Raw genomic sequence first — 143,281 nt, 5'->3', positions numbered from 1 at the left:
ACCCAGTTCCGCCGGAAAAGACGTTCCTACAACCTGATGAGCGCTTCGCCGTCGTGCACATCGACCTTCTCGGTCCTTTGCCCCATGCAAAGGCTACCGCTACCTTCTGACTTGTGGACCGATTCACACGCTGGCGTGAAGCCAAACGGCTACCCGACATCTCCGCGCCCACTGTAGCGTCAGCATTCGTGTCGATGTGGGTAGCCCGCTTTGGATGCCTGTCATCCATCGTGACCGACCGCGGACGGCAATTCGAGTGAGTGAGTGAAAAGACTTTATTTGATCATCCGGCGGACGACTACCTTGTTCGCCGAGCTCTTTCACCTCCTCGGCACGACTCGTGTGCGGACTGCAGCGTACCGGTCACAGATAAATGGGCTCATCGAGCACTTTCCCCGGCAACTTAAAGGGCTGGTGAAGAGCTTTTCAAAAAAATTTTGTTGGGGGCATTAGATTATGGTTTTCCTGACGCTGAATTCGAAAAACATGTTTATTTTCTGTGTAAATGAACCCAAACCATCTTTTTTCGTCAAAACAAACGACCCCTGCCCGCGGGCGCGGTGGGAGCCCTGGCTGGCGGCAGATGACGTCATATTCGGAAGTGCCGGCGCTGCGGGAACCACACGGCCTGAAGATCTCATTCTGTTCCCGTTCAGACACGGGCTAGAAGGTCCTCTGGTGAATGGAGGGCTCACACAATCTTTCCTTAGAATAGGAGAGCCTGAGGGAAGTATAAACACAGCAGGTTCGCTCGCGGCGACCTTTAGAAAGGGGTTCTCCCCCGACGACTCATGGCCGACTTGTTTGTCGGGTGCGAAGAAGTTGAGCAGATATCGGTTCGCCGCTTTCACTACCAGCGCTAGCCACAATTCCTAGCACAATTTTTCAACCCACCATCATCCCCATCCTAGAATGTGGAACTTTGTTTTTACATTTGGACAGGCAGCAGCAAGCTCTGTGCAGCGGCCTGCGATGCGCACAGGCAGCGCGGCCGCCGCCGATCGCCGCGTCGCGCAGAGGTGCTGGTGCCGGGTCGCTGCTCGGCCGGTCAGCGGAACGTGGCATTGCTGCACATACGCATGTTTTAGAATAGGGGAGTTGAACGTTGGTCGCCCCCCATAAGGTAGAGGAACCCAAGCGCAGCACGCTGGTCCCCGACGAGCTTTAGAACGCCTTCCCGCCTTCCCCAACAGCTCCAGCCGGCTCAGGTTGCACGGATCGCCGCTGATGTTGGGAACTTTAGCCTTAGCACAAAGGGAGATAGTTGGTCGCCGCTATATCTACAATTGCGAATGACTATCCTTAACACAGTTTTTCACCACATTATCATCCCCTTTCTCGCATGTAGAACCTTATTCCTACGTTGATAGTCATTCTAGCGATCGGGGCTGTGCTCATTCTTGCGCGCAGGTAACGCCATCCATCGGCCCCTCGCCGCACCTCGTTTGTTGTTCGTTTGCTGCCGTCGACGAGCCTCCGCGACCGGTCGGCGCTCCGCATCGCGATACAAATTCGATCACCTCTTTCGAAATCACCTTGGATGACAATCCCTAGCACAATTTTTCACCACACTATCATCCTCTCTTGCACGTTTACCTTGCTTTTCGCGACGGCCTTGATTCTGGACGGCAGCGAAGAGCAGTCGCTGTCGCGGCATGTGTGGTGCGAGCCGCTTCGTGCGCCGTACGGGCATGCACGACCGGCGAGTGTGCGGAGTGCTTCCGCGCGCAGAAAACGCTTCATGCCTTCAGCTTGCTTGATTTCTTCTTAAAACCTAGCTATTCAGCTAAGCTGTCGTCACAGCCAACAACGTTGATCGGGAAAACGAGCAAGAAGTTCGGGAAGCCCAGAGCGCTGTGGTCCCACAAATTTTCTAATTCCCTTATAATAATGGATCAGGAACTTGGGGTACCTCCGTATTTGTTTGAGCCCGTCGCTTCGCGTATGAAGCACACAGCACCCGACGACACGGCCGGCCCCGCGACCACTCTTGAAGGCAATGTAGTAGCCACGGGCGCTCGGGTAGGAAATCTCTGGTATAGGAGTCGCTTTAGGGAATCACACAGTAGCATTACGTTAAAAAATCGACGCGGAAGCAACTTTAGACAATGATGATTAATAAAGTGCAGATTACACGCCTGCTTAATTCGGAACTTCGCCCAGAAAACTGGGACACAGCGAAGCGGCGGCGCACGTCGCTGGCCGTCTTCCGAATATGACGCGACTTCCGGTCGCTGCCTCTCAGTTTCTCACTCTTCCTGCGATGCGGCAGGAAGCAGTGGGCGGAGCGTAGGGTCAACTTGAACGATCGAATACCGCTGTCCCCAAAATAAAAATGACCAAAAGAAACTTTACAGGCACAAACTGACCAATGTAATAATTGTAAAAAGAGTTTTGTCCGGTTTTAAAAGCGCTTCAGTAGCCCTTTAAAGACACGCTTACAGCACACGACTGCCCAACACTGCCCCTCACACTTCTGCGCATACGCACAGCCTTCAAGACTGACCTCACGTGTTCTTCGGCTGAACTCGTTTATGGCACCCAGCTTCGGCTACCAGCCGACCTGTTCGACGTACCGTTTCAGGCACCTTCCGCCGCGGATCACGCAAAATCTCTGCGATTGATCCTCGCCGACCTTCGACGGCAGCCTACACGTGAACGAAAACCCCGAGCAGCTTATGTGCTTCCGGACCTTGAACAGGCAACACATGTATTTGTGAGGCACGGACCCGTGCGAGGCACGGACCCGTGCGCCGCCCTTGGCAACAACACTACGTTGGCCCTTCCCCTGTGGTCGAGCGACAATCGTCGACGTACGTCATCGACATCAATGGGTCTCACGACACCTGAAGCCGGCATGTAAGAGTCCTCCAAATTTGGAGGTATTTCATACCCGTTTACACGGGTGGACAAAACATTTTCTACAAGCGGAGTATGTTTTGTACCTCACGATGTTTCACACAACATAAATTGGCATAATTTATTACAAGTGAAGCTGTTTAACCTTGAACTAGGTTCGGTGGCGTTAGCAAAAAAAAGACAGAGAAAACAAACTGCGCCCCCTGTAAAGGGAGCACCACCGCAGATAAGGTATTATACTAGTGAAGCCGGCTTTGTAGCCTGTTCGAGTGTTATATCACAGAAGGCGCAAGCGTACACGCACCTCTTACTACACCATTTCATAGGTACTAGTCTTTTTTTGGATTCTAAAACGCAAAAAGAATCGGCGCAGCTTGCAATGGTGGCGCAAGACTGGAGAAACAGCATAGTTGGGGGTCGACCTAGCTTGTTTCCTTCTTGTATCCGCTGTCAGTGTGGGGGACACATTGGAAAAGCCTTGTAAAATCCGGTTTGAACTTGGCCTCACCCCTGAGAGCTTATCCTAGCTTAGCAAGAACATCGCAAAACCTAGAATACGTAGCAAAACTTAGCGACACCGGAAGAAACTAGGTGGACCCGCAGCTGCGCTGTTCGTTTTTTGCGACTTAACATTTCTTTCAACACCCTACAGAAAGCCAAGCGTGTTGCTGTCGTTCAACACCCTTTTTGCCACACAACTATAATTTTTTTTATTTTAAATGTTCAAATCAGGGACGTACCCAGAGGGGGGAAGGGGGGGCTCCCCCCCCCCCCCGAAAAGTTTTGGACCATACCCCCTTCCCCGCGCTACCTCTCTTTTCCCGTCGCACACATTCTAAAGTACCGCCATATAAATCCTGGGCTTGATAGTTGTTTGAGCCGTTTATTTCTAAACGAGCCAACTCCACCCAAGGAGAATTTGAGGGAAACAAGAAAACATAAGTTTGGAACCGGACCTAAATGAAATACTGTCAAAACTATTAAATGACATGTTTTACTTGTCAGCTAGGGGATATCTATAGCGACAAGTAATTAAGAATTATGCGGAGAATTTGAGCAATATTAGATAAGTTCGGATTGGCTCGTACTCAGTTGCAACAGACAAATTGGTGCGGCATTCTTGTGAAAACTTTATTGCAATTGACTTTCAAGAATGTTACGATAGATTTTTAAGCAAAAAAGGCAATAAACATGCAACAGAGCTTCAAGAGCAGTAAAACTATACATGAAGAGCCCGGTGAGTCCTCTTGGCAGCATTTGTAGCTCTTTTCGAATGGTTCCGTAGGGTACTTTTTTGGGAACACCTGAAGATACTCATGAAGCTCTTCAATGCCTTACCATAAATTTCCAAAACGCTGCACAAGAAGCCTGCTCATATCATCTTCTTCACCTTACTATCCCCAGGATTGAGGGACACGCGCCGCGGAAACCTGACTGCGCCCCTCTCCCGGCGCTTCGCCCGTCCGGGGCGTAACTGAATGGGGCAGAAAAAAGAAACGGCCGCCGTTTAATAACGAAGACAGCTAGAAAAATCGACTCCGGGATATCCGTAGCACGGCTCTAGCGGCATGCCGTGACAAAATATTGGGCTTGTACGACTAACTCACGAGGTTCCCGGGCCGTCTAAAATTTTTCTGCTGCGGCCTATGAGAACAGGCTGGATTTCAGGTCGTTCCGCACTAGTTAACACAAAATTGTGGCGCTCAGAAAACAGATAGAAAAAACGACTCCCGGGTTTGAGTACTTCAGGTTATGGGCTACAAACCTGTTATTGTAGATTTTTTGCAACGTTGTTTGTGTAGGTTCCCTGCAACACTTTTCATGCCCGGGGTGAGGCGTATCGCCACAAACTTCGAAAAACTGACGCTACGTGGCGCCCCCATCCCCCTCCTTTTTCCTGGAAGGAGTGGAGAGGAGGACCGTCTCCACCCGAACACTCGCCTCTCCTCAGCGGAACCAGGGAGGGTTCCCATCTGTTGTCGCTGAGAGTAACAAAGAGGCAGTCGGTAGTGTGCACGAGGACGAACAAGGCCTGCGCCCCTGGTTTATCCCAAGGAAGTGGGGGAGATAATTGCTGCCACTGAAAAGGTTTGGCTGACTTGACTGTCCCCCCTCCTCATTTTTAGATTGCGCAGAGCAAACAAAGCGTGCTCCCCTGGTTTTTTCGCGCGCGGGGGGGGGGGGGGGGGGGGAGGGGGGGAGGGGGGGGGAAGACTTTCCAGCACAAGAACTGTGCCTGAAGGACCTACGACGTGTCCACACGCGCTACTCTGTACAGTTTTTGCTTCTTCGTTTTCTTTCTTTTTTCTGAGGTGGCAAATAACGCTATGTTAGTACGGTGTCAAATGTGAAAATAAGTTATCCGCACGGTATCCTGCAGTGATGCGTTAAATGGTGTAAAACGTATATGTTTGCGCGCAGGTATGCCATTTTGTCTTTTTTTACATACGGATTAGTATGAATGTATTTGTAATCTGTTTAGCGTTTTCTCTTCTTTTGCTGTATTGTGTTTTTCTTTTGTATACAGGTAATCATGCCGTCCTTGTTACTGTATATATCTATTCCCACACATGCCTAAGGCCTGGCACTCAGGCTGGAAGTATGAAATAAATAGTAAATAAATAAAAATAAAGCACTATCTTAAAGTTTCTGAGACTGAAATTATGGCGCAAGGGGGGTTGCCAAGAGCTGAACGAGCGCCGCTTTTTTAACGCTATTATATATCGAAGCGGCGTCCGTTTTATCAAAAATCGTTTTCTCGAATGCCGGTTTATAGATTCACCAATGTTCGTTGGTTTTTTTCGTTTAAATTGTTATTTTATTCAATTTATGTACCATTCATCCCAATGCTATTTAAACGCTTTTTACCAGAGGGAATATATTAATTAGAGGTGTGTTCAAGTTTAATTAATTGTTTTTCATCCTTTTGAAAAATTCCCAGTATATTGCCGTAGTTTCGCAGTTTTTTTCCCGCAGCTTTTTGTTCAATATTTGTTGCCTTTAAGCTTTCCGAATTTTCTCATTCTTGTGTGCGCTCTAGAGAATGTGTTTGATATTTTGTTAATTGTAAATATTAAAATTGTGGCCGCGCTCCACTGCTTCCAAGGCGCTTCCATCAGAACAGCACCAGTTAAAAACTGATATGCGTTAAAAACGGTTATAAAAAGTATAAACGACGCCGTAAGAAGCATGAATATACGTGAAAAAGTCAATGGCGCTTAACCGAAATGGAAGCAATTATACATTTACAGCACACTGTTACAGTTAAAGTGTCGTGAATTATACGAACGCAATGGTAGTGCTGCACCTGAAATTAACCCCAATGTTGAGCATTGATGTTTGGGATTCCAAGTTACTACTATTTAGACGCCTATGAACGGCCCATTTTAGACGGGTCTAGGACATTTCGATGTACTGGAACATTTCAATGCGAGATGTTATGGTGCAAGCATTCCGGTGCACCGACATTTTCGTACGCCAACTTTTCTGCGAACGGATTTGTGCGCTTATTTGTGTGAAACTTTCGGCAACTTATTATTTGCGTAGGTATTAGGTTATGGATGACTGTCTACGCACTGATTGCATCGTTTGTGTTTATGCTTTGAAAGTTTTCGGTCAGAATTTGAGATTTTTTAGAGCTTTATTTAATAACTCCTTTAGGCAATACCAATTATTATGTATCTTATTTTTTTCTAGGGGCGCGGGCGAGGGTTCAGAAAGTCACAAAAAGAGCAGCTTCTTGCCGCCTTGTGTGGCGCCTTGCATCTGCGCAAAAAGAGATATTTAACGATGTTACGGCACATATAATGTTACACTGACGTCGAAAGGGACAAATTATGCAGCTCTTAAAGCTTTATGCTGTCGTTCATGAAACTTTGTGTAAATGAGCTGAAGAAACGGTTTTCATTAAGACTTGTAACAAATAAAACTTGCTCAAACGTAGGCACTTCCAAAAAAAGACGTCTATTGCTAAGCTTGCGCACCAAGCTTCTGAACTGTGCCTTTTCTGTGCACCCTTCGGTGCCACACACAATAATTGCAGCTCTCTTTCCTAGGTGTAAATTCCGAGGACACCTAAGCACTTTTTTATGATACAGTGATTGAGAAAGCATTAGTGTCCAGTTGCCGAACGTGCACTCTCAATCGTCCTTTTTTCTTTTCTGTCTGTCTATCTGTCCGTCTGTCACTCGATTCAGCCGCTGGGCCAAACATGAAACAATGCTGGAACAAGGAGTATATATAGGCAAAACCGTCCCAAGCTACTGAACCTGGCGGAGTGCATATATTTCTACGTGTCAATAGTGTTCAGAAGAAAAACTTGGCCGCGTATCTGCTCGCTTCGCTGCAAATGTCGTCGAAAGGCGATAGTCTTCTGCAGCCCCTGCCGTCTCATACATTCTCCTCCCCCCTCTCTCACTCCTCGCGCGTCTGACGCGATGGAGGTTAGCTAAATTAAATCCACTTTTCCCGCGCTGGAGAGCTCGCACGCCATCTGTTGGAACCTTTGCTACTGTTCGGCTTAGGGTTGCGCTCGAGCTCGAGGCTCGGGCGCCAGCTTCTTTTCGTATTTTTTGGTCAAACCATTGTTTTAACGCCTCTTTTTTAAATTGCTATCGTGAAAACCAAGGCCATGTCTATGCTTATTTAAAAGAACGCGCGTAATCCCGGTTATGTGCTTACATTTTGCCTCAAATGTACCTGGGGTTTCCTTCGCGCCATATTATTGGGACATGTATGACAAATCTTGGCAGTTTTAGAAGTTTGGAACGGTTTTGCGTATATAAGCGTCTTGTTTAATAATATTTATAACTTTTGAACCGGTGGCTGAATCGGTGCCGTCCACCGGGCGGGCGCCCTAACATCTGCGCTTCATGCTCGCCAAATAAAGATATTGTGAGCGCGAGACTCCGAAGCGTAGGAAATCATTTATTTCACTGCTCCATTATCCGCATCACCAAACACATCGAGGAACGCTTCGTCTTCTACGAGACTGAGGATCATCATCGTTGGTTGCTGGTCCGGTGTTCCGAGACGGCTTAGTCGTACAATAAACGCCTTACCTCACCGAGTAACCAAGGCCCTTACAATATATCAATCAATCAATCGCGTTTAAGTAGCCCAAGAAAGACTATCGTCTTTAAAAAAGCATTAGGCATAATTGAGGCAAAACATTAGTGCATAACTGGCCGCAGCAGCGTTCTTTTATTCAAAAATAGACGTGCGATTGGTTTTAATAAAAATGCGGTAAAAGACGGTGTTAAAAACAGGCCAGATAAAAGTAAATATAATAAAAGAAAGATGTCTCCTCAAGAGTGAGAGAGAGAAACCTTTATTTGGGGCAAGGCTGGCCCTAGGCCTGTTGGGGGAATAGGATCAAAGGAATGGGTAAGGAAGGGGAGCAGACCGGCCGTTCTATACAGCTCGTGCTAGACCGCTTGTGACTGCGAATACAGCAATCTTGTGAAGGATGGGAGTGCCCACGGAGTGAGGGTCTATGGCTATCGCGGGATCGTTGGTGGGGGCAGAGAAATTTCTATAGCGAGTTAATTTGGGGCAAAACCAAATGAGGTGGTGCAGATCAGCTTTGGTTAGGGAGTGGCACTTGTTCACGAATACCTCAGCAGCTCTTGGAAGCGTAGGTAGAGAAGCCAGGAACCCAGGCGGGGTGAGGTTTTTGAGGCGCTGTTACAAGAACAATTGAAAGAAAAGGTCCCAACAGGTGGCGCGCGAACCAAGAAAACGAGGGAAAATTGAATCTAATTCATCAAACTTCAATTGCATTAATTATGGGGGAGGCAGGGGGAGAAGAACAGCGTGAGGGGGAGAGGGGAGGATGTTACGAGGCGGGGGCGGCCGAAGGCTATGGTATACATTTGCAGCGAAGCAACCAGATACGCAGCCAATTTCTTATCTTCTCCTCGTGACTATGACTCGGCACATACCCGGGGAACGTACTGTAAATAAAAATACTACTTACAGTACGGTAGCATACCCCATTTCAGGTAGTATGACGGACAGGGCGTTTCACGTAAGAGCGCTAGTCCAAGAATATTGTTCACTGATCATGTCGCACACTAGCCGGTGGTTGGGGCGGGGAGTATTAAAATATTTTAGTGTACGTCTAAAAGAAAAGAAGAACCTACCCGCAATCAGTAGCACCTTTCTCTTCTTGAGCAAAGCTGCCTCAGGGGCTAGCGCGTGCAAGTCGATCCAGCACGTGCTCTTTTCAGAAGCGTTCTCGTCGGGCCGGCGTGCGTCTTTTTTAGCTTTGGAGGCACCGGAAAGCCCGTTGAGCGGACGCGTCCCACGCAATAGAAAACATTCATAACGTGTTTTTCTTTTACTTGCCGAAGACTTGCATATGCTCATCTGCTTGTTTTGGCACTGTCGCGTTAATTGCGTATTTCTTTGTTTTCCGTTACTCGTAATGTTAGTATACTTGCACCTCAACCTTAACGCAAAGTAGGTAAGGGTTGAGGCATTTGATTTTTGGTTTTTTATGAACCCCGAAATAATAGATTATGATCTTGCTCTACCGCTTGTGCTTTGCAACAATAACGCGAAATGTTTTTGTGCTGCAAATTATTTGTCAATGCAGATATTAGCATAGGAAAAATAATTTTCCTGAATTCGGGTGTGAATGTTCGCGCGTAGAAATTAAAAGCGAGCAGAAAAAGAAAAGCTCGTTTCGTTTAATTGCATGCGTCTTCAAAAGACGCCCACATATCAGACACCTGATTAATTCTAATGTACAGTCGGGGACTTAATTTTGCAGACCACGCGAGCGTGTGGCAAAAGCCACCGATGCGCGCTCTGGAGGCCCAGCGCCTGTTGTCGATACCGGCGCGGCGCGCATGCGCGTCCTGTTTTACTCGCAGGCACGCCGATTTTCTCGCTTACTGCAGCGGTGCTGCAATGGTCACTCAAGCACCGCATAGCGACGCCTTTGTAGCATTCCTTTCTTCGCGATGGCACATTTGGGGCCTAACGTGACGATTGCGACGCTTTCGCGCAAGGGCTCTTGGCGTCCTGATGAACACTTCCGCGGAATGTTTTCTTTGTTTGATTTGCGCTTTATCGTGTATAGACGATGAGACTAGCGGCTTGCGAACGGCGTCCCCGAATGAAGCGCGTACGAAGCACAGTCTAACGGCACCGCGCTACCGACGACTAAATGCCAGCTGTATGAATAGCCGACCTTTATTCACCTTGTTTATTTTGTAATTTGTCCACTGAACCTATATTTCAGCTCGCTCTCTGCTGCCCATGAAGTAGGTGATTTGCAAGTTTGATAAAAGAGATTATTTCAGTGTTTTTGCTGCCTACTTCATTACTTAAAGATGATAGAAATGCGTACCCATATAAATTGTCTGTTCGTTCTGCGCGTCGGCATTATTCAAAACGACACCTCAGGTTCCTATCGAGAAACGCCATAACATTATTCACTACTTTTCGCCGTGATATTAATCACCACTTAGGGCCTTTCAAATGCTTTTGTCACTAATGAACGGGTGTTCAACCACTGAAAAACAATCAGCTCCTTTTTCGTTGTTGACCTTGTCCTTCCGCTCCGCTGGGCATCTGCAAGGTGGCCCTTTTCTGATGGCGGCAAAAAGCGAAAAGGTTCAAGAGTATTCGGGGTTTCGGTGCATGTTACACGTCCCCAGATCAGCAAATTTAACCTCATAATCAATCAATGCATGCCGACCTTGAAGAATCGCTCCGGCCTTGGAGCAATTCATCCCCGTAGGCATGAATTCCTCCCCTAACAGCAGCTCTTGGCCTATTAGTAAGCCGGCAAATGTCCCTTTGAAAAACGTATTCTCAAAAGTAGCGAATAATTTCAATTCAATGGGAACCTGAGGTACCATTTTTACGAGTGCGACGGGTAGAGCGAACAGACAATTTATATTGGTGCGCATTTCTATCATTTTTAAGTAATGAAATAGGCAGAAAAAAAACCGAAATAATTTCTTTTATTAAACTTACAAATCGCTACTTTATGGGCAGCCGAGAGCGAGCTGAAATATATGTTCAGTGGACAAATTACAAAATAAACAACGGGAATAAAGGTTCGCTATTCATACAGCTGGCATTTAGTCGGTGGAGCGGTACCGTGAGACTGTGCTTCGTACGCGCTTCATTCGGGGACGCCGTTCGCAAGCCGCTAGTCTCATCGTCTATACACGATAAAGCACAAAACAAACAAAATAAAACATTCCGCGCAAGTGTTTATCAGGACGCGAGGAGCACTTGCGCGAAAGCGTCGCAATTGTCACGTTAGGCCCCAAATGTGCCATCGCGAAGAAAGGAATGCTACAAAGGCGTCGCTATGCGGTGCTTGAGTGACCATTGCAGCACCACTGCAGTAAGCGAGAAAATCGGCGTGCCTGCAAGTAAAACAGGACGCGCATGCGCGCCGCGCCGGTCTCGACAACAGGCGCTGGGCCTCCAGAGCGCGCATCGGTGGCTTTTGCCACGCGCTCGCGTGGTCTATAAAATTAAGTCCCCGACTGTACGAATCAATGTACCAACGCAATTTGTGCAAGTTGTTCAACAGCAAAAAAAAAGTTCGGGATGTGCCAAGTGCGAACAAGTATCATGCAAGCGGAAGGAAATAAAAATGCCCTGTGACAAATTGAACAGATGACCCCTTAATGTCGAAAAGGTGACCCATGGGACCTGAAAGGCTTTCGGAACCGACGTCCCCCAACAACACGTTTCATTCCGTGAAATAGCTAGGACACCGGGCTGGTCGAGCGGCGCGGTGAGCAGACGATGCGTCCGTAGCAGACGACAAGACGACACTGGCAAAAGTTAACTCATTAGCGACGCTGCAGTTGACCCGAGCCTGCTCGATACGTACTAACGCACATTGTTTCACAAGTCGAAAGAAAATTTTACCCGGGTCTTTCCTTCGAGTGAGAAATGCGGCACGAGCGCCACGAAAAAAGCAGGCGTCCGAGCGGGGCGAGCCCTCCCCGTCCACACGGGTAAGGTGCCTCGATGCGCGCCCGCAGAGCGGGGGCGCATCGAGGCACCCTACACACGGGGGAACCGCAGCCCATGCGGGGTCGTTTTGTGAGGGCTCCCCTCTTGTTTTTTTTTTTTTTTCCCCTTCCTGGTTCGGCGAATTTCAAAGGCGAAAAGCTGGCCTCTTTGGGAAACCGTCGCGAGCGGCTAGACCCTGTGTGAAGGCCCTGCTTCTCGCACCGCGGGGGAGAGAACAAGAGAGAAGGAATTGTGTCTTCAGGTCGCGACGCCACGTGGTGTCAGTTTTTCGAAACTCGACGCCGTGTCCCGAAATCCTGGCCATGATGAAGTGGCTTCTACCCACAGAGAGGGGGGATTTGTCATGGCCTGTAAGTGGCTGCTAATTTGTTAGGCACGTAAATGGGAAATATGGGAGTAATAACAATAATGATAACCAGACTTGCTCCGTCAGGACGAGGAAGACGAGATAAAATGATAGTATCACATCTCTCAGTTTCATTTCGTTCACTTCCGTTCACGTTATCGTAGGCTTGTGGCGGCAGATCATTTGCCGATCTCCTCATTGCTCTCTGAACTCATGATAAGCCAGCTCTCGAAAGCAAAAAAAAATTGACGCAAAAACGCACAAATCAAACCGAACAGTCACACCAAAAGCGAAATCCCAATGAACAAATGAATTTGGCTCATTTTGATCTGTGCCACAGCAGGGTCTGGCTCATTTTCCATACGAAGTAAGATCTGCGTACACGTTTGCAGGGCATTGTCTCAACTATTTCCTTGCCACATTTTTTTCTAGAAGAAAGTTGCCGGGATTTTCCCGGCAGTGCAGTTTTATATGACTTAGTTTTTAATTTCGGAAAAAAAGACGCCTCATGTGGGGGTCAACGTGGGATTAAAAAAAAAAACAGGCGAGGTTTGTTTGCTCCGTTTACACGGAAGCCAGTACCGCTAAACACTGGCTTCGTGCTCTGCTGCCGGCCTGTCACTTGCAAATCGCTGCACCCCCTTTACCCTGTTCATCTGCAATCGGTGCTTCGGTTCTCTCGGTCAGTAGTAACTTATCGCTTGTTTCGCCATGGTGGCGGTTTCGGCGGCTCGGGTCGCGTATGCTTTGGTGGGGAAGAGAGAGAGAGAGAAAACATCTTTATTTGTCCTGCAAACGCGACGCGGCCTTACGTCGTGTCAGCCGGCCACTCGGCTTCCGTCACCTACTCATGCCTACCCCCGGGTGGGGGTGACACTTTCGGGCGTTGAAGCTCGAGGGCGTCCGACACTTGCTGGACGGCCATGTGTTGTATGACGTAGTCTTTGCACGCCGCCGCATTGACAAGGTACGGCGGGAACGTCTCTGCTGCACTGGCCTCGCTCGGGTGTCTTCTGCAGTCCCACAGGATGTGAGCCGCCGTGGCCCTGTCCTTCTTGCACATCACACACACATCACTGGGGTACACCTCCGGGCATATGTGTTTAGCTATTACTGGAGTCATCAGCGCACGTGTTTGAAGAAAACTTTTGTCTTTAAACTTTGAACAAATCTATCCATCCTAGCGCGCCGTGGTGTCGGCGGATACTGCGTCGCCCATGCATGGTGTTTGTGGCTCAACCGTTTCCTTCCCTGCGCCGAAATCACAACGCGTTTTTCACTAAATTTTGTGGAAATGCTGCTTTCGCGTTTGTCGGTAAGAAGTCTGCTTGTCGCAAAGAAACCCGCTGTAGGGTTTCTCTACGAAAGGCCTTCCAACGTCCGGCTCGCGCACGTGTGCAGCGCCCGCCGAACAAGTGCAAGGCGACACAAAGGCTTGGAGCCGGATGGCGACGAGCGGAGTGGCGCGAGGGGATGCTTGACCCCATCGCCCGGCGCCTCTAACGACTGTTACGCCCGCTTAAAAAGCTACCGCGGGAGTACAAAAGCCCTGTTAAACGGTTGGCGCGTACATCTGGACAAGAAGGATCGCTTAAAACGAAGCGCAAGAACGTTGCCAAGTCCGACGACGGCAGGGTGACTAAGTGAAGGCGCGCATCGCAGTTGTATGGCGGCAACAGACACCGACGGCATTCCTTTGGACAACTATAGTTCATACCACAAGCTAGGTGCAGCACTGTGGAGGCTACATTGTTGTCAACAGTGCGCCCACTGTGGGCGCCTAACTCGCCGTGAAGGGGGTCCAGGGGTTTATGCAGAATTTCGATTTTGGGGGGGTGTCGGTGGGATGTTTGGGGGGGTGTTGTATAAATCCCTGGGCAGGGTGCTTGTGGTTGTGGAATCTTTTTTGGGGGATGTCGAAGTCCTTCTGGGGGGGTGTTGGGGGTGTTAGGGGGGTGTGTATAAATCCCTGAGGGGGTCCTGAAGGCACATTCCCTTCTCCCCTCTCGGCAAGTGGAACCGCAAGGCCCCGGCGCCTTTTGTCGCTTCCTTCGCGGTGAGTTAGGCGCCCTGAGGGGGCGGGCTGTTGACAACAATGTAGCCTCCACAGTGCTGCACCTCGCTTGTGGAATGAACTATTAAACCAGTGACAGCGGTACTGTTGATTGACAGCCATTGTGGTTAATGGCTGCTATGCCCAACGGTGGGTTTACGGATCCTGAGCGGCATTCCTATGAACATACCTCGAGAACACCGGGCTTGAGCGGGGAAAGGCGAACAGTCAAGGTGGCCAATGGTCAAGATGAGAGAGACGGGTGTGCAGCGGGTGATCGGTGAAAATGAACCCGGGCCGGACATCTCGACGGACATCAACCAGACTTTTGGGCGAGAGAAATTTTGGCTTCAAAATAGGACTGCGGACTGTTTCTTGGTATTAGAGAGGTTATAAAACCCCGGGTACATATGATGAAAATACGAGGCGCATTAAACATATATCGTAGTCTCGCGATGTCGGAGTATCGTCAAGGTGTCGGCAGATAGCAACGAGTTTAGTTTACCAACGGGCCGAACGAGAGGACAGAGAAGAAGCTCATTCCCGCCTTGCATCCTCAGCCGTTGCTATGGGTAAAGACAGCAGGACAAGCCACGCTGCGACGCCGAGGAAGCGACATGGCGCATCCCTGGAAATAACAAGGTTCTTTACAAAACTTCCATGGGTAAGCGCTGACGGCACTTGCCACCATTTTTTTCCTTTACATATACTGCAGTCCAGTGCGTCTCGATACTGCAACTTCAGAGGCCTGAATCGTTGGCGCTTTGAATGGCGCGCAGACCTGAACCGTCGAACTCTGAGGGTATTTTGGGGTAATAACACACGAAATTTGGCGTACGACATTTCCGATTTACCTATTTTGTTTCTTTCCTTCATAACTAGTAGCCACAGGTTTTGTTTGGAGAAAAACATGGAAGCACGATAGGTTTGCCACGGAGATCTGAACCTTCGAGTGCCTACATGCACTTCCGTTTCTGGCGACTTCGATTGCGTATAACGGGTGGGATGCTCCGGAAATATGCATTAACATTAGCAGAGGGAATGCATAGTTACTGTGCAATACGCGTATTACTCCTGTAAATATTTAAATTACTGCTGTTCTTTTTAAATGCAGAGCATTTCAGTAACTCACGATGTCACCCGCGTTGACGTCCGTAGTCCGCATCGCTCCCCCTACACTATATAAAAAAGTAATACTTACCAGCGCCAGGTTTCGATCCCACGACTCTGCGGGCGGAAGGCAAGGTACATGGTGCTCTACCCACTGCGCCACAAAGCCGACACAGAACGGTATGATACGAACGCGGCTTATATCCTTGACTCATTCAACCGTCGGCCACATGTGCGCCCTCTCCTCCGCGTCCTCCTCGCCTTCTCTCCGCTCGCAACGCCCTCTCTCGCCGCGTTCGGTTCGGGCGCACAACAGGTGGGGACGTGCGCAACACCCTCTCTCGCCGTGTTGGGTTCGCACTGAGCAACAGTCGGTTCGCGCGCAAGAACAGGTGGGGGCGTTCGCATCGCGCTCTCTCGCCGCGGTCGGTTCGCGCTTAAACCACATATGTCGTTCGCGCGCGCTCCGGTCGATAACATCTGTGGCGTGATCGTGACGTCAACATCACGCGTTCGTGTGGTGGCGCGATTTCGGCGCTATAACACCCTCTCGCTAGGGGCATTGGATTGTATTCGATTGGCTTGGTTTGGATTTGGATTGGATTAAAGTGGATTGTGTTGGATTGTGTTGCGTCATAGCCGCTCCACGTTGCGTCATAGCCGCGGCAGGGGGTTCACGGCACGTTTCACCATCGACTTCATCGACAATGTCTACGCTGGAAGACAACAATTACAACAACAACAACCAATACGTAATCCATACGACTTGCAGGCGCCCCCCCCCCCGCGAAAATGCTCTGCATTTGATCGTGCCCCTCGCGAGGGGGATGTTTCGTTCCTCTTTTTTTTGCTTTTGAATATTTCTTACGAGTAGAGGAGAGTATGAGGGGATGTCTTGTTCTTTACAGTGCAATTATACATGTATGCATGGCCTTATTCAATGAACAGCTGAACACCTTTTCCACACCCTAAGAAAAACCAAGGGTGTTCAAGTTGATCAAGACCCTTTTTTTGACACAAAAAGGGTGTAGAGCTAGGTAAAGGGTGTTTAGATTCAAGAAAAAGGGCGTAATGGGCTCCCAACACCCTTTTCCCACTTATGATGCACCCTTTTTGGCCAAAAAGGGTGGAAAAAAGTTCAGTTACGTCACCGCTGCCATCAACCCTACGAGTCTTCCCACCGGGGCTGCACCAGGGACTTATACACCCCCCCCCCCCCTTAACACCCCCCCAGAAGGACTTCGACACCCCCCCAAAAAGATTCCACAACCACAATCACCCTGCTTAGGGATTTATACAACACCCCCCCAAACATCCCACCGACACCCCCCCCCAAAATCGAAATTCTGCATAAACCCCTGGGCTGCACACCAAAGCGACGGTCATGTACGCTGGAGAGAGAGAAACACTTTATTGAGCGTATATGGTCTAAGTGTCCCCTAGCTTGTGCTGAGTGGCGACTTCGGTAGCTCAGAGCTGTTGACCATAGCGGCTTGAACCTCTTGGTCTGAGCTCCCCAGCACCTTCTCCCACTGCTCTTGATTGATTGATTGTGGGATTTAACGCGCCGACGCAACGCAGGCGATGAGGCGCGCCGTAGTGGAGGGCTCCGGATTAATTTTGACCACCTGGGGATCTTTATCGTGCGCCGAAATCTCGTACACACGGGCGTTTTTGCTTTTCGCCTCCATCAGAAAAGCGGCCGCCGCGGCCGGGAATCGAACCCGCGACCTCGTGCTCAGCAGCGCAACGCCTTAGCCACTGAGCCACCGCGGCGGGTCCCACTGCTCTTCACAAGTAATTGAAGGAAACCGGTCTTTAGGACATCCCCACAGGATGTGAGGAAGGGTGGCGAGGGCACCGCATGCAGGACAGCCTGGGGAGGAGCATAGAGAAGGGTGGATAAGGTTGAGTTTTCCGGGATTAGGAAGGTGTTCGTCTGCAGAAAACGCCACGCGTGTTTTTGGGAAAAAGAGAGAGAAAAAACTTCTTTATTTGCAGAGCCCTGTGGGAGTGCAGCCTTCTTACAGGTAGCCATGTGCCGCCCTTGATGCTGCCGCTCTCTTAACCAGCAGGAGCTGATGGCAAAGGAAGGAGCTGGACAGCAGCGTCTCCCACTGCTCGGGGGAATGGGGAAGGGGTGGTAAATCAGGGTTCTGGGTTCATTCAAGGATAATGTGCCTAAGTGTTCCTGATTGCGCACATAATTTGCATTGGGCTTCGTGTTGATTTGGGAACATAAGGTGCATTAGTGTTGGATGGGGATACGTGTTTGCACAACTCTGAGCTTAGTTTCTTGTGTCTTTGTTAATTGTGGGTGAGGCAACGGAAGTGTTCTGCGACCCAGTCTGTAGTGCTCTGTAATTTCCTGGTAGGTCGCGAGTGGCGTGGGTTCAGGTGAATCCTCCGCGGCCTGGTTGACGAAACCTCGGGCCTTGAGGTGGGCTTGATCATTCCCCTCCATGGAGGAGTGGGCTGGCGCCCACACCACTTCGACTACCATGTCTGGTGGCTTGCTTGGCAGTATGCGGTATGTCATTGGAGCCACCCAGCCCGGCGTGAGACTCCTGCATACTTCTTTTGAGTCAGTAATTATGACACTTGCCTTCGTTTGCAAAAGAGCTAAGGCTACGGCTAGTTCTTCCGCTTCTTGCGTTGAGGCTCGTGGTAGGGTTGCCCCGACGACGAGGTCTGTCTTCGTTTTCACCACCGCTACTTTGGCTTGTCTTTTGGGGTATGAGGCTGAATCTGTGTAGACCACTGAGGGCAGAGACCCATACTTTTTGTCCAGAGCTTTGGCCCTTGCTTCTCGCCTACCCTGATGGTGAACACGATGCATATTCTTCGGCAGTGGGCCGATTATGATGTGCTTCCGCCATTTCTACGGCATTTCCTTTGTTGAGACAGCGTCCCCCACAGGTGTCACTTTTAATTGGGCAAGGACCTTCCGACCCGTTTGGGTTTTTGCGAGGCGAGCTTTTTGGTTGGACAGGTGACCTTCAATTAGCTCGTCGACTGTGTCGTGTAGCCCAATGCTAAATAGCCTGTCTGTGGACACGTTCATTGGATGGGCCAGCGGTAATGGGTAGTAATTTCATTGTACGTGACTAGTCGTTCCATGGTAGATCTGGCCCCGTGGTAGGGAACGTGACTCGCCCCGGCTCGGATCGTAAGCCGAGCCGAGGTAAGTGATCCTCGAGTAAGTGAGCTTGAGTAAGTGATCCTCGAGCCGCGTTGTGGGCAGCCTAATTTCCCTCGAGACCAGCGTGTGCGGAGTCCAGATAAGCTCTACTGAGAAATCGGGTGGATTTTTTTGGAGAATTTTGAAGGCCAGCGTTAATATTAGGCCGCTAGCGAAATTTAGAATGGCCGTTTTATAATTAGAGATTATGATTGATGGGGCTGCAATGGCCGCCTCGGCCGCCGTGGCTTGGTGGGGAGAGTTAACGGTGAAGGAGGTGAGCGGGGGGTTATCAGGACTATTAATTACAGCGACGGTGTCGGCATTGTAGTGCCTATATTCGGCAGCATCCACATATACTACATCGGGTCGGACCGGGAGACGTTTGTGTAGAGCTCGTAGTAGCCTCGTACCCTTTGTTCTCTACGGCCCGCGTTGTGAATAGGATGCATGTTGCGAGGGATTGGTCTGATGATGAGATTGGAGTGCATGTCGCCAGAGAGGGGAGATTTTGCTTCAAGGTCGTCGACAGTGGTTATTCCTAATTGTTTGAGAATGTGGTACCCAGTGGGACTTTTCGATAGGCGGGCCACCTGATTGGATAAATGGGATTTGATGAGCTCCTCTGTCGTGTTATGTATCCCAAGTCCCTCGAGTCTGGCAGTAGATGTGTTATGAGGGAGGTGAAGGGCAGCTTTGTATGCCCGGAGGATGAGGCGATTGTCTTTCTCTAATTCACTTTTACAGGGGATCAAGTAGGGTAGTGAGTAAGTGATCCTACTGATAACAAATGCCTGGACCACTCGGATCCTCTCCGCCTCCCTGAGTCCCTCGCGAAGGTTACAGATTCGCCTAATGAGCCCGATAGTTTGGTGACATGCTGTTCCAATTTATGGAGAAATTGTGTGTTGGCTCGATTTCGCTTAATTGTCATCCCCAGTATTTTCAGTACAGGGACCTCTGGGATCGGCTTGTTGGCTATCTGAATTTTAAGGTCCGGAGAAACTTTACAACTCTTTTGGGGGATAATAGGAGCAGGTCTGGTCATTAGGGGAGCAGGAAAGCCCTGAACGTTCAGCTTCTACTACGAGCCCCTGCCTGCAGAATCTCCTCTATGTGCGAATCACTGCCGCCCGTGACCCATAAGGTGATGTCATCGGCGTATACGCTGGATTGCTGGATTGTTCAGAGCGTCGCACTAGCTCCTCTCTCGGGGAGGGGGGGGAGCCCTGTAAACCTTCTTGGCCCTGTAGCGGCAAGCCACAGTTACAGCGGCAGCCGTGTGACGTACCAACGAGCGCGCTCACCCGCCGGAGGGCTCGGCGCCCTGGGATCAGCAGATGGAGACCCAAGTCACCCCACTGCGTTCGGAATAAAAACCGGCTTTGCTACGTGGTCTGGTCCTCTCCTTCAACGCCTCCGTGGAATGCGCTCTACAACCTCATTTTAGTTCCTTCCTCAGATATCACGACGAAATTCCAAACGCAGCGAGATTTTGATTTGATTGATTGTGGGGTTTGATGAGGCGTGCCGTAGTGGACGGCTCCGGATTAATTTTGACCACCTGGGGATCTTTAACGTGCGCCGAAATCTCGTACACACAATGTACAATGTACCAACCGGCCCTTCAGCAAACCCTTCTGCGGACATTTTATATGCGAATGCATTTATTAGCCGGGGGTTGTCTTGCTCCGTTGGCCGGCGTGCGCCTGCATTCCTCCAGCGCGAGCGCACGTGAGCGCGCGCCTCGTGGTTCTGCCTTCGTCGTCGTCGTCGTCGTAAATGCGAATGCATTTCTTAGTCGGGGGTTCACACAATGCAACGTGAGCATTACGCCTCTCCCTGGCGGTGACGTCACTGCAGTTGCTTCCACGTCATCATCATCGGTTGGAGAAGAAGAAGAAGACAAGTCTGCCCCACGTGGGGCTTCGACACGTGCCCCACTACCATTCACGGGAGTTGCATTGATCTGGTATTTACGCGAAACTGTGACGCGCGTATGCTACTCAAAGACCCTTTGACCGTGCACTTTAGCGATCACAAGGCAGTGATTGTGGCCGTCAGGTACAACGATAACACAAACAGGTGCTGATGAATAAATGATTACGTTCACACTCTCGTCATTAATTACGCCATTACTCGCAACACACCCATCGGTGCACCCAATGCATTCGCTTTTCTGCACGATTCCCTTCGGGGAGGTGCGGGGGAATTTTTTTTGCTTTTCGCCGCAGCGAGATTTTGTTCAACTTGCAGAAAATATGCCTAACCGCAAGATTACGATCAGACACTACCGTATTTGCATTATTATTTTACATCGAAGCTGTTAGCGTCTCGTTAGTCGGAAAATTACGTTTCACAAACAAAAACCCAGGCATGGGTCAGGCTGATCAGGCACGCTGCGCTCAGTATGCGTGTAAAGAAAACCTCACAAAACAAGCATCGAAACCGCGTGACGGATGATAAGGCGCCAGTGAACAATAGACCCCCCCCCCCTCCCCCCCATGTGTTCTGGTAAAGATTAGGTTTGCAGCTGCTCTCGAAAGGGGAGGGGATTAAAGTCATTCGAGGGCTAGCGCACGCGTCAGACTAGACAGGACCCAGCAGTTCTCACCGAAGATGCCGAGCGCATGCGTCAGACCCCAGCATTTGCCGCCAGAGAAGCCGAGTGCAAGCGACAAGCCCACCGAGAAGAGAAATATTTCACACCCTCCCCCATCAGCATGTGTAGTGGTTTACAACAGCTGCGCTGGGCATCCAGTTTCGCAGGGCGGGATGGCGCCCTTTTTTTTTTTTCTTGCTAATTTAAAGTTCGAGAGGGCATCGAATAACCTTTGCAGAGATTCGCTCTACCTTATCCAGAAGTGGTACCTAACCTAAAGGGGACGGCCACCCTAGAATAGTACTGGATAGTACCTTCCTGCAGACACTAATAATAATTAATGGAGAATCATGTAGCTATTTCAGAACACCAAGGGAGAACTCATTACAGCAGGCTCGACATTTCGGTAAGATAAGGAGTGCGTTTAAGACTCAAAACAAGCGGAAATTTCAACTGGCATGACTTGACCACGGCCGCTCGATGGAAACAAGGTTCCATCGAGCGGCCGTGGCTTGACAAATACCGATGGCTAAATTATTCCGCTCTACGCGAGGGTTCAAAATATACGGGCGAAATATAGCCTCCAAAGAAAGAACTGCGCGTACCATCTGCTAGCAACCCCCAGAGCGAGCGGGCACGCCACGCGGCCAGGCTGCGATTGGCCGTCAGTGGGGAATGATGATGATGATGATGATGATTAAAGGCCTCCCCTTTGAATCGGGGTGACGGCGGTCGCCATCTAGCCTATCTTAGTAGTTTGAATTTAAATTTAGTCCCTCAACTCGGATTTCTTTTTAATTCTGCCCTGCCGCTACCCCTGGCTGGGATGTTATTTTATCGACTTCCCTGCTTTTTTTCCACCAATACTCTAGCCGCTGCTTAGTAATACCTACTGCTGACCAGTTAATGCTTCCATCAATTGCGAAGCCCAGTGCCTCAGGAAGTAGGACTTTCCCCCCAATTCTATCTGGCTGAATCTTTTGGCATCCTATTACTATGTGGTCGATTGTTTCTTTATCCCTGCCACATACAACACATGTATCATCCTGGGACGAATATTTGCTCATGTAGGTTCGAGTTCTCAAGCAGCCAGCCCGCGCCTCAAAGAGCAACGCACTACCTTTATTGTTGTCATAAAAGTTCTCTTTCCGGATCTCTTTTTTGCTTGCTTTGTAGATTCCCAGCGATCCCTTCTTTTCCATCCTCTCTTTCCACATGAGCGTCTCTGTTTCCTTCACTTGCTTTTTAACTGCCCCCCCTTGTTTATTTGCCGCGGTCAAGGTATATTTAGTCGCCAGCTTTCGCGTCCTCTTCCGCCATTGGGTGTCCACACTTTTAAGGTACATGTACCTGTGCACTCTGGCTGCCCAGTTCTTCTCATCTAAATGTCTAAGCCGCTCCTCAAATCGTATCTTACTTTGCGCTTCCCTCGCCTCAAATGAAGCCCAACCCATATCGCCTTGTACCGCCTCATTTGTAGTCTTACTGTGAGCTCCCAGTGCTAATCTGCCGACTGCCTTTTGGTTAACCTCCAGTCCCGACAGGATATCGGACTTTAAGCATAATACGGCATTAGAGAGCGTGAGCGCCGGCACCATTACCCCTTTCCAGATGCCTCGCACTACCTCGTACTTATTGTATCCCCACAGTGCTCTATGTTTCATTACTGCTGCATTTCGTCTCCCTTTCAGTTTGAGGTGTTCTTCATGGGCATTCAGGTACCCTTTTCCTTCATTAAGCCAGATCCCCAAGTATTTGTACTTATTTACTAATGGTATGGCTTCCTGTTGAATTCTTATTGGTGCTGTATGAGCTTCCTCGTTGAACACCATGACTCCAGATTTCTGTGGGTTAAAATGTAGGCCTAGGTACGTTGCCTCATCCCCACAAATGTCGGCCAGTTTTTGAAGGTCTTCCGCATTATCTGCCAGCAACACTATATCGTCCGCGTACATCAATCCCGGAATCCGTTGCGCCACCAACTCTCCATTGCTTCGGTACGACAAGTCAAAGCCTAATCCACTCTCCTCCAATCGTCTTTCCATTCCTCTAATGTACAGTGTGAACAGCAATGGCGAAAGGGGGCACCCCTGTTTTAAACCTCTTCGAATGTACACGGGCTCTGTGCCTGTACGTCCTTCCCATGTAATATGCGCCTTGTTATCCTCATATATTGCCCTTATCAGCCCCACAAATTCTGACCCAATCCCCTCTTCTTCCAGTATATGCCACAGCAATCCCCTATCTACGTTGTCATAGGCTCCCTTTATGCCCAGGAACAGTAGCCATGTTGGTCTGCCCTGTGCTGCCGAAATTTCGATGGCCTGGGTTATTACGAAAATGTTGTCTTCTAAGCGTCGACCCGGCCTAAATCCATTTTGCAGTTCCCCTAAAATACCGTTACTTTCCACCCACTTCAACAACTCGACTTTTATGGCTTGTATAGCTAATCTATAGAGCACTGACGTGACTGTAATCGGCCTGTATGAGCTCGCCTTGTCCTTCTCTCCCTTGCCTTTATAAATCAAACTCATTCTGCTTTCGCACCATTGCGTGGGAATCCTCTCGGATTTTATAGCGCGCTCGATGGCTCTGTACAAGTGCGTCTTTCCCGCTGGTCCCAAATGGTTGATAATCTCTATTGGGATACCATCCGGTCCTGTTGCCGTACTTTTGGGAACACTGTGTTCTGCCTTTTTCCAATCCAAAAATTCGATATTGAATTTTTTTCTGTCGCTCTTCTATTGGCCACATGTGTCCGGGTAGCCGATATCTCGCGTGTTTGGCCGAAAGTATTTGCCATGACTCCATGTAGGTATTTTAATGCGCTGTCCCCCAGGAGAACGTTACCGTCCCCGTCCTGTATCTGAGTCTGCACCTCTTTAGTCGTCGTTCCCAATGCTTTTAAATGATTCCAGAATTTTTTGGGGGCGCCCTTATCCTTCTTACGTATACCTGATATCCATTTCTCACTCGCAGTTTTAATCTTTGCTTGTACTAGTTTTTGCACCTCAAATTTCTTTTCTCGGTACCGGCTCCACCGTAACTGCACCTCTTCCTCCTGATATCCCATTTGTTTTGCCTTTCTGTGAAATCTAGAAGCCCGTTGTCGCTCTTCAATAGCCAGTTTAATTTCCTTGTCCCACCAGCTTCGTGGTTTCCTTTTACCCCTCCAGCGGTTTTGTTTCCTTACTTTGTATATTTCCTTCTGTATACAACTCACAACCTCGTCATATTCCCACACCTTCGTGGGCTGGGCCTCTAATTCTCTTTCGATGCTATTGACGATGTCTGCTATCTGCTTTTCGCTCAATTTCGGGAGCCCAACCTCCGGTGTTTCCTGCCTAGCCCCTCCACTGTCAAATTTCAGGATTATACGCCTGTGGTCGCTGCCCAGGCTGTGTTCTCCTTCTTCATCTATCGTCATTTGGTTCAACCGCTCGTACGTGTGCTCTGAGACCAGGCCGTAGTCTATGCAAGACTGTCTATTGCCGCTTTGCCACGTTATCTGCCCGTCGCATTTATGCTCCCGGTTAACTATTACCAGTTGCTGTTCTTCACACATATCTAGAACCATTGAGCCGCTATAGTCCGTATATCCATCTAGATCCTCAATGTGGGCATTTAAGTCGCCTACTAATATCACCTCGCCGGATTCTTTAAATTTCGTTATGTCCTTCCTGAGGCAGTCCACCAACTCTTTATTTTGTTCTCTGGCGTCATTCCCTGTCAGCAGATAGGCCACTCCCAACCGTGTCTTTTTTCCACCCACAATTCCACAAACCCATAAGTGCTCCTTACAGCCCTGATTCTCCCTTTGCCAATTCCCTCCTCGCCTAATCAACATGCCCACGCCCCCACCTTTCCTCTCTCCCGCTGCCCTGTTGCACCCCACCCATACGTAGTCATCCATCACTGGTGGCTCCTCCATATCTCTCAGGTTGGTTGGTTGGTTGGTTGGTTCCCTATGATATGGCGCGTACCCACGCGGGGGATTGGCCAAGAAGTTGCCAGTAATAATTAGGCTGTGACCCGGTTTATTTTAGAGAAAAAAAAAGGAGTACGAGAAAAAACATTGAGAGTAGAAAAAAAAAAATCTTTGGATTGAACAGGATTGTCAGGAAAAAAAAAATAAAAAAAAAAAAATCTTGCGAATGAAGGCATAGCTATCTAGCAGGGCATCCGGCCTGTCGCCGCAACAAAGGAATGGAAGGCGATCACGACATCTCTGTGGCAATATCCTACGACGGAAGCACCCAGGGAAAGAAGAACGGTTAAAGATAAAGGGAGATTCAGCCGATTAAACGTGTATTCAAGGTGCGTGCGTCGCATCGAGGAAAAGCTGCGGCAATTTAAAAGAAAGTGTTCTATTGTTTCAGGGGCATTGCAGAAAGGGCATTGAGGAGATAACGCCTGACCAGCTTTGTATAGATAAAAATTTAAAGGGGGGATTCTGCAACGAAATTTTGTGATTGCGACCTCACATTTACGAGATTCGCAGAATTTAGGCTTCCATAAGTGAGAGAGGTGAATATAGTCGGAGCATGAACGAAGGGCATCTTGCCGATTACTTTGTAAAACTTGAAGGCGCCTGAACCTCGCCCCCAAAAGAAAACTGTCAATTGGGCAATTCACGACGGCAGGACCCCCAAGAGCCAAATTGGCTAATTGGTCTGCCATTTCATTGAAGATTATCCCTGCGTGACCAGGGACCCACACTAACCGGATCTCGCGAAGCTGGTAAGGAATGAATGAACGGAATGACCTGAGAATAGAAGAATCTTTATCATTTGTTAGAGCAGTGCACACGGAGAGAGAATCCGAAAGGATAACCACCCCCGCAAATCTGTGCTGTAGTTTATTAAGGGCTAATATTATCGCCAATAATTCTGCCTGAAAGATCGGGGTATAGTCTGGCAGCCTGATTGAGAAGGACCAATCTAGAGACTGAGAATATATCCCTACCCCAGCCTTCTCATCACTTTGCGAGGCATCTGTGGCAATGACGACATCAGTATGAAGAGTGGCCAAGTGATCTTCAAGTAAATGATTGAGTAATCGGGCCGGCAATAATTTCGCGTGCGAAGGAAAAATGTTGTCCAAGCTTATGTCGACAGGCGACAAATTATCAGAATAGGGCTGGAGTAGAAAAAGATCTGCACGAAGAGGCTGCAGCCATGCCTGAACGCAATCCAATTGAGGACGCTGAAATCGGGGCCACGTAAATCCTCGAAAAAGGTCAGGCCTCAAGAGGAAGATGGGTTGAGCTTCGTATAATGGAGATTCAAACAGTTTTAGAAATGTTACAACAGTTAACAATTTAAATCGATCCAGAAGTGAAGGCAACCGTGCCTCAAGGTACAATACAGAGTTAGCTACATACTTTGGCAACCCTAAACATAAACGCAACGCCAATCTCTCAATAAGAAATAGGGGATGGAGTTTGTACGTCGCGCAGCCAGAAAATAACACGCAACCAAATTCCAATACTGGGCGAACATAGCAAATCTCTCAGGTGGGTTTCAGTCAGGGCGTACACGTCAATTTCTTCTTTCTCGAGTTGGGTTTGTATCTCAATCCATTTTTCCTGCTTGCGGCCACCTTGCATATTTATATAACTAATTTTAGTTCCACGGTTTATTTTCCTTTTCTTTGCTTTACGTTTCCGTCGCCGTGCATCAGTGCCCCCTCCTTCCTGCCTTTCGCTACCTCCTCCACTCAGTCCGCCTTCTTCTTGAACGTTCGGGGCCCCCCTAAAAAAGCCACTGCGCGGGCTGCCAGTCGGTGCCCTACAGGCTCAGCTAGACGGCCACTGAAGTGTATGCCGTCGAACACAAACGCCCCGTTGCGGCCTGCACGAACCAGGTCCCGGTTCAGGTTGACCACCTCAAACTTCATCGTTTTACCCAGGGTCCAAAGCTCCCTGTTTGCCGCAACCACCGCCCTTTCTACGTGGACCCCTTGTTTCTGCACCTCCGGCACCGTGCAAACCGCAATCTGCACATCCTCCGAGACCGCCCTCAGCTCGGTGACCCCCTTCGCAATCTGCCTTGCGGACCCTCCCCCGCGCCCCTGCAACACATCGTTCACACCCCCCATTATCACCACCAAGCTGCGGTCCTCCATTCTATCCCACAGTTGCCCCTTCGCTTGTTGCATTACTTCCCCGACTCTTTTTCCGGGAAGCTTACTAACCTTCACGCGTTCGTCGTCTCCCACCCTCCCCTTAATCACCTCTCCCACCCTGGCCATGTTGGAGTCGCCGACAACGATGACTTGGCGCCTCCTCTCGCCTTTGACCGGCACTTTTGCAGGTGTTCGGGGTCTGCTGTGGTTGACCACGGCAGCAAATTGACCACGGCAACACTGCAGCCAGCGCCATCTACAACTTTCTGTCGCACAATGGTCCCGTGGTGGTTTTCTTTCCTCCATGTTCGCTCCCCAGACTAGACACCGCTGGTGGGCGGCGAGTAATTTGACTGAAAATACGTCTTCCGTTAAATTTGTTCTCTTTACTTTGAAGTTTATTGGGAACTGTGCACATAATACAGTGCATAAATTGGTAAGCAATACAGAAAGAGGTCCCATAGTTTATCAGTGGGGGGACCTCTTGTTAAAAAGTACATCAACTGGTAAAACATGGGCAGTCAGAGTAAATAAGCAAAAATATAATGTAGGTTTATACACAAATCAATTGGACATGGTGCAATGATTACCGTTCATTGCAGATTAAGCCAAAACTTCAGAACCTCTTATCAACAAAAATGCAAAGATAATGAAAGAGATACTTTTTCTCAGTGTTTAAAAAGAGCAATTAACAAAGGCTTAGAGAATTGTTATGTTTTATTTCAGTTTGCCACCGGTGTTTTATGCAAGGCCTCTTTTGGTCGGCAGACCCCCAAAATATTAGTTCACATATATATACACTGCAGAGCGTCTCCTGGTACTAGGCGTTGTATTCTGTATTGATTGATGGAATTATGCCTGATAAATCCAAAATCAGAATGTGTTTGCCTCGGGGGTCATCGGTTATGTCGATGACCTGAAGATCGCCGTCCCAGACCTAGAGACACCTTTGCTCCCTGCTCGACACCACTGACAGTACGACCGGGCCAGCGGAGTGCGACTTCACACCGCCAGCGTTCGTTCATGTACTTTCGCTGTGTGCCACCACAACCAAAACTCGGGCTTTCGGAGGTCCAAATTCGGGGCTTTCACTTCCCTTTCAGATTCCTCTTCCAGTATTGGCACGCAGTTCTCACTAGGCTGCTAAAGAAGGCCCGGTACTACGAACCTCTCAACTGCCCGGTTACTGCTGGCGCCACGAGCGCGCAATCTTTGCTCTTACACCACTGCTCCGTTCCGTTTCCTCTGGGGCGGCAAGCCAGACAAGGTCAACAGGCAGGTCATACACAACTACCCAGGGGTAAGGGGGCCGTCGGCCTCACAGACTCGAGCGTGTTAGCGACAGCACTGCACGTGAAATGGACGCGACTGTGATATATGAAAGATGAAACATTTATTGAGCTGTAAAGGTAGGTGTGGATCCTCAGTTCAGGAGGCCATGTGTTGACCGCACCGTCGTAGCCCGGGGTCGTAGCCCGGGTTACAAGAGTGCTCAACCCTCCAGTAACCGTTACCATGAACCGGTAACCGTTATTTCTTTTTCTGGTTCAGTTCCAGTTCGGGTTTGGGTTCAGTTCCGGCAAAAAATGCTGGTTCAGTTCCGGTTTTCGGTTCGGTTCCGGTTCGACACCCTGCGCAGCAGAAAACAAGGCAAGGCTCAATGGCTGAAACAAGGTGGTCCTCACTATCAAATGAATAGTTCATTGAAGCTGCAACTGCTTGTTATCAGGCAGCATATACTGCCCAGGCGTTTCTGCCAGTGCTGCAGTGACATCGAAGGAAGTTGACAAGACCAAGTCCACACAACACACCACAGCATGGGGTACAAACACGCAAAAATGAGTCTACTATGCTTGCTTTGTATGCAACAACGATGTAACTCCCGTTTTTGCATTCCCATTGTTAATAACATGCTATCATAATAATAACAAATTCATAACAAAAGTTCACCTTGGGTGGGTTCAGGTACATCAGGTCAGCCGAAATATAGCGCTTTTTTGGCCCAATAACCTGTTCAACTCAATATGGTTTGTTTTAGTGGCAAGCAGCCTTATTTACTGTAGGCAGCTCAAAATGTAGGATCCTTCATCTTCTGTCTATACCGATCTGTACCAGTTCACCAACCTTGTAGCACATGATACTTCTTAGAATGTCAATTAAAAGAGAGGGCATACTGTAGATGCAACTTTTTATAAATTTGTAGTAACAGCAGAAAAAAAAATTAGCAACTGAAAGGAGTAAGCAGACAGTGCAACACATATCCCTGGCTCTTCAGTGTTACACTGCTTTCTGAAGAACTAGAACATGTGAATGTCAAGTTGGAATGGATCAGTAGGTTAAGTCTATTTTACTTGGGCACCAGTTTCGGCACTGTTGACTATGGCTACCATCTACAGTGTTACTGTTAACTCTTGGGGTATGCCTTAAATGTACACATGGTGAGATCGACACGATAGGCACTCGGGGGTGGATTACAGCCCGAGCACTGGTGGAAACCCTAGCAGTCCCACTGGAGTGGCACAGCGAGTGACGGCAGGCAGGCTCGGCGCACCATGACTGCAGTCAGGAGATGCTGCAAGAGGAAGAAATCGAACATCACAACTGACGAAAAGTTGGGAAAATGTTCAATGGCTCTGATCTGTGCTGGTTGCACATACCCAGATGCTAACCAGATTGAACTTATACAAACACAGAAAGACAGCAGGGTGTCCCGTACTTCCTGTCTTTTTGTGTTGGCTCAAGTTGAAGCTGCTTCCAAACTGAGCTGGAAAAATGACAGTGAAAACCCCACAAGCAGTGCTCCTGCACTGTCTACCTACCTCGATTGTTGCTTCTATATTTCCCTCAATTATGGAACACCAGATAGCTTCACTTTTACATATGAAAATACACAAAGTAAGCATTCCTTGGCAGCAATGCTTGGCAATCAAAAATGCTGGATGCACATCGTGTTAATACACCATGTTCCATCACCTTCACGAAACCACATGCACGCACAAAAACAGTGTTCACCTGCACTCGAAAGGGACGGACCACCGATTTTTGTCGCGTACATGTTCTCTAGCTAATATGAAAGCCAGCATTTTATATAGTCAAGTTAGCAAAGGCAATTTATAAACAAAGTGGCGAAAATAATTATAATTTGGCACTAAATTTTCATAAATCTGAAGGGTGGCAGTTACTGAAACTGCTGAAACGTTCAATGACTTATTAACACCCTTTAGCATAAATATTTGTATAAGTTTAAATTGTATATGTATTCTTAAACATTCTTTTGCAAATTTTTAAGACACGCCGCCCGCCGCCGCTGAATGCCCAGAATCAACGACAGCGTTCAGTAAACAGACCCAGTGAAGGAGCTTTGACGATTTTGCTTGCGTTGCTTGCGTTAGGGAGGAGGAGGAGGAGGAGGAGGAGGAAGTGGTTGTTGGGGGTGGGGGGAAGGGGAGATAGGGGTCGATAACTGTCTGGCGTTACGCCGACACCTCAACCGGCCGAACGTTTCTTCTGCCGAAATATTCGTTTCCAGTTTTCAAAAACGCCAACGGCAGCTTTAAAAAAAAAAAAAAAAAAAAGGGACGCGCCCCAGGAGAATCGAACAAGTTTTTAAATACCGCTTTTCATCTCGCATGCAGACAAAAATACAGGGTGTTGCAACGATAACTGGAACACTTTAAAAATTTTTCCTGAGCGATCCGCCGCTCTGTTCGCGCTCAAACTTCACACAAAGGTCACATTTTGTGGTCTATTTTGTTTGACACCGGGAACAACAACGGTACTTACCTGTTTATTCTGAAAATAAATAAAAACGATTTTCGCCTATGGGAAAATGGCGGCGATTTGGACGTGCGAGCCCGAAAACCGGGTTTTCTGATCGTCTGTTAGCTCATTTCTAGATGCATTTTCTGATCGTCTGCTGCACCATTTGGCTCCGTACGTGAATCCCAAACATGCGTTTCACTGTGCAGGTGGTTCCGTCGTTCCAACATCAACTTGCGCTGACTCGCACGTCCAAATCAGCTGCCATTTTCCCATAGGCGAAAATCGTTTTTATTTACTTTCAGAATACACAGGTAAGTACATCGTTGCTCCCGGTATCAAACAAAATAGACCACAAATTGCGACCTTCGTGGCAAGTTTGAGCGCGAACAGAGCGGCGGTTCGCTCAGGAAAAATTTTGAAAGTGTTCCAATTATCGTCGCAACACCCTGTATAATTACTGCCAGGCGCCGCCGCTAATGCGACCCCGAAAAATAGACGACGAAACCCAATGCGAGAGAACAGCTCGCTTGCCAACAAATAAGCAATTTAGTCGGAATGCTTAATTCGCTATGTGCAACAAAACGAAATTAAAACAGTGCGCGACCGCTACATCTGACGCAAGCAGAACAGCATAAACAGTGGCAATGCAAGACGGCAAGTACGTGCCGTTCCAAATTTCGTAAACGTGGTGATGGTAGCTGTCGCAAGAGCAAATTTTGCAGCACCAGGTAAGTGAACAGTCGCACAGAATTACAGGACGGCACACGCGAAAAGAAGGGCGCTCACCTCAGTCGGCCAACGGTGAACGTCCACAGCTGACAGCCCAGCCCAACCAGCCACACTGACTGAGGACGCTGATGTTCGTGAACGACGATTGACTGGGCAACGAACATTTTCAGATTCCCGTGTAAGCAGCCATCGACTCCACCTCTTGACCGCAGCACTCAAAGCATGCTCGAAGAAAAGTCAATACAAATGGCGCGGGAACGGGAACGCATAGGGAAACATAGGCCTCTGATAACGTCATATAAACGTGACGTCATATTCGCCATTGGCGTTTCCGTCGTTTTGACCGCTAGGAGTTATTGCTGTAAGGCAGCTGGTAAATCATTCGAAGAGTGTGTGTTTTGAATTCGTGCGCTTATAAAAAGCGGTAAACTGATATATTGATGTATATAAATTACTGTTTGGTTAGTTTTCTTTTATTCTCAGAATGACCACGAGCTGGTTGACCTCGCCTAGGTCACGTGCTACATTCCATTCTTGCGATCGCTGAGGTAGGTGCCGGACGTGCTTTCTCGTTCTTCTGCTGACTTACGTTCCCATTTTCTGCTGACGTGTTGTTGTTGACCTGTTATGAATTTTTAAAAACTTTGCCCGTAAAGAGGACTATCCTTATGGCTCGTGTTTTTGTTTTTCAGGGTGACTGCGACGTTGCCTGAGTGACAGAACTTCGAAAAGTGGCCCAGGAAGAGCTTGCAGAGTTTCTCCGAAATGAAAAAAACACTGTTCCTTTGACTCTCTTGGATACCCGGGCTCTTCTGGTTTAGACACGTCTTTTTTCCTGTTCGTGGCTTGTATAAAGGCAACGCCAGCATTAAACAGATCGCGTACTCATAAATATACCATAAAACAAAAAAAGGTATGCATAGTTTTACTTCATCTTAGCGAATATAAAGTACATTTATAATAAGTATGAAACAATTTAGTGCCTGTGTAGAGGCATAACGTGGTACGTAATAAAAGAAAATGCTACGACAGAGGCCGCATGGTGTTCCATGCGTCAGAGCTGAAATCCCGCGCTGCTGTAGCTGTCGGTAAATCAAAAAGTAACGCGAGAAAAGCATGGCTGCGCGCAGCAAATAGGCAATTTCGTCAAGTGTGCGTTTTCACGTACTGCATGTTCGGACCACAAAGATGGCCGCCGGTGCGTCCCGCTTCTTCCTCGCCTCTGCCGCGTATTCAAGATGGCGTATTTGCGCAGGTCAATGTGCCCCTAGCCGCGCTCGCCGTTAACGCAATGATGGCGCGCGAAAGGCGCCGTGGTCCGTGGGTTTGTTCTAAGCAGTCGGGGGTGTGCAAAATTTTGCCGCACAAATGCGGTAAAGTTTCCCAACGTGCTAACGTGTCCCTCTTCCGGGTCTCTTCCAGCAGGCAGACAATGTTGCGGGATACCAGCTGATACACGAATATACGCGTTTCGAGAGCCAAATCTGCGATGGTGAGTGATTTGCTGCGCCTCTGTTTTCCGCGCTCGGTGTGGTATGCGGCCTTACAATCCAGATGGTTTTTTTCCCGCCGCGTGTGTGAAGGCTGCTCCGCTGTTTGGGGCGTTATGGACATGGGTGTCAGCAACTAGCGTGGTTTGCTCGCTTGCTCCCTGTTGGTTACGTTAGTTCCTTGACTTGCGAAACAAACGTAAGCCGAGCTAGTTTTTTTGTAAGCCACTAAAGCTGTTGGCACGACCTGTTCCACGCCACTTGCCTACGAGTTCTAGCACAATCGACTGGGCGTCTGCTGAAGTGCTTTAGTTTCTGAACCAGTTTGCCGTTTAACGCAGGTCAGTAGTGTGTTCAACGTTTTCACGATCAGTGCGCTTGATTTGTGAGTAGTGTTGCTACCTCGATGGAGGACAGTTTTTTTTTTTTTTTTTTTTTTTGTGAATGGTTTTTCAGCGTCGTATTGCTTCCAGCGGTGCTTAGCCTTTAAGCTATCGTCTTCAAGTACAGCCAATCGTTGTTGATCTAAATATGGTAGGCAGTTTCGCTACAATTGCTATTCTTTTCATGTGTATGGCCAACAGAGGGAACCTTTATTAAGGTCCGCAGCATTCTTCATCATGCATAACTCCGGTGCCATAAAAACTTGATGTAAATAGGTGGTCCTAATTGGCAAGTTTGAAGTTGTGGTCTCCGAATGCTGGGATAATTTGCTTTCCATCGTGAACAAGAGCAGATCTAACAGTTTTCTTGTGCCCAACAGTATTTCCTACAACAGTGAGCTTGGCAGTGCTTTCTTTATAACCTGCGTCTCTTCCCACGGCAGCAGTGAGAATTGCTGTCGGAAAGTTCTCATGGCAGTTTCCACAAAATCTGGCAGGCCTAAATTAGCTCGATAATATCTGTTGGTGTAAAGTGAACAGAACTGAATTTACTTCTATTTTTCACTGGTGACCAATGATGCTCTGTCTTGGTCAAAATTTTGTGGGCCACGGCGACCGTGGCCCAAGCAGGGGTGCTGCGCTTGCCGCTGTAGGCTGGTTAGACGCTTTGTTTCGTAGAATGGCTGGCGCGATAAGTGCAGTGGGACTGGTTTCTCAGAGCAGGCGCACTTCACTTCAGCGCAGGCACCTTGCGCAGCACTTGTCGCGCTGGACACACTACAAAAGCAAGAGCAAAGGTTCCCCTCGCTCTCTTTAGCCACGCAACCAGCCGACAGCGGCACGCGGAGTGCCCCTGCTCGGCTCTGCTACGCACCAGCTCCGGCCACGGTCGCCGTGGCCCAAAAAGTTTTGACAAAGACTGTACGGCGACCACCTTATAAATTATAGTAACCAAAGTGAGGGTGAAATTTAACCTAACGTAACGTAACCTAATCTATGCTACGCAAACTAATGCATCCCAGCTGAACGTAACATAATGTACCCAAATCCAGCCCGTTTGAAACACCCAACTAAAACAGCCCAACTACACCGCACACAACCTATATTAAACCCAGCCCATTCTAGAAGTTCTGTGCGTCGAATAACCAGAATGGAAAAAATCGCTACCAAAAGTCTTCATGGAACGAAAGTTGAAAAAAATTTCCCTTTGCCGGATTCAAATGTCTTCTCGTTGCATAACAGGCATAATACCATAGCGCAACAGAAGCAGCTGTACAACCAAGTTTTCGTGGAGTATTTAATTTGTCCCAAGGAAGCTCTGAGTGACGTGCTTAGCTAACCGGTGGCGACTGCAGTAAGAAATATGATGGCAATTCTCACGGCTGCCGTGAGAATAGACACTACTTTTGTTATGCACTTTTTCGGTTCACAGCACATGCTTATGTGCACTTTTAGAAGGCCTTGTGTAAGGCCCCTCTTTAGGATGTTTGCATTGCTAAAAAATTGGGGTTGCGGCATGCAGCGATTGTGGTGAGCGACACGAGAAACAACTCAATGAGTACAGTAAACAGCAAGTGGAAAGTCCGTAAGTGGAAGTCCGGGAAGTGGAATAGTCCGTGGGTAGTCCGAGGATGCCCCAAAGCCATAGAGACACATGGGAAAAATGAATGCTGGTCTGCTTCTCGGGGAGTCCGCGGTGAGTCCGGGACTGTAAATCGAGGAGACCCACTGTCGCTTGCTTGTAGGCTGCTTTGGCCGGCCAGACACGAGCGACAGTGACTGCTCATCGTGTCATTGCTCCTCATGGAAGTGTATTTTTTTCACTTGCCGCTTTTGCCCACACTACTTGTTTACTGTACCCATTGAGTTATGTTTTTCTCATTGCTCACCAAAATTGCTACATGAGGTTACCCCTTAATCTTGCTACTTGAGAATACCCGCCTAGCTTAGGTCCACTTTTATTTAAAGGCCTTGTATTGGGCCCTTACAGGCAGCTTGGGTTGCTAAATCGCCTTGTCCCTAGATAATGCTGGAAAAGCGGGATGGAATTGTGCTAGTCGTGCACACACCTCTTTCATGCAACACTGGTGACAAGCTTGTAGCAAAAGAGATTGGGGACTGTTTTCAGTGACATATACAGATTACTTTTGCATTCTCAAATTAGGAGCCATTTTTGGCCTTAATGGGGTCACCTGTCATCTTTTTGCTGTGAACAGCTGCAAAACTTGGTGCTGCATGCAAATGTGAGGGATTTCCATGAAGGTGGTGTAGAAATATAGTGCTGTTACTCTTTCTACTAGTAGTAAACCCTGAAGGAGCACATAGGGCAATTTATTTACGTACGAAAAACTGCTGAAGGTAACCTGTCAGAACTGGCTACAATAAATGTATTGGATATGCAGGTGCGAGCACTACACTGTGTGCCCACAATTTGTTAGTGATCATCAAAACATGATGGTAAACTCTTGCAAACAAGGTTGGTCACTAAAAACTATGAAAACAAAAATGCAGTGTACCTGCAGAGGTTATGTAATGCCTTCAGGCTAGAATACATGAAATAAATAATAATGTAATTCAATTGGGTTTAAACTTTTCTACCATAACTGCAAGCCTTTTGTTATTTTATTTCTTAGGAAAGTTAATGTGTGCAGGGTAAGCCATGAGTGTAGGCATTGTGTTAAAGGCAAAAAAAGCAAACAATTCTTGAAGCATAGTTTTCTATAATTCCACCTTTGTATTGTGTCTGCTGCATATAATTTTTAAATGGGTCAAAGTATAATTACTAGTGGGAGCACATAGCATGGCATACTTGTTTCCTGTGGATTACATGGCAGTAGTTGTGGTAAGTGATTAATTTGGAAGCTGGCAGGTGTTCAGGCACTGTGCAATTGCATGCTCAAGGGTGAACATTTTTTTTCCGTTGCTAATTTTGTTGTGCCTGTTTTAAAAATGACACTATTTCGGGTGCCTTTGTAGTTGCATATTTAACCAAACATTTCTTTTCTTGTTTGTACTGACTCTCCCTAAAATACTGTACACGCGAGTGTAACATTCCACTTCAGTCTTTTTGTGAATTCTGAAATCTTGTGTACAACATTGATATTTGTCGGATAAGAACATGCCAATTAAGCAAAAATAACATTTTTCAGTGTTCGCTGAAGGGACTGGATCGTTTTGCACGTCATTTATTCATGCTTAAGCAAAATGCACCAAGCTTGTTTTCACTGCCGTAGGGCCGCACTGCACGGAGAATTGTGGCAACCATCGAGGATTGAGCTCTGAAATGTGGTTGCTGAAAGAACAAAATAAGGAGTTTCAATATCTGTTGTGTTGTGAGAAGTGCGCCAGGGGCAATTCATTACGTTGGCTGTTCTTTCGTGGGGAATCATTGGGAATGTACCGTAATTAAAAAAAATGTTTGCAATAATTTTTGTGATCGACAGTGAGCAGCCTTGACTTGGCAGTGGTTGGGCTTTACTGCAAAGCCACTCGCAGACGCTCCACTTTATTGCCCCCTTGCCCTTTGTGTTTCCCAAGCAGCTGGAGTCGCATGCAGTAGTAAATACTGAAATAGCAGTGGCTTATTTGGCACCGTAGGTTCTAGTTCATGGCTCACAGGCTTGTCACAGTCGTGCACCTCATCGGTTTGGGGAAATTGTGGTGTTTGAGCCGAGTGTTGTGCATTTTAACTGAAACGTTAACATGGTAAAAAGTGCAAAGTGCAGGGGGTACATGGGGAAGAGGCGCTCAGTTGGGATGGGCGCTAGATATCAACTGTGGGGTTTATTGACGAAAAACAGCTGCAGAAATAATTGTCCAGAAAACCTAAGTAAAAAGAGATGTATGGCGCAGCTTTCACTGGTAGGAATTCTGCGGCAGCTTCAGATGTTCTTATACCTTACCATGCAAGGCCAGGAAAGGGGGGCTCATGCATTGATCAGTTTCGTTGCTAATGCAGAAGGCCTTGAAAATTTCACTTGCTTGTTGTGTCCCAAAGCTGCAGAGGATGCTACCTTGAAACAAAGGCTTTTTCTATTAGCCACAGAACTGATAAATGCGTGAGCACCCCTTTCCTGGCTTTGAATGCTAACGAAAAAGCATATTGAAAGTGCAAATGGAGACATACCGTCTTTATACGCTTTTTTTTTGCTCGCAACACACAAGGCCCCTCTTCAGCCTGTTTGCATTGCTAAATAAAGGGGTTACCTCATGCAGTGATTTTGGTGAGCGGCCCGAGAAGTGTAACTCAGTGGGTACAGTAAATGGGGCGACATCACTCTCGCTTGCCCAAATTCGGTTGTCACCGACTAGGCCAAACCTCTGTGTTAAATTAAACCACCAAGCTGAGTTTTTGTAGTCCAAACGGGAGCATCAACTGATGTCGTCTATGGTTAGCATTGTGCGATGTGGGTGTAGCTCTTCTCTGAATCATTTTCTGCATTGGAGGCACAGTTTCGATAGCTACTAACTGTTGCAATGCTTGATCAGCAACATTTTTTGGAGATCTCAGCTGCCCTTTCAGCAGCCTAGGATATTTGGAAGTTTTTACTTCTGTCCATGCCTAAGACTGCCCCAAGTTGAATGTCCCTTGTTGCACCTCTGTCGCTCTTTCTTTCTTTCTTTCTTTCTTTCTTTTTCTTTTTTTTTTCCCTGATTTGGCATTAGCCTGAATTTTTTGCGCTTTCTTTTTTGACACCAGCATTTTGCATGTCTCACTAGTGCTGGGGCAATATATTGCATGTTCAGCAGTGGCCTGCTATACAGTGTGTACTTGCAGGTGTGTGTCCGTGTACACAAGCTACGGGACTGTTTGGAAACTAGATGTGATGGCTGATATTCGTCAAATCAAGTGTTGGGTGCTGAAACGAATACTTGATGGGTGGGAGTCTAACTACGGTTCTTTGTTGCCACATGTGATGCAAGGTATTCCGCATGTCCAGTTGTCACCACATAAGTGGAGCCTTGTGTAGCTGTACTACTTGACATTTCAGGGTTTGATTGGGGCAAAGGGAAGCCTGCGTTCAGACTTTACAACTTAAACAGATAGCTAGCCAACAGAATATGGTTTGTGGTGCAGTGCGGTGATGAAATCCTCATTGTCCTTCACGCGAGCATTTTTTTTCCCCTGCAATGATTGCATGCTTGCTGTACTATCATCCTGTTTAGTGTTTTAGAACTTTTTTTTACGGTAATAAACAAAGTAATGCCTGTAATTTCCTCCCCATGCTCACTGAGGCCCATCCTCTGCTTTAATGATTATTTTTTAAAGGCATATTGGCAACACACTACATCTAAGCAATCGGGGCAGCTTGTTGCAGTACGGGTTACGGCATGCAGATGAGAGAAACACGGCTCCAGAGCATTTCCAGGCACAAACACAACAGGGCTGTTGCAATTGCTTGCAACAGCCTGTGAGACACTCGCTAGACACTTGAGGGATTCTGCCCACCCTTTTCCAAGGCTTGATAAGTTCGCAGCATTGAACAGTTGTAACCTTCAAAAAGTGCCCAAACTAGACAATGCCATTTCTCCATGACATCAGTGATGAAATCGGTCACATCCTTTGAAAACCTTGATCCGTAGAACCGGAACAGTACTGTGCAGGTACATCACAACAATATAGGAATGAAGGCTAAGGTCAGCTAAAGAGAGTGCCAGCAACCTGCCAGTGCATGCGGATGCCCTCTCAAAGCCTCGAAAACGTAAAAGTGGGCCACACCTTCAATGTATAGAACAAATTCATAAGAAAAAAAAATTAAAGAAAAGGTCTTCAGGTCTGCATATTTTGATACGACCTATATTGCCCCTGAAAAACCGTTTCCCCAGTAGTGCGCTTGTGTTTGGAGGTGAAGCTAACTTCGAAGGAATCGTTGCAGGCTTGGTCTTTGCAGGCTGCCTTTTTGCACAGTGAAGCAGGGCCACCTATGGAGGGAGTATGATTATAGAAAACGGCTCTAACTTTGTATTGAAAGCATCCTGAAACAAATTATATAACAGCCACTGAGACGACTCTACCATTACACATAGTTTCATTTACTTGTCATAATCAGTTCACAGGGAAGTTGTAAACGTAACAGAATTGCTGTCTGCTGTTAGTACGTGGCCATCTACAGAGGGAGCATGGTGACAGAAAGCAGCTGCAACTGTTGTTTTGCCGGAACTACCAGGAGACAAACGATACGACTATTAACCGCTAAAGCGATTCTTTATGCACCTCAGCTTCGCTGATCATCCTTCTTCACAGAGTGGAAGGGCATTGAATTTTTTCTTTGTGCGTGTGTGTGTGTGTTTGTACTACATTGTACTGACTGATTGGCGGATTTCTTTCCCTTCAAGTGTGTTAGGATTGGTGGGAATAGTCAAAAATTACTTATGACAAAGCACCAAGGAGTTAATTTTTTTTCAAGCGGACTCGTATTGAAGCAGCCGTTAATGCTAGCTCAGTGAACAGGGCCCTCGGCACTAAGTGCAACTTGAGCAGCGATGCAGCCTCTCTCTCTCCCCCCCCCCCCCCCCTCCTTCCCTATTACCACTTGTGATGTTCTGGTGGCCACTTTCCATCGCACCGAAAGCAATGTGCAAAAAAGTGAAAAAGCAATAACAACACTGTCATGTAGAGCTCCTGGTGCACACGCGAGTCCCTTGTGCACTTCGCCCATCACGGTGCACCCAGCGTAACTAGCTACATGTCCCACCCCACCAGCACCTCTGGCCATGGGCCCATTGTGTTTAATACCGCATCTGTTGCAAGCCTTACAGCTGATGCTTGTCTGCGCTATTATTGTGGCACTTCTGTTGCTCTTTGTAACAGCTGCACATTATAATTGAAGAGTTCTTTTATTCTGCAAAATGGTATTCGGCAGTTGGAAAAGTAATCAACCATGCAACTACACAGCGCTGGTCTTCATGTGGGGGCTGGCAACTGCTGTTGGCCCCTAGTTGTATTGGGGCCGCGATGGCTATGTAACCCAGTTCGTGCTACAGTGAACTTTCAACGCAAGTGGTTGACAGCATCAGTTACTGGCATGGTGGCCCTTTAGAGATGCGGACGAAGCACAGTTCATTGTTGTGCAGCAACTCTTTTAACCATTTTCGTCAGCCTGTTTGGTAATTTGCTGACATTGACAAACCATCTAAAACGAGAACATTGCTGTATGTTACAGAACGCTAAGGCAGTTAGGGAAACAAGAATGCCATCTGCAGTGCTACAGGGAAAGTAATTCTGTGGGGACCATGAGGCATTTATATTTATTCTTATCTATGCAGTTAGTCAATAGAAATTGACACAACACTTCACATTCATGGAGTACCACTTTTTAGAATACGCAGGAGTAGTCTTCCATGGTGATAACTGTCCTATAGTTCCAGCTTACTGCATAGGAAGAGAGCTCTAGTAGGACAAATCTCGTGCAGTGATTACAAAGTATCTCAATGTCTGGCACTGCATATACAGAGACTTTGAGGCTCTGTTCAACATGGTATTTTTTGCAGCGTAAGAATGGGGTTAACGTGATTTCTTCCTAGAAAATTTGCCATCAGATATTTGTATGGCTGCAATACATAGCTGGAGAGAAATGATATGCTTCGACAGAAAAGTTGCTCCCAATGCATGCAGCTGGGAGGGATCCTAATACCGGAGAAAAAATTCACTAGCTAATCATTTTATGACTGATCAGTCAGTCATGTATGCATGAAGAGCATTGCCAGCATCGTTTTCACTCTGTTAACTCTTTCGTTACCGCGCCTATTCAAAATCGTTCAATTTGAACGATACTTTGGAAGTGCCTTTTCATAGCGTTCCAGGCGTTGCTCGAATAAGTAAAGCTGTTTGGAGTTACATAAGAAAATGGCCTTTCAAAATCAGTTTTGTTTTCATTTTTACAACAAAAACGTGATTTTTGACATGCGTTTGAATGACCTAGGTGTGGAAAAGGGGCGTGGTCATCGCGCGTCACTGTTACCAGCAAAGAATGTGTGCCACCCGTAATTATTCTGTATCAGCATTTGTTTTTTGTTATCAGGGCATAAATGATGAACTACCAAAACAACTTTCAATCGTCCGGTTTGCACTCTGACAGTAATAATCCCTGAAATCGGCTGAAAATGCCAAGCAGTGCCTGTTTGCAAAGCTACTTTATGATTTTAGGCGGTTTTATTGCCTTTGCACATGTTCTAAGTTGTGTTGCAGTTCTGTTTACCCCAGGACCATTCGCGAACAGTTTACAACTGTTTCGGTTTTGTTTCTGCATCGCGAAGTTCATATTTAGCGCTACTACGCAGTTACTCAACTTCAAGGCTACCTGCAATGGCGCCTTGAGCGTCCGCGACTGATCCTCGAACAAAGCACGGCGCTCCTGATTTCTCCCCACCCTAACCCGATTTCTGCGATAAGAACATCAGATGCAAGTCAAAAGATCACACCCAGTCGCCAGGTATCTGTTCCGACAAAGACAGCGCTGCAAACCGGCCTTACACACTGCCAGCTGTTCGCCTTCCAGTATCGTTTCCATGCAAGGGTATTGCTGAGGGTCTAGTGTTGCTGCTTAGTTGAACAATCTATTCGGACGGAGTCTCCGATAAATTTTTGTACTGTTTCATTTCAAAAATGTTAGGTGGCGCTGCAATAGAGGAGGCTCGTTGTGCTGATCTTTTTTATCGCGCAACAGCTACTCGACCAACGTTTGCAGGCACGATTCTAGCGCATCGCACCTCATTCCTGCAAGCAAGGCTACAATTGCGAGTCAGATGATGATACTAAAGCTGTTTTGAGAGATAACTGACCGTGATTGTCAACAAGCATCAACCAGAGTTCCGTTTTCAACTTCATGCGTGTTTTTCCGCATCGCGTGCTTGTCCCAAATATTGTGCTGGCTGTAAATGCAAAGTCAGTCATTGACAAAATTATTTTTTGTTATGTGGGGGCAAATTGGTGCCTCTGATAATGTGAAACCACCAGATTTCTTCCATGGAACCACCCGAAATTGCACATTTTGAATTGGAGGTTGGGCTTCACCGCATGACGCGAGCACCGTGCGTGCTGACATTTTTTTTTATATCTGAAAAACTGTTCCGCACACGTTTGCATTTTTTCTAGGGCGTTTTTTTTTAAATGTTTCCCTATAAAATGTATACCGGTAGTGGTTTGTTATACACAACTCCTTTTTACCTTTTTTTTCGACATTTTGGCAAAATTTTTATTTTGATATTTTTTTTGCAACTATGATATATGAAAACATTTTAAAAACTGGTTTTATTGGAAAGGCCGTTCAATAATCTGCATTTTGTGGTCCTGTAATTAGTGCATAACCAATTTTTCTAGCAGAAAAAAAGTTTTCTTGGACCCCTAAAAATCGGCCAATTTCCCCGCAGTAATAAAAGAGTTAATTAATGGATCCTTGTTAGTTTGTTTTTTTATTTTTTCTTCAAAACCTAATCGTGCCCATTATTATTTTATAGTCTTAGAAACTTCATTTCGGAGTTCCTGAAGCGTAAAGACCTGCTTCTGTCTTGGCCCACTGCTTTGAAACAGTGCCCAATCTGCACAATCCGATGACAGAAACGGCTGCATTTGACCCCTGATAGCAAGGTACCCTACATACACAAACCAGTGCAGACCTCCCCCTTCCATCTTTTACTGGGTGCTTTTGAAATTGAAAGCTGTCACTCCTAGTATGTTGATGATGCACAAATAATGCCTTGTGTGCTTGTCTATCGGGTTTGTTGTGTCAGTGCATGCTTAACTTATTTTCTGTTATACCATTCATTCGAAAACATTGCACTCCAAAGGATGTTATGTAAGCTTTTTAAACCACTTATCGTGAGCTGTGTACTCGGCCCGGTGGCATTAATCACACTCCCGCCCAATCCTTATTGCTGAATATCTCTATTCCGTCATGGCAACAATATAAGCACCCCTCGTAAAAGTGTAGGTTTTGAAGTATTTGAAAAAAAAAATGTTAATGGGTACTTGCTCCATCTATGGGCCTGGCTTTATGCCTCCGAGATGCGTTTGCACACACACCAGTCAACTTTGTCTACCGTTACAATTGTTTTCATATTTTAGAATAAGAGCTCTGTACACCTATACATAAAGCATTTTTTAGTAATATTATGTCATGCTGTGTATTTTAGACACAGATACAACTGAGTGAATGACTGCGTAGAGTTCTGGCGCTCTTTAGTGTGTAAACACACATACTACCGTTTCTGCTAGTACTGCTGTGGCTAGCCTTATGCTGACTACTGTGTTAAATGGCCGGTTCGTGCCACCTTGTAAGAAATGGGCCAAAAAAGAGCTTGCATGCTTCTGCAGGCAGCAGAATGCGGCATCCGTCCACGTGCATGTGTGCACCATTAATGGGAACCTGGTCCATCTATGGGCTTAACATTATGCTGGCCACCACATTATGTAGCCGTAGGGACCAAGATTAAACTGCATTTTGCTTTTGCTTCTTCTTCCAAGTGCATGCCGTGTCACTTCATTGGAAGAGGGCAGATAGAGCTTGCATGCAACAGGCAGCAGAATGCGGCCCCCATCCGCTGGGTGCGCCCTCTTGCACCGATACTATTGGCCTCGTGTAACAGTCTGCTGCACTTGGAATGCCCGACTCAAGGCAGCGTTGGTGTATGGCTTCAGGACTCCAATTGATATGAGCCCTCTTGAAATGCTACAGCATAAAAATATGCAGTCATCCCCAAATCTGGTGCTATTAGTATCTTAAAAGCACTGTGCAAGATATCTCAAGGTAGCGAAAGTGCGGCTGCAGGGGCATAGTGTAATTCCTTAACACAGAGCTATAGTACTGCTTTTTGTCGTTACTGTTGCTGTGCTGGTGCAATGCAAGTTCGCTGAAGTCGATGCGCTATTGTCAGGCAAATGTGGAGACTAGAACACTTAATACCCTAAACCTTCATGAGCGGCCATAAATTACATTAGAAAGAAAATTTGTGTTCAGGAATTTGATAGCTTTATTCCACTTAAAGTGGAATGTTGCTGATGTTGTTCCGATGCTATAACTATTAGCACAGCCGGTGAAAGGAGGCCAAGTGCAAAAAGGAATTTTTGAAAGCGTAGCTTTTCTTGGCACACCCAACCCGCCTTTGGTATCTTCCTTCTGCATGGCACTTAGAGAGAGTGAAGGTGACCAATAGAGAAAGAGGGTCTAGCGGTTGCATGAGCGATGAAACGCGGGCGCCATGAGCATAGGTCAGATTGACATTGGAAGAGCAAAAGTCAGAAGCAGGTCATGTGCTGCGGAGTGCCCACACCTTTTGGAGTGGGGAAGCATAGAAACAGAAGAAGGTGTTGTGATGGCCGTAGAGGGGAGAGTTTTTGAAATTAGGCATGCGCCATGATAGCGAACTTGTTGGAATCAGGTGCAGCTTGTAGGTTTTTTTTCTATTTTAGTTTATTGGTCGTTGCAGTTGCATACGGGTTGGCTGCCATTCCTTGGCTCCTGGTGCTTTAAGAAGGCAGGCGGGGCAGCAGCACCAGGCCAGGCGCTTTGAAAGCAAAAAAAAGTTTGCGTAGAAAGCAGGGGACTTGCCTTAACTTGCGAGAACATTTGCAGAGGGGAGAACTTGTTGGTAGCAAATAAATTGAAAGAAAAGAAGAGAAAGTGCTGGTATGGATGGGGGAGGGGGTGTAAAAATAACAACCACAACAAGTTGGTGTATATATTGCAGTGAGAATATTCTGCACATGAAAATGCAGGGGAAGTGCAGTGCCACAATGGGCAAATCCCCATGTGGACATGCACCGAATCGTGGAAGATGACGCACGATTGATCGAGTCTAGCGTGGGGCAAGGTTGTGCTCTATTCATGGTGCGTGTGAGAAGGGGGAAATTGTTTTTTTTAACACAAGTCTGCAAGAACAGCAATCCTAATTCATATGGTATTCATGTAGAAGTGAGTTGACATTAAAATGAGATATTAGTGGAGTGTAAAACACGGGATACAAATATACATGTTTTAGTGAGGGGAATGGGGCTAATTTAATGACCATATCATGAATATGACTGATTACAGTTCTAGTTGGAATTCCAACTACTTAAAATTCACTTGTATTGCACCCATTGTCAGGCCAACAAGCATAGTTATTTATTACATGCTATTATTACATTTTTACACACTGCAGCCCAATTGGGCTGGGCCACACTTTCAGTCGTGAATCTGTGCACCATACGTTCCTGTGTACTAGGATTTGAAGCATTTTTGATTTGAAGCTTGTTTGAAGCATTTTTGTGTGAAGAAAAAGTTAGCTAGACATGGAAGTGTACAGGGAGCGTGGCTGGTTCTTTTTGCGTCTTAAACTTTTTAAGACGCCAACTCCAGCTTTTCAAAATTACCTAACAGGCCACTTTGCTGCCCACGGTCATTGAACTTTTTGCTTCAGGTTTGTGAAGTTTATTCAAATATTTTTTCTTTTAAGCACAAGTGCAGCCAAGAGCTTTTTGTGTCTAAACGTAAAAGCTATCACCCCTTCGTGCTAGGGTACTTATATACAACAGCGAGAGGCAAAAAAGCACGAGATTATGCGTGCAAATGACTAATCATCAAAGGCCAGCTGTCTGTTGCTATTACTGATCACCACTCTAGCCAACCACACATGTATTTTTAACAGCACTTAGGAGTAGCAGCTCAAAGGCTTGCTTTCGTTGTGTGGTTTCATTAGGCAGTGGGCGGCAGGCACACTTTTACATCTCTGTTGTGCCACGAAACAACCAGAGCTCGAGAGAACTGGCAGCTCTAGTTATTGATTTTTATACAAAGTATCATCTGTTCTCGAACAAAAGTCAAAATAGCATTGAAAGTTTTAATCTTTTCGTTACAACGAAAGCTATCCTGCTTTTGGCGTCCCTTTACGGTATCGGCATTTGCAAACTATGGGCTGGACCTTTCCAAACCTTTTTTCTGTTTATAGTAGTCATATTTCTTTCCAGCCATTTAAAAGGGTCCGGTAACTTAAATTTGTTGGGTAAAGGTCATGAAAGGTCATCGTCTCAAACACTAGACCAAGGTGCCTTTGCTGTCAACGATGTGGAAACATCATAAACGCATTTATTAGCTCTACCGACACTGAGATAAACGACACGCAACAGCAATACAACCACCTGATATTTTCATGAGGTGAAAGAAATACCATTTGAAACATGACTTAAGGACAGTGGCAAGTTGGGTGCTGATGACAGTTTAGTATGCAGCCTTTTTAGCCCATTGGCATAATGTTAGATTTTATGTTGATAGAGGGCTCTACTGGTTCATGCAGGCAAGAATGATGTTGCCGAAGGGAAAGGTACCATTACTTGACTGATAAATAACGAGTGCTTTCTGGTAGTAATGCTAAAATAAACAAAGCTGACTCGAATGTTGCTTTACTGTGAAATTTTGAGCTTGGTGGCTGGAAAAAACATGAAGCACCCGTAGGGCTAGTTGCGTCTGTGCTTTAATTCAAAGACAGCGGCAGTTTAGATTGTTTTTGGTTGAGAAACATTTAAAATTTAAAAGCTAACATGGCTAACTATGTAGAAGCTAACCATATGTAGAAATAAATGTTTGCATTTGCATTTTTGCATGCTTTACTGAACTTTCTCCTTGCTAAAACTTTCTTTGGTCACCTAATGATGCAGAAAAATAAAGCCCTCCTTTCTTCCATGAATTGTAATGACAAGCTTAGGCACCCAGCGTGTGCTGCCTTCGGGTCCAGGTTAAAATGGTTTCTTTTAGTTTAAAATTACTTTGTGTTCTTGAATGCATAAAGTGCTTACTTTCATTTCAGTTTTCGCTCACTTTTCAAAATAAAATTGCTTCTACCAAGATAATAAATCTACTGTACGAAAATCTGCTAAATATTTTGATGCAGTACCCAGTTGATGCGTGCAAAATGACTGTTCATTCTGGAACAGCAGTTGCTGGTGCTCATCAAGTTTGGTCTAATTTAAAAAAAAAAGAGACTACCTGACCATAGTCAGATGTGCGCGAATAAAGTTACCGGGGTTAATTTTCTTAGCATTCGAGATTGGAACACAAGTGTTGCCTTGACCCCTCCCTCCATGTGATTCATGGTGGGGCAGTTGGTGCCAAATATGTCCCCTCGTAAATTGCGTTGTTTGCTTGGGAGGTGCCAGTAGGCATGCATAGGAAAAAGCGGGTGGTGCTCTCATGCAGTAGTACTGAATTTTTTAGTAGTTTCTCGATTGGCACATTGGGAAATCTTGCCGCAACGTCTTCCCTATAGTTCCAGCATTCTTGTCCTTCTCGATTCGTACAGCTGCTCTCAAACTGCTAGTGTCCGACCTCCAAAAATGTTGGATAACTGGACCTACTTTGCAATTATCAGAGATACTTACCGTTGTCTACACCACAGTAAATGTCTTCGTCGAATTATGCTTGGTCCATTACTGGACGATATAAATTCTCAAGAGTCGTCTAGGATTTCTGATTAAGGGGGTCTGCTAGGGAGTGTAAAATGGCAATGACAATGAGCTTGTGAAAATAATGCTTAAAGGGGTTGTGACATCAAATTTGTTGCCTGTGCATTTATTGTTGCAAACGTTTCATATTGCTTTGGAAAGCATGATACGCGATCTCACATATTCTGAGTAAATAATTTATTATCGCACAATTCATGTGAACAAAATTCGGTTTCGGTTTCTGGGTGCCAATTTGAGCAGTGACGTCACAGTGTTGCAAGTGCGCTCTGCCATGTGTGTCTACCATGTGGTGCTGCGGTACACTGCGACTTTACTGCGGCGTCTGTTCTCACACACACGTTAAGCGGTATTCACACAAGGGAGCATTTCAGCAGAGGGATCAGAGGGAGGTCGGGGTGTCACCGCAAGCGGACTTCCGCTCGGCCAGCTCCTTCGCTCACACGGGGGATGCGACTGTTAAACGGATATCACTGTTTTTTCTGATGGAGGAGAAAAGCAAAAACGCCCGTGTGTACGAGATTTCGGCGCACGTTAAAGATCCCCAGGTGGTCAAAATTAATCCGGAGCCCTCCACTACGGCGCGCCTCATCGCCTGCGTTGCGTCGGCGCGTTAAACCCTACAATCAATTAATCGGATATCACTGTTTGCAGTCGCCAATCTCTACCAAATAGCAGAGCTGCCGTAGCACTGTTGATTCCGAATTGGCAGCAATTTCTGCTAAATTCTGTACCTACTGATCTCGTCAGCCGGCCAAAAAGTGGCTTTGGATTGGGACTAAAGTCCCATTTAGTGGAGCGGTCACAAGCTATCACTCGAGCTACCTGCGCCTGCCTGTGCCAGTTTGTTGCCGCGGCCGTCGCTTGCACAGTGACCGTGCTCCCTTAATGCGCCTGTCGTGTGCGTGATGCATTTTCGCGTCCAGTGTAATGAAAAGCGATAAAAATAGATTGCCTTGAACTGCTTGAAAACTTGAGTCGATGCCAGCCGCCCGATGAGCCAACGAAATCTCGCCGCCTCCGCCGCCACGGATTGGCTCGTTTGTAGGTCGAGAGCAAAAGCTCTGACCTCCGATTGGAGTGGCAGATAGGGCTTGTCCATCGCTCGCACTCGCTTGCTGACCCGATCAAACAGGTAACTGTGGACTGTGGAACTGGGGTTCACGATGTAGCTTGAGTCGCTAACATGGTACGATGTCACTGAAACTTTGTTATGCTAGAAATACATTGACGTCACGGTTAGTGGGGCTAGCGATGGGCCCTGATGTCCAAAACGAGCATTTAAGTACTTTTTAGAAGCGAATTAAAATTTTAAACGTTTCCTGTACCCAGCACTTCGTGTTGTGTCTTTGCATACAGAGGAAGCCTGCAGCAGGTTTTTTAGACTTAAAATTTGGTGTCGCAACCCTTTTAAAAATGAAGGCATATAGTTTTAGCTCATCTCTTAAGTATTGGGTAAAATCATAATTCTGCGCATGTCGTGGCCAGCATTGCCCGCTGCTGCTGTTTCAAGTTCTATTTTCTTTAGTATTTTTTGTTTCTCGTGCCTGTCATTTTGCTAAACAATGAACTTGTAAAAAAAATGCACTCAACAATTTGTTTGAACATGAGTAATCTAAGTATGTCAGGTATCTTGGAAACTCCCGCAATTTTTTTTTGCACCTGTATTGAGTCACAGTCATCGCCATTGGACTGCTTCCTTTCATTTGCAGCAATAAAGACATTGCATAGTTTCATTGAGGAGCAGGGCAACGAAAGGAAAGTCTGCATTGTAAAATGCGCTACCTGTGGTGAGAAATCGTGCTGTGCAGTTCTGTGCAGACGATATAGTTTTTACAGTGCTTCGAGGCACAAAGGAAACGGTAATTTTGTCTGCACAGTGCCTCCACACCGCCTGCGCACTGAATGATAATGCACAACCATTCGACGGCTGTGTAAGGTGTCCTAGACAGCTGACCGACAGAAGCACACAATCTGCCTACTAGCGGGATGTCTATCATGATGCATGCAGGGAAGCCTTCTGGGAAGTATTGCCCAACCTTGATTTGGGGCCTAGTATTGACGATCGCTAAGAGGGGCCCTTCAGTCCTCTTTGTTGTGCTTCCAGCATGGTGTTGCCATAATGTTGAGAAGGGGCGAAGGTCTGGTCCCCTCACCCAGCCCACGGCTCGAGGCCAAACTATCAGTTCCCCAAGGCATCATTTGCTGCCGTCGTACGATGTGGTATCTCACAGCGTTCATGATTCGCCCCATTCTGGCTTATAACCGTTTTCGAAGTGCAGGAGGTTGATTGTGCTCTTGGCTCCCAGCCCAGTTTCCAACGAGGCTGGAAGGTGACGTTCATTGCTACCTTAGTTGCGTTCTCTTAACTCTGGTGTAATTTTCTAGCTATCGTCGCTCTTATCATCCCTCATCAGGACAGTGTGTCTCCAGTAGCGGGGTCCCACCGTGCATTCCAAGGTTTTTTTCATGACGTCGACCTCAGGTCAGAATTATATATGCCCTTATATACACATCGTGTCATTATTTCTGGTCACCGCCAGTTATGAGTGAGTGGGATCCTGCTCCTTGCAACATACAGGGATGGATTAGTGGACAGCGCACTGTAGAAGGCGAAAGGGATGGTGATACCCAACTAAGGTTGCAGCATTCTGGCGACAACAGCGCAAAGAGGAAGCGAAGAAAAGACTGACAAATGCGTGTGCTTCCTCCTTTTATCATGATGCCTTTCCTCATGAGAAGTGTTAAGGAGTCATCGTATTCTGTTCTTGCAAACCTTTGACAGAGGATCAAGTTTCTTGATCTTGCATTGTACAGAAATTTTGAGTGACAATGTTCATAGTTTGCGTGACGGTCGATTAATTTATGTGGCATATTGAAAGAAAAATGGATATTTGTGCCCAGATTTTTAATAATGTTTTCTGAGTTCAGCTGCTTCATTTTGCAAAAAGTCAAGCTCTATTTGAGAACGTTCTGCCGGGCTGACCAAGTTATCAAGATTTTTGCTTCATCATTTAGGTGCTCGAGCAAATAAATGTTTGCCGGTAGTGCTGTAGTTTCCCGGTAATATTATGGTTTAATTGAATAATTTGGCTTCGAGGCATCGCAACTACATCGCTGGTTATGTTCTGTCCATCAACTTTTATATGCGAACCAAGCTTGTCCAACCTCTGTAGGCTTCTTGGCATTGATTTTTTTAAGCTGTACTTGGCTTGTGCAGGGGTTTTCCCAGCATTTCGATTTTTGTGGGGGCTGTTACCAGACTGCGGGCAGTTGGGGGAGTGAAAAGTGGGACATGTTCAAGGGGGCTCACGCTTCACTGTGTTGTTTTATTTAAATAAGGCTGAATGTTTCTTTTCTTTTCTTTTTTTCAACAAATGGTGGCAGAAAAGCTGCTAATTATGAGAAGTACGCTAAATAACTTGAGCAAGGATATTATAGATTTTGGTCGAGGTAATTTATTGGAAGAAGGCAGAGAGGTCGGCCTGAACTAGTGCTATCTGTCTCGCAGATCTACGCAGGGGAAAATGGGGGGGGGGTGACTGTGCATGCTGTGGAAATCGGAAGAAGTGATGCATATACACAATAATCACCTCGCACTATGGTTGGCCTAAAGTCTGGCACCCAGTCCAGTACTATTAAACAAATCTATAGCTGCCCTTTGTTGAAGCAATCTGATTGGACATCGCAGTGAAATTACAAACGCCAGTTAGCGTTTGTGTTACGATGCTTGCCTGCATACAGCCCAGCGTCTCCGCTCCGAGTTTAGAAAGGGGTTCGTTCTTTGGTTTCTCTCAGCTACAACCAAGGTGAACGAAAAAAAGAGAATGTATTGGGGGCTCGTCTTTTTTTTTTTATGCACTTTAATTTTTTTATTCTTTGTCATAATTACTATGCTTACTATTAAAAACTACAAATAGCATCCCCTATGCCTTCCTTCATTTGGCGTCATGGTCTGCTGGTTTATTTGGCTGTGTACGGTGAAGGTTGCGACAGGAAGGCACGAAGGAATGCTGTATAGAGGGCCAAAGTGTGTGCCTCTTTTTGAAGGATGATAAATTGAATACTATATTTAGAGCTTTATAATTGTCCTCTATTCAAACTTGCAACGAAAAGTTCAAGAAACCGTGGAAAGAGAAGTTTTGCGTATGTAACGTTGTTGTGAAGGGTTTTTGTTGTCCGGTAACACACTACCTTCCATTCGAGGCTAAGCTGTTACCAGTCTTGATTGCTCTTCCCTATAAGTTTACTGTTGCTACTTGATGTTGTTCGTTCACATGCGTAAACTTGTTTTGACCATTTATTTTGTTGTCTTGCCTAAATGGGTTTGCGACGGTGCGGGGATCTCAGCGCTGCTGGCCCATCAGGCTGGGCCAGATAAAACGCTTGTTTAGAGTTTTCCTTCGAGGACAATAGGAGAGCCCGGTGTGTTTTCCAAGAGCGTGAAACGCCAGGAAAGGGACTGTGGCTCATCTGCTCCTCGCACCAGTCTGTTTGTGTGGGAAGCCTAGGTGATCATCTCTCTTCGTGGCCTTTTTTTTTTTTTTTTTTTTTTGCAGTTATCGCGCTGTCTTCATTGCTGCCATAGGGCTAGTACAAAATGGGGGAAACGTGGTGTCGAAATAAAGCGCGAGTAGCCAATAAACAGTTCAACTGGAAAGTAGTCCCGCTCACATTTTACAAGAGGTGATCTCTGCCTCCCCCCCCCCCCCCCCCCCCTCCTGTCCATGGATGAGGGGGGTGGGGGAAAGGAATATTGCTGGGGGGGTCAAAATCCTACTGGGGGGAGTATAACTTGCTGCGCTTGTGGGTTTCAATGAAGCATGCTAGACACTCACATTGGTCCCATAATTCGGAATAACCCACTTATTCAGCACAGCCATACCTCTAATACCCAGGCCCAGAGTGAGTTCTAATGTAGGGTTTAAAAAATAAATGCCTCTCACTGTCTCCAAGACACTAAAATGACTATCATGGTCAGCCACTATGCTACACAAAATTTTATTCACTCGGTTCTTTACCACGAATTTTTTATTCACAATTTTAAAAATGTTCATTTCTCGTTTGTCACTTGTTCCAACGTGCGTCTGCATATAGTTGAGGGAAATGCGTTGCCAAAATTCGTCAAGTAACACTGTTCTTCAAACTTGTATCACTAATGGCATGCCGGTCATGAGAGCGTGCTTTGCAGACGCATATATTGATTTACAATGGGGTTTCCAAATTAAAACTATGCTTCCAATATATGTTTCCATGAAAACAAAGTTGTCATCCCCCTAAATGCAGCCATGCGGCTTTAAGGGAACTTGTAGAGTAGACATAGCTTTGTAGTCTCTTTGCGGTAGGGTTGTTCTGTCCTCGTCGTCACAAGGGTCCTTTTAAATCATTTCTTTCGTGGATATGGGCCAGCTACAGATTCTTAAAGCAAAACTCCAACACATTGGTTGTTTTGTATGAAGGGCAGGGATGGGGGAATAGGCAGCAGGAACTAGAAGTTAAAAATGAACCAAGTTGGTTATGAAGTTGAACATGAAAAAAAATGGCCATATCCTCTCTTGCAGCTCTCCAAGGGCTTTATAGTTGCCCTTTCAATATTTGGTACTTATTTCAGTACCCACAAAGCATTAGTTAGTTTAACCTCCATCTGTTAAATGAAACCAAGCAAAGCTTGGCTGTTGCACAACCAATAGTTGCTGCTTGAAAAAGGTGCCGGCTAATAAAAGCATAAAAGTTTTGTGGCACCCCTTGCCAGTGCTCATATAGGGGATGACTGGCCCTGAAGCACCATTTAAGCATGACCATTATAGTTACTCTGTTTGACACATTTTAGTTGCGTTCTAGAAAAGTAGCGTAACCAATCGTAGCAGGGGAAAATCAGTGTCAAGCAACATGATTGGTTAGGAAGTCTGGCCCGAAGCTTTCTTCGATATTTTGAACCTGGTGTTGGGTTACCACAGACATGTTTCTTTGAGTGCAGAGATTTCGAGAAAGCTTCGTACATTAAGTTTTGCTTTTGACCAGCTGCGGTGGCGCAGTGGCTATGGTGTTGTGCTGCTGAGCCAAAGGGCGTGGGTTTGATTGCTGCCGCGATGGCTGCTTTTCTGATGGAGGTGAAAAGTGAAAACGCGTGTTTGTCGAGATTTCGGTGCATGTTCAAGGTCTCCGGGGGCCAAAATAATGTGGAGCCCTCCACTACGGTGCACCTCGTAGTCCAGGTGTAGCTTTGTCTCGTTCAACCACACAATCTGTCAATCAGCTTTGCTTTTGACTGGACGCATTACTTGCGTAAACATAATACATGTAGGTGAATTTTCGTGAACTATCACACTACACGTTCACGAATAAAGGAAGCTGCCTAACCTCTGGGCTGCACATCGTTGGGAGCAGCTAGCTGCTTTCTGTAGACTGAAACACAGTGTAAACATGTCGGGCCTGGATCGAAAGGTGATTTTGGGAAGTATTCATGCGCAGTAAAAATGACACTGAAACCATCGAGCATCTTTAGGGGGGAGGGGGGGGGGGGGTGCTCCACGCTGCCAATAAACTGATGCCATTGCTGCAGTCCCACCATTGGATGTGGTGTGTTGTACTGAGTTTGTACTTGCATGGTATCTGAAAATTTCATGAACGTGGATTACATAGTCACTTCATTTTAGGCCACTATGTCATTCCTTACTGCTGTCTCAGGCTTCTTGAAATATGATTCACTTTAAATGAATGGAAGGGTTAAGTCCAGGTGAGTTAATTTTGGCAGTACTTATGTGACAGTGCCTGCAAAGTAGCGATAACTAGCAATTTCCTGCCATCAAGTTGGTGATGGTTTTTTTTAGGGGAATCGCTGATTTTGTTTTGTGATTTCAAGTTAGCCTAGTGATTTTGTTTTACATATTCATTCAGTTTACCACTTTTTAAAGTAACTTTAGCTTTAAGATGAGGCAAAGTATTTCTTTTCAAATGATTGCTATTGCCGTGGTTCTAAGGTACTATGTGCACCCCTCGCACATGGCTGGGCCAATCAGTATGTGACCAACACAGATTTTCCCAAGATGTGTTTCTAATTGTGGTGTTTATTTGGCGCCTGCATCTGCTGAGGTATCAGTCCTGTAGAAACTTAAGGTAAAACAAAAGGCGCTTACGAAAATCTTGAGATTGTAAAAACGGGATTGCGAAATTTTCAAATTGTCTGAATATTTTTTTATGTGATGCCTCTGGGCAGGCTTTGTTCTTTGCCTGATCATGGGATGTAACGCATTTCGCCTGTTTCTAAGTTATAAGCCTCTTGGGTAGTAGCTGCGATCTTTTGAGTATTTATCCGTCGAACCAATGTTGCATTCTCAGGGGCTGGTTCAGTGTTTGCAGCTTTGACAGTTGAGCAATATGCATGTTCTAGAGTTAGCATAATTTCACAGTAGTTACTTGTACCTTGCACTGTAATGCTTGAATGTGATCACACCTATGCGGCTATAAATAGTTTTCGTGCCTAGAAGTGGCGGTGGGCATCTTACTTTACTTTAGCATATTGAGCGTGTTAACATTACCACAAATGTACAAGTACCTGATATTTACAGGGAAAGCACAAACTACTAATAAACTACATACTTTCAAATCCCATAGCAGATATGTAAGGTTCTGGGGGGGGGGGACATTCACTTTTAAATTGCCTACTCATTTTTGTGCAGAGAAAGCATGCTAACATATTGCAAGCAGATCTCTGATTCAGAGAAATAGTTTCAACACTGAATAATTTTGAGCTCACACTTTTAAAGTCACTGCTTCAGAGGTGACAACTTTTTTGCATCAACAAAGTTGGTAAATTTCTTATCTTGAACTACGCCAGCCACGCTACAAAAGCAAGAGCGAAAGTTCCCCTCGTTGTCTTCAGCTGTGCAACCAGCCGACAATGGCACTGCAGCACCCCTGCTGGACACGCACCAGCTCCGGGCTCGGTCATCGTGGCCTACAAAATTTTGACAAAAGACAGCGCTTTGGGTGCGGCATTGTTACCTTTACGACTGCGTTAACATAGGAACAGCAGTTTTCACTTGTAAAGGAGCAAATTTTTCACCTGCAGCTATATTTTGTGAGGTTTTTAGGGAGCCACTTCTTTTGATCTGGACTATCGCATATTTATAGCTTATTGTTTTACTGGAGGTTGTACTTTTTAATGTGATTAGTTTCTCGAAACACTGGTCGAACAAAATGTGTTAAGTACCCCAGTACTACAATATGATATATGAACTTGGTGTGTTCTCTTGCAGTTCTGGTGCACTCATCCGAAGTTAGGGGTCTAGTGCAAAGTTCTGAACACATCTGCACCTTTATAATTTAACAAGCAAAATATGTGTGGAGGTTAGTGTTAGTCTTGTCATTGCCGGAATTGACGGCACATGTTGGGGAGGGGGGCGACTGAGTAAAGCAGTCATAGCCGTAATGGCCAAAGCCCACGCATTTGAAGATTTATGACATTTTCATTTCTTGCGCAGTCTGCTTCAAGTTTTAAACGGCTGCATCAGAGTCGAGGTTCTTCAAAAATTGGCTGGCAACGTGATTTGTGCATGTTTGAGCTATTACTCTGCTTTTGTAAGATTTCCAAGTAATCTGGGAATTTTTAGATAAAAGGCTTTAAGGAAACCTAAAAAATGCAAGGTAATTTGGTAATGCAAATTTCATAGGCTGCACGGTTTAGCAATACGGGGAAATTCCCCCATTGCAGACAGGCTATTCGGGTGCGGCCCTGCCGAGCCGAACGACACAAGATAGAACGCGCTGCCCTGGGACAAAAGTGGGGAAGTATCTGACAACTGATATTAGCTATCAGCTGGGTAGATGTGGCTTGCCTAACAAGAACGGTTTTTTACCGCGACGCTGTATATGGCTCGACCCCCCACCCCCTCCTACCCGTCGCCACCACCGATGCCTGTTTCACAATTTGCGCAATTGGCTGATAACGGCACTGGGGAAGTTATTAGCAGTTGCACTTCCGACTCGTTATGGGATGGACGCATGTTGTTCGCTCGGAAGAAGGACGGGAATGGGAGCACTGTCGGCACGCACAGAAGTGCGAACAGGCGCTAAAACAACAAAAAGCCGCTGCCGCCGGCATTGCCGCCTCAAGTTTCAACTCGTTAGAGGGGACTAACCACACTGAGTAGCTGCGAATCCTTCCTGGTTCAAGAGCAACGTTCCGGTGTCTCACGTTTGTATACCCAGTTACCAGTTGATGCGTGCTCGGGAGGGAGGTGGAGGGAGTGGGGTGCGTGTGCGTGCAGCTAGGCTTTATGCCGTCACTAATGGCACGCTCATAGTGCTGGTGGGGGATCTGAACATGGACGCCACAGGGCTAAAAGTGGTGTGGAGTTTCCTCCGTGGTCAAGCTGCTTGGGTCGGGGTGTTACACAGAGAGTAAGATGCCTACAACGAGGGGCGGGGGGGTGGAGAGCCGTACGTTTGTCCACTGGAATAGAGTTCGTCCTTCCAAGTTTCATTCCGCAAATTGGGTACGAAGTATTCTCAATCACAAATTATAAGCAAAACGTTTTGTTTAGTGAAGTCCTTGGACATTGCCCAGCTCCGCTGGTCAACCTTCCTAATGACAAGGCACTGAATTAACATTTTCTGCCTCTCGGTACGCACACTACGCGCGATGAAAAAAAGGTTGATAAGCAGTAGTATGTTCGATGTCCCTTGCACATTTTTTAAATAGATAAGAGCCTGAGTCACATGGTCAGGCGTGCGAGTAATACATTAATGTATTTGTTTCTCTTGCTGCTTTGTTTGAACCTTTTCGATTGCTCTGTTGTATACAATGCATCGTTTATTTCTAGTTCACTCTTAGTTTCTCATGCCAGTGGCATTGTATTGACAGAAGTATGTTTTTATTTGTGTAGAGCCTTGTTAGGTGTAAAATGTAGGTACACCCAGCGGCAAAATAAGCCTTGGCGCGCGAGCGCGTGGCAAAATGCATCGCGGCGACGTCTGACGTTGCACTTCTGGTGTCGAGACATCCATGTGCGCGTGCGCGTCCAACACGCTCGCTGCCCTGTCTTATCATTCACTCCAAGCAGCAAAGCTGATCACATTCAGCGTTTGGCCATAGGGGTCACTTTCCTTGCCAACATGCCTCGCTCGCACATGCCTCGGCGGTGTACTGCGAGGGTGGAGCGTGCGTTGCCCTCTCTCCCCCGATCCCACGGATAGTCGTGTCTTGCCCGTCTCGGTGACGATCTTGTACCGCATCGCGGCTTCGTATTTTTGCCTAAAACATGCAGTTGGTTGGTAACTAAAAATGCGCACACCAAAACGGAAAGGAATTGAGGCAAGAAATAGATGATTTGAATAAATTGTCGGGGTAAGTCACCTAGCACAAGTACTAAAGCAGATATTGACAGAAAAAACGCGAGCAGGGAGGGATCGGCGTGCTCGCAGGTTTGACAAAAGAGGACAAATAACAATAGGCTGCAATGCACGTTCAAATGATTTACACAGACACAGACCAAACGTTTTTCGTTAGGCAGCCGAACAAACGCTATCGACTTTAAGCTATGGAAACCTCGTTGCGATGCGACCTTTATCAGAGCCAGGAAAATGGAGCAAAGCATGCTTCACCCTCGCCGTTCGCCGCAGAACCGTGTGCCGGCGAGGCGTGTTCAGCATAAAAGTTACCCCTAGCGCCAAACGCTCAATGCCATCAGCTTTGCTTCTTGAAGCGAAGGAAAAGACATGGTAGTATAGGGTTGGACGCGCACGCGCACATCGGTGTCTCGATACCAGAAGTGCAACGTCACATGGCGCGGCGAATTATTTCGCCACGCGCTCACGTGCCCGGTTTATTTTGCCGCCGGGTGTACACTTTTTATTGTTACGTGTAAAATTGAACTTTTTGCTTATCGCTGTTCTCTCGTTTTTTCTAATGTGAGCAGTGGCTTTGTAATAACAAGAACATTTATTTTTCATTTGTACGAAGACGAGTCAGGTGCATATCTATAAAAATATTGCTTATCTTTAGTTTTCTTTTGGTTCATGTTAGTGTCACCTGTGTTGCGTTAATTAGGGGAACATATAGTCTTTACTTCTTAGTTAAGTGGGGTAGGTTCAGCATTCAATGTTGAGTAAAATCCACTTGATATTTTTATTGTTTTTGTGTGTTTACTAGAACTAGAACATTGGAAAAGTGAAGTTTGGATATGAAAATGTGCTTCCAAACAGCTTTGCACTGCTCCAAAAGCACTTGATTCCTGCTCCCTGAGCTGCTCCAAAAGGCTCTAGCTCGCTTCCACCCCTGGGTGGTGTTCTCAGAATTGATGAAAACAGAAAAAAACACTTGAATTTAAGCAACCCCAAAACAAAAACCTATCTTCACAGTTGCCGTGAGAGAGGGGGCGGGGAGAAAGCTTTTTTTATGGGCTATTTCTACGAATTGTTTCACTTGCTGGGAGCTCTGCAAAACCTCCTTGTATGCCAAAATCTAGGCGGCGTTTCATTCTACAAGGTTTTAAATAAAAGCTTTGGGAGAAGAGATAAACCGTCTATGGTACAGCAAAGAATGGCCGTTCTATTTCAAAAGCAAGCATACCTTGATTTTTTTTTTCCTTGGCCATATCGACTGTGAAGGTAAAGCGTGCGTTTTCTGGCCTGAGCCACTAAGAGCGCTCATATGGCAGTCCTTATCGCTTACAATACAAGACGAGTAATGATGTCATGCTCGTAAAATGCCGCTGAAAGTTAATTCTTTCATTCTTCGTTGTGGAAAGTGCCATTGTGTGCACTCAATGAATTTACGGTATATATTCAGTAGTAGTAGTAATGATAACCCTATAGCCTATAGTTGTACTCGCTTAGAACACGAACATTATTAATGTCGATTTGTGTCCCGCAATTACACTTCACGCTGTAGACACACCGAAGTTAAAGATATAGTCATGGAACCGCAGCTGCAGTGGGCGTTCGACGTTCCCACTAGTCGCATTTGCTGGGTGGTTAAGGCTTCCGTTGCGCTACCGAGCATGAACTGGTGGGTTTGTTGTAATAAATCAACTTATTGGTGTTTTTCGCCGAAAACCTTAAACCGTAACTATAATGTCGGGTAAGTAACATTGTCGCACTTCGACTGCGTACGCAGGGCAAAAGTAGCTTCCAAGGAAAACTACTCTTAAGCACTAGCCACAGAGCTATTTTTCGAGCGATTTGGGGAGCACTCGACTAGCGACGAACTAATTTTCGCCGCGGACCAAATCGCTCATCGGATCGCTCGCTTCTGGGTCGCCAGAAAAAATTACCTCCCAGAAGTGGCCTCAGCGACTAGCCAATAGGAGAGCCGTAGGGGGTCCAACTTCCGGCTTATTGAGAGAACGAGGGTGAGGGGCGAGCGGCAGCAGAATGGTTCCCAAGAAAGTACGACCTTTTGCTTACTGAGAGACGTTTATTTCCCGTTCTTGTGACAAATGCACGCACGCACGCATGCACACACACACAGTCAGACAGAGCCTTGCAGCCATGTGTACTTCGACAACCGTATTGAGCGCTGTGCGGTAATATTGGGATCTGGTTACGTAGTCGCTCGCGCGATCGCTTTCATGCGGCTGCCTCAGCAAGCGATGTGGACGAGCGATTGGTGATTGTCGTCGCGGCGCTTGTCGCGTCGTTCACAAAAATCGCTCCATGTGGTTACCGCTTTACTCGTAGCAATGCCGTAGAGAGAATAGACCAGACCAGACTGGCTGTCATGCGAATCGCTTGGAACCCCCCCCCCCCCCCCCCCCCCCCCATTTTTGCTCACTTGGGTGCCATTTTGTCCTGATGGCTCATCCTTTCTGTCCTTCTATGGCCCTCTGTGCTTCCCATCCTTTGCTAGACTTTACACTGCACCAAGCAGTTTTCCTTTTTTTAGTTAGTGGCTGGGTAGTATCGCCACATTCTAGATTTGCACATTTGACTGGCCGATCCTCTTGTGTACGTAGTTTCAGAGTGCAGCCCTTAAGCGCCCGTTCATGCGTTTTGTGTGTAACCGAGCGATCGATCTATTGGCACTGGCAAGCGCAGCTGAGAATGAAGGTAGTAGTGAAGGGTGTGCGATGAGGACGTACAGCACTGCAGTAGCGGAGGTCTGTCGCGTGTAGCTAACACAGCCGACAGAGCCGTTTACCGTGGTTACCGCAGCAGAGGGAATTCGCTGTTACAGTAACCCAGGAAGTTGAGGGGGAGGAGGGGGGGGGGGTCAATTCGTTGGTTCGGGAGCGGTTACTCGACAGCCCGTTCTAATTTTTAATGCGCACCAGTTTTGCGCCCGCTACTGTAGTTTGACGGCGGCGTTGGCATCGTCACCGAGCGAACTAAGGGAGAACTGAAGACAAAGAAAACGAAAGAGGAATGTGTGAGGGGGAGGGCGGTACGCCGAACCGGCACGAGACTCTCTTTGGCGGTGACGCATTGCGAAAGTGTGAGGGGGAGGCAGTGGGGCTCTTCGATTTACAGTCTCGGACTCACCGCGGACTCTCAGACAAGCAGTCTGGTGTTCGATTTTCCCATGTATCCCTATGGCTTCGGGGAATCCTCGGACTACCCGCGGACTATCCGCGGTGAGTCCGAGTCTGTAAATCGAAGAGCCCCAGTGAGACATGCTGTGCGGTGGCGACGCGCTGCGAGTTCCTGAAGCCCTATCTACATGGTGCGAATTCGCAGCTGCGGCGCCGCTCGTGCGGCAAAACGATCTTTTTTTTCCTATTTTTACTGCTGCGACAAATTCCCAAATGCCAAGCGGCGTTCACAAGAGACGTTCGACTGTTTCTGACATTTGGCAGTTCGCCACAGCAACGAGAACAGATTTTTCCGCACTAGCGCCGCCGCAGCTGCGATTTCGCATTCGAAATTCGCACAATGTAGAACGTGCGTGAGACTCAGTTCGCGCCGCCGACGCAGAGGCTTACCATCGCGCGGGAGGTTCAAACACAACTTACAACAACAGGATAGACGGCGTCGACGCGCTGCGAGATAACGGCAGAGTAGCGCACGCCGCCGTGCGTTTGCTGATCGCGCGATCACTTTCTGGGACGCAGCAGCATGCGTCGGGACTGAGAAGACTGTAGTTCGCGCTGCACACAAATTGCGCAAAAGGCAGTATCGTAATCGTCGGCCATAGTCCCCCCGCAGTTTCACCAGCGAAAAAAAAATTCTACTTCATACCTTATGGCGGGATTGCACCCTAATGTTATAGTGTACTAGAATATTACACTATACTAATGTCGTGCGTGGCGGAAGGAGTGAGTTTGTACCGCGTGCGGAGAAAAGTGTGCATGCTTCACTTGAGGCTTGGAATGGAGGAAATTAGCTGAAGCGACGCGCCAACGTCGTGCCTTGATTCACTCGCGCAACGGTGCAGACAGCATGCACAAGCACTAGCTTTCAGGCTCAGTTTGCTGCCTTTAATACTTTCGGCACTTTCACTTATTTTTCGAGCGCGCTTGACGCGCGCCCCTGCTTCGTTTCATTTCAGGCCCCACTGCGGAGTTACGCTGCGCTACGGGGCCGGAAATGTGTGCCCAAGGCGCAACTTGGTTTTGAGAATTATTGTTTGAGTAGGGTCGGACGTGGTCGGACGTCGATCAAATTTGGCACCGAAAAAGTGGCTAGAGCATGGTCGCATGGTCTGGCTTCGGGCGATTTTGAGGGCACGTACCTGAACAGAGTTACAAGTCCGCCTAACCCTGCTTTCACGATGCCTCTGGCCGTTCTACATGCTTTTCACGGGCGGGCAGAAGTGCTTTAAAAGTGCCGTTTTTATTCCGCTAGTTTCATGGCCGATTCGGTACCGCAAGCTGCGACGAACACTCGTTAGCAGCATGGAGGCGTTTAAAGAATTGCGAGCGAGTTTGGCTTGGTTTACGAGCCGAATGCCTAGTGTTATAGCTCTCCTAAATACCCCCATAGCAGTTTCTCGGCACGGTTTGTTCGACGTTTGAACATTGATAGTACGAAAGGCAGTAGTAGACAACATCGAAACCAGACACTTTCTTTCCTGGCTTTGAGTGCGTTCCTGTGTGCTGCAGAACTCGGTAGTGCAGTACTCGCGTACTAAACGCATCCCTGATATTTCATTTGCTTTTGCTCGTTTTCTTATTTATTTCTTCGAAACAAGGCGTGCGCCTCAAATTGCATCGCATTTGTTGAGAATACGTTTACAATGGGAGTTAAAGCGCCGAAGCTACACTTGGGCTCTGAGGCCTGCCGCAGTTTGAGGGGGTGGGTACGGATGAATTTACCATCGGGGGACCTTTAACGTGCACCGAAATAACGATACGTGCGTTTTCGTTTTTCGCCGCCATCAGAAAAATTGCTGCCGCGGCTGCAATTTAACCCGCGTCCTTGGGCACAATGCCTTCGCCACTGAGCCACCGCGGCGGGTTCGTGCGAATGTTAGGGGAGATAATAGGCTGGATATATATCTTTTGCGATCACGGCGGATTTTTTCTCGACTTTGATTTCTTAAAAGATGTACCACACAAAAAATGACAGCACCTTCAAGTAGCCGAATAGCACTGGCAATAAGAGCGGCATCTCTTTGATATATATATATATATATATACATATATATATATATATATATATATATATATATATATATATATATATATATATATATATATATATATATAATAGATAATAGGCCTAATGGTAGCATAGTCTGACGCACGAACCGTTGTACAGCGTTAATTTTTAATTCCTTTCACGTTATGTCATAGCAAGGTAACTGTAACCATCTTTTTAACGCAAGTTTGATTGCGAAATGAAGCTGCTAAAATGATGGGCTCGTCCTGGACACATCCATCATTGCAGTTCATTTTTGTTATATGCCACACTGCAAAATCAGGTAGCAAAAAAAAAAAATGCTTGGTCACTGCTCAAAACCGGTTAAGTGCACTGTTAAATTTATATTTTTAGCAACGTCTCAAAGACTGGCTGTGTGAGCATAAACAATAGTTTATGAACCCATCTTCAGCTCGAAGACATGCTTCTCACTATTCGAAATTCTCGTTTTGCGGCTGGCTTTTACAAAGATCCCTTTTTGATGCTCCAAGAAGGGCTAACGAATAACTCTGGCCAATCGCATCGCTTCTGTACCCACTACCCACGCAGAGTCGGTGTTAATCGCGAAACAGGTTTTACAAAATTACATAAGTGGCCAGCACACGTTTGGAATAGGTGACGTAGAAATACATTGCAGCTGTAATGATCCCGCGACGACGTTACGATGCTAATGTACGGTGGTAGCGATCGTTAGACATATGACGAAGCGTCACACATCGGTAACGGATCTATGGTTTGCGCTATAATAGAGAGTTTTGGCACCCTGTACGTTCCGTTCGCCCTCCATGGTTCGTACCGTGTTGACCGGGACCCGACTGGGCACTTGCGCATTCGTTCCGGTAGGGTGGATTAGTTCCGCGGGCTGGCCCTCGCCATGCGCGCGCATTCTTTGCGGTGGGGGGTGTCCTCCTCGCCGTGCCCGCGCGCGCAGGCGCAGTTGGGTCCCGGGGAACACGGAACGAACGGAGCTCACGGAGTGCTGCTAAAACTAATATCGTCGTCGTGCCAAGAGAGCAAGCACTCAACCACAAATACCTTGTGATGGTTTAGTGTACTGTTTAGAAAAACGTGTAACCGCGTTATGTGGTCACTTTTCTTCAGAGCTCGCGCTACTTTTTCGGGCTCGAACCCAACGCGCAGTGACTTCGGGCATTCACACGCCAGGTTCAGCGTGACGACCACCGATACGTACATTCATTCTATGTACAAAGTTGGCACCTTGCGGTTCTGTTACGACCCGTTAGTGCTGCCCAAATTGTGCCAAGCTGCTACAGTGCACAGCCAAATGGTCTGGTTTGGACATAACTACGTCACAATTGTGCCAAAGTCGCACTTGGGGAAGTGAGGGAAAAGCATGCACCCTTGAAGGCTGACGTGTCCGGCGAGCCAGATAACAAAAAACGTTAGAACCACTTCACACTCTAAGGTGGAATGCCAGCGAAGCTGGGGTGCTCCCAAATTCCCTTCCAATCCATGGACATCAACGCCAAACGAGTGCACAAAACAAAACACGATTGACAGGGGCGCAGTCCAAAAGGAGTGCACGAAACAGAAAATTGTTGTTCATAATTTGCGTTTGACAATAATTAGCTTAAATGGAACGTGTCTTAAAATCATGGAGCTGTACGTGTTCATCTGGAAGAAGCCCATGCATTGGCAGCAGGCGGGAGTTCCGCAACTTCGTTTTTGTTGTTGTTTACGCGATGAAGCCTACACCTGGTCTACGAGACACTGTAGTGGAGGGCTCCGGATTAATTTCGGCCGCCCGGGAATCTTACGTGCGCGGAAATCTCCACACACGAGCGGTTGTTCTTCGGTTCGAGCCGTGCCCCGGGGCTCATCGTTATCAGCACGTCTTAGCCACTGCGCCACCGCCGCGGGTTCACGCAGTTCGAAAGTTTTACGTTTGGGAGAAACGTCTGCCCAGATTATATTAGTTTGCATGCGACAAATTTGACTGATCTCTCTGTGAGACTGTAAAAATAGAAACAAGGGGAGTAAGGAACACAGAGCAGCAACGACATAGTGCCACTCGTCGCACAGGTGTTTAACGTCTCCCTCATCTTAAACTGACAATAATTGTGCGTCGTTAACACTAGCATAGACATGGATGCAAAATTCACAAGGACAAGCGCTAGCTGTACGAAACTGTAACCTTCCAGTCCATTTTAAACAGCAACGCTGGTCTCCCGCCGTTCGAAGAGGGCATGCTAACTCATTGCGAGCCCATTTGATCAGTTGGATTGTGATTGATTGATTATGGGGTTTTAACGTGGCGGAAATCTCGTCGGCGCGCGGGCTTTTTCACTTTTCGCCTCCATCTGAAAAGCGACCGCCGCGGCGGGTAGTTCGAGTGTCATAAGTTCAAGGTTTCAGGTAATAAATAGGTTGGGAAGCGAATTAAGCGTTCTGCATCAATAAGAGAAACTCGCAACGTGTGATCCTGTTCTTTTTACACGGAAATGAGTGTTGCCGTTTGGAAGTGTAACTGCCGTCCTTGTCTGTTAGGGTAAACGAAGTATAGTTAGACCGTGTACTCGGCAACGTGTCCGTGTCATTTATTTTGCCTATTGTTTTCGCAATATATGGCTCGTAGTATTTGTTAGTGACCTCCCCGGATGGCGCCAGTCATGTTGGAAATGAGTGTTGCCGTTTGGAAGTGTAACTGCCGTCCTTGTCTGTTAGGGTAAACGAAGTATAGTTAGACCGTGTACTCAGCAACGTGTCCGTGTCATTTATTTTGCCTATTGTTTTCGCAATATATGGCTCATAGTATTTGTTAGTGACCTCCCCGGATGGCGCCAGTCATGTTTTGGCGTCTGCGCCAGAAACTCGCGTAGCTGCTATTTCCTGCTCTGAGATTTGCTCCAAAATGTTGAATGCCGCTTCCGTCATTACCGTAGACAAATTCCACACCCTCGATGTGCTCTCAGATCCTCTTCTAGAAACACGCATTTCGTGTATTCATCTGTAAACAGTTCAGGGAACCGCGCACCGTCATATACAGAATGCGAATATCTGACTGGATTGCCTGATAACCGCTTCTGAATTATTTCTTGCTGCGCCGAAATCCCGAGACGGGTGTGTACCTGTGCATTGCTGTACGCCAGAGGAGGTCGAATACGCGCCCGTGTGCCTGGGCGGGTCTTTGCCTCTTCCTGATTAATTCCGTATTGCTATTACGACCAGTCTTTTGTATGAGAGAGAGAGAGAGAGAGAGAGAGAGGGCACTATTGTTGAGACACAGGGTTCGGGTTTTTGGGAGAAGGCGGGGGGGGGGGGTGCTCGCCCAGATGGCCGAAGCGACCTGTAGTGCCCGTTGCGTCAGGGAACGTTGGTTCTCGAGGCAAGAGCTACCCAAAACCTGCTCCCAGTGTGTGTGGGGTGGGGAAGGGGGTAAGGGTCCGCGGGGCACTCGCACAAGGAGTGGTAAAGCGTGTCGAGGTCGTGGGGTCTCGGACACGCTGCGTAGGGGAAGAGGGGTGGGTGGGAGTGCTGTAGTTGCTTGCGATGTAGGAAGGGAGTATGTTCACAGAGTGCGCCATATCTGTGCTGCTTCAATTGTGGCGTTGAGCGGGGGTAGTGTTCCGCGGGTGAGGCAGTAGTGTTGCTTGACGTCGTGGTATGTGTTGAGGGCGTACCCAGCGACCTCGAGGGCTCCGTGCGTGAAGCCCGCTCTACATGGGGCGAATTTACCCGCGGACTCGCAGCTGTGACGCTGCTTGTGCGGCAGAACGGTCTAATTTCGTCTTCAGCAACGAAAAATAGTTTTGCTGCACGAGCGGCGCCGCAGCTGCGAATTCGCGGGTAAATTCACCCCATGTAGAGCGGGCTTCAATCGGCGTGCTCATCGACCTTGATCATTCCCCTTATTTGGGAGTGGGCCATCGTGCAGTGCATGATGGGGTAGATTGGCGGGTCGACATAATCTATCTAGGATAACCCACTGCGCCACCAACGGCTGCGCTTTAAACTTATTTAGCAGTGCGTCATTCTGAAGTCATAAATGTCACGAGCAGGAGCTCTTTGCTAGTCACTACCAAATTGAAATAATTGAACGCGTGCATAATTTTTTTAAATGTTTACACGTTGGGTGACCATCCCTTGCCCGTGGAAAGCTCAGCTTATATTTGTTCAACTGAAGCGTTGGCGTTGTTCTGGCGATTACAGTACAGCGAGAGTTGTATGGAAGGTAAAGTGCTCTCACAGACTTCTATTGTAGGATGTGTATTCTTTATTGCGCGTGTCCCGCACTACTATTATGCAAGTAATGAAAAAAAAATTTAATGCACACTTGAGGCTGCTTACTTGTGGGGATCAGAAGGCGTTATTACGTTTTAATTTAAAGGGGCCGTGCACACAAAATACGTTTTATTCAAAAGATTTGGTGCTTTATAGTGCCCCCAGCTGTTTTCCTGCAGCAAATGATGCTTTATTCACTGAGAAGTTAATCAATTCAAGTTAAAATATAGTTTCTCCGGCCAAGTCGCGTGTTTCTTGATGTCTGCCATGACGTCACATGTACGAGTCTCGAAGCGAACTTGGGCTGTTTAAGTGCGCTGTTTAGTATGCAGCGGACTTCGGAACGCCTTCTTTACCGTCATTCCTCCTAGATGGCACCACCATACTGCTGCGCACCGCTATTCGTCTTTGCTTTGTTTTTGTTGCGGTAGGTAGTAATTCCATCGTGAAAAATGGGACATTTTAGACAAACAGGGTCACGCAAGACAATGCCGCTTCCGCAAATCGGCCAGTGTGTGAGACAACCCCAAAGCGCCGCACTGCTGTGCAGCTGTAACAAGCATAGTGCGCGGACTACCAACAGCAGTACGCACTGGTACTTGTATGTTTACGAGTACTTTCGTAATCTCCATTGTTAACTCGCCATTCTTACTGCTATAAAATGAATATGCATTACATTTAAGGGAAAATATCTCGTTCTGCGATCTTATAAGCCCTGCCTAACTTGCGTATGCTTTTGCCGGCCTCAGCCACTCGCAGAGCTGGGCATATGACGTCATAGGTTCTAGTGCGGGAAATGAGCTAGTGATTCGCATGGCCGTTCCCTTTTCTCCTAATTAAATAGCTTATTTGAGCGAAGTTTACGTTGAAAGTGGTGTCAGTATGTTTCTAAAGAGGCATTCCTTCGAATGCACGAAACCTGTGTTTTGTCTGCATGGCCCCCGATTCTGTGTCAAGTTTCAAGTGATTGCGTTATCCGCTGTTTCTGCATTGTCTTCGTCACTAGCGGGGTATATGCAGGGCGTGTAATGTTCGCGTCGTAATGGTCTTGGTGGTGTCAGTGGTAGGTGGATTTAGCCGCAGCGAACACCCGCCTCTTTGGACGTAGTGCGGCATCTTGGTGTGGCCTTGCATCCTCTCCGGAGCCACCACGTTTAGCAGCTGCCGCTGAGACGCTTCAGGGCTGCCCATCGCAGTATAGGCAGCGGAGACGTGTCTAGTGGTGCTATTGTGTCCTCGCATTACCGTCGTCGTCATCCTTTTCCGACTGTGTGGTTTTATTCTCTCTCTTTCTGTCACTGAGGAGAGGCTTGGCTCGTCGCCCCTCTGAGCCCTGCACTATTGGCGTAGACATGCTTTGATACTTCTGTATTCAGCACGCGTCCTGTAGGCGTTGTTCAACCGGACCCGTAGAAGGGCTTAGATGCCTTCTATTTCCTTTTAGTTGAAGGATTTTTATGCCTCCGTCTCGCCTTGCACCGAAAAATTAACTTTAATTACTTTTGAATTTTAACTTAAATTAAGAAAATAACTCTATCTGCAAATGTAGACACACACGCCTTTGGTAAGCTCAAAACGGGAGCCCACTACCTCTGGCGCCGTCTACCGTTTCTGGCACTGAATACATGGCATCGATGGCGCTCGTAATACGTGCGTGGGTTAATTCCGCCCTTAGAAATTCGACGCAGGACAGTGCCGTTGCGATGTCAGTCAAGCTTGGGCTTCATTCCCCGGATTATACGTTTGTAAAATTAAGTCAGCCTTACCGAACCCTGTAACCATAAAGTGGAAACAGATTGGCCAGAAGTGTGGCTGTAAGCTGTCGTTTATTGCCGCGCACCGCGATGCTCCAGACTTCCGTCGCGAGTGAGGGCTCTGGTTTGTACTTAGTCTGCAGCGGCTCCTTTCGTGGTAGAGAGTGGAAAACAGCGACCATTTGCACGATACTGTAGGTTGCCTGTTGTAGCCCTGCACCCGCCCCGAAGGTGGAGAGGGTAAAGTGAAATGAGGGGGAGGGGAAACGGGGAAACAAAAACGGATATTAAGAAAAGTTCGGGATGCCAGGGGCACGCTCTGCATGACCTTGAGGCTGTTTTTCATTTTTTTTTCGCTGATGATGATTGATTGGAAGAGCAGGCGTCAAAGCCGCGTAATGTTTGTGTGTAGCTTGCGGCAGAAGAGTAATGATCACTAGACGTTATTCAGCTCTAGACAGCGTTAAGTAGAGCCGCTGTCTCTCTTTTTCGAGCTCAACAATTTGTGCTGCCTATGCCAGTGCAGCCAGCCGATCGACAGAGCTTGTAACAGATGAGGGAAAATAGCTAGGCGGACTGAGCACCCTGATAAAGCGATGTACGTAAACTGCAATCTAGGGCCTATTCCACGGCGCTTCCCCAGGCGTCCCTGCGCAGGAGTTGAGTGCGCTGTGTTTTCTTCAGTCTCCCGCCCGCCCGCAGGACTCCCGGTCCAAGAGAACCAAAATCCCCCCCCCCCCCCCCCCCCCGCCATGCTTTCGCGAACGATCGATAGTTTAGGGGCGGGGCAATTTCTGACAATATCAGAAATCTTCATATAGCAGACGTTGTCTTTACAGCGCAGCTTTTCGTCTTTGGGCGCTCAAACCGTGACCCGAGTTTTATTTCTTAAAATGCCTGCTCTCTCTCTCTCACACACACACCACACACACACACACTCGCCAGTCCAAAACGATGGCGAGGCTCACTCGCCACTCACTCATGAGTGGTAAGGGGTGTGTGTGTGGGTGAGTGCACTCGTGAGTGAGCCTGCCGACCTATGGACTCCGGTAACTTGCATGCCGTATCTGTAAGTCTAGCGGGCTCGTGGTTACACTTGTAAACATTTCGTTTTGCGTTCATTACGCGAGGTGTGTGAAGGCATTGTTTGTTGGGGTGGGGCGTTATATTCAGCCTTGCTTCCGGCCTTAATTGTTACACTGGGGCTATCGGCTGTATGTGCAAGCACCTCTTGCTAACATCCACGGACGAAAGTGCTCAATCAGCTTTTACTCTGCAGGTACATTCCGCGCTACGAGGTGATTGGAGGGCCATTTCTTCGGAATGGTTTAACCTTTGTCACAAGCTTGCTGTCACCGTGTAAAAGTCAGAAGAGCCATGTTCCTCCCCGGCGGAAGTTTTGTGTGAATGAGTGAATGAATGAGTGTATTGTGCTAGAAAAACGAAAGGAAAGTTCACCAGCAGACGTAACTTGTCACACCTGGGGGGTGTACACAGTAACGCCGGCAGGCAGATAGAGAGGAGAGACCAATTGAAGAGAAGGCAGTAAAAAACAAAATGGCCTTCGATGGAACGCTTCTTATGAGTGCATTATCTGTTTAAATATTGTGCCAAATGTGCGGGGGATAGAAGAGCTTAAATTTCTGACCAGCGTAGGGGCCCATCGGGGCATTCCCGTCGGGGGACTGACTCATTTGCAAGTGAACTGCTATCCGTTGCTGCTAGTTGCCGCATTTTGAAACGCGCAGGCAGCCGAGGTAAATGTATGCAGCTTGGCTGCCGAGTGACCCTGTTTTTACGATTTTCTGAATTTACTTTAAATCTCATGAAAAACAAAAACGCTTTGCGAATTCTTATAAGACGCGCTAGAAAAGCTTGCCGGACAGTTTGTTTTATGTCAGTGAGGGAATAAGCGAAAGTATTGTAATGCATAGTTCCTCTGCCTTAGTTCCAAACAAGTAATTGTAATGCATAGTTCCTCTGCCTAGTTTCGAACAGCTACGTTAAATAGCCCGGTACACTTCCCTGGAGGGAATGGGCTTCATTGAAAAAAAAAAAAACTTTTTAATTGGCAAACGCATTTTTTATTAGCTGTGCGCGTATGACGTGGGAGGAAGTCTCACGGATTGACCGGAAAGTCGTACTTGTGTTGTCCCTGGCCCACAAACGCGCCAGACATGTGGAAGTGTTGGCGGTATCATTTTACGTAGCTGTAAATCTCCATGGCGAGGGTCGTACAGCCCTCTTGGTAGCAGACTGGGAAGTAGCGCGACGCGTGTTAGACTCACCAGTACAGCACCGGCTGCTGATGCTCGTCGTTTCCCGTAGCTTGCCATCAGTGGACGTAGGGGTGTCCTCCTCTAGCGTGCATCGTGTACGCGAAATTCCTCTGCTATCGTCACATTCACTTGTAAAAACAATTATGCCACAGTGATAGCGAACAGAGTCGAAGTTACTTTAAAGTTGGCGCCTAATTACGAAACTACGGTTACGACGCAATGCGCGGCGTTTGTTTATTGATCCTCATGTTGTCCTGCATGTTTCCGAGTTCGGTATCTCTACCCCAGCTACTCAGATGTATTGAGCATTTGGCGGTTGTAGGAACGAATCCAGAGAGGATACAAGTCGAATGACCGATTCCTGTGACAGAGCGGTTCCGTTTAAAGTTAAGCAGTGAAACGGCTGTGGACAGAAGTGCACTTCAACGTGACCGATGCGTCACAGTTTGAAGGGAGTGCGATGTTCTGTGGGGACGCAATTTTTTTTATTTTATTGCTTGCGTGAATCAATAGTTCAGCGCCAATCAATTCCGGTTTTGATAGGTCAGCGCCAGGACGGAGCGGCCGACAAACGGCACGCGTGCTCCGCCGTTTTGGCAACGCGCTCTTCCAGGCGCCTGTCGTTCGTGCAGCTGGTGGGATATGATTCCTTGCACCAGGGGGTCTGTGTCTGCGGTTTCAGAGCAGTCAAGGAGGACGTAGCTGAGCTGTCTGGAGAGGTGGAGACCTAATATCGCATCTTATACTTGGTGACCGCTGTCATTAGCGGCGGAGGACGATGTCTAGTGGTATTTTCGTCGGTATGTTCATCTCCTTACCCCTATGACGAGCTGTAGGTGCGGCTACCTGCTTCGGTTTTATAATTGCTGCCAGCGCCTGTTAATTGGCGGAGCGAATTTTTAGCAAACGTCGGCGTCGCTGCCTCGTTTTTGTCTTGTACGGCAGGGCTTATGCCCAGGTTGCAGGGTGCTATTGCGCCGGCGCAGTAATTAATATGTTCCACACCACGCACGCCGTCGGGGTGCCTAGGTGGCAAACTAATTGTCGGTGCTCCTTTAAAGGGCTCTCGTTGGTGCGGTGCTACTTGGTGTGTAATGCCTTGAAAAGTTGTTCGTCCCGTTTTGTCCCTGTTGAGCGAGCGCGTTTTGGGTGCTCGGAGGGCTTACAGGCGCCGCCCCCTTCTGTTGTTCCAGGCTCCCATCGACCCGCTGCAGTTGCTGAAGGCGCTGTCACCCCTGCTGTCGCCAGAGGGGGGCATCCGCAGTTCGGACGAGGTGTCTAGGCTGTCTAGGTGAGGAAGCGGCCACAGCGATGACGCCTGTGTCCCCCCCTTTGTAAATATGCGCCTTGCTGGCTGCTGCTCATCTGTAAACACTGCACTACTGGCTGCTCTCTGTTGTCTGCCCTTGCATCTGTGAAACGCGGTCTTGTTTTTCCAGGACAGGGAGGGCCCAGCTCCGGCCCTGGAGGAAAAAGGCGCCTGTCCCGCCGGACTGGTGCCCCTCTGTGTGCGTGCGTGCGTGCCTTTTGTCTTCTTCTCTTTCCCCCCGTCTCCCAATCACCCCCCTCCCTCTATTGCCCAAACGCTTGTGTCCCAAGCCGGATGGCCACGGAGGAACCCGGCGCCGCTGCAGGCCGGCAACGTCTGCTGGCGAGCAAGCCAAGAGTAAGGACTCGGCGCGCGTACACCCACCGTTTGCTTGGGGCCCGCGGTGGGGCAGCCGTCGCAGACGACGCATCTTCGGGCACGACGCGCGGGGATCTTCAGTTTGACACTGGACTGCTGTGGTGCGAGCATGGCTTTGGGCCAGGACTACGGGCTCGGTGTCGCGGGGGGCAGTGCGCGCGTAGTGCTCGAGTACCGGCTCATTTGGGGGGTTGGCGGGGGGGGAGAGCTTTCCTCACCTTAGCCGGTCGTGCTGCTTCTGTCCCAAGCACGAAGACTCTGGGGAAGGGGGGTTTGTACGGAACCCCTCGCTATGTCAGCTGCTTCGTATTCTTCATCAGGGAAGCTGAAGCATGTGTCAGTGAAGAATGCAGGTAAGTGGAAGCTAGAGTTTTCCGGGGAATCTGCCTGCTGCGGCCAGGATGACGGCGTGTGTCTGAGCATTGTAACGAAGAAAGAAAAACAAAAAATTAGCAGGCCGCTTTTAGAACTCGGCGTAATTGAAATTCTGTGGTAAGTCCTGGGTTAGTACAAATCGATGGAAATGAAAGCAGGCCATACTTGCATGACTCCGACGTGCCTAAGCTTGGCTTTACGGGGAATGAGGAAAAAAAAGAAAGCACGCAAAAGCAGGTATGTTGTGTGCGGCGTGTGTTCTGTAATGGAGAAAAAGGAAATTCCTGTATTATCTGGTGCCCAATAAATGAACCTTGACGGCATTTCGGGCTGTTTCTTTGGAAGCAGTCTCACTTCCAACCACAGTACTCCCATCGCCTGAAGCCATCGGATGCGGTGGTCACGTGGTGGGGTGTGTTTAAAGCGTCGAGCCGGGAATGGAACAGCCTCGGGGCGGCGTGCCCTGCTTCGTGAAGTGCAGTGGCGGTTACCAGAGCACGTTATTAAGCTGTGCGGGCTGCCGAAAATTCGCTGTCCGAGCAGTCATCGGGACGATCTCAGCCAGTGGTGGATAACACTGGTTATTATTGGCTTTTAGCTAAGTCTGGGCGCTATAACTCTGGAAAAATCCTGCCCGTGTTAACGGAACAACCACGTTACCCAAGAATGCCGCCAGAGGGAAACGTACCGGTGCTAGGGCAATGCATCGCGCCCCCAAGCTGTGCCATAACTGGAACCCCAAATCACAAAGCTTCTGGGTTCGTCATGAGAAGTGTAGACACCCCGGGAGGCAGAAAATGCCAAAGGGAATCGATGCTGCCTTGTGGATCCAGCGCCAGGTTTCGAAACTTATCGCACTGGCCTGGAGTGTGCTTTGAGTGAGCAATGGAGTGCGGAATTTAATCCTACGCTAGTAGCTCGGGGTGGTGGAGCAGTAAATGATGCGGCTTGGGATGTATACCTTGATTAGCGAGTTCTGCTTCTGCCAAAGCGGCTCATGCTCTTGAACAGTTTGATGTGGAAGGTAATTGGCTGACGTTTAACTATGAAAAAATCCTGTAATGCTTGTTTTATACGCACCGCACAACAATGCTGATACAAAATGCGGGACACTTTATGGTGGTAGGCGATTTGTTCGGCAGGTTTCGAAATGGGGTGGGGGGGAGGGGGGGTAACAGCCATCTTGTAGCATAACGGACTTTTCTCGTACTTCGTAACCACAATAATATATTCGTGCTTGAAATTTCGTGAATTATTCGCATGCCCCTATAAACACCAACAGCTGGTACAAAAGCCTCTTTCACCTTAAAGGTGTCATGCCGACAAAATACAAGTTTGTGCCTCTTTCACCTTAAAGGTGTCATGCCGACAAAATACAAGTTTGTTTTATTCGAAAGACTTCTATAGGGCCCTAAGCGCTTGTTCGGCAGCAAACGATGCTTTATTCACTCGGGAATTAAAGATTTTAAGTCAAAATTTCCCATCTCCCGCTATATCGTGTTTTCGTGACGTCGACAATGACATCAGGAACAGGGCCTTTTTAAGAGCCTGCTGACCTGACCAGAGATGCTACCATATCTTGTTTGTAGCCCACTTTCATAGGTGGCGCTTCAATACTGCTGAAATGGACTTCTTTCCACAGCTGCCGTATTTTTATTACGGTTCATACTAATCGTTTTCTAAAGCTTAGGCTATGACTCGACAAACATGATCACGTAAGCGAGCGTGCCGCTTGTGTCATTTGGTCAGTGTTTCAGACAAGTCCAGCGCGTTCGACGGCTGTGTTCAGTCGGCAAAGTGCCGCACTAACTGCTTCGGTGTTTACGTGTTCCTTTGTAACTTCAATTGTTCACCCCACCCTTCTTACTGCTATAAAAAGATTGTGCTGTACGTTTAAGCTCAAATAGCTCCTTCGGCAAGCTTATAAGCCCTGCCTAATTTGCGTTTGCTTTTGTCGGCCTCAGCCAGTCGCACAGCAGGGCGTATGACATTATAGGTTCTGTTGCGGGTCGCATGGTCATTCCCTTTTTTCCTAATATGTAGCTTAGTCGAGTGAAGTTTACGTTAAAAGTGGTGTCAGTATGATTCTGACGAGCCAATCTTTCGAATGAACCGAACTTTATTTTGTCGGTTCCGCGGTTTCGAGAGTATACTTTGGGGCTAATTCAATTTTTTCATCTTCTGGAATTTCATTCGAAAAAAGCGTTGTTTTGTGATCTGCTGGCTCGATTCCCGGCCGCGGGAGCGGCGTTGTGACGTAGGGCAAGAAAAAAAATTGTCTACGTTTTGGGGGCACCTTTAGCATCTCCCGGGGGGTCGAGATTAATCCGGAGCCATCCACTACGGCGCGCGACTCATAGTTCAAGTGTACCTTCGGTGCGTAAAACCCCCAAAATTAAAAAAAAAAAAGTTGGCCGCGCATCTGCTTACTTCATTGTAAATGTCGAAAGACGATAGTCGTCTGTCGCCCCTGCCAAGTAACTGTCTCCCTTCTCTTTACCGGTCACCTCGTGCTCTTCCTCCCGTCTCGCTCCCACGATAAACACGAGGTTTGCTCAAGTCATCAAATTTACCGCGTTCCACTGTTGCACGTACCATCTACTGCAACCTTTCGTTAGTGCTGCGCTCTGACTCTTCGGAATGCCGCCAGGAAGGCTAGTGTCGCAGGCGGCCGCTTTTTGTATTTTCCCGGGATTTTTTTTTTTTTTCACTAAATCAAGCAGCCGTGTATTTTTAATGAAAAGAACGCTGAAAATATCACTTACGCATTTGTTTTGCCTCAAATATACGTAATGTTTTCTTTTTTCTCTACAGTGTTCATAAGTAGGAACATTGCCACTAGATTTAGAAGTTTAAGAAATGCTTTGCCTATCTAAGCGTCTCCTTCAACAACACTAAACTTTTCCCATACGGCTAATTCGAGATACAGACACAGACCAGGAATTGCGCTTTTAAGTAAAGTAGCCCAAGAAAAACTATCGTCTTTAATATTTTCCCCTCTTTTATCGTGTGCAAATCTCCAGGTTTGCGAGCTAGCTAATTTCTCCGCGTAATTAGATACACAGGCCTGTTGTACAAGGTGCCCCCCCCTTCCCCCCCACAGACACACACACACACCTCCCTTCTTCCATGACTCAATGGCCGTTGGAGAAGACCACTGCTTTCTTGATACAAAATAAATTCAAATGTTTAAAAAAAATTCAATTCCAGAAACCCTACAACATAGTTTTAACATAGTTTTTTTAAATAAAACTATCTGCAAAAATTACATCCGCGGCGTGTTTCTGCCACTATACGAAATCGCAGAACCGTGTTAGCAACGCAACACTGCAGGCGCTATCAACTGACAGTGCAAGGTTCGTAGGGCTCCAGGTACCAAGCACGATGCGTAAACAATAAAACCGTCACATCCGTGGCCTTTAGACTGCTGCTTCCCAGTAAGTCTTGAACAGAGCCACTGCCGGATGACGGACTGGCCGCGTCAGCACTCCGCCGTGGCTCTGCTCTACTTGTCAGGGATGCTGACCCTGCGGTCACATTTGGAGCGGGGTATTGTGGGAGAATGGCCGCTACTTGCGCCAAGTTCCCGAGCGACAGCGCAACATTGAGTATGCGCTACCGTGTTTCCGCCGAGGACGCCACCGTCAATGCTGCGTGGGCGGTTTCTGCCACCGGGCTGCCTCAGTCATCAGCTCCGGTCCTTGCAGCCAAGACGTGCAGCGTCGGCGTTCCGCCGCTGCTGTTTTCTCTGCTGGACCATGGCAGTCATTGCGCGATTGGGTGCAGGGAAAGCGGGAGTGTTGCAGATGAGGTTAGCTCAATCAAGAGCGTCGTGCATCTCTGGAAGAGCGCGGTTTACCACCGTGTTATCTCGTCATGACAATAGGTGGCGCTGGTGGGTCCTTACATTGCGCGCACAGCGCATGCCGGGCGCAGTTTTCGACACGTGCGTAAACTGTCGAAAACTGCCAACGGCTTTCGGGACAGTTTCCCAAACACACAAATGGGAGATGGAAGCGACATGCAGCCTTGTTGCAATGGCTCTTGGCATTTCTCGGTCGATTGTCAACGGCACATGTGCCCTAGCTAAGGGCACTCGTAAAATATACCCCAATGATTTGCTCCGGGAAATGTGCCGCATTTGCCAGCATATAATGAACACACGCCTTGTTTTGTCATCAGAAAATTGCCCTCGCGGATTTGCCGATGCATTGTGCGAATTCCTAAATGCCGGAAACGACCCTCCCCTTTTATTTTCAACCTATTTCAATTTATACACGTGCTGGGTTCAGGGAAACAAGTCGGTGACGGGGTAGGCTTGGGTTAGCCATTCCACGTGAGATGGAGTAGTTGGGGTGAAGCCGGCACGAACTGCTCTCGGGTTGCCACTGACAGAACATCCCTACTGCGACAGCGGCGCTAGAACGCGTGCTGCCTTGTCTGCCATTGAAGCCGCAGATTCTCTCCTGGCTTTCGGTGGGCGCAGTTACATAAGCGCTCGACGTGGGATTTGAATGAGAACAGCTACGCTCCATCGTGGCCGGCTGCTGTTTTGCACCAAGCCTCTACTGTCGCATTTAGAACTGTTCGGGATTGCCCAAAGGAAGCTCTTGCACATTCTGACGTATCGTCGAGCATAGTGCGTGCACGAACCCTCCTACCTAGCTGGGTGAAACAAACACTGTTTTAGCCACGCGGGTTGGCGCTATTCTTGTCGAGCTGACATTACTTCGTAAGGGGCATGAAACGAATTTCGGCACCATTTTCTCCTCCTGCATCAACTGCTTTCTTTAAATAAAGTAGCGCAACTTCACCTCATATTTCACACCAAGTTTCAGTGTACTGCTGTCGTTGAAATTAGTGCTTCGGTTAGCTCCCATGTGCTCGTGCTGTGGACGCTAAACGCACTCCTTTCAGGAACGGGCCGTGCAAGTGCGGTAAACGAGTGACTCGTGACAGCTGTTCGCGCGTCCCAAATCAACCGTGTGCCTAAAGCGTGCGAGGGGTTCCGCGAACAGAGCGGTTGCTCGGGAACCGCTGCCGTCTGCCTCGGCGGCCTGGAAAATTCCGCTTGCATTTGGAAAGTGGAACTACGCACTTCGCAGCCAGAAAGGCTGACCCAGGCGTGTAGTTAGTCTCCTTGTGCGCGAGAAGTGCACACTGGGTGTAACTGACGACTGTGAGCCGCGCACAACGCTCGGAGCTGTCAAAAATTTCGTTCGGGACTATGTTAAATGGACACTCTTTGCTCGGCTGCACGCGAGGTCACGGGTTCGATTCCCGCAAGAAATTGTTCGTAATTGAAGCCAGATGCGGAAACGCGCTGGAGTTGCAAGACGCGACGACCGGCGTTCCTCAACGAACGCTGTAGTTTATCAGCAGCCCTATTCGCCTAGTGTAGCTTCACGTTTTCTGCGCTTATACCTAGCGCTTGGTAGACAGCCAATATTCAGCTGTGACTGAAGCAAGTACTTTCACGAAAGTTCTAAACAATCCGCGAAGAAATGAGAACTAATCCCGCATGCATTTCGGGCGTTGTGATGTCAACGTTACTGGGCTCCGTTCCCTTCAGCGTTAGTATTAACTAACAAGCATGCATTCCAGGACGCGGTCACCGGGTGGTTCCGGGAAATGCTATTGTTCAAACACGGCGCACGCTGTTGCATGCTATATTCAGGGGTTGTGCCATGTTAGCCCTGACTACCATACAAAAAAAAAAAAAAAAAAAAACCAAGGCGGCAGGTTGAATGTACAGGTGCCGTCATAAGTATTGGAGCAGGGGTTGGAAATACTTCTCTTACTGGCCTAATGAGAGCCATTACCAGTTTACAGGAACTTTTTCTATTACGGATTACTCATTTAGACGCACAACAATGCAGCCAGGAAGTTTCCTGAAGAAATTCCTGTGAATTTCTGAGACCGTGTTCCAATTTTGACGACACCTGTACCTACACGTTACGAAGTGGTTGTTACGGACATAGAAGATTTCAGTGGCGTGCTACATGACCGAAACTCGTCTAAGCGGCTCAACTAACGTGCGGCTACGTTACGCGTGATTTGCTATTGCATAAAAAAAAACTGGAATTGGAAATTGACGCGACTACACACTAGAATTGTCGCCCCCCTACAGCCGTTCCCTTTGTTCGTTTAGGGTTCGTAAGCCAAAGTGTTGAATGAGCCAGGCGCAGGCTTCACGCCAGCTTGCAAGTCTGCGTGACCTCAGTGAACCTTAGTTGTACAGGTCCAGTTTAACGTTTTTCACGGGTCGGTCGGAGAGACAGACAGGAATGGTCCCTAACGTAGCCGTGATGCGTTCGTCAGTTTAAGTGCACTTCTAGCACTCTACTTCAGTACGCGAAACGTAAGGGAATACACGGTATTTAATATTTGTTAGGTCGCAAACGGATGCATATCGTTTACGACCAGCCGTTTCAAGTACTCTGGTCCCTGCAGCGGGGTCACATTTCTAGTCGACTTGGCGGTGGTGCGAGTCTACGCCTCTAGTGGCACGACTTCCTCACTGTGAGCGCATTTATTTCAGGCTGTTGTTGTTTGCTGGCTGCAAGCGGCTCTCGGGTCTCGGCAATAAATGCTAAGGTTCCGGCGTTCGACCACTGCAAAGCAACACTGGCGTGCTTGCGCTCGTGGGAAAGAAGAAACGGGGACCCCACGGCGGCTGCAACTGCGTGCTGCAGCGTCGCTTCGATGAGTTCGGCGCGAAAAGGTGGTGGTGTGTGCATGCTGCCGTATGGTCTCCCCGAGCCGGGGGGGGGGGGGGGGGGGGGGGGGGCTCGGCTAGTAAATTAGCGCGTTCTGTCCCGTTAACGTCACGCGCTGCTGGCTGGAATCCGCTTTTATCCGGCGTCCGAGGATGTGTTGCTGCTGTCGAGGCGTTCACGCGCCAATCGAGGATCCGCGTTCGTGAATTGGCGGGGCGAAGCACTGACGGCTGTCCGAAAAGCCGCTGTCTCTCCTGAAGTTCAACAGCTGGTATAGTGCATTTTCATTTTATTCGTTGTCAAGATAAGGGGAGAGTAACCGTTTTGTTAATCTGCTTTCCTGCTGAGGAGCCACAGCACCCCCTCTTCCCCCCACCCAACACACACCTCCCTTACCTTTTTTTTTTTTTGGCGGGGGGGGGGGGGGGGGGATCGTTGCGGTTGACATCGCGCCAGAAAACGATGGCGAGATAAGGAGAAGTGCAATTACTCGGTGTCGAACTTCCTTTTTCCGCCCTCGCTTTCTTGCGCCGTCGTTAACCTGAAGTATCGTGCATCAACTCGCCCACACGAGCTTGTCGAGAATCGGTTGCCCTCTTTCCATGTTCTGCGCGCGCTAACCTGTCTGCTCATCGTGGACGTACGGCGATGGGGAAAATCTGGGACTCGGGTGTGTGGCCCACGAAGGAATTGGCGTGCTTAGCGTCACGTCGACATTTAACGGGAAAATTCATTCCAAGCACATGACTAAATTTACCTGCACCAAAAGTTTGCCAGCCGTTTCGTAAGCACTTTGCGCTTCTTGAGGCCATTCTATATAATCCACTAAGATTTCCCTGACCGGCTCCATTTTTACTCCGTGCCCCAGTAGTCAAATCGCCGTCAACACCCCGAAGCCCGTGACAAATTTTCCTGTAAAAAAAAATAATAATAAGCCTGAAAAATTCTTTGGAGATTGCCTGTGCTGAGTTGGGCGTCCGCCAAGCGAGGCTGCAACTGTGTGGGTTGCCCCCCTTCGAGTTGCCCCCTGCAAGCTGGCAGCTTGAGCTCCTTCATTACGCAACAAAGTGTGAGCAGCCCGTCGGTTACGCTAGGAGCGCTAGTGCAGCAACTGAGTACCGAAGCGCTAAATGGCCCATTGAGCGAAATAGCCGGTGTCCGTAACAGAAAAGCAGGCGCGTAACCGGCGCGTTCCCGGCAGCAGCGATGGGTGGTCGTTCGCGCCAGCGGTCAACTCTCCCATTACGCGGCGGCAGGAACGAGCAGCGGCGCAGCGCGCGGGAGTCTGAACGAAGCCATTCGAAAGCGGTTCATAAAGTGAAGCGTCTCTGGCGGCGAGATTACAAAAACCCATTGACAATACGAGCCGTAAGAAAGGAGTCTTGGCCGTCCATGTGCCTTAGGGGTCCTCGACATTTCCTGCTGCGAACATCGCGGAGTCGCTAGGCTGCTGTTGGGCGGTATCGCGTGCTGGAATGTCCAGTCAACCTAGGCAGGGCGTATCAGCGATATATTGCGGTCTGTGAACGGGGTAGGCAAGAGCTGCTGCTTCGACCTACGCTTATCGCCAGTTGGTAGTGTCGGTGCCGCCTAGTGAACGCTCGGCTGTCGCCGACCAAGCGGCACGCGCTGGGAAGCGGGCGAAAAGCATAGGCGGTTTCGCTGCCCGCTCTTCCTTTTCTCCCGTTCCCCGCATACGTGAGCCTGGGGCTTTCGCCGAACCCAGCCGCCTAGGATCGCGGCGCTAGGTCGGCCCGAGGGAGCGGCTCGTAGGCGAGGAGGCGAAGGGGGAAAAACTGGTTGCTTTGGCAACGGACCCGCTTTCCTGTCTGGTGGAGGAGAGCGGAATGTGCGTCATTGCTCGGTATCGATAGCAACGTTTCATATCCTGCGCCGTGTTCGGCTGTACGGATATCTCTCTCTCTCTCTCTCTCTCTCTCTCTCTCTCTCTCTCTCTCTCTCTCTCTCTCTCTCTCTCTCTCTTTTCTTCCACAGGCTGGAGGAGCGATGCGCGGAAATTTAGGAAAGGATCGCGCTGGTCGCGTTCGGCAATAATTCCCAATTTTCAGTTGCGTCTTCGCAGCTGCGCGTCTCAAATTCAACCATAGCTTGAATTTTCGCGGCGAAAAAAAATCGTCACTGCTATTAATTGCATATCCTCCATACTGGCGGCTCATCTGATGGATAGTGGTCCCAGCCCTTTCGCTAGCTAACCGATCTCCAAGAATACACGACCAGGGATCTGGTGTCTTGATATTAATTTGAATGCTGGCCGTATTTGAATAAGCACCTCAAAACACAGGTACACTAAAACTGTAGTGTGTTTTTTCACTGAATGCATGGGGCAGCCAGAACACCATCTGTGCAGCTGTTGACCGAGTTTCTTGGACAAGTAATTCAGTAGAGTACATTCTGGCCACTTCCCTGCTGTATTTTTTTACCACCTATGAGCATTCTGCAAATACACACTAGGCGTTAAATTTAATATCGACAGTTGGGACAGTTTTCCCGAGATAGTTGTTTTTTGCCTCAAGCATTAAATAAAAAAGCCTTCTGCATAAAATATCAGTGGCTAGTTAGCTTTTGACATTGGTGAACCAGTATAAAGAAAATTCTTCTGCAAGAACCATCATTAATGAGTTTCCAACATTGGTGAGCTATAATAAAGAAAGCCTTCTGCATGAGTTGTCATGAATTATCACTGACTAGCTAGCTTTTTACTTTGGTGATACATGTGCACTGCACACACTTGTCAACATGTTGTGTTGAGGTCACTAATTAATTGCACAAACTATATAGGATACATTTTTTTATGAAGTGATTAAATCAAAGCACACTAATATAAAAAAATGCAACAAAGGTCTCATTTTGCCTTTAATTTTTGTCATAAATTCCCCCTTCCAGCCCAAGCTTGGATTCTGATTTATTGAAACTATTATTTCATGCCTGTGGGTTTGACGTTTAGATCATAAAACAGTTGTGTAAAAATAATTGCATGAATTTGTCAAGGTGGTTGTAAACATACTTTCAACAGATGTTGAGGGACCCATCAGGCTTCCTTAAATATAACTTGCGATGTCACTGCCTTGCATTTAAGATAGGTGTTTGTATTAGCAAATGACAATTGGAAGTAAAAAATTGTGACATTTGTGTCGACATATTGAGTTTTGCACCTGCTGGGTTGAAAAAAAGTCAACATTTATTTCAGCCTAGCATGGTTAAAATTGGCGTGTAATCATGGGGAAAATTACTATGTGCTGGCATTTAACATTTTGCTAAATTCGATACTTTTGGGAAGGGAAGTAGCAATGTGTAAGCTGTTGATAACCTTTACCAAAGCACAACTGCTATTAGTGAAACTTGTATAACAATAATGGCTATTGATGCGACATATTTGTGTGCCAATTTATGAGAGTGTTTTGTGATGTGCACCTGTTGGCTGCAAGCATGTTTTGGCCCGATTGTGTTTGTGATTTTTCTCTCATCTGTGGAATGAAAATAAAGGTTTGTGAACCAGTAAAATGCTGTCCTGTTTTCTTCTTTCATTTCCTCCACAGCTGTCCTTTTTGAAGATGATGCATGCCAAAGATAGTCAATCTATGTCAGAGTATCTCGGTACTTAACATTCTTTTAAAAGCCTTACGTACAAAACTTAGCTTTATTACTTAAACTGAGCAGCCATTGTGCATAATGCATTTGAGCAGCAGTGAGCATTGCAGTCTGCAGAAGCACAGACGATCATAAAGTTTACCTGGCATGTCCAACAAGCTTGTCTAGAGCAGTAGGCATTATTAGGTGGGATTCATTTAGCTCTGATGAATTGTGGCACTTTCAAACAATTTTTCTCTATCCTGACTGGCCAGCGAGCATTTTATGTTGCTCATATCCCACAAATCACCTGAACGTAAATACTAGCCACCTGGTAAACCACAAGCTTGTTTGACTGCCTTTTTTTTTTTTTTTTTTTTTCCATGTGCATGAAGTATTGCAGTGCTGTGACCTAAGCATTTTTATGTACATTCCGCATAGTGCCACAAACCTGAAAGTTGGCCTTACAAGCATAATCGTACTGGCTTAGCCTCCATATTCTGGCAGAAACACACAGGCAACAGTGCAGGCCTAGATGTCGTTCTGAAGTTAGCATCACACCTTGTAGCAAGGTTGCCCTGATGGGGCACAATGCCTTTGTGCCTTTGCAGAGTCAGTTTTTGATTAGGGTCGAGTTATTCTCTTGTGCAATCCATACAGCTAAATTTTTTCACCACCTCGCTTTATCCTAGCTAAAGGCCAAAGTAGAATGGTGCTCTCCTATGATGGCAGTTTCTAATCCGTAACGTTTGCAAAGGTTTCAGCAGTAACACTTTAGATGCCGGTCGCAAAACTATCCAAGCTCGCTATTCGAGAGGCACGTTTATCATGCATTAGGCTTTGGCATGAACCACCCTGCCATTTTGTTGGCTTGTGCAGCTCTGCACCTGTCGCATCTCTTGGATTGCACCTATATCTAAACAAGAAAATGCGAGATAATAGACTAAAGCTCCTGTATATAAACACGTACGTACAGTTTGAGGGCCTGTACAAGTCTATGAGCACGCTTTAAATTTTGAAATAGGGTTCAGCTCTATAGTTTGCTGTAGAGTAAGTAGGGCTCAACAAGCGTGACCAGCTTTTTTTTTTACTACTGCGGGGCATGCGAGGAGGGGCCCAAGCCATTGGTGTGAGCTAGTTGGAATTGCCTAAGCTGTGGCTGCTTGTTCGCCTGTGGTCCCACCTATCCAAGAGTGACTGTGTTCTTTCTGTGTGTGCAGCCTTATGAAGAAGTTCTCTCGGAAGCTCGTGAGCCGGTGCATCTACTGCGATGTGCTGTGTGCCACCTCAACCGAAATCCTGGAAGTGTTTCTAGACCTGGATGGCTGGTCTACCATCCACATGTGGCTGCAGGAGGCCAAGGCTTCCGAGAACATGCCCTTCCTTTGTGAACTGCTCAAGCTATGCCAGGTATGGGCCTTGTGGCTGCTTGCTGTGCCTTCGTCACTGGCTTTGAGTCGAATGAGTTGAAAGCCTATACATGGGGATGTGTTTTTGAATGCTCTTGTAAAGTTTGCGGGCCTCTAAAGGCACTTTTAACTGCCATAACATTGCTTGGGAACCCCTCCCTCCCTCATCCTTTCCTTGTTATGATGGCTTAAACCGGGACCACTTATAAGCAAAAATAAGTAAAGAGGCCATGCCAGTCCCCCAGCTGATCTATTTAGTCACGTAAATTATTCACAAAGGGCCCTCGGAGGGGGGTGGGGGGGGTGGGGGGGGTGCATGGAAAAATCAGTTGTGACCACAACAGTTTCTCTAAAAATACTTTTGGATATTTAGAGCGTGCCATTTTTGTATCTGTTCGCATTGCCAGCAAGTGGTGTATTGAGCAAGGCACTGCCTTTTTTCAGATCCTTCCCATGTCTCTGGAGCGACTCAAAGAGAATAGTAACATTGCTTGGGAACCCCTCCCTCCCTCATCCTTTCCTTGTTATGATGGCTTAAACCGGGACCACTTATAAGCAAAAATAAGTAAAGAGGCCATGCCAGTCCCCCAGCTGATCTATTTAGTCACGTAAATTATTCACAAAGGGCCCTCGGAGGGGGGTGGGGGGGGTGGGGGGGGTGCATGGAAAAATCAGTTGTGACCACAACAGTTTCTCTAAAAATACTTTTGGATATTTAGAGCGTGCCATTTTTGTATCTGTTCGCATTGCCAGCAAGTGGTGTATTGAGCAAGGCACTGCCTTTTTTCAGATCCTTCCCATGTCTCTGGAGCGACTCAAAGAGAATAGTAGCCCCAAGCTAATCAAGAGCCTGATGAAAAGCAGCGATGAGAACGTGCGGCTCACGGCTGAAAAGGTTGTGACTGGCTGGATGAAGCTGATCAAAGGGGACTCCAAAGAAGCTGTGAAGCCTGTCAAGGAAGCAGACGCCGTTGTAAAGAAGAAGAAGAAGTCTTCATCGTCTTCCCACTCGACAAATTCCCACTCACCTAAGGCCGTTCCTGCGAAGAAGGACCGCTCAAAGGGCTCCGTTGAGGAACCGGTCACCGAGAACAACATCGGGGGCGGTGCACACGGCCCTTCGAGGAGCAACTCATTTTCCTCCTCGTCAGACAAGGAGAGCCCTTCCACCCCCAAGGAGTCCCCGCCCAAGAAGGCCAAGCTCGCAGACCGGCCCAAAACGGTCAAGACTTTCCAGACGCGGTTCCGTTCCACAGGCTTGGAAGAGGCGCCCTTGCCACCACCCACGAAGGCAGGCACGAAAAAGGTCAGCCGGCCGGCCGTCGACAAGAGTGCTGTCCTGACGGCGAGGCAGCGGCTGACCCCTACGGTGCACGCCGAGCGGAGGGTCAAGCCGTCCAGTCTGGTGTCCATGGGAGGCGATGGCCACAATGCGGGAGGCCCCGGCATTCGGCTCATCGCACCCAAGCCGGTACACGTGCTGCACGAAGATGGGGGCTTCATGGATGCCCTGACAGCGGCCCCTGCACCCACGCCTGTGGCAGCGGTGCGACGCAAGCGCAAGACCTCCGGTGCGGTGGCTCCCGGGGCCAAGGGGGCCAACTTGCCCACCAGCCCCACACAGGCAGCACCCAAGTTCCAGTTCTACAAGGATACGCTGGAGGGAGGAGCATCAGAGGCTGCCGGTACGGGTGCCACCCCTGCTGCCGATGCCACTGCGGCTGCTCCTGCTACTGCTACTGCTACTGCTGGTGCTGGTACTGTCGCTGATGCTGCCCGAGAAGGAGACGGCGAGAAGGCCCAGGACGTCAAGGTGGAGGAGGAGGATGACGACATTGGGAAGAGGGTAAAGCGGAGAAAGAGGGGACAGGCAAAGGCAGTGGAGGTTGGCAGCGAGGATATTGCCTCCCCAGAAGGGAATGATTCGCCCCCAACGCCTCCGGGGGAGGAGGAGGCACCAGCGACTGAAAGCCAGGAGCCGAGTAAAGCAGCTGGAGCGGAAGCCGCGGAGGAGCCAGTCAAGAAGGAAGACGAGGAGGAAGCAGGGAAGAGCTCGGAAATTGATCCCTTTCCAGACAGGCCCACCTCAATACTCTCTATGACAAGGAAAAAGACGAAAAAGTCTGTGCGCTGGGTGGAGGACAGCAAGCTCAAGCAGTTCCACTACTTCGAGCTTGATGAGACAGAAAGGGGTGAGTGTGTGTGTGTGTGTGTGTGTTATAGGAAGCTGCCATCATGTTTGTAGGCATGCTAGCTATGAATAGAAATTTTGTCTTTTGTGACTCTGGAGCTGTAGGAATATTCTGTACCATGCAGCCATGTCCAGCCAGGCTCAGTGGCTAAGGCGTTGCGCTGCTGAGCACGAGGTCGCGGGTTCGATTCCCGGCCGCGGCGGCCGCTTTTCTGATGGAGGTGAAAAGCAACAACGCCCGTGTGTACGAGATTTCGGCGCACGTTAAAGATCCCCAGGTGGTCAAAATTAATCCGGAGCCCTCCACTACGGCGCGCCTCATCGCCTGCGTTGCGTTGGCGCGTTAAAACCACACAATCAATCAATCAGTGTTGTTTGGCAACACTAAATGTCACGTGCAGTTTTGAAAACTAATATTTGCAAATTAGTTACAGTGTGGTTCTTTTTTCTGTCCCCCATTTTACAGTGAATGTCAACAACTTGCACAACTTTGGCGACATGAAGACACTCGAGATGAAGCGGGAAAGGCAAGCCGTTGAGACAGCCCGTAGGTTGATGGGCGACCGGATGGAGGAAGCTATTCCGTTCCGAACGCCACGGCGGCTGACACTGCCCGAAGCCCTTGCTGAACCAGGGGCCAACAGCCAAGAAAAGGAAACACAAAAGCTCAGGCAGCAAAAGACACTGCAGGAGATCTACTTCTCAAAAGAAATGTAAGCAAACTGATGCACCAACAGTTGCTATAAAATGCTGTCAGAAGCCTGGTCCCTTTGCACAAAGTTATTAGCTCCTATGAATCAATTTTTAACATTGGACTGAGCAGGATTTGGTGCCATTTTATGCCTCCCCTACTTATCATTTACAATGGCATTTTACAGGGGCAAATTATGTCCAAAAATGGTCGCAGTATCATTCGTGAAGGCAACTTAAAAATCTTGTTAAAAAATTAATGTGCTTGCTCAGTACCACAATATTCAGACCTGGGTGAAAGTTGTTTTACTTGAACGATTGTCATGACCTGTGTTACTGCTGCTAGGTACCTGAGTTGTCATTGACCAGGAGAGTATCACCTCAATATCAAACTCTTGTATTCACAATTTGTTTCTATCATATTTGCAGCTTGTTCTCATCTAACAGCATAAGCTGCACCTTCATTCTCTCTGTGCCAAAAAGAGGAAGGGAGCTTTCTGGCAGAGCAACTTGGCCTCAAACATGTGCCGCCCCATACTTAACGCCCTTTTTATCTGCCCCCTTCAGGATTCCAGACTCGCCGTATGAGGCTGACCCGGAGCAGCTGTCCACACAGGAGCCAAAGATTATCCCGCTCGAAGATGTAAGTCGTGCTTGTCTTGCTGCCCTCTCACGTTGCGTTTAAACAAAGAATACTGTGCCTAGTGTGTTTATGTAATAAAATGCACAGTTTCGCAGCTTTGCACAAAGGCCCCCCACCCACCCAAATTCGGGAGCCTGAGGGAAGTTTACTATGACAAATTGACATCCCAGTGCTCTTTATCTGTCAAGTGTAGAAGGCTCCAGAAGTGTTTTTGTTTGAATTCACAGGCAAGTGGCATACTCTTAATAACAACAACAAAAAAAAGACAAAAATGCTGACTCAGAGTTTGCTTTTGCATTCGCTGCAGCTACTTTTGTGCTGAATTTTTGTGCACGCTTTTCTCGTTTCGCATGCTGCAAAGCTCTCTTGGCTTTAGCAACCTTCTGCCTGCCATTAATGAAAGAGGTGGTGAAAGATTGGTCAGCAGTGAACAGACTGGAGCCTTTTGCGTACATTTGGGATTGCTTGGCTATCGAGTGTTTAGGCAACATGTTGAGGGCCTCGCTTAACGTCGTGACTTCGGTGAAGGTTCACCTGGTTGGACAGAGCTGGAGCCCCTGCCTTTTGCGCTTTGAGTGGAAGAGCGAGGCGAGTAGTGACGCATGATCTGCTCCCCCCAGGAGAACAGCCCGAGCGGGACGCTGGACTACTCGCACATGGAGGTGCCCAAGGCGAGCAGCCTGCCGCCCATCCTGTCCAACCTGGTGCTGTCCATAGCCTCCAAGGGCCAGCCGGGGGGCGGCTCCCCACTCCAGCCGGGCCAGCAGCCAGGGGGCCTGCTCCAGGGCCAGTTTGGGGGTGCCCTGGGGCAGCCCGGGGGCGCTGCGGGTGGCCTGCTGCAGAACCTGGTTGGGGGGGGCCTGCACGGCGGTGGTGGCGACATGCAGCAGCCGCAGGCCCTGGGCCTCATGGGCCTCATGGGGGCCCCCGAGGGAGCCCAGGGGGCCATGCACATGCAGCCGGGCATGGCCATGCCGGCCGGCGAGGGGCCGCCTTTTGCCATGCACCCCAACGCCATGCAGGGCCAAGGTGAGGAGGGGTCGGCTTCTTCTATTGCGCAGAGCGGCCCGGTGCAAGGCCGTGTGGAATCCTGCCTGTTTGAATTTTGCCCTCGGAAGAAGGTGCAGCGTTAGAGAGGAGCAACACGAGAGATTGCCGTTTTTTATTGTCAGTGTTTTGTGGTCTGTCGCTTTGCCTGGTGAGAAAAAAAAATTGACCAATGGGATCGTGACGGGAAAATCCATTAGGGCTGGTGTAAAAATGTGCAGATAAAGCCAGCACAGTTAGCTTGATTTAGGTGTTTGCTGCAGTGATGACATTATCGAGGGTGTACTAGGGAAAGAAGCGCAGCTGCACCTGTTTACTGGCCACTGTGTAGCCACACCTTCCTCTGCTTTCCTTTTCCTGCTGTGTACAGAGGCCAAGCTTTATTTTGGCATGCGAGAGACATTCGTTGATTTTATCAGAACATTGCTTTGCACAGGTGTATTTTATATTGCATCTGTCACACGAAATCAAAAAGCGTTTGTTTTATCTTGCAGAACCATACTGATTCTTGAGGTTCTCATGCACACAGAATACTGATTGCCACTCTGGTTATATTCTTTGGAACCGTTTGTCCGCACACAGTGTGCACATTGACTGCTGCCATGGGCTTCTGCGGTAACCGTGACCCTTGTCCCTCGCAGGCATGATGGGTCCACCGATGAGCATGGGCGGCTCCGGCGGGTTCCCCATGGGGGGGCCCATGCACCCGCAGAACAATGCGGGCGAGTGGGGGATGATGCACCCCGGCATGGCTCAGGACGGGGCAGAATTCTACGGCCGGGGAGGGCCCCACCCGGGCATGGGGCCCATGGGCATGGCGCCCATGTCGGCCGCCGGAGGGGGCCAGCACCTGATGGACTTGCCGCCTCGCGGAGGCCCACCTCACGGCAGAAGTGAGTGCATGCGTTTTTCCAGCTTGAAACTACAATGCAGTGCCCCTGTACCACAAAGCATTTTGGTACTGTTTTAAAACGGGTGTAGCATGCAAGAAAACAAAGATAAGGAAGAGAGTAAAAATATAAGGTTGGATGAGTGGTACGAATCTAACACAAGAATTTTGTGCGGCAGATGAGAGCGCTGCTGACTGCGCCACATACGGCAGGCGTTTGCAAATTCAGAGGAGACATAGGTGGTTAGAAGAGCGAGGGAGGCACAGCATGCGCGCACGCAGCAAGGCTGATACAAGTGCCTCATAAACGGCTGGGGCAAAATAACCCTGATACAAATAGTGGGAAAACCGTGGTCCCGTACATGGCCTGTGGCGCTGCATATCAGCCATGCCACATGGGGTGAGGCAGACTGCAAAGGTGCTGAAAGGCACTGCAGTCAGCCGCAACAGTGGACCTCCTGAGCAATGTGAACAGAAGCAAAAGGAGGTTCAGTTGGCAAGTGGCCAATCGAAGGAGGCAAGCGGAAAAACGAAGGAACCAATCAGGCCTTCCGGTTTCCCCTCCATGGCACGAACAGAGTGCTGGCAGATGGCCACTTTGGAAGTCGTTGAAAGCAAAAGAGTTTGATAAACGTACACTTGGCTTGCGCGTACTCGAGCTAAAAAAACAGATTGTAAATCAGAGATCGTTTGAGGGTGGTGAAGTCCACCCGATTTTGGCAGCTCAAGCCGCAAGCGAAACAGATACGGTCCCGACCCAACTGCCGTGGCTTGTGTCGCCAAGGTAGGCTTGTACAATAGCTATTAGTAGACTAAATAAGGATGATCCGGCTACATAACTTGCATTAAGAGCAACGTGGGACTTGTATGCGAGATTGGCAAGTGAGGAACAGGCAGTACCACGGCGAGGGCCTCTCAAATACAACAAACTAGAAGCAGCCAGCCATATGTATTCAGGGCCTAGCTTGACATGCTGTATTTTGCGTGAAAGTGCCATGTGTTGTTGGGGAGTCGAGGGGAAATCCAGCTTCATGTTTTGAGAATCGCTAGTTCGAATCTCGCTGGGGGCGTACGTTTTTCTTTTTTTTCCCCTACTGCCTTTAAAGCTTTTGAGAACTGAAAACAAATATTTTTATAGAAGAAACGTCCCCAACACACGCAGAATCGTCAAAACGATGTACAACCCAAGCGGGAAGCTTTTTCACTAGGTCTTATTGCTGAACGCCGCCGTTGATCCTGGGCATGGAGGTTCAGTTAGCCGCACTGAAAGCAGCCCAGCGGCGGTGGGCTGCCGCTGCTCCATGTCGTTCAGCTTGACGAACATACGGTGTCCTGCCGCGGCAGATTTTCTGCTGTGCGAACTTCAGCGTGAAAGATTGCTCCATGTGTTCTGGCCTTAACCCTTTCACTGCAGGGTTTTTTCTATGGCTGGTCCCCACTCCCTACCAGGATTATTATATTATGTTATTATTTTTTCCCCCATGTTCGTTCAGTGAAATTTTATTCTATACTCGGGGACAACTTTCTGTGGCAATGCAGCTAAGGCTACAGAGAACTGCGCCGTTTCACTTCGCAGCTGGAACTACTTCAACAAAAATAATTTGCTGGGCGTAACCTAAGCTATTGAAAAACATATAGTTCTTATTTTTTAGCCTTGGATTGATAATGCCACTAAATTATTAGCCAGAATATGTGAAACAGAGAGCGTTATTTTTAGGTTTTCGGGTTTATTTCGTTGCGGCGTTTGCCACTGGCGTCGAATAGGTTCTCTTCATAAAAAAAACATGGCGTCCTCGTTGACGGCCGCTTAGCTCGCCACTCCGGTAGCTCGCTACTTTTATACATTAAACATTTAAACATTTTATTCAGGATTACCACCTTATCTAATAAAAAAATGTTGTACTGAATGCGAACTATTTAACACTTAAATAATTATTTAATATTCTTCAAAACAGCACACCACACAAAGCGGCAGCTGGCAGCTAAGATGCAGTTAGTGACCCTGGTATTCTGAATCCTTCCTCCACACGAGCCTACAGTGGAGGAGATCCTTGAAATCGATTTCCCCATGCATGAGCATTGCGGAATCCTCCCCTCAGCCGAGTGGAGGGAGCAAGTGGAGTGGAGGAGGGACTCAGAGTGCGGCCCTGAGACTCCCTTGGCTGCTCTGGTCGCATCTGACCTACCATGGCCAATGCAGCCATGCTGCTAAGATTAGACAAAGTGGCACGGAAGTAAAAACGTGTGCTCTGTTTGTTGTCCAAAATTTACCTGACACGATCATGCGTTTATATGATTTTTCAATAGATGGCGTGACATGCCCACAATATTTGTTTTTTTTTACACGAGTTGTCTCGGGAGTGGCAGGGAGTCGGGTAAAGATGAGTATACTCGTACGTGGCAGGGGGTCGTGCGACTGTGGTTGCCCAAGTAATCTCAAGAGTGGTAGTGAAATGGCCACTAGAAGTGAACAGTGTCACGTAGCACTCGCACATCACCGAGGAAAAAGCAGCTGTGTGCGGTGCACAGCCATCGTGGGCTCCATTATGGCCACTTGTAAATAGATTGCCTCATCTTTTAAATATACCGCTTCATCATCAAACACGGTTCGTGTCATCTATTCTGCTGCCACGTAACAATGTGTTTCTCTTCTCCAGCAACGGACTCGCCCCACATTGGCCCGCTGCACATGTTTGTTGCGTAAAACAGCTTGCCCTTGCAATCTCCACGCCAGTACGAAGAGATGAAAGAGTCACTAAGCGGTGTGTTTCTTTCGCCTTGGCTCGTTTCAGATTCTCGGATGAGGAATCACCCACCTCGTGTGCCCTGCAAGTACTACATGACGTCGCAGTGCCGGTTTGGTTCGGGGTGCTCGTTTCTTCATCCTGGTGTGAACGGGCCGCCACTGCAGTAGCCAGCTGGCCTGTGGGCCCCAGCAGGTCACACATGCTGGAGTGTGGCGTAGAGCTTCCCCGTCGTGCACCCCTGCATCGTGGTGTGGTGTCGGAGTGACTCGCAAACGGCGTCGCATCGTGCTCCAACTTCTGGTGTGGCTTGACTGCTCATTTCTGTGCTTTCGGAAATGCCTTGCTGCATCTGGAGCCGAAGAACTTATGCCAAGCGCCAACCATTGACTTCACTGCTCATTTTTGTGTGACTGCTTCCGTGCTGTTCCATAGCTGAATGACTTCTTGGTTCAAAAACGTCACGGGGTGTGAACGTGGTGTAGAAGACATTGGTGCAGTGCCACTCTTGTGCTTGGTGCTCATTTTTGCGTCCTGGTGTGAATGGCCAATCCCTGTGGTAGCTGCATGACTTGTAGAAAAGTGTCACATGGCTAAAAATTGCAGTGCAAGAACTTGTAGTGTAGATATTTGTCTTGTACATACGTAGTTACAAATTGAGATTCAGCGTGGAATGACTGTTATATTTATTGTTTTACCATGTGTACTGGTGCTTCCGAAGGAGTTGCCAGACTCATCAACAACCTGGAACAAGGAGCTCGTGATAAAAATTTGCCCCTCCAGACGTAGTGGAATGATTGCAAGTTTTTTTTTTTTTTTTTTTCCTGCATCAGTGAACAGTCATGTTGCGTGATTTAATTTTCACCCCACTGAACTTTGTACATTGCACATAAACAAACTCTGTACAGTTGTATATACATATGTATATAATGCAGCTTTTGCTACCTCCAATTAAAAAAATGGAAGTTGATTTTGCTACAGCTGCCTCTGTATGTCATTATTCTTTTTTTCATTTTTCTTTTTTTTTGCAAACTTCAGCAGCAAAACTGGATGATAGTAGGTTATTTCAAATCTTGCTGCAAAGTGCAACCTACGTTTGGAATGTGCTTTCTTCCCAAGATAGCTTAGGCAACATCAGTGGAGTGGCTTACGCAGAACTTTATTTCTGAGGAGGAGGGCACAACAAAAAAAAGGAGAGGGAGGACATTGTAAGGAGAGACTGAGAAGTAAACAGAAAAAGGGGGTTCAGTAAGCGAACTTCGGAATGTGGAGGCCGTGGCATTAATGTTCAGACAGTTTTCATCTTTTTTGTTTGTTATTTTTTAGGGGCTCTGCAAAATGGCTAATCATGGTGGGAACGGGTGTCAAAACTGTGTAAGATGGGTGCATTGCCTGCAGAAGAAAAAGAACGATCGTTGCGAATTCAAGCATCTCGGGTGCAACATCTCCACTTCAGCCAGAGGCCCCAAGCAAGCACGACCTACAAAAAGTCGACATTTTGCTGCACGAGTTCTCTTACACATTTGAAGAAAGAGCTCTTTTGTGAAAACTCTAAAACGCCGGCGGGGCTAGCCGCTCTGCTTGCTGCACTAGACGAGGATGACTAGTGAAATGGGATGATTGTGGGAGATAGTGACAGCAACTAGATTGAACGGATATATAAAAGAAATGCTAAAAGCAAAGTGCAAAGGAAAACATGGAACAAAATAGAAAACAGTGTGGAGGAATGGGAGGGAGAGAAAAAGCTATTGAGAACACGCAGCGGTTTAGAGAATACCAAATCAACAACAAAAATATAGGTGCAACAATGCGACGAATGTGCATCTCAGCACTGTTTGCGCCACGCCGCCTGTATAACATTGCCTGACGTGTCGGCTGCATTGTAATGGGAGCAGTGGGGACGCTGGAGCTGTGTCCGCCGGTGCGCGCCACACTATGGATCAGTGGAGAAACTGCATGCCCTATGGGCCCCAAACGTAGAGGCGTAGGGCTGCCAGCTTAGGCTGCACAAACCCTGTAAATCGTTTTGTACGTGTCCGTGAAGTGCAGCTTCCCAGCGGACGTGGCAGCACGCGGAAAGGTTAGCGAGTGGGTAGGGCGGGAGAAAGCAACAGGAGAGTGGCTGTTTCGCCATTTTTCGCTCACACATTGGGCAATGTCATACAAGGCGGTGCTGGTTTGGCTTAAAAAGTTAAGTGTAGAAAACTTTCAAAAAATTTTGTTCTTCAAGTTGGTTCGTCACCGTTGGGCCAGGGTCTCCAGCATTGAAGAGCTTGAGTGCGAGTGCAGGCACAGTTCAAAAGGAAGTTTGGTAACGTTGCCTTATATATGCCATAGTGACCAGGCATCCATTGGAAGAATGGGGCGATTTTGTGGGTGAATCTGTACGATTTTGCACAGAAGCTGACTTAGGTAGTTTGATTACTCTCTCGGAGCTATTAAAGGAGCCATGAAGACAAAATACAAGTTTGTGTTATTCGAAAGATTTCGTGTTTTGTAGTGCCCCCAGCGCTTGTTCGAATGCAAACGCTGCTTTATTCACTGAGAAATTAATCAATTTATGTTAAAATTTTGATTTTCCCGCTAAATTGTGTGTTTTCGTAGCTGCAATGACATCACAGACCGCTCTGCAGCCTAGGATCCCTTGATTCGCGCGTCCGCCGTACAGGGTAGAGACACGTACACGCTGGGGCCGCCATTTTGGATTGATTGATTGATTGTAGGGTTTAACGCGCCGATGCAACGCAGGCGATGAGGCGCGCCGTAGTGGAGGGCTCCGGATTAATTTTGACCGCCTGGGGATCTTTAACGTGCGCCGAAATCTCGCACACACGGGCGTTTTTGCTTTTCGCCTCCATCAGAAAAGCGGCCGCCGCGGCCGGGAATCGAACCCGCGACCTCGTGCTCAGCAGCGCAACGCCTTAGCCACTGAGCCACCGCGGCGGGTGCCATTTTGGATCGCTCGCTCGCCGCCGAAGCAAGTCATTGTATCAAAATCGCGCTAAAAGTATCGCCGCAACGCGGTTAACTGGCAAAGTTTGAGTCAACTTATCTGTTTCGCGTTGCTGGGTCGCGTGGGAAACGAAACGAACAACGCGCTGAGCACGTTGACCAAATCGCAGCGGCACGGGACCGTTCAAAGGGTGTCTCCACCCTGTACGGCACTGTTGGTATCGAGGTATTCGCGCGTTTGTTTACGTTACTCAACCTAGATGGCGCCACCATACCATGGCATGTCGTTTTCTGCCATTTTCGTTCTGGGAGAAAATCGTTTCATGAAACATATTGCTCGCTCGACAAATATGTTCACGTAAGACATCGTCGCGTCAATCAATCGGCCAGTGTCGTCTGAGACAACCCCAAAGCCCTGCAGTCCTGTGCAGCTAAACAAGAATAGTGCGCGCAGTACCAACAGCAGCAGTACGCAGCGGTACTTCTATGTCTACATGTGCTTTCATAACTTACACTTACAACCATTCTTACGGCTTTAAAAAGAATGTGCCCTAAATTTAAGGCAAATAGCTCGTTCGGCAGGCTTATACTCTGCCTAATTTTCGTTTGCTTTTGCCGCCCTCCGCCAATCGCAGAGCTGTCTCATGTGACATCATAGGTTCTGTTGCGGGAAATGAGCTAGTGGGTCGCATGGCCATTTCCTTTTTTCCTAATTATGTGGCTTATTCGACCGAAGTTTACGTTAAAAGTGGTGTCCGTATGATTCTAACGAGGCAATCTTTTGAATGAACCAAACTTGTGTTTTCTCTTCATGGCTCCTTTAAGGTGTCCCACAGATACAAGAGAATTGCTCATCGCTGGGCATGATGTCCGCTAATGAGATCAAGTGCAGCTTTTACAGGCAACAGCTCGGTAACAGCAGAGATCTTCCTTGATGATGCACTGTGCCGAAGGAATCCACAGGTTAGTGGCAGATGAGCCTGTGGCAATCGAAATATCCACATAAACGTGTGCGGTCCCTGTAAGCTTTAAAAAATAGCTCCAGCGTAAAGAGCTTAAGTGCGAGTTAACACAACTTTTGACTGATTCCGGGAACTCTGACTACGCAAGGGCGCAGGCATCCAGGGGGCACAGTTGACTCCAAAGGTGGTAAATTGTTTGCGGTGGTGGTAAGAGCAGTTTTATTGTTGTGTAAACAAAAAGCAGTGGGGGTGGGGTGGAGACAGTATACGTGGTAAGCTATTTCCCCCTTCACCACCTAGTCTAATTCATTGCCTTGGGTTGTAGGCGTTGAGCTGCGCATGACAGCCTCCCACTGCTCAAGTGTAGCTATTTGAAGAGATTCTGTAAGGGGCTCCACATTATGCAAGCTCCACATTATGTGGTTTAGGTCAGCTCTTTCAGAGCAGAAGAGAGAATAAAGCTTGGATAAAGCTTGGTAAAGAGAAGAGAATTCAGTCTCGTATTTGCCATGTGGAGGTGGAAGGATGCATGAAGGACCGAATTGAATGGTGTGAAGATTTTTGCAGCAACTGGATTTTGAAGCATTGGTAGTACAAAAGCACCAAGCTTCACTAGAGGCCTTACTATTGAAATACAATTAGAAATTCCCAGGCAGACGCACAGTTTTTTTTCCTGCACTGAATGTATGACCTTCAAGGTAGCACAAGACAGCTGATGCAGGGTTGTAATGCAAGAGGCCAAGAAAAAGAGCTGCTGGCTAAGAGGAGAGGGTACAGAGCAAGCGGGAGCACCGTCGCGTATTTTTTATATTTCGCGGGGTTTCTTTATCAGCTAGAATAAATGAGTATGAAATTAGTTCGTCGCTGAAAATACCGCAGTTAGATGCCTCTCGTGGGTACCTACGAGTGGCTCATTGACACTTTAATGATTTGGGCAGTACTTGAGAAGTTAGATAATTAATTGCACCTAATTAAGTCCGATTAACAAAAAGAAATACTGTCCGCTTCTCCACAGTACTGCAAACATTATGCACTGGGTTTTCATCAAGCAACTCCATTGCTCTTTTTTGAAATCTTGGTGCATGATAGCTGGGGCACCCTGTATAAAGGCCATAACATCAGGTGGTCAAATGTGGCATCAAGGAATTATAGTTTGCTCTGACATCAGGTATTGAGTCCCTTTCACAGTGATCATAACATGCAATGTCATGGCACAGGAGCACAATCGCTGCACACTTCTGAGGAAGACCGGGTCACAGCTTCCGAGTTATTTTTCTAGCAAGGTGCGAATGCTTTGGCAGTTCCTGCCCAAAGCCCAGATACAAATGTGGTCTGTGTAAGCGAAATATTGACACCCTGGGGCAGGACTGTTGGGAGGCATAGAAGGCATATTTTAAACAGTGCCGGGCTCAGGATGTTGCCCTAGGGAACAACACCTTGCGTAATAGGGTGTTCTGCCCTTTCACAATCACTGGTGCCCACGTAGACAACTCTATCTTGTAGGTAGTAACACAGCCACTTGAACATGTGTCTTTGCGCTTTATGCATGTCACCTCTTTGAATGGCTTCACCAGTGACTGTCAAATGCTGCTTTCATGTCAAAGAGGACTGCCTTTTGCAATTTTATATCCGACACCAAAGGAAGCACGTTGCCTACACTGCTCATCCTCTCCTGCACCGTGGATGCACATCTCCGTCCTCAGGTTCCAGACAAGCTGTTACAGCAACATTTTCTCCACTGCCTGACCAATACAATTAAAAGGGCGATTGGCCGGTGTATGTGGATCCAAATCTGTTGCCAGTGTGCCTGGCTTGAAATGGCCACAATCCAGGCAGTCTTTCAGCTGGCCTCAAAAGATGGCAGGACAGATTGTAGAGAGAGAGAGCTATTGGAGAGCTCCGATACAACACACTCTCCTTTTGCCCTCGCCCGCTCTCATCTGGAAGGGCCTGTTTGTCATAGGGTCTTCCAACGTGACCCTTTGTTTGGCTGTGTGGTGTGTTTCTTCTTGTCCTAAAATAAGATGACCAAAGAGATCGCCCAAGCAAGTGACGGCATGCCTGAAGCCCTAACATGTCTTTTAATGCGTAGCATTCTTTTCCGAGTATCCCCACAGCCAGGACCTGCAACGCCCTGCGTTTCCACAAAAATGCAGATTGGGCGGAAGTTCCACCGCTAATCTATAATGACGTAAATGGAGATAATTGGCCAAACAGAATTTTTAAAAATCAAATAAAAGAATAGTAATAAAATTTTAACAAAACCATCTGACAAAACAAAAAATATGCATCTTAAACATCTCCCCCCAAAACTGAATAAACAAAAAATGTCCGCAAAAGAATGCTCAAAATACGAAATAAAAATGGTAAAATTGTGAACCGTGTAACGCCCTGCATTTCCCTAAAAATGCAGATTTTGCGGAAGTTCCACCTTTACTCGCTATAATAGCGTAAATGGAGATCATTGGTTGGACAGAATTTTGAAAAACCAAGAAATAATAACAATAGCAAAAATAAAATTTTAACAAAAATGATCCGAGAAAATCAAAAATATGCATCTTCTACATATCCACCCAAAACCGAATAAGAGAAAAAAGTCCACAAAAGGACTCTGGAAATATGAAAAAAAAAAATTGCGTAAACAGATCAACGCTGCAGCACGCCTTCCATCTTTGGAAAGTTAAACATAATTAGTGAAGTAAAGGGACTTCATTGCTATAATGGTATAAATTTACATCACTGGCAAAAAAAAATGGAAAACTTAAAAAAGAATAAAATACAATGTCTTTCGCTACCCATAGCCATATTTGGCTGCAAAGAAATCGCACTCTAGACAAGTAGCATAAGAATGCTACACTTGGTAGACAATTCTCCGAATTTCTGCAGATTTTTTTTCTCTAAATGTTAGCGGTAGTGATAAACATTGCCAAACCTGCGAGAATGGATTAGCAGTTAGCACCATGAAAAAAAAAAAGCGCCACAGTACACAGGCAATGATTTGTCCTCCACGTGAAAAAGTGCTTGGTAAACTTGGAACGTTGCTGAGCATATGCACAAACCAGCAGTGCAACAAAGGAGCCTACGCACCGTAGCTGTACTGCTGCTTCACATCACGTCACAGAATTGCCGCACAATCTTTTCTGCAATTGGTGCAAATGCACCAGCGTAAATGCAGTTTGTGGAGACTTCATCACCTAAGAGGAGTGAACGTGCAGCATAGGGAATGTGCACAAAACACTCGATACCCGACTTTGCACAATGCAATAAAGGAAAAATAGAAGATCCATTGGTGGATCTTTAAAAATGCACTGGCACCTCATCCCTCTCCCACACGAACTTGAAGCTTGGACCAATGCGCAGGCCTCGCAATGGTTAAATTTAGAAGCCTGAACCACGACATTTCTCCCATGCACCTTGCACGTGGTCATGTTTACTCACTTTAGCAGCGGCATTGGCTGCCTTTTGCTCCTTTTATTACTCACCACTGTCCACATTTTGCTACTGTCATTCCAATTCCATCCTCTCTTGCCACCTGCTCGGCCCTGCATGCTCTATATGCAACGCATACAAGCGACGACAGGGAGCGTGAAGGCACTGTGCAATGGGTGTGTCCGCCAAAACTTCAACTTAACGCAACCCCTAGCCACGCGGTTAGCAGCGATACAAACTCAGCACCACGGCAGCCAATGCTGGGCTGACGGCACCCTCTGCGCACATGCTCTCATTTTTTTCGGTTGCTCGGTGTCTAAGGATCTAAAACGGAAATTTCTGCTGACATGCCACATATATTGCTCGCGCAATAACATTGCACACAAGATCCCACGCACGATCCATTGCACTGATGTCCCATAGTTCAACAAATCTCTCCAGCAACCTCGAAACACGATTCCGTGCCCTAAATGAAGCTCTACATGCTCTTCCAACGGGCCATACGTACTTGGCAAGTCTTTGCTCAGGTCGTGCCATGTTGACTACTTGTCTGTCTCTCCAACAATGTTAATCAATAATCACTGATTAGCGGTGCCTTAATACAATTTTTCCTCTAAATATTTCCAATTACAGTCGATCATGCTGCTGGAATGAACTACACAATCGTCTTGGATTTAAATACTAAAATTTCCCCAGCCTGGCACTGCTGAGGTACAGGCATATGGGTCCCGGTATTACCTCACTATAAGGAATGGACAGTCCCCCCCCTCTCACTTCAATACAGAAAATACAGTTGGCCCTCTTTCAGGCAGTTTGCACAGGAGGCTAAACCTGAGCAGGCAAATGTGTTCACCATCCCTGTTTCTCCTTACCAAACTACACCACAAAGCCACACACCTTTGAAATAGTTTTATTTAAATGAGATGTCCAAATAAATAAAAACATGACTGCATGCACCTGGTCTTGTGCTTCTCCATTTTGGCGCCGTCAAAAAAAAAATTACACGGGTTGCACGCTGGGCTTCACCTTGGTGCTGGCCGTATCGTGCTCCGATGCTGACGACGGAACAACTAGAGATTCTTCTGAAAGACAGACAAGGCCCCTTTCAGGTAGCGGCAGCTTTTGGGCTAGTTACAACAGTGCCTGCAGTTTTACCTACATGGCCAGTCCCCTGCCATGAACAGTTTTGATGCTAAACAGCCACGACACAAGGTTCAACTGTGAAACTGGCAAAGGCACATGCTACCAAGCAACGCAATGCAAATTCAGTGTGCCAGCCATACAGTCAGTACGTAGCCTAGGAAGGTGTGCGTGTTTTTAGAAAATGGCATTTGAGCAAAGCCCTCTATGACATTCCTCCCCCCCCCCCCCCTCCCCACCCCTTTAGAAAAAAATTTGAGGGCCTGAATGCACACAGAATCACAGAGGCCACACTGTCATGCTGGCCACTAAAAAATTCTATCAACAGCACATGCGAGTACTGCCCCATCATGTCTAAAAAACAGCCAAAGACCCTGTGCTTCGAACAGACCCTGAAGTGTGGACGAGAATCAAACACTGGCCAAAGTCGTACATGCCAAAGCTGGGATACCCAGCTTGCATTCTTGGCAGCCACAGGTTAATTTGATTGGTTAGTAACAGTCTTTTCAGGAGCACCGACAAGTGGGTAAGTTGGTATGGAGACATAGTGACTAAAAGCGCAGAAAAATGCCGGACAAAAAGAAGAACTACAAAGGACGACCGTTTTTCTGTGCTTTTAGTGGCTATGTCGTCTTTTCAGCACCACTGCATGCCAAAGGCAGCTCACAGAGATACCAATAAGTTGCACAGCAGCGCCTGGGCAGAACTTTGGGCTGCCAGTTCCTACACATAGTGCCATGGTATTAGCAATATGATGGCTTCAGTTGGCCATCACTACCTAGCAGTGCACTTGCACAAAACTACTCAAACAATTTCAGAAAAATGATTTGACTGATTGATTGATTGATTGATTGATTGATTGATTGATTGATTCAGTAGGGGGTTTAACGCACCGACGCTACACAGGCATGAGGGGCGCGCCGTAGTGGAGGGCTCCGGATTAATTTTGGCCACCTGGGGATCTTTAACACGCACCCAATTTTTCAGAAAAATTAATTCACAAGATAGCTTTTACAGAGGGGCAGCAGAAAGATTGCATCGTGATGATGATGATTACAGGTCCTCCCTTTGTATCATGACGTCGGCTGTCACCAACCGACTTGCCTGTGTTATTCTACTTACTTGTTCTACCCTTAACTAACGTAATGGGTTATCCACCCCCCCCCCCCCAACCTGTTTTAAACTCCCATCGCTTCCCCCCCCCTTCCTGCCCCCTTGCACACCTGTTTATCACCCCCCCCCCCCCTTCTGTTCTAAATTATTATTCGGTATATGTAGTACTACTCTTCCTACGTCCCACTCTCTTCCCTACTTTTCTTCCACCACCACTCCAGCCGCCTCTTCGTCAAATCTATGGCCCTTAAGTTGAGGCCCCCAACCCCTCAAACCAATTCCCAAAGCCTCCGTCAACGTCGTTACCCCATCGTTGCGCCGTGGTCGTATCTCTGTGCAGTTTATGCCAATATGCTCTACGGTTTCCCAATCCCTGCCACAGCATACACAAGTTTCGTTCTGTTGCCTATAGTTAGCCGCGTATGCCCGTGTCCTCAGACACACCGCCCGTGCTTCAAGGAGCAATGCCCTGCCTCACGTATTGCCATAGAAACGTTCATTCCTTATTTCTAGTATCTAGTATCATTCCTTATTTCTAGTATCTGTTCGCCTTCATCAGAAAAGCGGCCGCCGCGGCCGAGAAACAAACCTACATCCTCGTGCTCCGCAGCATAACGCCTTAGCCACTACTGGAAGACATTGGCTTGGCAACACAAAATTTCAATACCAATGTCCCCTACCCACTCTACCAGCTGCTTCTGGGTATCTCTGTAAATGCAAGTTTTATATAACCATAAAGACACCATACAACTTTGCTTTGATTGGCAGACTGACATGGCGGAACAAAAACCGTTCCAAGTTTAATGCAAACTGCATTTAATTGGGTAAGATAATAAGAAAAAACATAGGGGTGCAACATCCAAGGCATTTCTCACACTCACTCAGTGATATACAGTAAGACCTCGTTACAAGAGACACTGTTACAAGAGACACTTGGTTATAAGAGACATTTGAATGGAGGCACTTAGGTTGGTTTTCCTATGTTTACCATGTTAGCAACATTGCATACAAGGGACCTTGGTTAGAAGAGACAAGTTTTTTGGCTCCCGTGAGTGTCTCTTGCGACGAGGTGGTACTGTAGCCAGTATGGGTGTGGTTTTTATAACACAGCAACATGAAAGCACCACTCACTGGCCGTATACACTCAAAATCAAAACCAATATCAGAACTCCAGTCGCCCATTTTCTTAGAACACTGAAAGCTCAGCAAGGCTCTAGCTGTCCGATTCTCACCAAATATAGACCTAAACGGGACGCTAATCATCCAAACAAACTCACTACACAGGAAAAACTGTGCAGGTTTTACTAGGTTAAATGCCCATAGACTAATTTTTAGCTCCTACAGGACGGCGTCCCATAACATGTCATATTTTGCCTGCCTCCCCCTCCCACACACATCCCAAGGGAACTCTCGCACCTAATAGGTGCTAGAAAGAAAGTGGGTAATTTGAAATCTGTCCTTATTTTAAGCACAAATTCCTCTGCGGTGAAAGCATCATTTCCAACCAAACAAATTTGCAGTGCAGTATGAACTGCCCAACCATTCAAATAAAGCAAATTCGTGTGTTGTCTTAATGGTCCCTGTAAAGCTTTGCAAACTTGGAAGCAATTGAGGCAGCTAGCACGAGTCTCGCAGTAAACCGCACAGTTTACAGACGTTGCGCCCCCAAATTCTACTACAGTCCCAGTTGCTATGTCAGAATAACAATCTACGACCACCTTGATCATACTGTTAAAGGGGCCATGAAGACAAAGTACAGCTTTGTTTAATTTGGAAGAACTCAGCTCCATTGCAGCCACGAAAGACATTTTTTTAACAGAAAATCCACAGAAATATTGAGAGACATCCCAATTTCATGCCACAGTGACGCAATATGGGCAGGACTGACGTCATATGAGCCAGCACAGCAAACGTGTTAACTGCAGGTTGCCAAACTAAAGCCCCAGTAGAATCGACAAGCCACGTTTCTTGGCAATGGCTTTGGTCGACAGCCGCCAATCACACAAACAAGACTGTGACGTTATAGAGAAAAATCGCAAGACAGTGGCTGGGGAGTCCCCACTGCTCCATACATTTGCTTTAACATCTCCACTATTTGTTTGAAGTTTGTGGTAAAGCAGTAATGAACCAAACTTGTATTCTGTTTTCATGGCGCCTTTACACTGGGACAGGCAAAGGCTGTGTGTTGCAAATAGGCGAGTACAGTGGCTGCCCAAGCACCAGATGACAAAACCAACCGGCGACGTGACAAATCTTAACACAGTGCAGCTTGCCTAGCCCTACAACAGCCCCTTCCCAAGTTTCTCACAGCGCGTCCTAAGCTATTGTGGACAGATCAGTGTGGCCGACACCAGCAGCCTTTCAGCAGTGTGCCACCCTTCACTCACAGTTCATGCTGAGACTGCGCAAGCTAGGGTGGCACGCGGTTCCTCGCAAACCTCAGGGCCCCTTGAGAGCGCAACCACTTGTGGTTCACTGCTGCCGAGCGCTCTTGCGCCTCCTGGCATTTCTGCGCACTAAGCAACAGGCTCCAGGAGGGCCCCGCTTCGTGCTCACAAATCGTGGCCGTGCGAATGAAAAAGAAGGCCATTTATGCATCAAAGGGTCCTTTTAACTGCAGGGCCCTCAAAGCCCGCGCCAGAACTAGTACTGCCAAGACTTGCCTTGAAAGGAAAGGTCGCGCCTGACACACTCGCACAGCCAAGCAGTGGGGCAAGAGTCGGCAATGCTGCAATGAAATGGGCAATGATGGTGGGTGATTTTTGTGCACAAAGCAAAAGAAGGTCTGACGCTTGTTTTCTTTCATTTCAGGAGGGGGGTCACAAGAACTGAAGTTTCACATAAAACGGCAAATGCACGCTCTTGGTACTGAACGAGCCGAGTATTAGGTCCTTTGCAAAAGAAACATGAACATGCATTGAAATCGCCATAGGCGTGCGCACAGGGGGGGCAGGGGGGGCGTCATATGAAGGGGGGCGCCAAATTTGCCCCATACCTTGCCGATGTAACACATGAAAGTAAAAAATTCTGCTCAGAAATATTTTGTGTGTTGCAATTCCATCGCATTGAAATAAAAATTTTACGAACATCCCTCTTTGCACTGCGTTCGGACCGCTAGGCCTTCAGTGGGAAAAGGTCGGGAGTTGATGTAAAGGGGGGGGGGGGGGCGCAGCGCTAAGACTTTGCCCCCCCTAATCGAGAACTCTGCGCACGCCTATGGAAATCGCTAAAAACCTGAGGGAATATATGCCACTGTTACAGAACTAATTCCTCTTCAGCCTTGTACTATAATACAATTCCGGGCTACGTCAGGTGGGAAAAGAAGAAAACAGTTTTTCAGCGGAGAAAAGAAATATCAGCTTTATCACTACATACGGCCTTCAGCTGCATGCGTAATATTCAAATCGATCAAGCACTGCGGCATCAGCATAGGGAGTCCAAGCAATCCAGCCAGCAAGCCTTGGGCTCAATTTTTACACAGTATTAAGGGGAATTGCATTAGGGCACTGAGGACACCAAGTTCCAGCAGCCACGTTCGAACAGTCATTTTTACCTTCAATGCGAATACAAAGCAAATCATGATTTGCTTGGCTCGAAAGCTGCAAAAAAAAAAAAGGGAAACCAGCACCAGCCACAAACACTCAACTGGCTGTTCATTTACATTGCAACACATACATGCGGTATGCAATGGCGTCACAATGACGAAAATTTGAGATTACAATGATGCTAACTGTTCGAATATGAACACTGAACTAAATTTTTCCGGGAAAATTTTTTACCACTGTTCTCTAGGCGACCTGTTCAATGGATGCTGTTCAGGAACGAAATGTGGGACCTGATCGATAAATACATTCCACTAATTTCAAAGAGCAACGACGAAACTAACCTGGAGAAACTAACCAAAATGCTTGCGTATGAACACAAAGCACACTTTTATCCCATCTGCCGGGGTGAATTACGAAGGGTGGCAAGAAAGAAATAAATAAATAAAAAATACAGCGTGCCAAACCAGAAAAATATACCGGTTTGGTTACTGTTTGGGAAAATTCATTTTGTTCCGGTACGGCTTCGGTTCGGAAGCTTGAACCGGTTCGGGAACCGGTTCGGAGAGTTGAATTATCAGTGAGGTGCGAAAAACAGTTTTGTAGTTTAAAGCGACCGTAAAAAATATATACAGTTCCGGGGAATTCAAATTACTGCTTTTCCCCTGAAAAATTTGTGCAATTTTTAATGTAACAGTACGAAATTAGGCTATATATTAAGAAAAACAGATGTAGTGACGATTTACAAAGCTTTCTCCCGATTTTTCTTTTTTTCGTCGCTGTTGTTGAAGCGGCTGTCCTCTCGCTGCAATCGCCCTCCGCCTTGAACGTTAAACTCTAGAGCTAGGCCTGCGTTCCGATGCGTCACCTCTGTGCATTAGCAGAAGATGTGTTAAAATAGTGGTGTACTTTTTTCACCAGGGGGCAGATTTGTGGATGTGGTCTAGGGGTGTGGTGCAAATTTTTTTCGGCGATGAAATGAGTATAATAGACGATAATAAATAATAATATATTGACATCATAAAATAATAACAATAATCAATCACCTTTATTTACGCGCCCACAGAGAGGCAATAGACCATTATCAGCATCCGAACATAGTAATTTGTTAGGTCATTTAAGGTTTGCATAGAGGGGGACGGTGTTGAAGAATTCGGACAGACGGACGGAACGTGCCGGACCAAAATTTTCGCATTTAGGTAGCCCAAGAAAAACTATCATCTATAAAACTGACAATTATACCAGGCACCACAGCGCTCACTGCCTTCGCAGTGATGACACGTTTGGATATGTTACATGTTGGACTAAGGAAAGGATGTCGAGCAAAATCTACTTTTTGGTGTTTTGCTTACTCGATGGCTGAAGGCAGAATAAAAGAGAAATTATTCGTGTGGGAACTTGGTGCGGAATAATTTAAAATCATGCGGTGGGCCTTCCGTTTTTTGTTTTACCCTGAAACACACTTTCAAAAAATAATGGCGTGTTTGATGTTCTGAAGCATATCCTGTGCAACACCGTTACTGTAGGCCAGCAGAGAAGTTTAGACCACCTTGGGATCTTTAACGTGCATCTTAATCTGGACACATGGAAGTTTTCGTTTTTTGTATACATCAGAAAAACAGCAGCTGGGTGCAGTGATCTAACCCGTATCCTTGGGGTCAGCAGCTAACAGCTCAGCCATCGAGCAGCTCTCGAGGGCCCCATTTGTCAAGTACTTACACTTTTTAGGTGTGCGACCTTTTTTAAGCCAATTAAGAAATGAAACAAGCATGCACATTTCGGGTGGTGGCTTGCGCCGTTGCTCAGTGCAGCAATCCTGCAGATTGATTGTCCCTAAACAGCCACAGCGAGGGAAGGGAAAAGTCGATGTATGAGATCGCCTGCGGGCATGCCAAAAGTGTAATACTTCGTTTGCTCAGCCTTGCACTCTGCTCACGCTACCAGCAGTACCATACCTTTGCAACATTGGTTCCTGTAACGACGAAGAGAATGTTGATAGTGTTGTGGCTGATAAAAAAAAAGTGCATGGGAAGTTACGACGTTGATGGTGCATGAAAGAAAGCCCCCAACTGCATTGACCATGCATTATCAACAGCGCATGGAGGAACCGTTTCATCGTGAACAGGTAATTGTTATTTCTTTGTTCAGTTCAGTTCCAGTTTGGGTTCAGCGGGCTCAAAAAATAACAGTTCGGGTTCAGGTTCAGTTCGGGGGAAAATACCGTATTTACTCGCATAATTCTCCACCTTTTTTTTCGGAAAAGTGAACGCGAAGATAGGGGTGCGAGAATTATGCGGGGAAAAAAAATCCGGTGCACAGTGTTGCCAATTTGCCTTCTGCCAGTCTCGCTAAATGTAGCGGTCGTTTTTTGTATATGTAATCTAAGTGTTGCGAACAGCAGCTATTTCTTTTTATTTTATTATTTACAACGTAAACAGTCTCCCATCGATCAGCGATCATGAAATTGCCGCCTTTGCTTTCTTGCGCGCCCTATCTCGTCGTCGTCATGTGCGTGCCCTACTCCAGTAACGGACGTTGAAGTCGGTGACGCCGAAGTGCCTGCCTGCAGCGCGGTTGCTGTGTTCGATTGCGTACTCTATCGCTTTCAATTTGAAAGCGGCATTGTAGCTGGCGTTCTTCCCCATGGCGAAGCGGCACCAAGCACAAAACAAAGAGATCAAAAAGTTCTCAAAATGGCAGCGAGCTATCCACCACTGACGCGAGTGACTCACTGACTGCTGCTGCTCAACGACGGGACCACGACGGCGACACGACGACACGACAGCGGGCTGCGCGAACGCCGTCTAGTTGCGCACACGCGAAACCGGCTCAAGGACAGTAGGCAGTTTTAGCATATCGTTACCGTGTTTACGTTACCGTTTACCGTGTTTGAGGGAGTAGACTGCACAGCGTGAGAGTTACTGCGAACGGTAACTTACCGGCACAGGCTTCACCGTCGCCAGCACTTCCGGTAACACGGGAAACGGTAACGCAAACACGGTAACGATAAGCTAAAACTGCCTAGTGTGAGTAGCGGGCGCCTGTTAGGGAGTAGCCATGCAGGTTGTTGGGGCGCCTGGATGGCCTTGGATACACAGCGCTCTCCGCCGAACGGAGAGGCGGCGGGGGAGGGCATGCGTTGGAAAGCGCGTGCACCATGCGGGTTTCGCGAGCAGGCAACTTTCGCTGCTGCAAAGTTGGGGGTGCGAGGATTATGCGAGGAACCAAAAAATCCAAGTTTTGGTGGCTCACATTAGGGGCGCGAGGATTACGCGAGTGCGAGGATTACGCGAGTAAATACGGTATTGGTTCGGTTCCGGTTCGACACCCTGAAAAAAAGACGACTGCTACTAGCACTGCTAAAAAATATTTTCTTTGTGATTTCCCTTCAGTCTTCAAGCCAAATCCAAGAAAGTTGCTGGCATACGATTTCACCTCATAAAGCAGATAAGATGTTTACACGGGAATAACCGAATGGCTTTTGCAATCGAAGAGTGTCAAATAACATCGGACACCTACTACTTTGAACTGGTTTTCGCCAGGAAAGGTCATTCCAATGTCCGAATAGTCCCAAGACCGTGACTGCTCATTCAAAAAACCCATCGATACACCAGCTGAAGAGATTGCATCTGTCATTATGAGTAATAACTTCTTTGTGTCAGCCACAGCTTAGCTCCGCAAATGGCTCATTCATTTGCAATGTGGCCCTCTTGCCATGCATGACATTAGCCAAGAGCAGCCCATAGTTGCCCTAGAAAAGAGAGCACTGAGACAGTGCCAACTTGGGATAAAGGGAACAATGAAAATTACGAGGGACAGCACAGCAGTGCAGAGGGACGCACCGAGCTCAAGGGCTGGTCTGTGCTCGTGCAGAAAGCATCACTGCGACGCAATGGTAAACGCAAAGACGGCTGTCACACGGCATGGGCAACAGGTGCAAGGAGGAGCTGACCACAGAGCAAGGATGAGGGGCCCACAAGAGCGCACTGGGCTGTCCCAAAATGCAGTGCTTGCTTCATTTTAATGTGTGCTTGGCAAAGTTCCAGTTACAAACAACGCGAGCATTAGAATCGAATATGTAGGGATGGCACACCATAGGGACTCGGCCACAGACTTGTTCTCGCGCATCAGCTTCATATCCAAGAGACTTCCAGCAGATCATATGACCCCACACTGATACATTCCAGGGTTCGTACAGGCTTTAAAAGCGAAAATTCAAGGGTTTTCAAGGACTTTCAAGGACCAGAAAACACATTTTCAAGGCCCCCATCTAATGTTTTATATGGGATTATTTATAACTTTTTCAACACAATGCAAAATTTCGTTATTGCCCAATTCCTAAGCACATTAGTGCACATTTAGATTGGCGCTAACGGGTTCGTGAATGCTCCCCAGCTTTATTTTTTATTTCACAGTTGGCATTTAGAGGTATTTTTTTTCTTGGTGTTTTGCTGAGGCTGTTTGATTTCAAAACTTCATAATGTTGCTTGCATCTTCTGCTTTGTCACCAAGAGTTTGAGCTTAAAATAAATTAGCAAGTGTTGCTGCAAGGCAGGATGAACTATGTACACGTCTACCATTTGCACATAAAAGCAAACGCAGATGGAGCGTATGAGGCACAGCAAACATGCAATGAGCGGCCGTCCGCAGACTAAATGGAATATGCAAGATAGAGAAGAGAAGCCGGCTTTCACTGGATTGTATCGTGACATGGATTCTACTGAGGAATGCTGCTCCCAATGTTGCCTCGTAAGAATGACAATCCACCAAACTCGTAATTTCATGCAATACACTGAAACTTGATTGTTACAATGTTTCTTTGCATTTTTAACACCTAAAATCCACGACAAACCCTTTAAATTCTTGTGAAAAGACAGGGTCGTTGGTTCTCTCCAGAAAAATCAAGGGTTTTCAAGGACCATTTAAAAATTCCAGGACTTTCCAGGCCTTGAAATGGACACTTCTAAATTCAAGGGTTTTCAAGGTTTTCAAGGACCTGTGCGAACCCTGCATTCACATCGTCAAGTTCATTCATAGCAATTTAGCCCGTCACACCTCATTAATCTATGCAGGTTCTCTGTCAATAACTGCAAAGCTGGAGAGGCTTTGTGGTTTGCCTTAGAGCACTGCACGGGCCAGATTTTAAGGCCCGAGCCCGGTCCGAGCCCGCTTCGCAAAGCCCGAGCCCGACCCGGGCCCGTAACACCTAGCCCGTGCCCGGTCTGGGCCCGGGCAATCATAAGTGAGCCTGGCCCGAGCCCGGCCCGGGCCCACCATCTCAAGCCCAGGCCCGGCCCGGCCCGGTAATTCATTTTTGTGGTCTAGGGAAGGCCCGCGCGTGTGTGACCAGGCCCGGTCTTTGAGGTTGAAGACAGTTTGTTTATCAGACGGAGCATCTAGTCTGAACTGAAACGAAAATAAGGGTTTAAAAGTGCACGTATTTTAGCTTTCACCGTCTGCAGTTCACGCCACATCGGCCTAAAATAGCTCGTATTCTTACATGACAGACACCATCACCTTTGAAAACCAGACTCTAGGCAACTTCACGTGGTGGTCTCGGCCACAAGTTGGTATTGCTTAAATTTCTTTTGATCCGCATTTGAATCAACGAGTATGTACGCACGTTGAAATTGTTTGTTGTTGTTGATTGTAGGGTTTAACGCGCCGACGCAACGCAGGCGATGAGGCGTGCCGTAGTGGGGGGCTCCGGATTAATTTTGACCGCCTGGGGATCTTTACCGTGCGCTGAAATCCGCGCGTTGAAATACTTCCCCTCCAGTGATTGTTAAGCGGTGGTGTTTCTGTGGTACGCGAGTTTGATTCCCGACCACGGCAGCCGCATTTTGATTGGTGCGACATCTAGAACACACGTGTACATACATAGACATAGGTGCACAGCTCCAGGATGTCTGAATTAATTCCTTCCCCTCTTGGGCATTCCTTGTAATCGTATCTTTGGTATGTTATACACCAAGATATAAAATCTTGATGCAGTACAAGAAATGTCATTAAAATTGCAGTATAGCGACCATCAGACCTAGCAAAACACGTTTTTAAAACAATGCGTACAAATAACAGCAAGAAGTGCGCAAAAATAAACCAAGAATATTCATTTTGATGCTCTTTTCTACACTTCACGTCGGACCTATTAACGGCCATGCCTATGATTTGAAGCCCGAGCCCGGCCCGGGCCCGCGGCTTCGAGCCCGAGCCCGGCCCGGGCCCACGGCGTCGATAATCGACTTCAAACGGCCCGGCCCGGCCCGCGGGTCGGGTCGGGCCCGGGCTTTCGGGCCGGCCCGGGCCCGTGCAGGGCTCTAGTTTGCCTTGGCAACTCAGAACGTCAGCAACTGGCTTATCATATGAGAAGCTTCAGTTTACATGGCCAAACATTAGCGGCACACAGTGACGAGAGAGGTCTGCAATCAGAACAGCAGCCAAGGTTAAGCACTCACGTTATTAACCCAAATATTCGATTGTCCACTTGGCATATCTGAACTTCATCCACTGCGATGAATGATGAGACGGTGTCGTAGATGCGCTCTGGAGTCATGGTCTTGGGAAGACCCCTTATTTCCAGCAACCAGGGGATGGTCAGAGTCGAGGGACCCCCCGTCCCAGCGGGTGGCGCTGTTGGAGGGGCTGCAGTGGGAGGAAGAGTCTTCCTCCGATGGGGGGGATCCTGCCCACGGATTGCTGCAAACAAGATGAAAAAAAAAAAGTGTAAAAGGGGGGGGGAGGAGGGGGGGGGGGGACGATAACTGTGGTCTAGAGCTAAAAAAAAATTACTGTTACATAATGCCCTTTTTACTACTAATTCAGGGTATTTATCGTGCGGTGTAATCCCTTTCTAAATTCAATGGGTGAAAACCTGCAACTAAGGTGAGAATCTAAAAAATGGCAAGATCAGGCTTCAGTTACCCTCTTTCATATGTTCATGTTGAATTTTAATGCGAAAGCATTGTGGCACTTTGAGCGAAAACGCTGCCGTGACAGAAACGTGCAGATAAATTCCCGCTGGCTCACAGAAATGTGGCTCCTAAATGCCCATTTGCTGTGAATGCAACCAACGGCATGAGAATGCTGGTAATTGTACTGTTAAGGGGGGACGCTGGTCTTTGAACTTCTTTTAATTTTCAAATAAACTTTGTAAAACTTGTCAGCCTTGCTGCTTTTTTCCCACTGATTTCAGATATGCCATTACTTTTTTGGCGGGTCAATTAGTTCCCAAGATAATTAGAGATAATTAGCCATGTTGGTCAAACAAAAGACAAAATAATGTTGGTCATAAAACTGTAATCTTTATATTTCCTGATACTATGAGCCATGGTGAATGTAATAATCGAAGAAGTTTGTTTATGCATCGCTTGGAACTAATTTTACAGCTCATTGAACTTCGGTGGCCCCAGTGGCAAGGAACCATTTTGAGTGCCCATTTTAAACACCAAAGTCCAATGAGCTGTGAAATTACTTTCAAGCAATGCATCGAAAAACTGCTTCGATTATTGCATTCACGAGGGTCCATAGTATTGGAAAATATAAAGATTACAGTTTTATGACCAACATTGTTTTGTCTATTGTTTGGCCAAAAATGGCTAATTATCTCTAATTATCTTGGGAACTAATTGACCCACTGAAAAAATAATGGCATATTGGAAATCAGTGGGGAAAAAAATCAGCAAAACAGACAAGTTTCACAAAGTTTATTTGAAAATTAAGAGAAGTTGTTTTAAGACCAGCGTCTCCCCTTAATAGTAGTTAAAAAGGCTGATGATTATGAGAGGACATGTTTGGCAACTAGACAATTTATGCGTTCCCATCACAAGGAATGCTTAGGAGTCCTCATCAGTCCTCTTTTTTTTTTTTTGTCAAAACATAATTATGAGCATATTACATTTTGGGGCACAAAAAAGAGCACAAGCATGTGCACCAAAGGCAAGTACCAGTGGAAAAGGTAGTTTTCGAACACACACCACTGCTGCATGCCTTTAACGGGGCCATGAGGACAAAATGCAAGTTTGGTTCATTCGAAAGATTGCCTCGTTAGAATAGCACCGACACCACTTTTACTGCAAACTTCACTCAAATAAGCTATATAATTAGGAAAAAAGGCAATAACCATGCAAAAACCCAGCTCATTTCCCACAGTAGAACCTTGATGTATTATGCGGGCAGCTGTGAGATTGGCCGAGGCCAGCAAAAGCAAACACAATGTAGGCAGGGCCTTTAAGCTTGCACAATGACTTATTTGCGCTTAAATTTAATACATATTTTTATAGCAACAAGAATGGGGGGTAAACAATGGAAGTTACGAACGCACACGTAAACATTGAAGCACCAGTCTGTACTGCACGCACTATGCCGGTTATAACTTCACAGCCGCCCGACAAATTCAATTTACACTGACCAGCTGGCATAAGTGACATTGCCTTCTGTGATCTTGTTTGTCAAGCATACCCAGGGTTTCACAAAACAATTACTATCAACCGTAACAAAAATTAACCAGGTACAAATCCCGCCTTAAAACAAAGCAAGTGCGAACAGCAGTCCTGAGCCGTATTGTAGCGCCATCTAGGAGGAGTGATGGTAAACACAGGGGTGGAAGCAGGGTCTAGCTTTTTGGAGCAGGCACAGGAGCAGCAAAAGTCTTATTTTGGAGCAGCTTTGGAGCATCAAAAATCCCATTTTGGAGCAGGTTTGGAGCAGTTTAGGGGCTATTTCGGAGCACTTTTCGAGCTCACTGACTGCTTTAAATAATGCGGCTGAGCGCACTTTTAAGAGCAACTAATCCAAAAACTGCATGAAAAGTAGAATTGGGCAGAATTATTTAGCAGGAGCGCAATTAACCAAATAGGAGCTAGCACCTTCATATTACCCTTTATTTGGGACTGAAATCTGTTTTTTGCCAATTCCTTTAAGTGTACAGACTTTTTGGCTTTTATTTGTATAATAATCAACACTATGTTACTAACGGTGACTGCTTTTTTAATTTTTTTGGTAAAGTAGTTTCGAGATAAAACAATCGCGTGCAGTGGACCGCCCCGCTGCCGCCATCGCCGCAACCGCGAAATCAGGCGTCGCGAACGCGCCCTACCCGCGCGGCACTCGCCGAGCGCGCATTGTCTCCATCGATAGGCCCCAACACGAAGACGGGCGCCGTACAATATGATGCCGTATTCGTAGCAAGCTGCCGCCGCCGCGTCGACCGAGAAGGCAGGCAGCGAACAAAGACGGCGATTGCAGGACGCCTCATTTCGTGGTAGATCCGAAGGCGAAAGCGGGCACGGCATCCCATCAATACGCCCGCTTTCGCGGTCGAGTCAGGCCTCGTCGGCGCGCGAATGAGTACGGCGGCTGTGTGGCGCGCTGCATGCAACTGTTTTAGCTCCACACCACTTCTTTTATTAAAGCAGCGCGAAACATTCGGCTTCAAATGAACTTCTGATGCAAAAGGGCCGTTATTAACAGCGGAGCTGTGGTTACTGGCCGTAAGTTCGGGGTTCGTGCGCGCCGAAAATTCCAACCGAGGAACGCTAACGCGCACGTGTCCCGCAGCTCTGTACCTGACTCGACAGCGGAGTGGAAAGTGATAGCGGCCGCCGCAAAACTAGAGGAGTGTGCGCATGCGCTCAGTATCGTAGAAGAGCCCTTCGCGCGGAAGCTCGCGTCGTCGTGCGCATGCGCTCAGTATCGTACTATAGCCCACGCGCGCAGCGGCTTCGCAGTTCTCGGTTCGTGCAGGTCCCGAAAAATTAGAGTTCAATCACCAAAAACTACTGTGCGAAGGGGTCGTTCGTTTTACTTCGAGCAGCTGCAAATTGCAGAGGCCATGCCTCAAGTTATAACACTAGATAACTGTTCAAAGTACTTTTACTCGTGATGGTGACAGCCTTCCGGGAAAGCCGCGGCGATAACAACGTTGCGATAAACTCCACGAGGGAAGCACGAGTGCACTAAACTGCCGTGGCTATGGATTCGGCGTAGATGCGGCTGCGTCTATTATGGATGCGGCTGCGTCTATTATAATAGATAGATATGATAGATATACTGTTGCCGTTCCCTTTTAAGCGGGTGATCGACGGGAAATCCGGCGCTCCGGAAAGCCAGCGCTCAGTCTTGCCCGGACGACAAGACTCGGCTAAATTTGTTGTTGTATGCTCTCAATGGACAACAATCGCACAAATTGCCCTTTCTGCGCAGCTTGGCGCCGCAGGGCAAATTGGCACACAATGGCGCAATTGGCGCAGCAGTTCCACCCCTGTAAACAAGGTATTTCACTGCTCGCTCTCGCCCTAGTCAGCACATGCTTCAGTACCTGCCCTGGATATGCCATTGCAGACATCACGAAACACTTGACTCAGCGGGAAAATCAATATTTCGGCTTAAACAGTTCAACTGCTCAGTGAAAAAAGCATTGCTTGCTGCCGGACAAGTGATAGGGGCACTATAAAACACCAAATCTTTCAAATAAAACAAACTTGTATTTTGTGTTCGTGGTCCCTTAAGGACAAGCCCTACAACTGAGAGGCCCTTTAATTTGTTAAGAGGGAGGATACCTTTAAACAATAACTTTGCTCCTTGAGATATCTGAAGTAAATTTTCAGGGTAGTCTCATTGCATGAACATAAAAAAAAAAACCTTCAAACTGTCATTGAGCTGTGCATATTAGTTCTCAAGTTACAGGAATGCATCAAAATGCTTCATACGGGTGTTTATCCCACGCCTGGAGAATTTTCTAAATGTGCTGGTACTAAGCTGAGTCCTGGATAAGCAAGCACCTGATAGCAAGACAAAGACCTCCCCAGTTGTTTTGCCAGAAAACTTTAGCACAGCACTGAGGGCTGGGTGGCCTGGTGCAGCCGGAACTGCACCCGACCACTGCTTCATGCAGTGCTGACTCAACAGCGCTCAGTGACGCATGCGGCTCCCTGGGCACAAGGGACCACTGCACTCTGTGTCTTTGCTCTCAAGCAATGTTAAAGGAGAGAAAGCCTGCGGGAGTCACTACTGGTAAACGGGCCCCATAGCTTCGACAACCCAGCCCAGGAGTTTGCACCTGTGCCTCCACCTCGGCAGCCGTATGACAGCACCCCTAGCCAGCACCCTCTGGGCAACAAATGTCACTATGAGGCCCTGGTTCAGTTGATGTGACATGTCCGAATTTCACCACCTGCTTACTCGGGGCAACAAAGATACCACCGATACTCTTCCAAGTCTTTTTTTTAGAAGACTTCGAAGACAACAAGCTTGATTATTCGCATCCCAAAGCTTTCGAAATTGAGTCGGGGATTCTGGTGGCCTGACATTCTTCCCCTGATGTTAACAAAATAGTCAACAGAATGTATGACATCTACACGAGTGTCTGCTGGTGCTAACGTCTAAATGAGCATTTTCACCCAAGTTTGCCGAGTTTTCTCAAAGCTAGCTTTTCTCTCATGATGTACTGTTTACATAACCTACTGAATTTAAGGGATTATTAATCACTCGCAGCATCCGAAAGCTTATTAATTGTCAAGTGCAATAAAAGAACAATAAATTAACATTTGTTGTTCAGTATAAACTATTCTGCAGGTTATGTGACAAAAATATTTATAACATGACAATTCACATAGTCATAATTTTTGCAATCACAAAGCTAAACTTAAAGTATCACTGCAGTGCAGTTGCACTCTGCACAAGGAGGTATATGTAAGCTGGGATTGAGTGCATTCGCAATCAAAAAGTTGGCACATAACTTTGGCACAACACAAAAGTTGGTGCACGGCATAACTATTACTAGTTGAACCTTTATATAAGGCACATACCGGGGAGCAGTTTCTGTCTCTTATATGAGAGGTCTCTTATAAGCAAGGTACCATGTTTTCACTTACTGGTCAACCCCTAGTTTAAAATTAATGTGGAAACACTATGACTAAATAGTAAAATAAGCCACAAAAACACTACAGCATGTTGCGAAAGGTTTATTCTAATTTATGTTTTTCCCTGAGAATTTATGAAATAGTTCTGAATCTGTTTGCTTTATGACTGTATTTACAGTTTTTTACAATGGCTTCCATAAGCTTTCTTTTCTTTCAATGTCTGCAGAAGATGAAGAATCGTAGATGTCGAGTTCACAAGCCAGATGAATAACCAGAGCGCACAGCTTCTTCCGCTCTGTGCTCAGGCTATTCATCAGGCTTGCAGGACTCAACATCTGCAATGCTTCTTGATTGAGAGCTACGCAATTTGGAGAGCCTACTGCACTCCCGGTGGCTTGCGCAGACTCGCACACGCGTGGTCGCGCTCGTACGCATGGCGGTAAGCGCTTTAACCACTTTTGTACGTTGCATTTCCGTTGGCAGGGCTTCTCATTGTCGTTTTACAGCTGGCTAAACCACTGTGTGTTTGCTGAAGTTATAATAAACAGAGATTGCAGGTGCCTGTCTAACTGTAGGTGACTGGTGCCACTGCATCCAAAGTTAAAATGTCTGCTATGACCGAGATCGTTGACCAAAATTAAAGAATAACTTGTCCTTTATAACCAACTATCTCCTACATTTGATGTCTGTTATAAAAGAGGTCAATTTAATGGGAAAGATAGGGTGGCCATCCAGCTGGGTGAATAGTGTCTCTTATACCCGACTGTCTCTACACCCATGCCTCTTATGACGAGGTTGAACTGTATAAGTTTAGAACAGGTGTACAAGGCAGGTACAAAATGAGCCCAGCTGTGTTCCTCTCATTTTAGTGGAATAAAAACTGTTCTACATGGCACCATGAAACACTGCTAGGGCATCAAAATGAAAATTGCTGCATTCGCCAAGGAAATGGAAGCACGAGCAGCGATCCATTTCTTGCGTTTGAAAAGACACAAGGCCAAGGAGACCCATGTTGAGCTGATGGCGGTGAATGGTGAAAACGCTCCATCATCGCACCAGAATGGCACAAATCTACCGCTGCGCAGGCCTGGTGCCCACTTCGAATCGGCCGCCATGGCCTCCACAATTAACACAGCTGGCCGGTTTGAGTCTCACATGCTTATGCACTAAACATGCCCTTTCCTGAAAGCGTGCAAGATCGTGTGCTGCCAAGCAGTGGACTCATAAGTCAGCATACAATGGCAGCCAAACCCTGTGCCATCACTCTATATACTGTTTCCCTCTAGCTAGATGATGCAACAATAATGAAACAAACACTAAGTTTGATTTTTGGTTAAAATCTTTGTTCGGGTCTGAATGAAGAGCGAAACATAAATTTGGCCAGCTTAGAGCTAGAAAAATCATTCTATGTGTAGGTTTTGCAAGCACTGCTTCACCCGTTCTCGTACCTCAAAGAGATGAGAGTTTCAAGCTCGACTCTTGCACATAATCCTTCTTCTTGTACTTGCAAATGAAACACACACACAAAATCGTGTATATACTTCCACCGGGACCCAACATAAAACAAATTAAGACGGTGCTGTCAAGGCAGCGAGTCCAGAAAGCGGTGCCACGAGCAAGTATCATTTCATTTGTTTTGGGAAAAACATGGTGTTTAGGTTACAGGCCAACCCAGTTAGCACGAATAGGTGCAAAGCCCATGACCGCATGCCCACACAAGCATAATGCAGCAGCAGAGTCTTCACCACCAATCCCAGAGCGACAGCAGCCCTCACCCTCATTGCCCAGCTTTTTGTCATCCAAGGAAGGGCCCCGAGGGTGGGGCGTATGCTGCCAGGAGGTCCTCCACGGGTTCTCTTCATATGGGGCGACGTATTCCGATGGACTGAACGAGCTAGCCTTCCTGCGTGGCGTGCGTACAGGCCTGGGGGGTGGCCTGGGTGCACGCAGAGTCGGACCCTCCACACGCTTCCTGTCGCTAGAGCCTGCGGAAAGCGAGGAAAATTTTAAGTGCGAAAATTCCCATTTGAAAGGGTTTTATCTCTGACATAAGAAAAATCTCTCCCACAACTACCCCAACACAGTTGCAAAAATTTCCCCAATCAAAGTTGCAGGTGTTAATGAGACGTGAATTGTATCACGGAGATGCAAAATAGTAAACTTGACTGTTACAACTGTGCGCGGACCTTCCGTCCAGTCGTGGAGAGAGAGAACAGAGGGGCGACAGAACGGCCGGGTGCAGAAAAGGAAAAGCCATTAAGAGGCGCCTCTGGCCGTAACGGGACACCACGACTGGACGGAGGGGGCCGCTCGGAGAATTCCGGGAAGCGAGGGAGGGGCCCGGCTCCTGGTGACCGCCACAAGGGGAGAAAGCAACAAGAACGACTCGGAGGGGCCCACGGACGAGCATCGCTGTGGCGACTGCTCCAATTGGCTTCCAACGAGAAGTGTGAATAAACAGTTAACGAACGAACCAACGAAGTGCTTCTTTTGGGTCATTTCAAAAACCTACGACGACAGAAGAAGTATTCCTACAGGTACCACGGAAGTCCCTGGATTCTCAACAATGTCGTTTGAAACAAAATGTCAAATGGGTCCATATAGAAGGTTGCTCTGACAGTTACACTTGTAGCAACGTATTCCTGCTGGCACGGCCAACAGACTACCCCGAATGCTACTTACCATTTCATTGCCGAGTAAGCGAACAGGTACAACTGGTAAGCCAACGTTGCCAACATGTCCCTTCATTCCACTGCCCCCTTAGAAGGCTCCCCATGCAAAGCTAGCCACTCCGTGTACGATGGCTCCCCATGCAAAGCTTGCCACTCCAAACCTTACTGCATGCAGCAAACAAAGCTTTGCTGGGCACTCCAGGGGAGGATTCCCGACCCCCTTCCTCTCTCTTATTCCCATAATGCCTGCAGTAGGTTGGACATTGCCACGCAATTCTAACACAGACTGCCCATTCTCTTGCCTCCCCTCAACACAGCCCATTGCTCTCATCCTGCCTGCAAGCCCCTTTTCCTCGCTCAATGGCCAATCTTGCTTAGCACGACACAAGTTGCAGGCGTGCAAGAAAAAGTGCGCACCCGGGGTTGCTGCTGCCTTGCGGGGGGCATCCACTGCACGTGAAGGAGGCCAGCGTGGCTGGGATGGCGACATCACCTGGGGCTGGTCACGAAGCATAACTGTTGGCGGCGGCGGGCGGCGCACCCGATCAACCCTGGGCAAGCTCTGAGGTGCAAACCTCCCCTTCTGCGGCTCCTTTCCCTGTAGAATTTGAGCAAAGTGCATGTATTACAGTCATTGTAAAAGTGGCAACTTCAACCCACACAAGCAAGCACTCGAAATCACCAATGCCTACCACCTTAGCACTTGTCCCATTCGCCCATAACAGTCACGACCAAGCTCCTGGGATCAGATGTGAAGCAAAAAAAGCAAACATAGCCTCAAAGCACAAAATATTGTACAAAGAAATCAAATACACAAAGCAAATGATGTCGGAATGCTTTGAATTGCGTGCACCAATTTCACATGCGGTACCTCACAACACGTGATGCTTTTTACTTTTCACTGAAGCGTGGCGCTTAAAGTGAAGCACAATGTGATGAACTGTACAAGTGCACATTTGAATTTGATATCCTACATGCTTCATCGGCAATACGAGAAAATTAAGTGGAAAAACGATGAGTGGTGTTGAAAAGCTGGACTGTTCCATATTTTCTGTTCCTTCTCTACCTCCAGTAAAGCTTTTGCCAAGCACGAATGGTGCCCAAGCAAAGCAAAGTTACAAACCCCCTTATTTACACACCACTATCATATGTCCCTTTTTTTTCCTCAGCAGTTTAGCAACAGACAATCACAGCTACTTTCACTCTGATGAAAGGACAGTGCATAGTTACCGATTTTTGTCACAGCCTTCCAAAAAAAATTTTTCTCCTCCTGTTTGGTGGTGCATATAGGCCAAGCATGTCTTCGCAATGCTACGCAATGCCGCTGCAGTTTTATTAATCCGCCAACTGGGGTCACTCAGTGTACCAGTAGCAAATATGCACTTCGCTAGGGCAAACACACCCCGCAATACATGATGCCCTCCCTCACTGTTCAGAAGCATTTGAAAGGGACACCAAAGATCAATTAATAAGGGACACTGCTCTTTAAAAATCTTTTTCTAATTTTTAAGTAAACTCTGTGAAGCTTTTCAGTCTTGCTGCTTTTTCCCCACTGATTTCAAATAGTATAACATTATGTTTTCATTCGGTCAATTAGTTTGCAAGATAATTAGAGATAATTAGTCATTTTTGGAGGAACAACAGACAAAAAAGTGTTAGTCATAGCACTGTAATCTTTACATTTTCTAACACTATGAACACTGGGGAGTGCAATAAGAGAATCGCTTTTTTGATGCACCGCTTGGAACTAATTTTACAGCTCATTAAACTTTGGTGGCGCCAGTGGCAAGGAACCATTTTGAGTGCCCATTTCAAACTCCAAAGTTTAATGAGCTGTAAAATTAGTTCCCAGCACTGTATCAAAAAACCAATTCTCTTATTGCACTCACCAGTGTTCATAGTGTTGGAAAATGTAAAGATTACAGTGTTACGACTAACACTATTTTATCTATTGTTCCTCCAAAAATGACTAATTATCTCGAGAACTAATTGACCAACTGAAAAAATAATGCCACATTTGAAATCAGTGGGGGAAAAGCAGCAAGACTGACATGTTTAACAGAGTTTACTTAAAAATTAAAGGAAATAGTTTTAAAAGCCATGTCCCCCCCTTAAATCCTTGGTCTTACACAAAAAATAGTCTTTTATAGCTTCAGTGGAGTACAATTAACTACAAAAGGTGCTTTCTCAAATTTAGAGCCCAACTGTTTCTTAATTCAATCTAATTACCCTGTGACAATGCTTTTACTCAGGGTGCGGAACGAAATGTTTTTTGTTCCAGTTTCTGTTCCATTCTATAAATAAAAGTTCCATTCCAGTTCAGCTCCAGAACGAAAAAAATAATGGTTCATAACTAATCATAACGGTTCGTGTTGGCGTGCAAGAAAAACTGACAGTTATAAAATTAGGTTACAAAATTAAGCGACACTTTTTTTTTTTGTAAAAATCTCTTAAATAGCTCAACTGCACAAGAAAAAAAAAAAAAAAAAAACGCCGCCTAAGCCCTTTTTGCCCTATACCCCTTGATGGTGCAGCTGCAAATGATGCTCCAATTTCCACCCTGGTCCCCAGAAACTAAATGCAGGTAGTCCATCACCTGACACCCAGGTTTGATTGAGACACTGCCAAAGGAAAAATCTTAGAGCGCTATTTGTTCCGGGGCACCCATTGGGGTGAAGTATACAATTGTTAGGTGCAAACACTCCAAGTCTCTAGAAAACCAGCATGCTGTGCACGTACATCAATTCTTGAGTATGTTGCCTTGGTCTGGGACCCAAACACTGAAACTCTTACGAATAAATTTGAGGCAAATCAATATCCTGCTGCATGCTTTGTTCCGGACGTTGCATAGTTGTTACATTATCGTTACAAATTTAAAACGTTCTGGCTCATGGGGCACTCTAAAACTCTAGCACACCTGTTCTCTGTGTTTAATCTTAAAACACTGTATGACAGGAGGTAGAAACGGATCAACATCAGTACCTTCAGCTACCCCAAGCTATCCAGATGAAGGGATAACAGCAAAAAAATTAATGAATATTTGTGGCGCACATCCGCATTCCAAGTGTCTTTATCATAAAAACTATTGAAGATAAAATGATCTGCTCAACACAGTTCTCTCCGCCCCTTAAAAATGTTTTTGGCAGCACTATGGCTGAACTTGCGTACAAGCACAACATGACCTGTAGCTGCTCCCATTGAGTGTGCGGCTGTAATCGGCTGTTTTTGCTTCTAATTACGTATGCAGCTGTAATGCCGCCCAACATTGTATTTTTTATTATTGTGTTGTGTTTCAGAATAATCTCGTTTGTTCATGTATAACACCCCCTACAACAATGACATTGGCCGAATGTAGGTACCGTATTTTCGCGCGAATAACCGGCACCAAAAATGAAAAAATTTCAGTGGCAAAGTAGGGGTGCGGATAATACGCAGGGTTTTTCCTTTAATACAGTTTCTCGGCAACGTGCGTTGTGCCGTGAAGCTCCTACGCAGTAACACTGACTAAGCCTTCCATGGCAGCGATTGCGAAAAACTACAAGGACAAGGAAGAAAAAACAAGGATGAGCGCACTCTAACAACTGAATTTTATTAGTGACTTGAGACTTTCCCCTTGCAGTCAGTGTATTTTATTTGCTAAATATACACTTTTTCTGTCTACATAGTATGTGATGTGCTGCTTGAGCAGTAGCTTTGGTGCAGCCTGTCCTGCATCAAATGTGGGGCAATACGCGAGGATTTTTTTTCTTTATCAGCGGGCTGAAAGAGGGGTGTGGATTATATGCAGGGGCAGGTTATACCCACAAAAATATGGTATGTTAATAAATAAGTAAATAAATAAATAAGGCCACGATGTCTGCATTGCAGCAAGCTCTCCATGGCAAACATGCGGGGAGCTCAGCACTGACAATCGAGATAGACGGAGAGAGGGCAGCAGCGAGACGAAAGGTGATTTTATGCCAGCGAAAATGAATCCGGAAATACCCGAACTTTCCGGTCAAACAAGAAACCGAAACGAACATTTTTCGGTTCCACTCCTGAACTAAATAATAAATAACGTTACGTTTTCGTTTCAGTTCCAGTGAGAAATATCTTTTTTCTTTTCATTTTTCAGTTCCCGTTTTCGTTCTGTTCTAACACCCTGCTTGTACCTCACAACTTGCAAATAACGCAGCACCCTTTCTGGCAGTAATAGCAAAACAATTGTTGCCAGAACTAAGCATTGTTTATAAACTGAAAAGTGCAAATTGTCAAGCTTTCTTTACAACCGCCCCATTAACAAAGTCGATTGATTCCCTTTCAAAAATCTATGACAACGTCACATCATACCACAAGAAATGGCCAGCAGTGACAACACTGGTCTTCAGGGCTTCACACTGTGAAGCTCTTGAGGAGGATTCCCAGTGCATTCCTCATTGAAACAAAGTGGCAAGAGCATAGAATATGATGACAGGCAACTGCAGGTGCCTGATGACACCTGTCACTATACACTCTCTCATCCCCTCTGTAACCCACGTCATGGCGAGAGAACTGAATGTCACCCACTCCTGACATCAGCGAGTAGTAGCTAGATGACACATCGTTCTCACTCTCCTGAGGGGGATAAAGTAGATTCTTCCCCTGCATACGCTGGACAAGGATCAATGACATGCCATAACATTTTGCCTATTCTGCACCCCATGTTGTTCACTTGAGATTGACATTACTGATGGGAGGAGCGGGATGGCCACTGTCTCTCTTGAGGAGTAAGTAATCTCCCCTCTCACCCCATTGGTGATGAGCGGTTCTTGTAACAACATTACTTTTTGTACGAGGCCAGGTGCACATTACCTTCTCAGCATACAGCAGATTTCAATCGATTCAATGCTTCTTAGTGACGGTGTACACTTAGCACCTCTCACCTAGCAAAGTGCGAGATAACTTGCACTTTTTGGCAGGTCTCTTTTCCTTTCCTATTACCACTGCCCCTAGTTTTACACTGGCCAAATAGCAGCCATGTCGCCAGAACCACAATGCCAGCACCACTACTCCAGAGATTTTTTTATGTCAAAGCCGCATGAAATTCCAAATTGCCGTTTTGATAACTGGTAAACCGTCGTAGAAAAACTGTGAGATGTAGTTCCACCTTGCTGCAAGTGATAATCATTTCCAAAACAGCGTCACGGGATATGTTTCCACGAGAGAACAAGAAAACAGACGCGGCCAAAGCGAGCACACCACCTGCACTATATTTTATCTGTCGTTTGAACACTTACAACAGGCATTCGAAACCGCACTGAGGGGATGTTTCGCTTGCAGTTGCTCAGCCAAAAAATAAAGCATCACCAAATGAAACAAAATGACTGAAAATCGTTTCATACTTTTGAACGATTTTTAGCTGTCCCTGTGCGTTACTTGCGTTACTGCAGGTTAATGCGAATTTGTGTCTTTCTAAAACACGAGCTTGACAGTAACAATCATCTGTGTGCGAGTGCAGCGTAACTCTATGGCGAGTGCTGTAAACTAGGCCTTGCACCGCGTTCTCTAGGCCAGTCGCCCCACCAAAATCGGGAAGCCGAAAAAAAACAAAAAGAATCGATCATGTTTTCACAGAACAGAGAAACTGGATACCTGCACATCGCGAACCTGAATGCTGCACCAACCGAACTAGTTTATGTCGTGCAGGCGAATCGAAAGGACTCTGTGACATGTTGGGTGGAAACACCTGAAAATGACACCGAATTCACTCACAGACAATTGGTTCATAGGATGTGGCCTGCCTCGTCCCGCGCCGTAGGTGGTGTCAACGATCTGAAAGCAAACATGGCAAATGATTTAGGTTCGACAACACAATGCGAGTAACGAAAAAAAAACTTACAATGTTTACAACGTGCTCCGGCTCACACTCTTGGTGCGCCTTCACAGACTGCAATGGCGGTGCCTTCTTCACGATGGAAGCGTAGTGTCTGTCGCGGCACCAACACCGCGGTGTGGACTCCATGAGATCCACGGAGCTCGCGCTGGGCACGGCACGTGCGCTGACGGGGACAACCGAAAATTAAATTGACGAAATCACGCGCGTTAAGAAACTTATGACGCGCGTGCGCCGACAAGCTCATGGTTGCCAGAGTAATCAGACCTGACGTGTCTAAACGTTGTGCGGTCGGTATTCGTAAAAAGATAATCAAACAGAACTTCTAGAAATCGTGCCATCACATCTTCGGAAAGCGAAACGTCTTCATCAAGACGTTCCTTTTTCTGTTCGAGTACCACGCTAGCTGCAAATCTTGCAAAAGAACGACACAAAAGAACTGCCGCTACTTCCGCTTATGTCAACTTGGGCATCTTCACCATAGAGAAATAAAAAATTAGAAGAGTGGACACACGGGCTTATCGCGGCCGAGTGGACTGATTCGTGCGCCGTCCGGCAGTCGGCGCAAGTTGTTAAAAACTATATATTTAAAATTAAGCTAACACACAATATTATACTTTTAAAATTTTGTTGCACATTAGACTTCACATTTTTATTTGTGTAATAAGTTGAATGGCTGTCAATGTAAATTTTTTTGGCTTCTTTGCGCCAAGCCTGGCCAAGCCGCAAGCGCAAGCCGCCATTTGGGTCTTTCGGCAGCGTTTGCACGTGCGTTTCTGCAGCCTCGTGCTAACCTCTGTTGTTGAGAAGGAAACGCCTAGCGCTTTATTTGCGACATCGGTTTTGCATCCTGAACGAAAGGTGAGACTTTCTTTTTTAAAGTGCTGGTGTGGCGTATCATATTTACGTTTCCTTGTACTGCAAACGCTGCGAGCACTGCGTAACCTCAGGGAATCAGGCATAGCTAGTGCTGCGTCTTTAAGATAAGCGCTTTGGAAACGCCCCGGAAAGGCGTAAGACACCATTTTTTAGCTGGACGTAATGGTATTTTAGGCTGGTTGTGCCGTTTTATCTAGCGCTGAGGGATGCCAGCGGTACGCGCCCGTCGTCGCACGTAGCGTTTACGTGCCGCCGCAAACGACGGCTGTGAGTTGCGGAAGTGGCCGGCCGGCCGGCGGTCCGTAGGCGAAGCAGGCGTTGTGCGCTGTCGCTGCACTGAATTACGTGAGCCGCAGGCTGCGTTGTATTATACTAGCTAGCCATTGCTAGCTTGGCCAACTGTTACTGCTATTATGGCCGTGATGCGCTGCAAAGCCGTCCGGGCTAACGTACACGGCGAAGTAGCCGTATCTACATTAATTTGGCTTATCTGGGCATAACCAGCAGCCGTACACTCATCGTAAGTTTTACACATGGGTGCATACCAAGCTGCCTGCGTACAAAGCGAACCCGCTCGCCGACGCCGATAACGCGCGCTCGTCGCTTCGCTTTGGCGCGGCAGGTACGGTAAAAACGCGTCTTTCGTCGGCAGATAACAGCTTTGCTCGAGGCGGGGTGAGCGCGCAGTGCATTGAAACCTTCAAATTTGGTCTTCGTTCTACATCGTATATCAATTCCGGTATCGCAGGCATTGCATACAACTGTTCCACACTTGCCGTTTCTTCAAGCGTTTGCTCTCTTTTTTCAGGTCATATTTTGGCTAGTTTCATTAAACACGTATTGCGCAGATTTCACCTATTCAGTCGGAACTGTGTGTTTCTTGTCATATCTTTTTAAGGCATGGCCTTTAGCGGTCAGTAGTACTCAGTACGACGCTCACTGCTGCTTGCCATGGTGCCCACACAGCGCCCAAATATACTTTCGCCGGGTGCCCGTTCTCGGGATGCGTTTCTTTCGCGAGCCCGTGGGGCAACAGGTTTGTTTAACGTTCAGCTCGCTCTCGCTCTTCGTCCTGATTTTACAAAAAAAGACAAAGGGATTCAGGCTATGTGAGCAGCGTTATCATTCTTGTTAACCCAAACAATAGGTGAATTGCATTGCATTGCAACCAGTGTTGCGAAATTACAAAGACCCATATTTTAAGTGTTGCTAATAGCTTGACCGCATGATTGCTGAATAGAATAAGAGAACTTGTGTTTTAAATAGGTGGCATGCACTGGAGGCAATACTTGAATACTAGTTGCAGTGAAATTTACAGACTATTCGCATATCATCTGTCATTGCAAGCAGTTTGTCTACTATATCACCTATCACCTGTGCAGGTCTACAGGTGCCCTCAAGACAGAGCCAACCAGCCAGCTGCATTCGTCATACCAAACATGGTTCAAGCACTTCATGGATCCTGCCCTCACAGGACTCACAAAAGTGGCCGTGCCAACTGTTCTCCCAGAGTTATTCAGTTGTATTGATGACTGCCTGCAATGCTTCTTGCTACCTTATTGATGCTTCTGATGGATGCCGCAACTGTATTCCATCTACTGAACCTTGCCAATAGCACCTAAAATCTAACGCAAGTCTCGGCACTCAATAAGGCGTGACCACTGAAAAGACTATCGTTGACTCAAGGAACAAACGGTTTTTTATCACTGGCATGCCTCATATCATTAAAACCACTAACAGCATATGCAGTATCCAAACTCCACTCGCAAGTTATTGTTGCTGCTAGTTGTAATATTGTGAAAACAGTACATTCACAAAAACCCTTTTACATTATGAAGACTGCCAGGGTAAGAGGTCATGCTAAATGTCGTTTGTCACCATACGTGCTGCCTGTTGTCGGACTGGCCTAGATGCAGAGAACCATGTTGGGACCTACGTTGTCAAATGCTTATGGGATTCTGTAATGTGCCACCATTGTCTCATACACGAGAAGCATATACTGCTTTCCTGTTTTTTATATTAGACTGTTCGTATTGACAGCGGAAGGCATAAATTTGTGTGCCTTAATCGAGCCTGGAACCTGTCGGTTGACTACGTGCACGTACCTAAAATATCCCCGCCTGGCCCTTTGCCTTTACTGGGAAGGCAACGCTTTCGGAAGGTAACCCGGCTTCTTGGGAAAATGCACCCTTGCAAGGAACCAATAGGAAGTTGATTTTTTTCCTCTTAACCTTTTGCGTGTGCATCTCCACATAAATGGGATTTCTGTTCAATTCCTGCTACTGATTTGGAGTTGCCCCGAGGCAATAGATCTCATTAGCGTTCATCAAATAAGCAAGGCCATCAAAGCCAAAGTTTTTCCCTTCTTTCACATCCTAACTGGAGAAATTGCCAGACTAAGAAAATTATCTGCGGAGATAGTGGTTGTAAACAGTTGCAAGTATCCGAGTGTCTAGATTATGTTATGGTTGATATTTTTGTATGACTGCAACAGCGCACAGAGTCTGAGGGTGTCGTAGATACAAGTAAACCTGTGGATGGCTGAGTTTCTGGGTTTTCTGCATTTTCAATTACCGTGGAGAAAAAATCCTTTGTGTGGTTGTGATACCTTTACTTGTGCATTTTTTTTCATTCCTGGAAACGTATTTTCCTGTCACTACTGTGTATTGTCTCTGTTGTGTATTACTCACTGTTTATTATTATATGTGTGTTGCAAAGAAGGATGACAATTTGAACTTGTTCCGTTTAGTGCCATGCAATAAATATTTCTTCATTTATGGTGCGTCTCTTTTATGTGTCTCGGCAACATTTGAACACGCGACATAATTCTTAACCAAGTGGGAGTGGTACTGTAAATTGCAATTTCACGTTTTCAGAAAAAGTTTTTTTTTTTTTTTTGTAAAAGCATACGGGCATTAAGCCTGAGAATGATATATTCAAATAAACACTAATTATTGCATGAAAGCGTCCGAATACTGTACCGATGCCCGTCGCCGTGAGCAGCGCTTTCCAGTCCTTCAAACTACCCGCCAAAATCGGTGTCCGCGAAACCGAAACCGAAAGTGAACGAAAGTATGGTTAGTAGTTTGGCTCTCCGTCCGCTCGGTGCGCTACACTACAGTACAGTCATTCGGCCGCAGGGCTCTATGGGAGTGTCCACTCTTACCAGTATTTCTTTCTCTATGTCTTCACCGTCTTCACTGTCTTCACGTCGTTGACTCAGTCAGCCCGACTTGCTGTTGCTTCCTCTGCTGAATGGTAATGTTTAATCACATTTGAACAAAAACTGGAGATTTGAGTCAGCGCATTATGTGCATAAATGCATGTTTTTGTGCCGCTTTTCTCGCTGTTATCATTTTTCTATACTTGTTGTCACAGCCTTTCTTGGCTGCATGTATGAAGTTGCCGTCAGTGTGTTAATCGGCTAATTTTGTAACGGCCTTTCCTTCTTCCCAAAGGACTCTAGAATACCTTTGCCCGTGGAGCCACTCACCCAAGAAGCAGAGGAGAAGCGTATATGGGTCGGGAATCTTGACACCCGGCTGACGGAGTGAGTTTTACTACATGTCACTTTCGATCCGTGTACTACATATTCTTGGCTAGCGTCGCTAAATAAGTGTGCGGAATAGCTCTTGCTATTGACGCTCACTGTTGGAGCCCGGTTGTAGCCGGGCTCTATTTCACTGTGATGCAAGCGACGAAAATATTTGTGTAGTACGTGCTTAATACGGGAGCATTCGGTGTGATGGTGCTCCGTATTACGCAAAAACAATCAAATTACTCGTTATTGCGTACGTGCGAAATTTTCTGAGGAGCCTCGTTAATGGCGACGTCTCGCATGGGTACATCTACTCGTGATCGAGATTCTCGCTATGCGCAAAAAACGGAGTTGTTTCGCCTGTCGGACAGTCCACTATGCTTCTTTTTTGCCTGTGGCTGTCCTTACGTCCACACTTTCATCTCGATTAATTCCAGCGTTAGGTATAAAGATATTGTGACAACCACAAGATTTCTGTCTAAACCTCTGTTGCACATCAGCGGAAGCGATGACGGCAACATGTACAACCAAATGCAAAACTATCGTGACCCTGCTATTGGATGCTACCATATATAGTGGCCACTGAGAAGCCAACAAGATCACAAAGTGAAAGCTCATTACAAATTGCCTAATATACGTAAGCCAATCCAACCCACTGGAGTCCTTACTAATCTAACCCCCCAACTTGTTCATTGCAAGGGCAGCATAACTTTATTGATGGCTGTTTAGAAGTAGGGACCATTCATAGGCCAACGAAAGCATATAGAATAAACACTGTCCTCACAAATTCGCGAGAAAAAAAAAACTAAACAATGCAAAGTTCAACCTGTAGCTCCTGTAGCGGGAGCATGACCGGTGGGGGAAGTATGGCGATAGCTCACTGCTGTTCCCTGCGGGCGTAGCCCTAGTGATGGTTGCAGTTCTGCCTTGATGCACCTTTGGTGAAGGCTGTAGTTCTGTGGCCAGAACACTCTTCTGGCGATACTTGGGGAACCTCTGCACAGGTGCACGTAGGAGGAAGAGAGAGAGCGTAAGCATTTACTTTGAAACCCATGTCCGGGTCCGCGTTCCGTGAGGTTGCAATCAAACGATCGTCCCCCTGATGGTGAGCAGGTGGTCGAAAAGGGTTGTCCACGACATGGTCGTCTCGCCCAGGTGGGCAACCCAGGCCTCCCAGGTGTGTGTGTGGTAAGGAAGAGGAGATGGCAGAACACATTGTTTTGTGGTGCGAGCAGCTGAATCCCCACCACCCTAGTGATACCACCATGGCGGAGGTTTCGGAGGTTCCGTGGTGTCATCCGTACTCCCACCATGGGGCACGGACGACACCACAGATGCGAGTGGAGTGCCAATGGGGTGGGTGACTACAGGTTTTCCCGCTCAGTTTAATCCAACCGCCATCTAAGAATTTAATCCAGTTGCCAGCCAATTTAATCCAGGTGCCAGCGAATTTAATCCGGGCACCAGCCAAATTAATCCATCTGTCAGAAAATTGTTTGGGGGTGTTTTGTGCGAAATTAGGTGCAGCTTTGCGGACTTTCTTGCGTGTGGTGCGGTCAAAATGTAATGTTTCTAGATCCATTATGTGCAAAATATGCGCACAGTTTAATGGACATTTGCTAACGCGCAGATCAAGAGAGCGGTCCTTTTTGATCAGCTGGTGCCGCGTGCTGTGAGCTGATCGTCTGCGAGAGCACCGTCGATAACTCACATCAGAAGCATCTTCTGCTCTTCGCGTAACAATGCCTTTAGAAGTTCTTTGATAAAAACACATTCTTAAATGCCCTTCGCATTCTGATTTTCAATAAATGAATGCTTTTCTGCCATGTTAAGTATTATTTCCAAATTATAATATCGTCTGCTCGTGTCGGAAATATCGCCTGCTCACGTAAAATACGCTGGCAAGTCTGCTGGCGTTAACACTATGCGAGCAGACGACACTTCTAACGATGTCACAGACAATCAGCACCCGGCAGCAGCAGATCAAATAAGACCGCTCTCTTGGTCTGTGTGTGTTAATAAATGTCCAGTAAGCTGTGCGCATAAGATATTTTGCACATAATGTATCAAGAAAAACCCCGTTTTCACCACACCACGCGCAACAAAGTCCGCAAAGCTGCGCGTAATTTCGCACAAAACGCCCCTGAACAACCTTCTGGCAGCTGGATTAATTTGGTTGGTGCCCGGATTAAATTGGTTGGCACTTGGATTAAATTCGCTGGCACCTGGATTGAATTAGATGGTGTTTGGATTAAATTAGATGGCACTTGGATTAAATTGGCTGGCACCTAGATTAAATTGTATGGCGATTGGATTAAATTGAGAGGGAAAACCTGTAGTAATGAGGCGCTAAATCCAGTCGGCACTATGAAGCGTCGACCAGAGGAATGGCAAAGACGCACTCGTTAGAGTGAGGAACAGCGATGACGAACAAAACACTTGAGGCTAGGAGTCCAGGGTGATTAAATACCCCCAGGAGTGTCCCCCTGCTACAAAGGGGCAGCCACCAAGCCATCATCACCATCATCATTGGTGGAGATGGGGCGGGGTGAGCGATGTTGCGGTGTGTGGGCTCTGAGGCAGGTCCAGTAAGTATAGGTGAGTGTGGGTATGGAGCCGCATTCTTGGCAGGGCGGTCTGTTTAGAGTGTTCTGTAATTGGTGTAGAACGTAGTGCTGACACTGCACTATTCTTTTCTTTTTCTTTCACATTTTCTCCAGGTTTCAACTTATAAAGATTTTGAAAAAGTATGGCAATGTTAAAAAATTTGACTTCCTGTTTCACAAGGCTGGCCCCTTGAAGGGTTTCCCCAGGGGCTATTGCTTTGTCACCTACGAAACCAAGCAACAAGCCGAATATGCTCTGGACTGCCTGCATGGCAAGCTACTGTTCTCGAAGACGCTTGCGGCAAAGTGGGCCAACAACGTGCCGACTGTAAGTATGCAAGTTAGAGGAGCAGATGTGGACTTGTTAAGAAGCAATATGAAGAGTTATTTTCAAGCTGAGTTATCTCCTTACTGCAGGAAATTGACGTGTATTTTAAATGTCTAGGAAGGTGTTCTTTTTTCTTTCCCCCTACAATAATGCCTTATTGTGTATTGCAGTAGGTTAAGATGTGCTGTCCAGTCAACTGTTAAGTAACTAAAAATTGCAAAATCAAGGCAGAAAAAGCAAACTGTATATGCCGACTTTTGTCAGTGTGCCAAATGTTCCTTTCTGACTTGTCTAAAACGCAAGTGTGCATTGTCAGTTTGAAAAGTAGAATTGAAAATCTCAGCAGGGCATTCTTGTGTTGTTACACCATGACCAGAAAAGTGCTGTCATTGAGGTTTGCGTTAAAGGAAAGCGACCTTAAACATGTAATGTTGAAGTACTTGCCTGCCATTTGTTGTTAAGGCATGTGCAGTCAAGGGCTGTGCTGGTTGGGCAGCCTTGGAACTTGTTGGCTTCTGTGATGAACTACGATACCGGAGAGGCAAAACGAGGAGGCAGCTTTTTTTTTCTTCTTCTTCTTCTTCTTTTCCACTTTGTAATTCTTGTTCGTGCCGGTCATTTTGTTTTACCTTTTCTTTCGCTCGCCTCTGCGAAACCCCACAAAGCGACCTACAATGTGGACGGCATTGTTTTAAAGCGTTGTGGGCCCCAGCTTTAAAATATTTTTTAAGCACGAGTCTAGGGAAATGTGGCACGTTGTAGTTGAGAATGGACAAGTAGGCATCATGGTTGTGTTTCTTGAAAAAGAGATTGGCTGCAACAGAGGGTTGACGAAAAAAAATCGGAATATTCCTCTTTTGAATTAATTGGCAACAATATTAATGGGATACGATGACGGGGGGCGCGTGTGTTCTTTCACACTGTCTCCCTTCACCTAATCCTACTCCTCAATCGGCTAGGCCACTCATTAGCAGAAGTAGCGGGAACGATAGATAGCCCTTTGCCTCATGAGGAGAGGTATCATTTTCTCGTTCTGCTGGAGAGACAACTTCATATTGCCCTAGTCCATGGCTTAGTCCCACGAGGAAAACTTCTCATTCTGCTCAATGCCATTCTTAGGAGCGGAGTGGTGCATCACAGTGCACGTTTGCTTGGAGTAGGGCACACCTCGTATTCTACAATAAATATTTTAGATTAAGGGTGCTTTTACGTGTAATACTGACCACGGCTTATAAGAACGTGGACAAGAAAAAGCAGGAATGACAGCAGGGGTGCTGAGTTCTATGGGAGACAAACTCATAATCACGTAAATGTGCGTTACATCTGGCCTGTGCTGTAACCTGTGCATTATAAATAAACCAGGCATTTTCTTTATGATGTCCTCACTTGTGCTGATCAGCATGAATGCCTTCCAACTCACCGTGTTTGCTGTAGTTAATGGCTGAGCTCCCCTTTTGTACTATGTCAAACTTCACGAGAGGTTCTGCTTGTCATTTGGCAGAGCTTACGTAAATTTAGGTGGGATTGACAGAAGAGTGTATTGGCTGGAGATACAGCCACTGTTGCCAGGTCTCTGGCGTAAACTAGATCTTCATCTACCCAAAGGTGGCGCTGCCTGTGTAGCAGAGGAGGCCTGCAGAAGTGTTTGCACACCTGTGCAGTGTGCAAAAGGGGCGTAGTTTATTTTTGCTGGAGTTAATGTGTGTTTCCTGGCCACTTTCACTCAATTAACAGGAGGACCTAACGACTAAAAGGCATGGCTCAAGTCTTGGTGTAGTGAAGAAGGAGCAAAAGACAGTTGTCAAGTAAGTTAAAAAAGTTTCTTTCTTGGTGTTGGGTTATTTGATTGCTCACTGAAATTTGTATATGCCATTGTATGTTTAGCGCATTTGTTGAGAATAATGTTGAGGATAGTGACTATAATGTTTTCGTCAATAAAATTGTCTTCACACTGATGACCCTTAGCTTCATTCTGTTGTGCTTGTAGAAGTAGCCAATTGTTGGCTCATGACATAAAAGGTAGCCTGTGTAAGGACCAACACACAGGTCATGTGCTGGTTTAACGGCAGTAACGGTGGAACTTGTGAGTGAAGCTGACAGGTTTTTTTTTTGTAAGTCACAAATTGTTGTTGGATGGTAAAGCTAGATGTACTTTGCACGAGTGCATTTTCAGACAATACTGGAAGGCACAGGCATGAGGTATTCATAAAGTTATATGCCTTGGAAACATTTGATTTATAGAGAGGACCCAGTGGTCACATTATGCTTAAAGGAGCCATGAAGACAAAATACAAGTTGGGTTTATTAGAAAGACTGCGTAGTCCCAATAACAATGATACCAATATCATCGCAATCTTCGAACAAATAACGCAGATATTAAAGAAAACGTGTGAAGCAGTCGCGACCCTTTAGCCAATTTCCCGCAACTTTTCTATGACGTCACGGAACCTTGTTTGTGCGATTGGCAGCCGCCTAACTGACCTGTCGCGACGACACATGACTGGACGTCTGTAATGGGGCCTCTGGTTCCATTTGACCGCATCACTAGAATGCTAACGTGCAGTTAACGCACTGAAAATTATGTTTTATTGTTGACCCGTATGACGTCATTCTTGCTCATAACACGTCACTGTGGCGCAAAATTTGAAAGTTTTTAAATACTTCTTGCTTTTTTTTTCGTTAAAAAAACATCTTTTGGGGCTGTAATGGAGCTGAGTGAGATACTGAATCCTAGTTCTTTCAAATTACACGAAGTTGTGTTTTCTCTTCATGGCTCCTTTAATTAACTTATAAACTCTGGGCAATTCAACTGCTTTCTCTCACAAACTAGTTGCTTTGCTGAATGAATTAGAGTGCTATCCCTCTGCTAAAGGTGGAAACGCTAAAATTCATCCAAAACCATGCCACCCGCTTCATCATATCCCAGTATTCTTGCAGTGTCAGTGTTACTTCACTCAAGTGGCCCTCCGCAGTGGCTCAGTGGCTAAGGTGTTGTGCTGCTGAGCCCAAGGACATGAGTTCAATTCACGGCCACGTGCCGCCGCTTTTCGGACGGAGGTGAAAAGCAAAAAGTGCGCGTGTGTGCGCAATTTCGGCACATGTTAAAGATCCTCAGGTGGTCGAAATTAATCTGTAGCCCTCCACTAGGGCGTGCCTCATAGTCTGTGTAGCATTGGCGCATTAAACATTGCAATCAATCAATCAAATCAGTCAACTTCATTCAAGCGTTCTCTGAGCCTTTGTGTTTCTAGCCTTGCGTCTCACCCAATAATTTGCTACCTGTGCCTTCTGCACACATTCTTTTGCCACCCTGGTCACGGAATGCTTTACTAACCACACCCGCTTGAACATCCTCATGCCTGAATCACAGTCACCCAGTTGCATGTATCAACGGCCGGACGTCGTCACAAGATAGCTCCCCCCCCCCCCCCCCCTTTTTTTTTGTTCCACATGAATAAGCCTTTGAAACACATTACTATTACATAAAATAGTATCATATTATCATGTGCTGAGTGGGTGGGAAGCTATCTGCAAAAAAGTAAATACTATCAATTCCCACCTAATCTCATTCACTTTGTCAGTGACTATACCAACATTCAAAGTGTTTCACCTATTTCATAGCTCTGTTTTTTTTTTTTTTTTTTTTACACACACTTTACTTTGATATGCGCTTTGTTCTTGTTTTTGTTTGTATCCCGTTCCTCGTGGTTAAGTTTTGCTTGTTTATTGTTGCTTATTTGCAAAAGGCAACTCGATAAAAAAACCCTTATGTAATGCTCTCGGTCCATTAAAGGGGCCCTGAAAGGTGTTTTGAGCACACTAAATGAACATGCTCACTTTGGATCTGCCCCTGTTAGCAAGTACAGAATGATCCTGTACAGCCGTGCACCCTGATTGCTATTGTACATTTGACATGTTGATAGCGGTGTGTAGTGTGCAGTTGCTGAAACCTATGCAAAGTGCATGTAGCTGCATCTAACCGCATTTGACTGCAACCTAGGGACTACACGTGGGCCATAATGTCAGTGGTTTGCCTCGCCACTGTGTCCATTCCTGCTGTAGCTGGTGAGAGCGCTGGTTTACTGATGGTGGAAGCTTGCGCCTACAACATTTTGTTGCCATGCGACTACAGTTGAACCTCGATTTAACGAAGTCACTCGGACCCGTGAATTATTTCGTTAAATCGGGAACTTCGCAACATCGAGAGAACGACAAACTTCGTTCGATAGAACGACAAATTTATTGCCAGGTGAAAAAGCTGGTGAATTTCGTCGGCTCGCTTCGTGAACAGCGGGGGCACACACTTCTTGTAGCTGGCCAGTGAAATGAAAGCGTCCTCGGCACCCTCGTGTGCCTGAGCAAGCCGCGTCCCAAGGTCGACGGGGTCCATCACCTGGCTTAGTGTGGTACGGGAGCTTCGACAGTGTCCAGATCGATTGCATCTTCAGACTCCTTTTGTGCGCCAGAAACAAGCTGCACTATCTCCTCGTCATCGAGAACTTCTATTGTGTCAGTGTCCGCGTCTGCGTTGGCGTTCACGAAGTCGTCAAAGTTCTGATCTGAGGCCACCTCGCCACGCTGACTAAGCTCTTCCCAACTGGGCGATGCCTTTTCCTGCTCATGTTGTGGGCTTGTGGAGGCCGACGCAGCCTCGGAAGTAGAGAGAGAGAGAGAGAGAGACAAACATTTATTTTAGTAATGAGCAGGAGGATGTTCTTAGGGCCTCCACCCAGTGAGAGGCATCCTTATTCCAAGATGCCTTGGAGCTGGCTGGCTGTCCGGGCCCGTTCCACCAGTCGGCGCTGGTTCGAGAGCTCGGAGCTGGTCAGCTGCTCCACCCACTGCTCATATGTAGGATTGGTATTTAGGGTTAGAGTGGGAGTCCGTTGGCACTCCCATACCATGTGGTATAGGGTGCCAGCAACAGGGCAAAAGTTACAGGTGGCAGGGTATTGGGTGGGGTACATAGCGTTCAGTAGGGTGTTATGGGGATATGAATTGGTTTGTAGGCGCCGGAAAGTGGTTTCTTCGTCGCGTGTTAATTGTGCATGAGGTGGCGGGAAGCGACGGCGGTCGTTTTTGTAGTGGGATAAGATTTCGGTGTATGTATGGATTGGTGCTGGCTTTGAGGCGCTTCGGTCGTTGTTTTCTCCCTCTGAGGTAACGGCCCGGTGTGTATGAGCACGGGCAGCGGCGTGTGCCGCCTCGTTCCCTTCGAGGGACTGGTGGCCGGGTGAAGTGTGGAAGCTCTTTTGGAAGTGTGGAGGCAGTGTGCTACCACTCCTACGCTGACAGCACACTGTCTGACATTCTAGATGCCATAAACGTGGAAAAAACGTCTTTTCTATGCATATTTTTCCCGGATTGCTTGTTAAATCGGGTTTGGCAGAGAAGTTTGTTTCGTTATTTCGAGTTCGTAAAAGCATTAAGCCTATGGGCAACTGCGGGGGGAATCCGAATTTGTTTGTTAAATCGGGAAATTCATAAAATCGGGTTTCGTAAAATCTGGTTGCAACTGTATTTGGTGGAGAGCAGTGAGCCTGACAGGAGGGATGCAAACAAGTAATCTGGCGAATAAACATCTTACACACAGAGCATGAGGTAGAGCACTGCCCGGGCGTGGCCCGAACCTTCTTTATATGTATTTATATGTAGCTCAAGCCCGACCCGGGCCTGTAACACTTAGCCTGGGCCTCGCACAGGCTTGCTCATTTCTTTCTAAGCCTAGGGAGGGCCAACATTTGTGTGAACGGGCCCTGGCTTAGACGCTGAATGAAATTTGTTTATTATATCTAATTGAGTGCACTTCGTAGTGGGCAATCAGACGGAGCATCAAGTGTGACAACACTGATGGATTGAAATAGGAAAATTTGGGGTTAAGCAGTTCGGGTACTGCAGTTCCCACTGTCTTCATTTCACGTCACATAAGCGTAATAATAGTTCGTATTCTTACGTCAGAGCCACCATCACCTTTGTTGACCAGATTCTTTGAGACATCACACTGTTGTCTCGATGGGAGCACAAGTTGGTATGCTGAATTTTTGACGCCGCATTTTAGTGGACGAGAACTGTATGTGCACTGAAATGTTTTACCTGCAATATTTGCTCAGCGGGGCTGTTTCTCTAGCACGGGAGTTCGATTCCCGGCCACGGCAGCCACATTTCAATGTCTGTGACATGTAAAATACACCTGGACATACACATTGGTGCAGCGCTCCAGGTCGTCTGCATTCATTCGTTCTCATTTGCGGCATTCCTCGTGATGGTATCTTTGGTATGTTATACCCCAAAATATAAAATCTTGATGCAGTACATTAAATTTGATTAAAATAAGAGTACAGTGACCATCAGAACTAGCCAAAAACATTTTTAAGATGGTGCATACAACTAACATCAAGAAGAACTTAGAAGTATAGGCTCAGAAAATTCTTTTTAATGCTCTTTTGGACACTTCACGTCAGGTATATTAACGGTCTAGTCCCATGGCTTCAAGCCCGATCCCGGCCTAGGCCCAACGATAAACGCTTTGGGCCGGGCCCAGGCTTTTGGGCCAGCCCGGGCCCGTGCAGTGCTCTAGCATAAAGTATGGGGAAGAGCGAGGGTGTACAAAGAATGCGGAACAAGTGAGCCATTCCGTCATAAAGCAAGAAAAGGAGGAAGCAACCCTTTTGGGCCAGCCCGGGCCCGTGCAGTGCTCTAGCATGAAGTATGGGGAAGAGCGAGGGTGTACAAAGAATGCGGAACGAGTGAGCCATTCCGCCATAAAGCAAGAAAAGGAGGAAGCAACCCTAGATGAGTGTTTGATACCTGTTGACTTGTTTCTGTGATTTGCCGTACTGCATGGCTGCCTTGTCCTTATGAAGCAGCGGACGCTTTTTGACAGCGGTACAGTGGACACAATGTGTGGACTGGGTGCAGATTTGTACTGTGCTGCTGTGCTCTCGTGACAACCACATCATTTTTTGTTGCCACATTTGTGCGTGCACAGCGCTGCTTCTACTGCCTGAACTAGCACGACACTGCTTCAATGTTCTAGTGCATGTTGAGGGAAGGGTCTAATTATTTGGCAGGCCCCATCTGCCTCCCACCTCGCAGTGACGCATCCCGATGGGGAGGACTTGGTTATCTCGCACTACAAAGCCTACACTGGCCCAGCTGGCCAGTGCGTGTTGAGTGACGTTTGCCCGTTCCTCCCCCCTTCTAGTGTGAATAGCCAGATCCATGCCATTGAAGCCAAGCTGCGGGCCATGGAGAGGGACAAGGAGAGGGACCTGGGCCACTGCCTGCTCGCCACCCCACCCGCCCTGCCCCAGAGCGCGGCAGCACACCAGGCACCACCGCCACCACGCCGGCCCAGCAGGCAGCCGCAGAGGAGGCCCAGATGACACCGCCCTGCTGCTGGGCCGCTGGTGGGGTAGCGCCCCCACACTTCTCCGTGATCGACCTTTCTCACTTCACACGCCACTGCTGTCTCGTCCCCATCATCAAGATTTCCTGTACATAGGCTCCCTCCCCTTCCCCTTAGTTTCTGTGGATTCTGCATTGAGGTTGCACCCCTGGGAGAAGTTGCATTTCAGTTCTTGTACCAGGTTGTGCTTTGGCGGCCCATAGCGCCGAAATTACATGTTGAGAGGGAAGAGGCTAGAAACAACTGTGCAAGGTCACTCAAAGCGAAGGCTGTTGTGTGTAGCTCTTTTCGGGGACCAGAGTTGCGTGTCTGTCAGCCAGCGTAAACGTGAAATATTTCCCAATGGCAAGGCTGTTCTAAAGTGGTTTCTAAAAGTGTTGAGCTCCAGCTTAGGAGTACTGTTCTAGGAAAAGAAAAAAGTCCCACCACGTGAGTTCACTTATTGTAAGCAGGGGTATGCAATATTCGGAATATTTCGTGTATAGTATTTGCCATTAAATTTTATTTGCGACACATTTTTGCATAAATGTGACTATTTCAGTTCTTCAAATATTGAAAATAAGTGAAATGAACCTAAAGTTGGCTTTGTTGCATCACAACGAAGTGATGCGATGAAGCCAAGTGCACAAAAATGTGTTGCACAGATACTATGTTAAATTCCGTATGTAATGGTTGCACCGCTAACTTTGAGAAATAAAACCATTTAAAGAAATCATCTATTTATTGACCGTGCATAAGCTGTGCCAATGGTTTTGAGGCTGGAGGCACCCTCTACATGAGGTGTGGAAAGAGGATAAGGAAGAATGAGTACCGTATTTACGTAATTCTAAGTCGACGTGCTTGATTGTAAGTTGACCCCGCCCCCCCTCTCCAATCGTAAGGACAAAAAAAAGAAAAGCTCAGACGTACCGGTAAACTCGGTTGCAGTTCCAAATCGAAAATTTATTGCCTAGTGGTTACACTACTAGTCCCCACTTGTGTCGTCCTCGCTAGTTGTGCTGTTGTCATTGCTGCTGTGGTCCCACGGCACATCGTCGTCGAGCGAAATCTTGCACTTTTCAAACGACTGCACCACAACATCGC

General features: G+C 47.2%; 3 protein-coding genes and 1 long non-coding RNA gene across 7 annotated transcripts; 2 read left to right on the top strand and 2 right to left on the bottom strand.

The window, feature by feature from the left end:
• Positions 1 to 28,660: 28,660 nt before the first annotated feature.
• LOC144144524 (uncharacterized) lies at positions 28,661 to 32,072 on the bottom strand. The gene is made up of 3 exons (XR_013317268.1): positions 31,838 to 32,072; positions 29,641 to 29,861; positions 28,661 to 28,920 (listed from the first exon to the last, which is right to left on the bottom strand). It is a non-coding gene; the product is annotated as an uncharacterized LOC144144524 (long non-coding RNA).
• Positions 32,073 to 32,326: 254 nt separating this feature from the next.
• Positions 32,327 to 94,900, top strand: LOC144144513 (serine/threonine-protein phosphatase 1 regulatory subunit 10-like). Of its 2 annotated transcripts, none has more exons than XM_077676002.1 (10): positions 32,327 to 32,693; positions 33,206 to 33,272; positions 73,132 to 73,229; positions 85,528 to 85,717; positions 86,507 to 87,908; positions 88,374 to 88,620; positions 89,165 to 89,240; positions 89,861 to 90,269; positions 90,929 to 91,180; positions 93,969 to 94,900. In XM_077676002.1, the coding sequence occupies exons 2-10, from the start codon at positions 33,270 to 33,272 to the stop codon at positions 94,088 to 94,090; spliced, it is 2,799 nt and encodes a 932-aa protein (XP_077532128.1). In that variant the 5' UTR covers positions 32,327 to 32,693; positions 33,206 to 33,269; the 3' UTR covers positions 94,091 to 94,900. The 2 variants fall into 2 exon arrangements, with proteins under 2 accessions (XP_077532128.1, XP_077532121.1); XM_077675995.1 differs by having other exon boundaries at positions 32,328 to 32,693; positions 33,203 to 33,272.
• A 7,257-nt stretch (positions 94,901 to 102,157) lies between these two features.
• LOC144144490 (uncharacterized) lies at positions 102,158 to 127,687 on the bottom strand. 3 transcript variants are annotated; one of them, XM_077675969.1, is made up of 7 exons: positions 127,446 to 127,686; positions 127,319 to 127,378; positions 122,006 to 122,186; positions 120,692 to 120,901; positions 113,514 to 113,754; positions 106,180 to 106,244; positions 102,158 to 102,342 (listed from the first exon to the last, which is right to left on the bottom strand). In XM_077675969.1, exons 1-7 carry the CDS (start codon positions 127,566 to 127,568, stop codon positions 102,263 to 102,265), a joined length of 960 nt encoding a protein of 319 aa, XP_077532095.1. In that variant the 5' UTR covers positions 127,569 to 127,686; the 3' UTR covers positions 102,158 to 102,262. The 3 variants fall into 3 exon arrangements, with proteins under 3 accessions (XP_077532095.1, XP_077532088.1, XP_077532078.1); XM_077675962.1 differs by having other exon boundaries at positions 102,158 to 102,345; positions 127,446 to 127,685; XM_077675952.1 differs by lacking the exon at positions 106,180 to 106,244 and having other exon boundaries at positions 102,158 to 102,345; positions 127,446 to 127,687.
• Positions 127,688 to 127,770: 83 nt separating this feature from the next.
• Positions 127,771 to 142,917, top strand: LOC144144503 (putative RNA-binding protein 18). Its single transcript, XM_077675983.1, has 6 exons — positions 127,771 to 127,919; positions 131,512 to 131,576; positions 131,777 to 131,868; positions 134,577 to 134,790; positions 136,525 to 136,595; positions 141,995 to 142,917. Exons 2-6 carry the CDS (start codon positions 131,574 to 131,576, stop codon positions 142,173 to 142,175), a joined length of 561 nt encoding a protein of 186 aa, XP_077532109.1. The 5' UTR covers positions 127,771 to 127,919; positions 131,512 to 131,573; the 3' UTR covers positions 142,176 to 142,917.
• The last annotated feature ends 364 nt before the right edge of the window (positions 142,918 to 143,281 follow it).

The sequence above is a fragment of the Haemaphysalis longicornis genome, unplaced genomic scaffold (genome assembly GCF_048455015.1).
Source record: "Haemaphysalis longicornis isolate Haplotype H1 unplaced genomic scaffold, Haemaphysalis longicornis Haplotype H1 scaffold_1, whole genome shotgun sequence".
NCBI classification, from domain to species: domain Eukaryota; kingdom Metazoa; phylum Arthropoda; class Arachnida; order Ixodida; family Ixodidae; genus Haemaphysalis; species Haemaphysalis longicornis.
The sequence above is the reverse complement of the archived record's forward strand: the minus strand, read 5'-3'. Positions and strand labels throughout refer to the sequence as shown.

Bases quoted from the DNA above. Each gene is read 5' to 3' on its own strand.
- LOC144144513 (XM_077676002.1), top strand. The intron at 85,718-86,506 runs GTATGGGCCTTG...GCCTTTTTTCAG, and splicing joins AACTGCTCAAGCTATGCCAG to ATCCTTCCCATGTCTCTGGA. The intron at 91,181-93,968 runs GTGAGTGCATGC...GGCTCGTTTCAG, and splicing joins AGGCCCACCTCACGGCAGAA to ATTCTCGGATGAGGAATCAC.
- LOC144144490 (XM_077675952.1), bottom strand. From the start codon at position 127,568: ATGGAGTCCACACCGCGGTGTTGGTGCCGCGACAGACACTACGCTTCC. The intron at 127,379-127,445 runs GTAAGTTTTTTT...GTTTGCTTTCAG, and splicing joins CGGAGCACGTTGTAAACATT to ATCGTTGACACCACCTACGG. The intron at 120,902-122,005 runs GTGCGCACTTTT...CGCTTTCCGCAG, and splicing joins CAAGGCAGCAGCAACCCCGG to GCTCTAGCGACAGGAAGCGT.
- LOC144144503 (XM_077675983.1), top strand. The intron at 131,869-134,576 runs GTGAGTTTTACT...CATTTTCTCCAG, and splicing joins CTTGACACCCGGCTGACGGA to GTTTCAACTTATAAAGATTT. The intron at 134,791-136,524 runs GTAAGTATGCAA...CTCAATTAACAG, and splicing joins GGGCCAACAACGTGCCGACT to GAGGACCTAACGACTAAAAG.